The 107,881-nt window shown below is 41.2% G+C and overlaps 1 protein-coding gene across 1 annotated transcript; it reads left to right on the forward strand.

The window, feature by feature from the left end:
- Positions 1-1,844: 1,844 nt before the first annotated feature.
- SLC9A4 (solute carrier family 9 member A4) lies at positions 1,845-62,270 on the forward strand. Its single transcript, XM_061210896.1, has 12 exons — positions 1,845-2,595; positions 7,648-8,111; positions 33,042-33,301; positions 34,568-34,785; positions 37,558-37,760; positions 38,352-38,438; positions 42,138-42,208; positions 46,032-46,193; positions 51,523-51,619; positions 54,644-54,775; positions 55,533-55,620; positions 61,174-62,270. Exons 1-12 carry the CDS (start codon positions 2,340-2,342, stop codon positions 61,527-61,529), a joined length of 2,394 nt encoding a protein of 797 aa, XP_061066879.1. The 5' UTR covers positions 1,845-2,339; the 3' UTR covers positions 61,530-62,270.
- The last annotated feature ends 45,611 nt before the right edge of the window (positions 62,271-107,881 follow it).

Consider the following 107,881-nt stretch of genomic DNA (forward strand, 5'->3'; position numbering starts at 1 on the left):
TAGGGCTCTCATGCTGTCATTCTGAAAGTGCTTTTCCCTTGCTTCCCTTTTTTTCTTACTCTTGCTGCCTTTGGTTTACAGAATTCATGTAATCTTTGTCTTACACTGTTTTGTAGGGAACCTGGATTAAGAAGGCGCTTTAGAAAGAATATTCAGGCAGCTGTGTGAAAGTACTATACTGCATGGGTGGAAGTGATACCAAGAGTTGACCAGGTTGACGAGAAAACCTCATCCTAGAAGAAGATAGCAGGATGCCAGAGAATTCTAGTTTTTCTTCTATTACCCTCCCTATATTGGCATCACTTCTCTGACACCATCAGCTATCAATTGATTAAAACATGTTGTCATGTATTCACAAAGATTCAGAAATTTAGAGCAGGGAAAGGATACCTGGTATAGCATCTTCATTGTAGAGATGAAAAAATTGAGGCTTAAACAGGTAAAGTGACTTTCTCAAAGTCAGTCAGATAATTAATGCCTGAGGACAGAGGCTTCCTGATGCTTAGTTTTGGTCTTTCCACAGAGCACCATGGGAAACTCTCTCTCTCTTTCATTTCTTTTTAGAAGAAACATAAAATAAAATTCAAATAAAAAGATAAAATATCTGTTATAAAGAAGTTGTCCATTACAAGGCTATTCATGTAACCTTTTCTGAAAAAAAAAATTGACCCGTATAGTCATCATCTGTGGTTCACCTGACAGTCTCGTTTTAGTGACTGGATCTGGTCAATTTTAGATGCAAACTGAGAAGGAAAGAGAAGGAAAAAAATCCAAATGTGAGCTTTTAATTCTATTGCCTTACTAAGAAGTTACATCTAGAAGCTAGCTTTCCTCAACATTTTCCACCTCAATTTTCCAGTGATCTTCGCTGAGTGTGGGGCTGAAGTGGGAACCATCTACATGCACTGATATGAATGAAGAAAAAAGATGCAAATCACCCTGCAGTTTGATATGGAATAGGTGTTGAGATAGTCTATGGATTATGAATAATAATTCTCATTCTCTATTGAGCATTGTTCATCATTGCAACAGAATTCTTACCCTCAGATAGAATAATAGATGTGATTAATAATAAAAACTAACATTTATTAAGCATCAGTTATATGCCAGATACTTTACTTGCTTTATCTCATTTAATGATCCTAGCCATTCGATGAGATAGATATTATTCCGTTCCCTCTTTTTAGACAAGGGCGCTTTGAAAGGTAAGTGACTTGGCTACAGTCATCTGGCCAGATGTAGAGGAAATAGGAATAGATTCATGGCATCCATCTCAAAATTCTTCCATAAACAGTCTGTTATACTGCTTCTTTTGAACAAATAGGCCGTAATAACACGATTCTTTAAAATGAAAAGTTTGGATGTGCCACAGAATTTTTCAAAACTGGTTTTTAGAGGTATTTCATGGAGCTTGTTCCTCTGCTTGTTCTTTTTTTTTAATACTGTGTAAAGTTTATGGAGCGCTAGAGCTTCGTGTTTTGAATTACTGTCCAGACATATTCTATGCTGCCTCCTCCTCCTTCCTCTTTTACAGTGACCACATGGCACAGTTTTCCAGCACTGTTCTGGTTTCCAGCTGTGGTCTGGCATGATTATTAATAGGTCTCCTGTACTTTCAGAAGTGCCCTGGTTTGGATGAAAATTACACGGTCATTCATCCGTGAACAGACCAAGGTGTAGTATTGTGGCCGCCCACTAGGTGTCAGCAGTGTAAACCCCAGAGAACTCAGGGAAAGCATTTCATTACAAAAGTCAAATCTGAGCAAATAATTAAGTGTAGTTCAAGAGCTACCCGCAGCCTTGGCCATTCAAAACAAGTGAGCTAGCAGGGGGAGGAGAGAAGGAGCGGGTGCAGAACAGGTAGCTCCTTTCCTAGGATCTGGAAAAGAGGGAAGGATTCTCTTCCTGGTTAGAAGGGCTCTAGTGACATCTGGAATGAGCACCGAGATGCCCTTTTTAATTTTCACTCACAAAGTGAAACCAGTGTGCAGTGAGGTGAGGAAACAGCTTTGAATGAAGAAGTATTTTTGCTTCATATATTGCTCTTCAAATCACGATCGGATGAAGGTCGCACAGGTAGTTCCCTGGGCTTTCTCAACTCTATTGAATGACTAGATGCATTGGGCCAGAGGCTGAGTTGCCTGAACACAAATACTTTAAAGGTGATTTGAAAATATCTGTACTCAGAACTCAATGACGCGCTCGGACTCTTCCCGGAATGACCCACGGACTGTGCGTATTTCACCTGTGACCCAGGTGGATGCTGCCGCTCTCTGGAAACCCTCCTCACTTCAGAAGTGCAGCACCCAAGGGCACACACAGTAAGAGAAGCCCGCAGCATGGGTTTTCAGATGCTTGTGCCTTTCGGTCCTTGGAATTGGTTGTTCTTGCTAGTGGCCCTCAGGTGTGGTGGAGCATCTTCTGATTTGAATGAATCCACAAATTCCTCTGCCCAGCATGAGCTTAATGTTCGGTTTGCTGCTGCCAGCTCTGAGCCAGCTGAGACGGTATCTGTTTTCGCACTGGATTATGATTATGTGCAAATTCCTTACGAGGTCACCCTCTGGATACTCCTAGCATCCCTTGCAAAAATAGGTAAGGCCCCAAACATCTACCTGGTTTTGGCAGTTGTTTTCCACGTGAGATAAGGTGTGTGAAAATGCCTTGTAGATGGTGAATTAACTGGATTTTAACTCTTGGTGCTATTACATAAAAAATTCTATTCCTGAGTCAAGGGAAAGTCATAACTGATTTTTGTCAAGCCATTTAATACTTCAGGTTGTGTTTTGAAATTTAAGAGCCTACTTTTGGGCTCTTGGTTGTTTTGATTTCCTCTCCTTTCAGGGTGACAGCCATGTGACATTATTTGGCATATAAAAATCTCGAGTTCTATGCTTTAAGAAATACAGAGTAAAGTATGTCGAGCTTGGAATGACACCCATTGGAAATCTCAGGAACCATATAATGATTCTTCTCTAAAATGTGCTTCTTTCATTCTTGGCCATGGAACCATGGGCTTCATCAACGGTGCCCATTGTTTATTCTTTAAAAGTGGCATGTGCTCCTTGCAAATTGACAGAAAGCAAGAAACAAGGCAACCAGAAGCAACTCCTATCGCTCAGTGATGGGATATGGTGGAATAGAGATGGTATCTGTCAGTAAAATCTTTGTTTACACCTGAGTCGAATGGAGCCAGTAGAGCACCCCTGGTTTCCTCTGTGACATAAAGTGGATTCAAGTTAATAGATGAAATTCTAACCAGGATTCTTTGTGCCCAAACCAAAGTGATGGTTTCCACTCTGTGACCATTTAATCTCCAAGTTCACCCCCTTGTCTCCTTAGAAACAGCTTATTCCAGAGTGGAAAACTGATACGAATATCTCAATTGTCAAGCATAATGTCTCCTTTGCTTTAGTTATGAACTTTGTTATTTGAGTAGATAAGATTGCCTCGTTGAAATAGACCCTATGAATCATGTTAGTGCTTGTTTATATGTTTCCTCTGGAACAGCTGTGAAATATGGTGTGAGCCATGAAATCGGGCAGTTAACTCCTTGGCATCAGGATGCTGGGCTCTGTCTTTTCATCTAACTCCCTGCCCATGGATGTTGGGGGGTGCTGGCATATTCATTAGGTGCCCATCATAACTGCCGTTCATTTTGAGCTCATAAGATGTGAAGATAGAATGAAATTCTTAGTTTGAAGAACTCTTGTGCAGTTTATCAAATGACTAAATGACACAGAGTGTTGCACATTATTTCTGAGAAGGGCTCAAGTAAAAATGGGTTTCCAAAGGGATGATATTCTCAGTTCAGAGCTAGGGGTCTAACACCTTTCATGCAACCACGTGGATACTGAGAATGTTCAAGTTGGTCTTATGTGATCTTGAGTTTTCCTTTGTCAAAATGCCAGAGATTCTGACCCCACCCACTCCCTTCCTTTTCACAGTAATGGGTGAAGTTGGCCTGGAATCAGGAAACTAGCTGATTCCACTGACTAGCTCTGTCTTTCTTCATCTCAGTTCATTCATCTGTGAAATTATTTCTGAGATCTCTTTTTGGTACAAATAAGAATTTTCTAATGGAAAGAGGCTTCTATTCTATATCAGTGAACATCTCAAGGCACAAAGTATATGTTTTATATTAGCATAATATACAGATTGTCCTTTAGAGGTGTTGTGTGTGCCCAGACTACATCTACAAGTTCAGAGTCCTGTAAGGACGCTATTGTTCATAGAATTGCTGTTTAAATCTTCTTGATTTTCATGTGGATGCAACTCAACATACTTTAGAAAAAGAAAATAACTGAAGTAGGTTATCAGTTGGATCATGCTTATTCAAGCACAATTTCATATTTGCTGGTCTTTAAGAATTCAGATTATTTTTATATTGTACATGAAAAGAAGGTCAAATTTACTGAATATATACTGTGATCCAAGTACTGGTCTTGTAGCTTTATATATGGTAGCTTGTTCACCTGGGGCAAAAAAATAATAATAATGACATAAAACTTTAACACTTAAGGAAACCGTATAGCTTTTTTAGATTCTATATTATAAATCTTGAATCAAAATATAATTAAGAATCACTAGTATTCATTTATTCCGTCATTCTATCAAGACACATTTATTGAGCACCCAGGCAAGGTGTAGGAATGATGGTGGTCCCCAGCCTCAAGGGGGAAGATGGGTGAATCTAGCACTGCTCCGACAGGGCCATCTTTAACTTTCAGGCTGGTCTTTGTTATTTGTGGCCTTTTATGTTTCAGGCCAGGGAACTAGAACCTCAAAGTGACTGACTCTATTGTCCATTATGGAAGGGGAGAAGAATTTTGAAATGTGAAATGCACGTAGCATTTCCCTTAAAGGGCCCTGCTTACAGGTTAAACCCTCTTCCTGCTATCACTGTGTAGATGCAACTCGGCTTCAGGCAGGTGACATTGGATCCATTTCAGGAAACTAGATCCCTGGAAGCAGGACCAGACTGGGGAGACACAGGGCCTGAGAAAATCACACTATGGGTTCTTCCGCCTACTTTACATATTTAAAAAGTTGTGTGGTTAAAATAAGCACTAACTGAAGAAGGAGGAGGAGAGAGGAGAAGAAGGAAGCTGTTATTAGGAAATGGAGAGAGCAGGACTTTAGAAGGAGGCCTTAAGCTGGTCTTGAAGCCAGTGGGCTGAGTGGTTTGGAATAATGTCTCTTGATACTCCATTGTATTAACCTGCCTGCAGATGGTGGATGGAGAAGTTCAAAGCTGTGGTCAGGGAAACCCACGTGTTCTTTGGATGGCTGAACCTAAAACTTCCTAAGGAGACATTCCATGGCCCCAAGGCCTATGGGAGGGAGGCTACCTCCTTAGCCTTGAATTTCTGACCCTCCATTGCTTGGCTTAAAATCAGTACACTTCCAATAGCCAGGACATGGAAACAACCTAAATGTCCATCAACAGAGGAATGGATAAAGAAGATGTGGTACATATATGCAATGGAATATTACTCAGCCATAAAAAGGAATGAAATCGGGTCATTTGTAGAGACATGGATGGACCTAGAGTCTCTCATACAGAGCGAAGTAAGTCAGAAAGAGAAAAACAAATATCATATATTAATGCATATATGTGGAATCTGAAAAAATTGGTATAGAAGATCTTATTTACAAAACAGAAATAGAGACACAGACATAGAGAAAAAATGTACGGATACCAAGGGGGAAGTGGGGGTGGGAGGAATTGGGAGATTGGGATTGACATATATACACTATTGTTATTATGTGTAAAATAGATAACTAATGAGAACCTGCTGTATAGCACAGGGAACTGTACACAGTGCTCTGTGGTGACCTAAATGGGAAGGAAATCCAAAAAAGAGGGGATATATGTATACATATAGCTGATTCACTTTGCTGTACAGCAGAAACTAACACAACATTGTAAAGCAACTATACTCCAATAAAATTTTTTTTAAAAAATCAGTACTCTTCCCAATTAAAATTTGCTCTGGCCAGATGACTCTCCTCAGTGAATGTCAAAAATATCTGGCTTGGCCATCCCTGTCTCTCCCCTCTTTCTCCTGGAGTTCTCCCCTCCTAAAATCCCTTCCCTCTGTTGTCCAGCTATGTAAGTCCCACTCATTCTCCAAAACCTGTTCAACTTCTCCTTCCCATGCAAGAGCTTCTCTGATGAACATTCATTCATTTATACACTTAAGATTCTTTTAGCAATTAGACATGCTGTTATGGACAAGCCATCTTGCTAAGCGCTTCGGGGAGATACAGAGATGTGTGTCATTCTGCCTGAGTTTGAGGAGCTTAGAGATTAGTAGGGGAGAAAAGTCAAGGACCAAAACTGGTAGAAAGGGATCGTTGTAAAACAGGTACAGATAAAATTTTACAATAATTCAAAGGAGGACATATTATTTCCTTGGGAAGAGATTGGGAAAAGCTTAACCTCAAGGATTGAGCAGGACCAAAATAGGGTGGAGAGAAGGACAATACAGGCAACAATAATAATACAGAAAGACAAGAAAGGAGGCCTCCTGGATGAAAAGGCGTGAGCTTGGCTATAATGTAAGATGCATGAAGACAGTGCAGGGTGTGTGGGATACGGACTCGGGGAGAGCCCCAGGTGGCCTGCTGTGCCTGGATCTCTTGTCATATTTGTTGATATATTCAATATACACTTCTTTGTATACTTATACATTATATTGGCTTTATCTTCTTATTTGTTAAGAACGTTTCTAAAATTTCATCAATAGTTGGAATTGTAGAAAACATGTTTGGTCCTCCACCTCACAGGACTTACAGTGGGTTCTTGTCACAGGGATGCTTAACAAATATTCTCAGTTTAAATTCTATGAGACGCTTTGTGTGCCTTCAGAGTCTTAGGTGGGGAATTGAACAATCAGATTAACATGGTGTAGAATAGTCATCTGACAGCAGGATGTGGAATAGACCGGGAGGGGGAGGCAGAGAGAGGAGATCAGGAAGACACCGCAGTAAGTAGGACGAGAAGTGGGGAGGTCCTCAGTAAAGGCAGCGGCTGCAGGAGTGAAAAGGAGGAGACGGACTTCCGGGGCAGCTAGTGGGAGACGTAACTGATGAAATAGGTTGCCAATTGCACGAAGGGGCAGAGGTGATGGGGTCCCCATAAGAATGCGACTTGATTTCCTCTCAAGTGGCTGACTGGGTGGCAATGTCATTGGTTAAATAAAGGAAACAAAATAAAGACTTTTCATTTTTATTCATTTGTTTGTGGTGGAGAAGGAAGGGAGGTAAGGTAAGTTTGGAAGCAGCTGGGGTTTAGGTCACTGTGATAGACTCTTGCAGGAGCTTCAAAGGTGGGTTTTGCATGAGAGTAGGAGAGTTCCACCGCTCAGATCCCTCAGGATGGGGAAAACAGGAAGGAGGAAGCAGGAGGGCACGGCTGGCTGAGAAGATGCTGGAACCTGCACTGAGCATGGGAAGCACTTCATCACATCAAGCCGCAGCCACACTTGCAGCTCCTGCTACAGATGGGCGCTGAGGCTGGGCCCGGAGATGCTGCCATCTGCGTGGCTTTGAAAGGCCTCTTGCACACCCCTCCCCTGGTGTCCTGGGGGCCAGAGCCAGGTTCTTTGCCAACATCTAAACGTGGTTCTCTGCTCTCCGCAGGTTTCCACGTCTACCACCGGCTGCCGGGCCTCATGCCTGAGAGCTGCCTGCTCATCCTCGTCGGGGCCCTGGTGGGCGCCATCATCTTCGGCACCGACCACAAATCGCCTCCGGTCATGGATTCGAGCATCTACTTCCTGTACCTCCTTCCGCCCATCGTCCTGGAGGGCGGGTACTTCATGCCCACCCGGCCCTTCTTCGAGAACATCGGATCCATCCTGTGGTGGGCAGGGCTGGGGGCCCTGATCAATGCCTTCGGCATTGGCCTCTCGCTCTACCTCATCTGCCAGGTCCAGGCCTTTGGCCTGAGCGACGTCAACCTGCTTCAGAACCTGCTGTTCGGGAGCCTGATCTCGGCCGTGGACCCCGTGGCCGTGCTGGCCGTGTTCGAAGAGGCGCGGGTGAATGAACAGCTGTACATGATGATCTTCGGGGAGGCCCTCCTCAATGATGGCATCAGCGTGGTGAGATGCGGCCCCCCGCCGTCCCCAGGGAGACAAGGGGCCTGGGGGGTGGAGAAGGCCGGGCAGGCCTGGGCCTCAGCAGGGCAGGGATGGGCCAGGGTAGCGTGACCCCAGGTCTGGCCACTGCCCTTGGGATCTGCACGGCGCCCACGCTTGCGCACTACGCTGCTTGCCATCCACTGGCTTCTTTAAAGGAGAAGCAGGAGAGAGGAAGTGTGATTCTTTAGTGAATTCGGTGTTTCACTGAGCAAGCAGAAACCGTGGCTAAAGGCTCTTCTGGGTTTTCACACTAGGACAAGCAGTACTTGTGCTTTTGTTTTCTCTCAGTCACGGGACCTCACCCTCCTTCCCTTTATATGCTTATTTTTAAGCTCTGTTTTAGATGATGAAGTTAAATAAAAGATAGGGGTAGGGAGAGAGATGACGGAGGATTTGCGCAAATGCATTGGCTTGTATATCAGTCTCAATTGCGTGACTCCCACGGAGAATGTGATGGAGCAGCTTTGCTTAGGAGTCCTTCCAGAGAGAGGCCGAGAAGGGTTTACAGGCCAGATCAGCGCAGAGCATTAAGGCCCAGAGATGTCTTTGGCTAGAGGTGCTGAAATATTCCAGATTGGCTGCTGCATTGCCCAGTTTCCTTACATTACTGCAAACCTTCACCAGGAGTTAGTCTATGTGATTTTATATAAACTTTGATGTACTTTTCTTATTCTTACATTTATATCACATCACATAAGTAATACTAGAATGCATTTTCAGTGTAAAAGACTTAAATAGTACAAAATCATACAGCATAAAACACAAAAGCCTCCGCCTGACCCTCTTCCCTCCCCCTTGGATCCAGTTTGCGTTTTCCTCCCCATTTTTATCACGGACACATGCATATATGTACGCAGATATAGATGTATTGATACATCATTCTACATAAAGTGGGTGGCATTAAATCATATGTACTGCTTAGATGTAACAAATCTTGAATTTCTTTCTAGGTCTTTTCCACTGTTGCAGAGTATTTCATAGATTACGTTTATAAAGATTTATTTAACCAGTTCTTGATGGATGAATATTCAGGTAGTTGTCAATTTTTCACTTTAAAAATCAGTGTTGCGATAAGTATTCTTGTTTCTGCGTGCATCTCTTTTCGCACTTGTGAGTCTTTTTATAGGATATATTCTTGGAAGTGAAATTTCTGGGTTAAAAATAGGTATACTTAAAAATTTGAGAGATGCTGCTATAATCACCTCCTCTTCATTCAAATGATGAAGGAGGAATTCCCACCAGAAGGTTATGGAGTGACACCAACGCTAAACAGATGAGACTAATGACAAGTGTGTTCATCACCTATACTCACAGCCTGGGGTAGGGGGCCACCACACACCATGCAGGGCCACGTGGGTGCTGCACTGGGGAACAGAGTGATCTCTCGGGGACTGCGGGAGGAACTAGTAGAAGAATGGGGTACCTCCTGGTTCCTAGGGGATGATGTGATTGGCTTATTATTTTTTTATTTAACGAACTTTCATTTGGTACCTATTGTGTTCTGGGCACAGTGCTAACTGCTTGGGTGGCAATGATGATGAATGAGACGAGGTCCCCTGCTCTCTTTTTTTTGCAATGTTTATTTTATATTGGAGCATAGTTGATTAACAATGTTGTATTAGTTTCAGATGTACAGCAAAGTGATTCAGTTATGTATATATATGTATCTATTCTTTTTCAAAGTCTTTTTTAAAATTTTATTTATTTTATTTATTTATTTTTGGCTGCATTGAGTCTTCGTTGCTGCGCGCGGGTTTTCTCTCGTTGTGGTGAGCGGGGGCTACTCTTCGTTGCGGTGCACGTGCTTCTCATTGAATTGGCTTCTCTTGCTGCGGAGCACAGCTCTAGGCGCGTGGGCCTCAGTAGTTGCGGCACGCGGGCTCAGTAGTTGTAGCCTGAGGGCTCTAGAGTGCAGGCTCAGTAGTTGTGGCACACGGGCTTTGTTGCTCCGCGGCATGTGGAATCTTCCCAGACCAGGGCTCAAACCCGTGTCCCCTGCATTGGCAGGCGGATTCTTAACCACTGCACCACCAGGGAAGCCCATCAAAGTCTTTTGAGAAATTCCACAGGCTGTCAGGGAACTGATCCCCAGTACACAGGGATATACAAGTACTGTGCCTGGTCCCTTGGTAAGGAGGGTTATTGGGCTGGGGGACCTTACCGTGGGGTCAGATTGCAGGGGGAACTTGCAGTAGAGCCATTCAGGACCCTTCTCATTTTACCAAATATATTAAACCTTAATTTTAGTTTTTATGTATGCAGCTGCCAAGATTTTCCAGAAATCTTTATGGGCTTGCATTTCCTTACGCAGTGTATTAAGTGCATATTTCCTTGTATCGTTGTCAACAAAGGGCATTGCTTTCTTAATGTTTTCCCATCTAATGAGCAAAAAAGGATGACACATGTTTGCTATAATCTGCATGATGATATTAAGCATCTTTTCAAAGATTGTGGATCATTAGCGTTTCTTCCGCTATGAATTGGAAATTCGTGTCCTTTCAGGGTTGCCAGACTTAAAAAAAATACAGGATACCAGTTAAATTTGAATTTCCTATAAACAATGAGTAATTTTTTATCAGTATGTCCCAATTATTGTATGCAAATATTGCTTCTTGTCAATTTTTCTTTTGAGACCAGTTGCTGTTTTCTTTCTTTTTTAATTGATTTGTAGAAACTCATTAAATTATCTAAACTTTAAGCTTTAGATAAACTTTAAATTATCTAAACTTGGATGTTACATAAAAGGCAAATGTTTTCTCCCATTCTGTCACTTAAATTTTTTTAAGTCATGTGTCTTCTGTCTGTAAAAGTTTTAAATGTGTATGTAGTCAAACCTACTAGCGTATTCTTTTATTGCCCTGGGTTTCACATCTTGCTTTCCAAGACTGTGTCTAACCAAAGAACATGCACACGTGTTTGTTTGTTTGTTTTTAATTTTTCCCCCTTTTACAATTAATTATTTAATTCACCTGGCACACAATTTTTTTAGTGTTGTTATTCATAATTTTCTTTATTTTTTCTTTTTTAAATTTTAATTTATTTATTTTATTGAAGTATAGTTGATTTACGTTGTGTTAATTTCTGCTGTACAGCAAAGTGACCTAATAATACACATACATACATTGTTTTTAAAATTCTTTTCCCTTACGGGTTATCCCAGGATATTGAACATCGTTCCTGTGCTATATATCAATAGTAGGACCTTGTTGTTCATCGTGACACACAATATTTTATCATAAGGACTTTATGCCAACATGGATAGTACTGGGGGGAAAAGCATTTGAAAATAATCCAAGATATCCGGGGTGGATTCACCAAGTGGAGGAGACCCACACTTGAAGTCAGAAGCCAGGTTATTTATTCATAATGAGAATCTCTAACTATTGAGCGAGATACTAGAGTCATCAGACCTGCCTGTTCTTCCCTGCTGGGCGAGCATCTCAGAAAGCCAAGTCGTCTGCCGGTTGCCAGGGGAGCCTGGACTCCAGCCTCCCATCCCATTTACGTATCTCATTTCTCAGTGTGTGGCCCTCAAGCCACGTGCCTCAGAATCCCCCAGGTGGGCTTGGTGAGCACTCAGATGGCCAAACCTCAACCCAGGACCACTGACCCCCACTCTCTGGGACCAGAGCCTGGGAATCTGTATTTTTAACCAGCACCTCAGAGGATGGCTGATGTTTGGGAACTACTTGTTCATGGCCTTTAGGTGGCGAGAGCTGATATATCTTGATCTAAAACGATGCTATGTCTGGGAAAGGACTGGGCTAGATTTGTCTCCACGCATTCTTTCTTCAGGTGCTTTCTTACTTTGGGTTTTGTTACAGTGGAATAAGTCCCCTTGGCTGGGAACCGATTCCACCTCCTAAGGCACCCCTCTGAGCCACGATGCCTCCGTTTCACAGTTTATCCAGAGAGCATCTCATTTTACTCATATCCAAGTTCTTTGGGGTCCCTTGCTGACTGTAACCCCACGAAAGCAATGCCCTTGAGGGTGTTCATCTGTGTCAACATCAAGGCCACCTTCTGGCAGCCCATTCTGAGATAATTATCCAACTTTCCCTTCCTAAATCATTAGAGAAATTTAGCAATGACAATATCACCTCACTTAATTTTCACAGACCAAGCTCTTTCTTGATACAACCTACAAACCTTGCTGCCGAGACATAGTCTTTGTTAATGACCCACGAAAACATGTGGCCCTGTTCCCTCTGTGGTGCTGCCTCTGAACTTGAGACTCACTTCAGCCTGAGTTTTCTCTAGACTTCACATCTAGAGCCAATCACGGCCTGGGGTTTCTTTGCTAACTGCATTTGTTTGACTTTCCCAAAGTTTAATTGTTTCCACTTGGACTTTTTTTTTGAAATGATCATTTCCAAATAAAATTGTAATTTTCAGCTGACCAGAGTATCTGCTTGAGGGCACTGCTGTGACCTCCACGCGGTGAAGTTGCTGCGGTGCTGGCTCCGGGGTGGGGATGGAGGTGCCCACACGTCACTCGGGGTCACCCTGTGGTCACCCTGGGGTCACCCACAGCACAGTGATATTAAGTGCGTGCTGGGGCACTTCTGCGTCCCTGCGTGAAACTGGAGAAGCTCGGGGCCGGATTTAGAAAGCAGTTTGAGAGCAACTGGTATTTAATGCAGTGCAGTTGTCTTTTAAGCCAAGGGCCTTGGACTCACCCTTTCATTGAGGAGGGAGCCTTCCCGAGGGCAGCCATCACAAGCGGGCTCTTTCAGCAGAAAGTCTGAGTCATCCAGACAGAGACCTGTGATTAGTGGGTTACTTGTGACAACTTTGCAGATCCTTATCCCACGAAAAGAGCTGCCTCTCACTAAAGAGGAGATGCTCCAGCGGAGATGCAACCGTCGAAAGAGCAATGAACCTGACCCTCCAGGTGTCTTGTCCACTTATTTCTCCCTCTCGCTGAATATTTTAGGTTATGACTCCAATCATGAGAACGTCCTTAATGGTGGGCAAAGGGAGAAGAGACAAAACCCCAGTAGCTTTCAAATAATAACTAGTATCCCCAGTTGAAGTCTTGTGGCCAGCATCATAGCAGTAAGAGAGATGCAGCCACTATATCCAGGCCCTGTATGGGGTCACTTGTACATTTATTATTTTATTAAATCCTTAGATTTTACTGTGAGGCTGAATTAATAGTCACATTTCACAGATGAAGAAAATAAGGCAAAGGGAGTACAATAAATTGCACAAGGGCATCCTGCCTGGCCATGACAGACCGGACATGGGTGCCCAGGTCTGTCTCTTCCCAATCTCTTTTCTTTTATTCTTACCTTTTGAATTTTCAACTCATGGAGCTGAGAGGAACAGGAGAGAACCAATATGTTACCTATGAGGAGACTGGGCTCATGTCCAGTTGGTAGGAAATCCAGGGCTCTTTCTCCAAAACAGAACTGGCTTGTTTGGCCAAGTCCAGTATGTGGCTCTGGGAAAGATTCTGGTCATCTCTGTTCCTAATTTCTGTAAAATTGGGGTGATGGTATTACTTAGCTCGTAGGGTCACTGGAAAATTCGCATTAAGCTTTTAGTATAGTGAGTGTTCCGCATGCAGTGAGAACTCCAGGCATGCTGGCTATCATTTTTTGTCACACCAACTCAGGGACATGCATGGTGGTTGGCTCCATCTTAACAAGCATTTGGTTTTAAACAAGGCACTGCTTCATGTATTGTAGGCAGATTGTCCTTATATTTGTATTCCTCCCTGGTTTTCCTGCATCAATTTGCTGAATAAGCAACAAGGTGATGCCACCAAGGTTTCTATCATCTTGCCCCATCACCCCCTCCTCCACCTCACCTGAGAGGTGCCAACATCTCCCCTCCTCCACCTCACCTGGAGGTCCCGGCATCCCCCCCTGAGATTGGAACCCAGGCAGCCTGGCTCCAGAGCGTCTCTGCTCCTAACTCCTACTCCATGCTGTCTCTTCACCCCTCCCTCTCTCCCCACCACTTTCTTTTCCTCTGGTTTTCCCTCCTTCCTCTGGTGATGTCTTCATTTCGCATCTTGCTGCCACTATAGTCCATTCTCTAGGCGTAAGGTGGACGCGAGAGTGGTAGAGGGAGCTACCATAAAGTTTCTGTGCAGGACCTTTGGGCTAGTCACACTGGCAGGTATTTTATCTGCTTTTTCTTCTTAGAGCTTTATAACAAGCTACTGTGGCGGGATTGCTGTCCCCATTTTGTGAAGGAGCAGTATACAGTGCTTAAGAGCAGAGGACCCCCCGACCCCAAATGTCTGTCAACTGAAAAAAATTGCACAACGTGAAAGTCATGAGTTAAGTTGTTTGGGGCAAAATGTGGACCATAGCCTGGGAGATAGCCTCTCAGAGAGCTTGGACGAACTGCTCCAAAGAGGTCAGAGGGGAGGTCATATACATGTGATATTGGTGAAGGGGGTTCGTGGAGTCAAGCACACACTTTGGCAGAAGGTTGCCGCTAGTCACGAAGAGCAGATGTCACCGTTAATGATTTTAGTGCTTTTCTAGATAGGAGAAGATGCAAGAAATTGGGCTCATAAAATCTTCTCCTGAAACTATCTACCTGGAGCACAGAGAGCCTCATTCCTAATCTCTGCCCTGAACTCCTTTCAGGGGGTGTTTGAGGTCAGCGACTGCAGAGGCCGTTGGTTTCATCCTTGTAGAACCCACCGGCGAGCAACAATTTTCAGTTGGCACGTCTGTGCTCACATGTCTGTACTGACCCTTCTTGGTCCTTTGAGCCTCTCAGGTGAATTACCAGATCTCCATGTGCTTAAGTTTCTTCATTGTTATTTTTATTATAAACACACAGACTGTCAGAGAAGTCAGTTATTGAATGTAATTTATTCTATGTGGCTCAATAACCAAAAGATATAGTGAAAAGCTGTCCTCCACTGCTTTTCCCAGCCTACAATCAGTAACAACAGTTTCTTAGCATTGACCTTGTACCTTTCATTCAAGTTGCCCCTCTATTTATTATGCATTCTTATTGCTGGCATTAGAGCCTGAATTTCCTGATCCCTTATTCTAGAATTCCTTTGACCTCTTCTCATCTCCTCTTTGCATCCCTTTATCAGCCCAGCTTTGCTGACTAGTTCCTTGTCGACACTCATGATTTTTCTCCTAAGGCCCCCCGCCATCATCGTAGGACCCAGCAGGTAGCTCTGAGCATCACAGATGCTGATGCTGCCTACAGAGAGGATAATTGAATGATGGAAGGAGTGATGGGGACTAGGAAAGGCTGTGTCCAAGCTGTGCTGTGACCACAGCCCTCCTCCACTGAGTCCCAAGAGTGACACTCCGTTTGAATTGGGATTTGTCAGGGAAGCTGCGAGCAAACCAGGGGGCTCTCCCTCTGACCAGCTCCCATCATGAAACTTTGGAATTGCTCCCTGAGACTAAAGGCTAGAGGTGGGATGCAACCAGGGGTAGGCACGCAGGGAGAGAAGAGTCTCAGTGTCCTTCCTTGCTGCACCTTCGTGGAGCCCTGTCTGTGGACGCTGTCCTGGGTGCTGTCCTGGGCACTGTGCGTGCGAAGATGAGCTGAGCGCCTCTGCCCATCACTCAGTGGTGGGGGACAGTCATGGACCCTGCCGGTGTGAGGATGCCATGGTGAGTTCAAACCAAGCTAGATGGCAGGGAACAGCTTGCCAGAGGAAGCTGCGTCTAATCCGGGAAAGATTTTTAAAAACATTCATTTAAGGGTGAATTTTCCTCCAGGATTCTCCCTGGTTTATATTTTCCTACCTCAAAGAAGTCCTAGCTCCAGGAACATCCCATTCAAGAGGCAGTAAATTGTGCCCAAGAACATGGACAGTGGGGCCAAATGCCTTAGTTCTAGTCCTGGCTCCTGTGCTAGTAAACTGTGTGACTTCAGATGAGTCACTTAACCTCTCTGGGCCTCAGTTTCCTTTCTGTAAACTGGAGATCAGGTTGTCTGAGGGTTAAAGTGAGTTGATACAGGTAAGCATTTAAAACAGTGCCTGGCACAGGGTTCAGGACAAAGTGTTTCTAATATTATGATTTATAAGAAGAAATATATATTTGGTCTTTGTCCCCATTCAGGGCACAGAGCTCATTAAAACCCTTGAAATTTCCTATGTGAAGAGAGCTGCCTTTTGTTATGCTAATGAGTCGAATTTTGGAAAGCCCCTAAGTAACCTAAGGAAGGGGGCTGGTTGCCAGTGGAATGGACTTCGTGATTAAGGAGTTGGAGCTTTCAGTCTCCCTCCCTAAACCACCCCCAATCTCCACCTCCAGGAAAGGAGCTGGAGGTTGAATTCAGTCACCCATGGCCAGTGATTTAATCAACCAAGCGCAAGTAATGAGGCCTCCATAAAAACTCTAGAGGATTGGGTTTGGAGAATTTCCAGGTTGGTGGAGATTCGGGGAGGCTGGAGCTCCTGGAGAGGGCATGGAAGTGCCTCACCCCTGCCCCATAACTTGCCCTTGCCCCATAACTTGTCCTAAGCATCTCTCCCACCTGGCAGTTCCTTTTTTTTTTCTTAATTTAAAAGAAAAAAATGTTTAAAAAAAAAAAGTTTTATTGGAGTATAGTTGATTTACAGTGTTGTGTTAGTTTCAGGTGTACAGCAAAGTGAATCAGTTATACACGTACAGATAGGTCATTACAGAGTATTGAGTAGAGTTCCCTGTGCTATACAGGATGTCCTTATTAGTTGTCTATTTTATATACAGGAGTGTGTATGTCAATCCCAATCTCCCAATTTATCCCTCCGCCCCTTAACTCCTGGTAACCATAAATTTGTTTTCTACATCTCTGTAACTCTATTTCCGTTTTGTAGATAAGTTCGTTGGTACCCTTTTTTCTAGATTCCACAAATAAGCGATATCATTTGATCCTTTTGTAGTAAACCGGTCATCTAGTGAGTAAAATGTTTCTCTGAGTTCTCTGAGCCATTCTAGCAAATTAATCGAACCCAAGGTGGGGTTGTTGGAAACTCTCAACTATGGCTGGTGGGTTAGAAGCCCAGGTGACAACCTGGACCTGCGATGGGCATCTGAAGCAGGGGGAGAGGCTGTCCTGGGGGGCTGAGCCCTCAACCTGTGGGATCCGACCCTGTCTCCAAGTAGATGGTGTCAAATTGAGTTAATTGCTTGATGGTGTGAGAAAGAAGCACACACGTCGGAACCCGTGTCAGGGTCGGCATGTTATTTATAGAAGTCCACCTCCATGAGTGCCTGAGAGCCACAGAGCCTTCCTTACATCCTGAGCGATGACCCATCTGTCTGGACTTGGCGGTCTCAGCTTTTCCGCGAGAAGCGCCGCACACAGACCTGAGCAGACTCTCTCTGGGGGAGTGTCGGGCAATGCTTTTCTTGTCCTCTTTTTATCTCCTTATTTACCTTCATTTCTTGCAGGTTCCTAGGAAAGGAGGAGAGAGGCTGCAGATACCTTTACAAGTAGACAGTTTCCTCTGGCCAAGAATGTGGGTATATACAAGGGAGGCGTGAACCCAACAAGTGTGATCTTGAGCAAGTCACTCCATCCTTTTGTGCCTCCCCTTCCTCATGTGTAAAATGGGAATGTTTAGTCTGACCCCAGAGGGTGTTTTTGAGGAGGCTGTGAAATCAGACACACAGACGCCGGCACCTAGTAGGTGAGGAAACAGTGTCCCGTTGCCCTTCCCGGTTTCGAGGGGAGGTTCCATGCAAGATGGACCATCTGCTTGGTGTCTGTCGGCCTGGAAATGGGGATCAGGCCTAAACCCCAGATGGACACTAGGCGCACCACCCTCCTAGCGCCAACAGCGAAGCGCCCACCCAGCCCAGGGCCCAGGCATCTTCCTTCTGGCCCGACTCTCATCAAAGCCTCTGGAGGTCTGCCTGGTGAGCTTCTCCTCAGCTCACAGCTGGCACTGGTCATCAGTTACGGTACTGGCCGTGGAGCCCGCGGGGGTGCGTGTGATGCAACACACACAATAGCTTGGGTTGGCACTTGGACCAGGTTGGGGAGTGGGAGGAGCTGGGAGAAATGAAGGGCAGAGGGCAGCCCAGGGTTGGCCCCAGCAAACGAGGATGTTCGGGGGGTCAGATGTTCACCAACAGAGAAGCCAAATTTGACTCCTAAGCTTCCCCAACTGGGAGACACCTTTACCTCCCCGTGCCTGGGGTTTCAGCTGTAGGCTCCTGTTAACCAGAAGCCTGAAAGATCTGCTCCTTGGGCCCGTATAAATAATTCAGAGATGCACTCAGCAGTGCAGGGTCGCAGAGGGACACTTCAATCGTAGGTCATTGGAATTCCTCAAATCTGTTTCAGAAACACTGGTTTGGTTCATTGTCTTCTGGTTGAAGAAACAGACTAATTGAAGTCTGAGGGGTACAAGTAGGTTTTCCAGCAGCCTGCGCTGTGAGCCCCTGGTGGGTGGTTAGAACTAACTCCAGTTCACAAGGGCAAGAAGAAGAACGGATCCTTGCTGGTTACCAAGTTGTCCTTCCTTTGTCAGGAGGTAGGGTTGAGCAGGTATGGAAATGGATTTGGAAAAGAAACTCTTCTCGGGAGAAAAGCAAACTCTAAGCCTGGGACTCCAGACAGCCAAGAGAGTTTCCTAGTTCAGCGGTTTTCAAGAGACTCTCCCACCCCAAAGAGCACGCCTGCATGCGTTCTCAAGGGTGTGTCAGGTGTGTCGGCTTTGGTGTGGAAAAACTCTGCTCAGGGTCACGTGAGCAGTCCCAATAGCTGGCCGTTTGGAAGAGATGTAAGCAGCTAGTCTGTTCCCCCGTGGCTTCCTCAATGATTATGTAAAACGAACAGTCTCTGGCAGAACCTGTCCTGCGGGCCGGCTCTGTCACATCACATCCAGGTGATGGGTCAGAGACAGAGCCATTGGCTCTGTCCCCAGGCTGTGGTTTGCCCCAGTTCCCTCCTGCTCACCTGGGATCACGTAAGTGAGTATTATACTAGCAGCATGGGAGAAAACGGAGAGCTCGCGAAATCCAACTACGTTATTTCAAAGTTTAGTCCTGTTTGATTGAGCCAGAGTTCCCTTGAGTTTGAATCTTTCATTTATTCATTCGTCATTCATTCATTCATAAAAAAAAATTACTGAGCAGTACTTTTTCTCAGAAACTGCTCTTTCTGTAACAGGGAAGAGCCAAATCTGACTACATGTTGGCTCTGTTTCTTTTACTTTAACCTTTGCTTTCCGCTGCTTTTGTTCACTGAAAGGATACTGTCTATACACAATGGCCTGCCTCGGGGAACCCTGCCCCTCTGCCTGAAGGTTAAACCAAAGTGCCTTTGTTCAGGGAAGCATCCAGACCCTGTCCACCTGGGAATGGCTGCAAGGAACAAGAAATGAACACATCCCTTCCCTGAGGCTGGCCATTCCTGGGGATATTTGCAAATCTCATGGCCTTTTTACTTTACTTCCTCATCTCCTCCCCCTCTCTGTGCTATAAAAGAAACTGGCATCCAAACCCCGAAAAGATGGTTATTTTGAGACATTAGTCTACCATCTTCTCAGTCTGCCCAGCACCTCGTCTCCAGTTTATTAGCCTGTCGTGAGGCCAGCAGAGCAAACTTGGACTCAGTAACATTTCCACTGTGCCAGACTGACCCTCTCAGAAAAAGCAAATCACTGAACTAGTCTTCAGTGAATTGACATCTACGGGTCACAACTGATGTTTGCTTTTATAGTTTAAAAAGTTTGGAGGTTAAACAGCCTTAAAATGACTTTTCCTGTCCTGCAGGTGTACTAGCACCGGGTGGTGAAAGTCAGTCCTCTGGGCGTTTGCTTCAAGTTGGCATGGAGGTGATGGGAGGGTGAGATTGCACAGACTCAGAGGGGCCAGGCTGGGCGGTTCCTTGAAGAGATCATGGCTGAGGAACAGGGGTGGGTGTGGGTGTGTGATTGCTATTAGCTCTGAACTGCTAAGTTTCATTTACCTACAGGCCACTGAAAAGAAATTTTCCTAGTTTTAGAGATAGAAGTCTGGAGCCTGGGGGAAAGATTGGTGGGAGATAGTATGTAGGAGCTATTGGCAGGTAGGTGGGAAGAGCAGCTATGAAATATGGCCCGTCCTCTACCCTGCTGTTCTTCAGGCTAAGAAGAATGTTCAGGCTTTTTAAATTGAAAAGAAACATCTTTGCTGCGCCCTAAATCAATAAAACCCTGCCGCTTACTTCTCTTTGTTAAATTTTCTGACCTCCGCTTAGGTCATCTTCCTGGCCTCGCTGAGATTATAAGCAGCTAATGATCAAGGATGTCAGTCCTAAGAGAGTCGGGATATCCCATGTTTAATCTCTTGTCCTGAGTTTCAGATCTTTTTTCCCTTCCTTTAAGGAGTGAAGTATAAAAGCTTCTTCCCTTCTGCCCCTTTTTTTTAGCTTTTTTTTTTAAAATTGAAGTACAGTTGATTAGCAATGTGTTAGTTTCAGGTGTGCAGCAGTGATTCAGTTACATATATATTTTTCCAGATTCTTTTCCCATATACAAAATGTTGAGTATAGTTTCCTGCTATAAAGTAAGTCCCTGTCGGTTATCTATTTTATACATAGTAGTGTGTATATGTTAATCCCAAACTTCTAATTTTTCTCTCCACCCCCCTTCCCCTTTGGTAACCATAACTTTGTTTTCTATGTCTGTGGGTCTGTTTCTGTTTGGTAAATAAGTTCATTTGTATCATTTTTTTTTAGATTCCAAATATAAGCGATATCATATGCTATTTGTCTTTTTCTGGCTCTATCATTCTGGCGACTGCTAGGTAACTGCATGGGTTTCTTATTTCTTAGTTAATTTCCTTTAATAGTCAAAGAAAGTGGTTGCCAAGGAACTGCTCTATGACAACTTAACGTGCCAGTGCCCTTTCATACAAAATGGAAAATTAACGGGATTCATTATTTAATTTCCTGTGTCAGGTTGATGAATACAGTTTGTGTGTGTGTGTTATTCTCTGTACCTTTCCAGCATCTGATGTACAGTGAAGATCATTTCTGCTGTACTGTGCTGTGACTCTGAACTTACAATGTTTTCTTTTTTTTAATAGATCTTTATTGGAGTGTAATTGCTTCACAATACTGTGTTAGTTTCTGTGGCAGAACAAAGCGAATCAGCCATATGCATACACCAATGCTTTTTTACATGTGTAGAGTCAGTACTTAGGCTTTTTTTTTAAGGAACTGGGTTTATGGCAAGCTCAAGCAATAAGGATTAATTAAAAAGATACACAAGACAATCAGAAAGACATAGATCTTCTATTAGTCCACTTAGGCTGCCATAACAAAATACCACAAGCTGGGTGTCTTCAACAACAGAAATGTATTTTCTCACAGTTCTGGAAGCTGGAGCCTTTCTTCCTGGCTTGTGGCCAATCACTTGCTGTGTCCTCACAATGGCCTTTGCTCTGTGTGCACTCCTGGTGTCTCTTCCTTTTCCTTATAAAGACACCAGTCCTATTGGATTAACGGCCCCACCCTTAAGACCTCATTTTAACTTAATCACCTCTTTACGGACCCTATTTCCAAATCCAGTAACATTCTGCAATTAAGACTTTATGAATTTTCTTTTATAATTTTTAAAAATTTATTTATTTTATTTATTTATTTTTGACTGCGTTGGGTCTTCGTTGCTGCGCGCGGGCTTTCTCTAGTTGTGGCGATCAGGGGCTACTCTTCGTTGCGGTGCACTGGCTTCTCACTGCAGTGGCTTCTCTTGTTGTGAAGCACGGGCTCTAGGGGCGCGGGCTTCAGTAGCCGTGGTGCGTGGGCTCAGTAGTTGTGGCTCACGGGCTCTAGAGCGCAGGCTCAGTAGTTGTGGCGCATGGGCTTAGTTGCTCCGCGGCATGACCAGGGCTCGAACCCGTGTCCCCTGCGTTGGCAGGCGGATTCTTAACCACTGAGCCACCAGGGAAGCCCAAGACTTCAACATATGAATTTTGAGGGACATAATTCAGCCCATAGAAGACCCCGCAGTAACCCAGGAATAGGAAGTGCTTTACGAGGGGTCTCACAAAGGCTGTAACTAGAACCTAGTTGGTTTTAGTGATTTCAGATCTTATCTTACAGTCAAGATGGACCAGGTTATGTTCTGGTAATAAACATCCCTCCAAACCTCAGTGGCCTACAGCAACAAAGGTATATTTCTTACTTACACTTCTTGTCTTCTATTGGCCAACAGAGCCCTCTATCTATTCTATTCTATTCTATTCTATTCTATTCTATTCTATTCCATTCCATTCCATTCCATTCTATTCGTCAGGATCTGGGCTTATAGAGCAGCCACCGTATTGAGCACTGCCGGTCTCTGTGCCAGAGGGAAGGAGAGAAGATGCATGGAAAGCCTCACCTCGGCAAACAAATGCCCAATCCCATAAAGGACACATCGTTTCTGCTCAAAACTCATTTAAACACAAAATTTGGCCAGGCAGAGTCACATGGTAGAGGCTGGACATGCAGTCCTATCAGATGCCTTGAAGGAAAAGAAATACTGGGTGAACAGTGCTAATAACTATCATATTCTTACTCCAGAGCCCCACCATAGATGCAACTTGGCCACTTGCTCAGACTCTGCTGCATTTTTGCAGATCTTTGCATTTCTCTTCCCTCTCCAAGTAGCTTCCACATAATCTCCTCCATCATCTGTCCCCTACTCCTTAGTTTTTATTATTCACAGTTTTTTGGTGCTCATAACCCGTCCCTCTTTATGGCCCCTCATAATCTCTTAATCTGCCTCATTGGACTTCTCTGTTCATCCACTCCTGGTCCATTATCTCCATACTTCTCAGAAGACATGGCTGCTACGGCTCATAACTGGACAGAGTGTTTCACCTCAAGCTACTTCATGGTCCCTAGTCTATGAACACATTTCTCAAGGGTCTGTCAACTCCTGTTCTTGAATGAGAGGTCTCTGGTTGAAAGTACTGTAGCCACACAAGGCTCCTCCTCCTCCTCAGATGCTTTGTCATAGATGTTACCCTTACAAGGAGCCAAGAGCATGGTGGGGACTGTGGTTATCAAGTCTAGGAGGATTGCTAGTCAGAAGTATGCAATCAGTTATCGTTAAGCTATCAGCTCTCAGTGTCAAAGAAATCCAGGAGATTTAATATTGTGAAGAGCTTTTTCACTCCAGTTCTTAAAGATAGTTAAAAGTCAGTACGTTTAATGAACCTACATGGTTATAAGTTTTCTTTATTTATGTGAAGTGGTATAATGTTAACCCAGAGTGTCCTGTAAAAAGTTAAGAATGTTATATTGTAGAGTGCCAGTGAACATAATGGAAAGAGGTATGGCCAATAATAAAATTATAAAAGAATTCTAAAAAGTATTCAAATAATCAAAATGAATGCAGGAAAAGAACAAAACCAGAGGAGGAAAAGAGAAAACAGGTAATAAAATGGTAGATCTAAATCCAAGCATGACAATAATTATACTAAATCTTAGTAGACTAAACACTCCAATTAAAGGTCAGAGATTATCAGAATTGATTATAAAGCAAGACCCAAGTACATCCTATTTGCAGGAAACACAACTATAAAGATGCAGATAAGCTGAAAATAAATGGATGCAAAGCTATACCAGACATATGGTAGACCAGGCATTAGAATGCTGGTGTGGTTATATTAATGTCAATTAAAATAGACGCAAAGGTAGAAAATTTTACAAAGATAAAGAGGGATGTTTCATAGTGACAAAAAAATGTGAATTCATCAAGAACACCTAACAATTATGCATTTGCATATGGATGTGCAATTATGCATGCACCCAGTAGTAGGGCCATGAAATAAAAATGGACAAATTTAAAGGAAAGAAATGACAATTCCACAATCACAGCAAGAGTTTTAATACTTTTCATTTAGAAAATGACAGAACAAATAGGCAAAATGTCAGCAAGACACAAAGGAGCTGAACACCATCAACCACCTTATCCTAACTGATATTTATAGGGCGCTGTGCCCAGCAACTACAACCTGTACATTTTTTTCAAGTTCAAATACCATGTTCATCAAAAATGACCACATATTTGACTGTAAAAAAAAGCCTCAATAGACTTAGAAGCCATGCAATCAGAGTGTGCTCTCTGTCCCCAGCAGAATTAAATTAAAAATAAATTACATTAAGGAATATCCCAATATTTGGAAATTAAACAATACACTTCTAAATAATCCGTGATTCAAACAAGAAATTACAAAGGAAATTAAAAAGTACAATTAACAAATGGTAATGATGTACCAGAGGAAAATTTATGGCTTTAAATGCTTATAGTAAAGACTTTAAAGTTCTAAAATCAATGACATATGTTCTACTTCTTCAGGTAATTTCTTCAAACTAAAGAAAGGAGAGCAAGGTAAATCTAAAGTAAGTAAAATAAAGGCAATAGTAAAAATAATAATAAATGATAATAATAGAATAAATAATAAATTAAAAGATATAAGACATCTTGCCTGTATCTTAAGGAAAAACTAATACTTATTCTTCATAAACGCTTTCAAAAATAGGAGTGATCACTTTTCAACTCATATTTGAAGCCACCTTTACCCTGATACCCAAAGATAATGCAAAGAAAGAAAATTACAGAATGAATATAGACTAAAATATACTTAAAACATTAGCAAATCAAATTCAGCAATATATAAAAAGGATAATAAGTCATGGCCACATAAGGTAAATACATTCCAGAAATAGAAGTTTCTTTAACATGGAGAAAAGTCTATTAATGCAATTCAGTGGAATAAGTGATTGTATCACTAGATGCAGAAAACCATTTGACAAAATTCAACACCCGCTTATGATAAAAACTCCTGGCAAGGTAGAAAGAATAAATAACTTCTTCAACCTGATAAAAGATATTTATGAAAAACCTACAGCTAACATCACATTTAAAGGTTAAATATCAAACACTTTTCTTCTAAGGTCAGGATCAAGGCAACACTTCACTCTCAACACGTCTATTTTTAGAAAAAAGCATAAAGACAAGATCACTAATGAAATAATATATATGTCTCTATTTGTGAATGACATGATGGTTTATGTAGAAAATCCTAAGGGGTCTATAAAACAATTACTAGAGTTAATAAGTAAATTTAACAAGGCCATGGGATATAAAGTTAATGTAACAAAAATCAAAAAACTTTAATACAGTAGTGGCAAACAACTTTAAATACTAGTGTCAAAAGGAAATGTTAAGATTCCATTTATAAGTACTGTCAAAACAAAAGTACTTAGAAGTTCAACAAAGTTGTGTGAGACCATTTCACTGAATGTTATAGAACATTGCTGACAGGAATTTAAAGATCTAAATAACATCATGTTTGTTAATGGAAGACTCAATATTATTAAGAGGTCAGTTTTCTCCCAATTGATCTATAGAGTCAATAAAATCCCAATCAAAATCCCAGGAGACTTTTTCTTGTAGAAATCAAATCGACAGTCTGATCCTAAAATCTTACTGGAAATCCAAATGACATAGAATACACAAAGGAATTTTTAAAAAGAACAACGACAGAAGACTTATTTGAAAACTTGCTTTAATGTACAAAGTTACAATATTGATTAAACAATAGACGTGACATTGTGGAAGAGAATGGAGAGTCTGAAATAGACTTACACATATATGGTCAACTGATTTTTGGCAAAGGGACCAAGGTAGTTCAATGGGAAAGGAAGACCTGGAGCTGAAATAACTGGATATCCATGCGGGAAAATATGGAAATTACTCCTTACCTCAAACCAAATTCAAAAATTACCACAAAATGTATTATAGACTAAATGTAAAAGCTAAAATTATGAATCTCCTGGAAGAAAACACAGGAAAAAATCTTTACGATGTTGGAGTAGGCAAAGGACAGAAAAAGGACAAACAAGAGAAAAAAGGGAATAAACTGGTTCGTATCAAAAGAAAAAAAAATTTGCTTTTCAAAATACACTATTAAGTAAACAAAAAGAAAGCCACAAAATGGGAGAGAGTATTCATCATGCATGTATAAAAGACATCCAGGATATGTAAAAAATTTTATAACTCAAAAAGGAGTAAAATATTTGAACAGGTACATCATAAAAGATGGTATATAAGTGGTCAATAAGTGCACGAAAATATGCTCAACATCTTTAGTAATCAGGGAAATGCAAATTAAAATCATGATGAAATACAGCTATACACCCATCAGAGTGGCTAGAGTTGATGGGATATGGAACTACTGGAAATCTCATACATTCCTGGTAGGAATGGAAAACGATCCAATGTCTTTGGAAAACAATTTGGTAGTTGCTACAGACTGAACATCTGTGTCCCCCGGAAATTCATATGTTGAAATCTAATCCCCAATGTGATGGTATTTGGAGGTGGGGCCTGTGGGAGGCAATTAGGTCATGAGAGTGGAGCCCTCATGAATGGGATTAGTGTCTTCATAAAAGAGACCCCAGAGAGCTCCCTTGCCCCTTCTGCCATGTGAGAACACAGCGAGAAGACAGCTATCTAAGAACCAGGAAATGGGCTTTCACCACTGAATCTGCTGGTGCTTTGATCTTGGACTTGGCAGCCACCAGAATTGTGAGAAATAAATTTCTGTTGTATATAAGCCACCCAGTCTATGGTATTCTATTATAGCAGCCTGTATAGATGTAGACAGCAGTTTCTTACATTTTTAACTTGTATCTACAGCGCTGCCTACCCATTCTACTCCTGTATATCCAAGGGAAATGAAAACATAAGTCTATGCAAAAGAGTCGTACGTGAATGTTCATAGCAGCAATATTCCAAGAGCAAAAGCTGGGTGGTGGGCAGAAGCAGGAAACAAATGTCCTTCAACAACTGAATGGATGGACAAATTGTGCTTTAGCCATATAGTGGAATACTACTCAGTAATAAAAAGGAATGAGCCACTGATCCCTGTAACAACAACTGCTGAGTTGAAGAAGCCAAACACAAAAGAGCCTGTACTTTATTATTCAATTTATATAAATAAAAATTAATCTATGGTGACAACAGTAGAATGGTGGTTTCCTGGTGTCAGGGTTGGAGGGAGGGATGGACTTTTAAAAAGGAATGAAGAACCTTTCTGGGTTTGTGGAATTGTTCTAGATCTTGACTGTGGTTATATTATGGGTGTATACAGTGGCCAGAATTCATTTGTTTTAGATGCAGCTTATCATATGTAAATCATTCCTCAATAAAATTGATCAAGAAAGAAATATCAGCACATTTGAAATCCACTCTCCACCTCTGCTAAGGCTTGGGTGGTGGGCTGCTGTCCTTGGTCATCATTCTGTGTGTTGAAAGGGCTTTGCAAACTTTTACAGTGGTATCCATAAAGGGTTACCAGTACTATGATCTTGGGAGGTTGGTGAGCTTGTTAAAGGTAACAGGAAAGGACAATTTTCTGAGACTTCTCTGAACCGGTTTTTTTTTTTTTTACAGCATCATGTCTGACACCAAATGTGTGCGTGTTTTTTCCCATACCAACTAGTTCTCCAACTCTCCAGATACCAGCTTGGTGTCTTACAATTTAAATCAGTTCTGACACTAACCACCCAGAATTAGCACAAACCCCAAAACCCCACAGGCTAAGGGCTCAATCCCATAAGACTCCCCGACTTCAGACACCAGTTCCAAGACTGGACCTCTCATATGTCTGACTGACTGGTTGTAAAATCGGGGGTTCCCACAACCCCTCCTCAGGTTTGACAGTTTGCTAGAGCAGCTCATAGAACTCAGAAAACCAGTTTAATTTCTATGACCCATTTCTTAGAAAAGATGCAACTCAGGAAGAGCCGAATGAAAGGGATGCATAGGGCGAGGTACGTGGGAAGGGGTGCAGAGCTTCCGTGTCCTCATCAGGGGCACCGCCCTCCTAGCACCAACCTGGAAGTGTTCTGAACCCCGTTGTTTGGGTTTTTCTGGTGGTTCTATTACGTAGACATGACTGATTAATTTATTAGCCACTGATTTTTTTTTTAACTTTTTATTTTATATTGGAATATAGCCGATTAACAATGTTGTGATAGTTTCAGGTGCACAGCAAAGGGACTCAGCCATACCTATGCATGTATCCATTCTCCCCCATGGCCACTGTTTATTGAAATCAAGCTCCAGCCCTTCTCCCCTTCCTGGAGGTTAGGGGGTGGGGATGAAAGTTACAACCCTTTACTCACTTGGCTGGTTCCTATGGCAACCAGTCCCCCTCCTTGGGGCAGGGTGTGGGTGGGGTGAAACCCAGGCAAGAGTCACCTCATTAACGTAAACTCAGGAGTGGCTGAAAGGGGCTCATTACAAATAACAAAGATGCTCCTCTCATCCGTACCACTTAGGGAATTACAAGATTTTTAGGAACTCTGTGCCAGCTACTGGGGACAAAGACAAAATATATATTTCTTATTATGTCCCAATATTGCACCTCCCCACTGAGTGAAGAGGGTAAATCTAATCTTGTTTTCCCTTAGTGCCAAGGATGTGTTTGAGCTTTAGCATTGGTTGAGTTTTTCCTTTCAATATGTAAAAAATACACACACATGATTGTGATTTGAAGGAAGTCCAAAGAAAATCTTTCACAACCATAATGACATCCAGAGCCGTATAATTTGAAAGATAAGAATTGTTTTTCATGCAGTCATATGGATTGTGTCTGTAAATGTAGTCTTCTTAATTATATGTACTACTTTAGCTTCTGAAACTGCCATGGCCTCTTCCTGGCAGGGTGCACTGGTGTCCGGGGACAGGCCTGGCCCCGTTGACTTTCCCAGGCCCTAGGAACAGACGGGGTAGCTACTTATAATCTGGAGAGCTATGCAAAAGAGTTTTCATTTGTGGCCTCAACATGCAAATCTTTGAGTCTCAATCATATTCCCTGAGTTTCCTCTGGGTTTGAGAGTCAAATAAACTCCCAGGTCCCAATTAAACTCATTCAAACTCGCCTTTTTTGAGTCTTGTGCAAGCATCTGGCTCCTTGGAACATGAGCACAGCTCCAAAGGTGCAACACCCAGGGCTTCTAAGACCCATGTGTGGGTTGCTCCGAGGTCAGACAGTAGGTGAAACTGAACTAAACCAACTCACTGAGTTGGGATACAACCACTAAAGTTCTTTTGGATTTGTTTTGAAACCATAAATCACAATTTTCTTGCAAACACTCAGCCAAGATTTTTCTTAGAACATGGCTTCACTTTGCTTAAATAAAATTGACCCATATTACAGCAGTTTTGTAAAATATGGTTGATACACAATGAGACAGCTAGATATTGTTCAGGCCGTCCATGCGTCAGACACACAGAGGGCGTTAGATGTGCAAGAGATTTATAGGGGAAACTCTTGCCAGAGAAAATGGGATTGGAGTTCAGGGAGAAGGGAGAACAGAGTGACCCCAGGGGAAAGAGAGGGATGGAGGGAAACTGGATACATTTCTACAAGAGTTTATCAAGCCCATCAGGAGTCTTCAGGCTAAGGACACCCATCAGAGGAGTCCCGCACCTTCCAGAAATGGACCTGCCTTAGTAACCTTGCCACACTAGGTCTTTGGCTGAGATATTATATTATATATAATATTGCATATATATGTATATATACATATATGTGTGTGTGTATATATATACACACACACACACAATGTTTATAGTGGTTTTCTCGGGAAATAGTAAGTAACATTTTTGTATGGGGGGAGGTTCCTTTGTACTTTTATATTTTCCAAAATTTCTGCACTTCAGTATGTGTATTCTTAACTCTGGTTTGAGATTTCGACAAGTCTCTCTCTCTCTTTTTTTTAAAGTAATCCCTTTCCTAATTTCAGAAATTGGCAATGCTCATGGCGCGGGGGTGCGCGCGTGTGTGTGTGTGTGTGTGTGTGTGTGTGTGTGTGTGTGTGAGTCCTTGCTTGGGCCAATTTGCACCAAGCTCCCTGATTCTTCTTTTTCACCTTCCCCAGATTCTCCTTCTTCCAGAAAATTCACTGGAAACATCTCTTTGGGATAAGAAACAAGCCTGTTTATAATCTGTCCACTTTCCCTTACCTAAGCGAGTTTGTAGGTTACTGGCTGATAATTATTGTACACTAAAAATTGGGAACTAATCCAGACACAGAAAAACATGTGTCCTGGGCTCTCCAAAGAAGCATAATGGATCCATTTGGAGGACAAGCCCTAGATTAGGGTCTTATTCAAAATGAAGTTGTGCCCTGAAAGGATACATAACTAAGATCTTCTAGCCTATTTTACAAGTTAATTGCATTGTAAGATCATTTTGGCTACAAAAGCTGCATTGGGTTCAATAGAGTCCCTTCCAAAATTCATGTCCACCCAGAACCTCAGGATATGATCTTATTTGGAAACAGTTCTTTGCAGATATAATTAGTTAAGATGAGCTCATTTTGGATTAAGGTGGGCTCTAAATCCAATGACTGGTGTCCTTATAAGAAGGCAATGTGAAGATGCAGGGGAGACACACCCAAGGAAGACTATATGAAGACAGTGGCAGAGACAGGATTGATGTGTCCACAAGCCAAGGCATGCTTTCCAGATTGTGTCCCCCCAGCACCTTCAGAGGAGGCATGATCCTGTCCACCCCTTGATTCTAGACTTCTAACCTCCAGAGCAGTGAGAAAATAAATGTTTGCTGAATTAAGCCACCCAGTTTGTGGTACTTTGTCACAGCAGCCCTAGGGAGCTAACATAGAAGGCAATGTGACAAAGCTGCTCTGGAGAGGGGCACGAGGACCAAGAACACATGAGCAGAGGGGTCATTGCGTGCCCTCCTCGTGTTCCCTCCCCTCCATCAACAAGGTTCACTAGATGAAGCATCCTAGATGGAGGTTGGTAACACCTGAGCTACGTTGAGGACTGGTCCTCTCTGCCAACTCACATTCCAAAGCCAAATGCTGGGCTGGATAAGACTCTTCATTTTCATGTGCAAACAGATAGCAACAAGTGTATAAAGAGTTTCCTTCATGGCTCCGGGTCACCCAAGAGCAGAGATGCTCATCCTCACAGACTAGCTGGTTCTTCTGCTTCTCTCTGTTGACTAGAGAGTGCAAATGAGATGAAGGGGGGCTTTGTTTTAAATGCACCCTGACAGTTTATGATCATGAACATGAACAAGATAGCAGCCTAGGGACCATTTGCAGGTGATGGTTCATTGCCAGCCTCTCCGTGGGAAAACATTGATCTTCAATCACAAAGGTGATGTCATGGGAAGTCAGCAGAGGCCATGCACCAAGTGGACCTGGAGGGGCCAGGACTGGGAAGGGGACCTGGGAAGAAATGGCTGCAGCTGTCTGCAGGTAGCAGACCGTGGCTGAGGGGTCAGCATGAGCACAGGGCAGCTAGCAGTCTGGTAAGCCCTGGGGGTGAAGCCAAAGCAGAATCCAAATGCTGTCAGGGCACCCTGAAGAACAGAGGGGCCGCTGAGTGTCTCTGTCAGGAAAAACGAATTGGGGATGGAGAGGGAGTGAGCGGGAGGCAGAGTGCGGGATGATGCCCAGAGGTGAGGGGAGAGCGGAGTGTGAGGGAGGAGAGGGAATGAATGGGGCATAGACCTACCCGCGCTGGAGGGCCCACAGCACTGCTGCAGTTCTTCAGCACACAGAATACCATCACGGACGTGGTTTCCTTGAGTTTAACTTCTGCCCCTGCTCTAATTTTGTCTTGGTCTAAGCGAAGTTGATAGGTGTGTGCTGTGGTTTAGCAGGACCCTTCAGGGTCTGGGGGTCTCAAAGGTCTTCATTTCCTGCACTGATCTTACTTTACCTGTTTATGTGTCTCACTGTGTGGCAGGCTGCCACTTTTCAGAAGTTCAGTCCAAGTTCTGGGTTGCCAAGTGGCATGAAATAGCGATAAATCGATCCCTGCAGCTTCATGTGAATGTGGAAATAAGCAGAGAAATAGTAGGAAAATTGGGAGTGTGTATCACACGGACTGGAGTCGTTTGGGGGATTCTAATGAGATGCTGTATATGGAAAGCAGGTGGGGTCCAACCAAGAAAGAGAAAGCACACCGTAGGTTAAACAGAGAAATTTTAATATCAAAATTATTAACTATAATAAAGGAATAGCTACGAGACATAAGAGAACTTTTTAGGGTACCCTAGGGCTGAGGGATGACCCCCAAAGGAGGACGAACTTGGAAGGGGTTCTGATCTCCCTGGAGAAGGTGTGGATGGGCCACTGGACAGCAGAGAAGCCGGCTGATTTAGCCAAGCTAGAGCTGGTCTGGACTTGATGGGCGAGCAAGGAGGGCAGACAGGGAGCAGTCTTCTGCAGTCAGTGGCACCAGGCAGCGGGAGCCTGGGCTCAAGAGGGGCCAGCAGGCTGCATGGCTGGGTTCACAGAGGCAAGGCTGCTGAGGTGGACCCCTGGCCACAGGCATGCTGCACCAGGGCCATGCTGGGGCTTTTTTGTCGTGTGTCAAGAGGTGTGTGGATAGTTCATCAGTCAGGTGGAGGATGCAGGGTGGCAGAGGGACCACTTTCAGGCCCTGTGGCCCTGACAGGACCCCCTGGAAGTTCTCACGCCCACATGGTTGACTCTCATCCCTCCCACGGAAGTTGCAGGAAGCCCCTACCTCTTGAAATGCCCCTCAGTTAAGCAAGCTTCACGTGGTGCTCATTTTAAAGGAGAAATAAAGGAATGTCATTGTATATTACCAAGCCTTTGTTGAAGGGTGCATCTGGAGCCAGAGGAAATCGATTGATAATGACACAGAGCTTAGTGAAGAGACCGGCACGCAGTAGGTGCTCAGTGACTGAAAGCTGTGAGTGTTATAATTCTTACTCAGAGAAACTGAATAAATGTAAATTATTTGGAAGGCATTTAAATGTTAGGCAGCCGTGTTAATATTTCTTGTTATGTAATTTTTGTGGTGTATTATTTAACTAGACACAAAGTTAGGAATCTGTGTGTAAGTTGTTTCTCATTTCTAATTCATGTCTACTTTTCTTTTTTCATTTTCTTTTTGTCTAGGTCTTATATAACATATTAATCGCCTTCACAAAGATGCATAAATTTGAAGACATAGAACCTGTGGACATTTTGGCTGGATGTGCCCGATTCATTATTGTGGGGTGCGGGGGAGTGTTTTTCGGCGTCATTTTTGGATTCATTTCTGCGTTTATCACACGTTTCACTCAGAACATCTCCGCGATTGAACCCCTCATCGTCTTCATGTTCAGCTACTTGTCCTACTTAGCGGCTGAGACGCTCTATCTCTCTGGCATCCTGGCGTGAGTACAAACCAAGGACCAACTCTCATCCAATAAAAGAGAGTTTAGAAAAAAAAAAAAAAAAAAAGAGAGTTTAGGACCACATCTTGTGGACCAGCCTTTGCGAAAGGCCTGACTCCTAAAGCTAATCTTCAAAAGCGTTTCAGGATTCAGGTTTTTTGAACTTTTGCAAAATCCAATTCAGGTCCTTTGCCAAACAAATGTTCTCTCCAGCATTTGCTTTTGCTCTGTTCTGGTGATTTTCCTGCATAGCAATTATAAGGTCAATTTATAACGCTCAGAAAAGCTGGTGCAAAGAGCTGGGGGAGGTTCAAGGTTAAAGTCTCACTTCAGTCGTTATTTTTTTCCTTGAAAAATGCATTATTTTAAAGTTAAAGGGAAGCATGCCATGAGCTACTATCATTCCTGGGCTCTGCCCTCTGCTATTTCCCTCAAATCCCATCACAGCTCCAGGACCGGTCAGTGTGGAGTGAAACTAGGTAGATGGGATAAGACTAGAAATCCAGATTTTTTTTCCTAATGAAAATATTTTTGAAATGTTTATCCTTGTGTAGATCTTGGAATGAGGCTTCTCAACTTGGCTTATTCTATCTGATCATGTTGCCTTCTTTATGACATCATCCTCATACCCAGCCACTTGGGCACAATGTTATTGTATAGAAATATTTATCTTAATTAAATACAATAGTGTTAAGTCTAGGCACTCATCATTTTCCCACCTTAAAAGTGAACAAACTACTAAGAACAGGCAAAGTTCTTTCTTTCCCATCCAGACTTGCTAAGTGGCTCTAGAACAAAACATTTTAAAGGAAAAATTTCTCATTAAAATTTTGTAGGAAACATTACAACCTGAGGGGGTCTCGCTGAAGTATTCTTTCTAGGTAACTGCACTGGGTTATTTTGGTTTAAGGCAGGTGAAGTAGAGAGTACGAGGTGGGGCTGACAAAGCTCATGATGGGGGTGGAGGGAGCAAAATAAAAACAGTCCTGCTTCTGGCTCGTGCGTGAATTGTGTGCCATTTTGTTGCGGGAAAACCATGTCATGCCCACCTTCCCCACCACACTCAACTTGCACAGACCCCTTAGGGAGGAAGAAGAGGAAGAAAGAAAATCTCAGGAAAAACCTGCAGCCAGAAAGAGGACTGGAGAAGATGTTCTCTCTGGATAAAAACAGGATTTGTGTCTCTGTGCCATCACCAATAGGGAGGACTCTCCAATGAGGGGCAAGGTCTTGTGGCTTCTCCCTGAGACTCTTTTCCTTTTGCAGAATCACAGCCTGTGCAGTGACAATGAAAAAGTATGTCGAAGAAAATGTGTCCCAGACATCCTACACAACCATCAAGTATTTCATGAAGATGCTAAGCAGCGTCAGCGAGACCCTGATCTTCATCTTCATGGGCGTGTCCACCATTGGGAAGAACCATGAGTGGAACTGGGCCTTCGTCTGCTTCACCCTGGCCTTCTGCCTGATCTGGAGAGCCATCAGTAAGACACAGCAGGGCCCGGAGAGTCCCACCTGCTTCTTTTTTTATTTTTCTTATTCCTTCCTGCAAGGTTAAAGCATAAGTAATGAGGTGATGCCAACTGGTTTTACTGGTTAGGGGGGTTTGGGTACCTTGCAGTGACCAGGAATGTTCTCCTTTGCTTCCTCAATCCGTTCAGAATAATTACTGGCCAATAAGGTTCTGCACTGAAGCAAGGCTGGAGGAGGAGCACCTTTTTTTAATTGAGAGAAAACGTTCACATCTACACATTTAAATATAACTCCGTACATTTATCCCTTGCTCTCCACTTCTTTGCCAGTTTATGAGTTCTTGCACCTTAAATCAGATACAGATTATAAACTGCGGGCTTTCTTTTATACTTTTGTGACAGGAAAAGTGAGATCTCACAAACTGTAGTCTTTGTAAGGCAAGTACTGTTAGAAAACAGTCTCCTAAATATTACAGGTGGTTTTAGTCAAGGGTTGAGTGTGATATATAGAAAACAAAGGAAGTGAATCTCTATTTTTGAAAAGTGCTTAGTAAAGGCAACTCTACAATGTAACTGGTATCAACCCTATAAAATATGCCTAATTTAAAAACACGAGGTGTCTTGACTAATGGCTTTTAATTTAACTTGTATATTTATGTTTCTGGAGCTAGAAAGAACACTCAGTACTGAACTACAAGATATGCTTTACCTTTTGATTAGAAGCGATTATATTTTTAAATGACTTTAACCAATATCTGAAGCATTTTTTTGCATGACTTGGATCAGTATTTTCAAGCCAATTGCTCAAAGAGAAATTAGGAGAAATGGCTCAGAACTCATCGTGAACATATCCCTTCTAAATTTAGAATGGTTTTTAGGATTTAGGCAAGAATAACAAGAATGTAGAAATATTAAACATATTCATAAAAATAACTGAATATATGTGTTATTGGGTCTCCAGGAGAGAAAAGAATTAAGGATTCTGTGATATAAATTTATAATCTCACAAGTCCTATCAGTATTACTAACTAGCTGTTTGACCTTGGACAGATAGTTAACTACTCAAAATCTTCTTCCCCAACCACAGAATGGTGGGTATGGACAGATTTCGTAGGTCCCGTTCACTTCTAATACTGTGGGGATCTACAGGAGAGGAGGGTTAATGTCAAGAGGAGCACCACCTCAGAGCTTCCGCCCAGCCAACAAGCATAGAAACCAGCTGGGAGATTAATGTTGGGGAGACCTCACGATGCTTCACCCTTGGTGACCAGCCACCCAGCTCCTTCATTTTGCATCCGAGGGAAATGATGTAACAGTTCCCAGGAGAATGACTTGGCCACATCACAGCGAGGGACAGAGCCAGGTGTCAGCGTCCAGCTCTCCCACTCCTGCCTGACTCATCGTAGCTAAGAATAGTTCACACTCATGAAGGCTTATAACATAGAAGGTCGGGCTTTATGTTATTCATAGATATTAAATTATTAAACCTTACGTCCACCTTCCGGTGTAAGTACTCAGTACCTCCAGAAAGCAGGTGAGAAGACTGCGTACATGAAAAGATTGACTTTTGCCCAAGGTCATAGGACTAGCCCGTGGAGGAGCCGGGACAAACAAAACAAAATGAGAAAAATTAAATTTTACTGTTTCCTGCACTGTCAGTGTCCCTGCTATCAGAGGATGCTAGGAAAGAATAACAAGAATGTAGAAATATTTAAAATATTCATAAAAGTAACTGAATATATGTGCCTGTTGGGTCTTCAGGCGAGAAAAGAATTAAGGGTACTCTGATATAAATTTATAATGTCACATCAAGTCCTATCACTGTTACTAACTAGCTATTTGACCTTGGACAGACAGTTAACTACTCAAAAGCTTCTTCCCCAACCACAAAACAGTGGGTGTGGACAAATTTGTTAGGTCCTTTTCAGTTCTAATACTGTGGGGATCTACAGGGCAGTAGAGTTCATGTCAGTGATGCTTGCTGTGATGTCTGTGAGATTAGAAACCACATGAGGATACCGAGAGGTTTATTGTTCTCCAGGGAAACCTCTGCTTTGATGAGTCAGTGCATCAGTGAAGGGACCTTTCTCACTAGGAACCACTGCATGGGTGGCAGCTCAGCCACGTGGGGATGAAAAACCAATGTGGTAGAAAACACCTGTGTGTTTTCAGCAAGCTCTCCTGCCCTCCACCTTCCACTTACTGACAGTAAGAAGCCCCGCCTTGGACCCCTTGCCAACTTCCTTTCTTTTCTGCATTGAGCCTCAAGAAGAACCAAACCAACCACAAAAGATCTGCTCACCTGCAGAGACCCCAGGCACTGCGAGGGCTCATCTCACCTTCAAAATCACACACCTCCTCTGCTGACCCAGTGAGAGTATGAGCTGATAAAAATGCTTCTACCCTCCAAGTGATACCCTTGCTTTTCTTGGTTTTGAAAGGCGGAGCAAAATTTATAAAATAGATTAGAAAATATATACCATTTCTTATATCAAAAGTATCAAGATTTATTACTTTAAATACACACACACACACACACACACACAGAGGCAGTCATGCTGGGAAACTACCAGAGAACACTTCTGACTTGAAGCACTGCTGTCTCACAACTACCCAAGAAGTAAAAAGTTTTGTAAGCTGTTCTGTTTGGGATGGACTGCCATGGGTGTGATGGAATTAGGTTCCCTTGTTTTGTGGGCACATGCACACGACTTGGGTATACTAACGCTGCTGTGTCTCCTCATTCGTGACCCTCTGCTCTAATACGTATTTCCCCCCTTCTAGGCGTGTTTGCTCTCTTCTATATCAGTAACCAGTTTCGGACTTTCCCCTTCTCCATCAAGGACCAGTGCATAATTTTCTACAGTGGTGTCCGAGGAGCTGGAAGTTTTTCACTTGCATTTTTGCTTCCTCTGTCTCTTTTTCCTAGGAAGAAAATGTTTGTCACTGCTACTCTAGTAGTTATATATTTTACTGTATTTATTCAGGTTGGTAGATTTCTTTCATATTTGAAATAAGTCGATTCTTCTCAGGATTGTGTATTAAATTAGTAAAATACCAAGAAAGGGACACTTTATCTGATTTTCAGACAAGTGCCCAATACCCAAACTAAATTCCCAAATATTTCTAGATCATGTTTTTGGTCATCCTGTAACCTCTACATTTTGTGACCTTTTAATTGATAAAACATATTAATCAAAATATCCCCTTGTACAGGTGAATGTCTATTGCTGAAAATGAGATAACAATTAGTACTAAATAGTTTTTTTATAGCTTTTATTATAATAGTTTTTATTATACTTTTTATTATAGTATTAGCTCTCAGCAAACTAATGGGAGGTTATTTTAAGGAATGAAACTAAATCCCTGCTTTAAATTATAGACATCAGGCCTATTTTTATTGCAGAGTGTAAAGGTATTAAGTAAGAACTAAAGTAAACACTGGAGCATTTATCGAGGAGAAACTAGTACAAAACAAAGACATTAAAATTGGAAGTTCTAAATTTGCAATAGATTTGCTCTCTATCCTGACAGTCTTCACTACAACAAAATGCTTTATTTTGTGGTTTATGATCTAGGGAATCACAATCGGCCCTCTGGTCAGGTACCTGGATGTTAGAAAGACCAATAAAAAAGAATCCATCAACGAAGAGCTTCATACCCGTGTAAGTTATCTCTTGGTCATAATTAATAAGTTGATAAGACGTTCCCTCTTTGTCACCTATGGGAGTGATTTAGAACTTTGATGAGGTGTGTATATGTCACTAGACATGGCCTCTTTCCTCTCCAGCTCCACCAACAGTGACTGTACTAGTTTCCTGGTGCTGCTGTAGGAAATTATCGTAGACTTAGTAGCTTACATCTTACAGTTATTATCTTACAGTTCTGGAAGTCAGAAGTTCACAATGGGTTTCACCGGGATAAAATCAAGATGTAGCAGGGCTGCACTTCTTTCTGGGGGTTCTAGGAAAGTGTCTGTTTTCTTGCCTCTTCCAGCTTCTAGAGGTTCTTGGCATTCCTCGGCTTGTGGACCCGTGCTGTCTTCAAAGCCAACAATGACCAGTCAGGGCTTTCTCATGCTGCATCACTCTGATACTGACGCTTCTGCCTTCCTCTTCCACATTAAAGATCTTTATGGTTATACTGGGCCCATGTGGGTAATTTAGGGTATTCTCTCTATCATAAGGTCAGCTGAATAGCAAGCCTAAATCCATCTGCTATCCTAATTCCTCTTTGAATAAAAACTAACATTTGCAGGCCCTCAGGATTAGGACCCTGGACGTCTTCGGGGACCATACATTCTGCCTATTGCATCTGTCCTTTGCCCTTCAAAGACTCATGTCTGTTCCACATGCAAAATACATTAACCGATCCCAACATCTCAAAAGCCTCAATCCACTATAGAATGAACTCAGAGACCAAAAATCTCACCTACATCTTGTGAGTTCAAAAGACCCAACTCTCAGCATCTCAACCATCTAAATCAAGGATGGGTGAGGCTCTGGGTATAACCCGTCCTGAGACACAGTTCCTCTTCACTCTGAACCTGTGAAACTCAAGAAACAAGTCGTCTTTTCCCAAAACGCACTGGTAAGACAGTCATCAGATAACGGCTATAGATATTCCCTTTCCAAAAGGGGGAAATATGGAAGGAAAAAAGGAGTCATCTACCCCAAGCAAATTTCCAAGTCTTCCTGGGTTTCCAGTCCTGGTTTCCAGTCCTGGGAACAATCTTCTATGATTCTTTGCTCCACCTTCTGTGTTCTCCCCTCCACCCTCTGAGTCATAGTTCTTTTTTCATGAACAGTAGCAGGTGTTTGTGACTTATTAGTTTTGTTTTGTTTTGTAATTTTTATTGGAGTATAGTTGATTTACAATGTTGTGTTAGTTTCAGGTGTACAGCAAAGTGAATCAGTTATATGTATACATATATCCACTCTTTTTTAGATTCTTTTCCCATATAGGCCATTACAGAGTACTGAGTAGAGTTCCCTGTGCTATACAGTGGGTCCTTATTAGTTATTTATTTTATGTATAGTAGTGTGTATATGTCAATCTCAATCTCCCAATTTATCCCTCCCCCCCTCCTTGCCCCCTGGTAACCATAAGTATGTTTTCTACATCTGTGACTCTAGCGGCTTATTAGTTTGATCAGCCTGCTTCTTGCCTGTAAAATTTGGGGCCCAGTAGCTTTCTTTCATTTCATCTTCTCTCTCTCCCTTTTGGGTCCAAGCTAGCAGTGTTCCTGTCAGGGTTCAACAAGGGAGCAGAACTAGTAGGAGATATATATTAAGAGCTTTGTTGTAAGGAATTGGCTCACCTACTATGGGTGCTGGGGAGGCAGGTCCAAAATCTGTAGGACAGGCCATCAGGAAGGGTGGATTGGAACTCTCAGGCAAAAGCAAGTGGCATTTTCTTCTGCTTTATTCTTCAGGCCTTTCAAGTGATCAAATCAGACCCACCCAGATTATCTAGGATAAGATCCCTTACTTAAAGGCAACCGATCAGTGACCTTTAATCCTATCTACCAAATACTTCCACAGCAACGTCTAGATGGGTATTAATAATAACAGGGGAGTAGCCTAGCCAAGTTGACACCTCAGAAAATTATCACGATGAATAATGTTCAGAGTTGCCTGACTTGCTTCTAAAATCATTGTTGTAAAAAAGAAAGGAAGGAAGGAAGGAAGGAAGAAAGAAAGAAAGAAAGAAAGAAAGAAAGAAAGAAATCATTATTCTAATGGAACATGGGATTTTCTGCTCTTCCTGAACTTATAATAAAGAAGGGGTAACAGCTTCCACTTCAGCAGACATGGCCTAGTGGCAGTTTTGGTGAAAACATCCAACTCTGATAAAAGTGAAAATGAAGTCGATCATGGTTTCTGCCAGTTTGTTTTAAGTCCAACACAGTATTGAAGGGATGGCATTTCATGTGGCTACAGGAAATAGAAATGAGAACTAATGTATGGAAAACATAGGGTGAGAGGCTTCAGCTCTGTTAATGAAGAATGTTTGGACAGTTGCTTGTATGGCTCACCCAAAGGTGAAGTGGATGTGTGCAAGCAATAACCGGAAACACTCGGCATAGTTGCTGTACAAGAGATTCAGGCTTGGAGGGGATGATTGGCCCACATAATTTGGAGGTTTCTTTCATGCCTGAAAGTCCATAACTTTAACACTGGAGAAACTGATGAAGTCTTTCGAAAGTCAGACCTGAATTTCATGGCCAAAGTCACCTAAGGAAATAAAGTAATTTTAATTCCAGGAAACGCAAATGAAAAATTTTCAAGGCCATTTGAAACTATTCAACAGATGGGGATAGGGAGTGAGCATTTTAAAATAAGTAGTGCTTTAACCCGATTGAAGATTTTTGTCTCTATCTTCATCCCCTCTGTTCATTATTTTAAGAAATTAGATATATACCTAAGACAATAGAACTTGGATATTTCACCCTTCTTATTTTTCTTTTTCTCAAAAAAAGGTATAATTATTGGTAGAGAGTACATAATTATTTCAGAATTAATTTAGTATTTTAATCTATTTTGCAAAAAAAAATTTAGAAGCCATGTTAAACTTCAATGATTACAAATTTAAATTATTTGTAAAATAATAAATTATGAAGAGACTGTGTTTTTTCCTAAATTCCTATAAACAATTTAGATAAAGCAAATGTAGTATAATTGGCTTGGATGGTGAAATGTAAATACTGAGACAAAATGATCAGATAAAAACTGAGGTGTGGGAATTCCCTGGTGGTCCAGTGGTTAGGACTCTGTGCTTTCACTGCTGAGGGCACGGGTTCAATACCTGGTCGGGGAACTAAGATCCCACAAGCCGCGTGGCACGGCCCCAAAAAAAAAAGAAAAAACAAACAAAACAAAACAAAACAAAAATTGAGGCATATAGATAAATTTTGTTGTTATATGTTGCTATTATAATAGAATACCTGTAGAATTATATTTTCAGGAGCTGTATAAATTGGATACTGGCATATTCTTTTCTTTCTCAATGAAATTGAAAGAATAGTTAATTATTAGGCTTTATATCCATGTGATTTCAGTACTGAGAAATTTCCTAGATCATTCTAGAAAAATAGTATTCAAAGCAAAGCAGGTACCTTGTTTTCATTGCAAGTTATGTGCTTTATTAAAGAAATTACCTACAGAGCCTTTGCATCGTGAAACTAAGTGGTGTTACTGGGAAAGGCATTATAAGCATCAGTTACATGAACAGAGTGATAGAAAAGAGGGTATGCTCCTGGAAAATAGAGCCCCCTTTGTTTTCCAAGGTGTATTAACCTTCCTTGTGTGTCTTGTAGGGTTAACGTTTCATCAGCAATCATTTTTCTGTGTTTGGTTTGGCAGCTGATGGATCACTTGAAAGCTGGAATTGAAGATGTGTGTGGGCAGTGGAGCCACTACCAAGTGAGAGACAAGTAAGGAGGCAGAGGTTTCACCACCGAGGAGGGATATATGTGACATGGGGAACCTCAGAAGTTTCCACTGGAAGCTAGGTAGATGGGATAAGATAAAACTAGAAGGAATCCTGAGGAAGGTGGCCAGGAAGATAAAGGGCCTGGGAGCCATGCCATACAGGAAGCAGGCAGAAGTCCTGGGAAATGGAGAGCTACCAGGTGAAGGAAGCAGTGAACTTGGGCTTGGTTGCTTTAGAGGAAACTAGTACAACTGACAGGTGGAAATTAGAGATGCCAGATTTAAGTTTAAAACAAGGACAAGTTTCCCAGTGATACAAGAAGCACAACCAAGGAATGACAGGCTTCAAGAGGCTGCAAAGGAGGGTTGGCGAGTCATCAGAGATCCTGGGGAAGAGATTCCTCCATCGTGGGGGAGGTCCTTCCCGCATAACTATTCTGTAAGGATTCCGGGGGCCCTCTTCTCCACCACATCTCACATTTCAGAACTCATCCTCTTCTGGATTTAGTCTACAGCCATATTTCTTAATGACGTGGCTCTGAGGAGAGTTTATTGAGGATGAGGAAGACTAGATTTTTGAAGTTTTACACGGCTGTTTGGAGGATGTAGGCGTTAGCAGCAGTTCAATTAACCAAATGGTAGACATTTCCAACATATTGATGTTGGTGATGCCAAGAGAGACTAGATCTTAAAAATTCTGGCTCTTGTAGGGTGGTGGCACAGAAACTGAGAGCTTTTGAGTGGGATTTTTTTTTTTAAGATTTTTTGATGTGGACCATTTTTTAAAGTCTTCATTGAATTTGTTACAATATTGCTTCTGTTTTATGTTTTGGTTTTTTGGCTAAGATCATGTGGGATCTTAGCTCCCCGACCAGGGATCAAACCTGCACCCCCTGCATTGGAAGGCGAAGTCTTAACCACTGCACCGCCAGGGAAGTCTCCTGAGTGGGATTTTTTTTATGAGGTAGAAAGAAGAATCGTTTTAGCAGTCCTTACAGTGTTAAAATAGCATTTAAATTCTGTGACTATCCACCGATCTAGAATTTAGGCCATGGATTTTTTTTTTAAGTTCAAATGCCATAGTTATTCCAATGAAGCATTGTTAAATATTCTTCCATTTAGCCGAATCTATACCTAACTTTCTAAGCTCTTGCTTAGCCAAGAGCAGTAAGACACCCTCACTGTGTTCTAGGTCTTCACAATGTAGTACATGTGGCCCTGGGGGTGGGGTAGGGGAGAAGAGAAAGAGCCTGAACAAGTAATTATGGTCAATATGGCGCATGTTATAACAGAGGCAAATGCATAGAACTATAGTAATACAGAAATGGGAGTGAGTTTGGAAAATAAATGAGTTCTCCAGGCAAAGAAGAATGGAAAGCCTGCCAAGCAACCACAGTAGCAGCAGTGTATTTCCATCTGCAAAGGCAAGGGCGAGCGTGTCATGGTTTGGATATGGGAGAGTGACAAGGTGAGAAAAAGTTGAGAAAAAAGGAGGACATGGCTGGAAAGACAGGGACAGGCTTTTATGGTACAGAGCTAAGGAGCTCTCTACAGCCATTAACACTATAAAGTTCTATTTGACCTTTAAAACTCATATCAAAATGTTATTAAATAGAAGAGTGGCATGGCCATACTTGACTTTTGGAAGGCAAACTACAACAGCCATATGGAAGCTGGATTAGAAAGAGAGAAATTATCTCTCACATGATCTCCTTAACTGTCCTGTGTTAACACTATTAGTCTCATTTTATTTGATTTATTTATTTTAAATTTATTTATTTATTTACTTTTGGCTGCATCGGATCTTAGTTGCAGCACACGGGATCTTAAGTTGCAGGACACGGGCTTCTCTCTAGTTGTGGTGTGCAGGTTTTCTCTCTCTAGTTGTGGCATGCGGACTTCTCTCTAGTTGTAGCATGCAGATTTTCTCTCTCTAGTTGTGGCGTGTGGGTTCCAGAGCACCTTGGCTCTGTAGATTGCGGCACGTGGGCTCAGTAGTTGTGGCCCGCGGGCTTAGTTGACCCGCCGCATGTGGGAAGTTAGTTCCCTGACCAGGGATCAAACCCATGTCTCCTGCATTGGAAGGCAGATTCGTTACCACTGGACCGCCAGGGAAGTCCCTAGTCTCATTTTAAAGATGAGCAAACCAACTCCAAGAGGTCGATTAACCTGTTGCACAGAGCAACCTTGATGTGGGTTCAGGTCTTTTGTTTTCAGTGAGCTGCAGAGATTTCCGACTAGTGAGGGTAAGGAACCAGCAGAAGGGGTACTGAAATACTTCTGGGGTAGACAGGCTGGCTATGGCGTAAGGAGGGGAAGATGAGGAAAGGGAAAATGAGAATGACCATCAGATCTTCAGACACGGAACCTAGGGAGGTAACAGTGCCATGGTTAAGCTTACAGTCTGTAGAAGAATGTTTGGAGTTAAATAACAGATTCTGTTTAAGATGCTTCAGATACTCACTCAGCCCCCGTTTGGAATTTAGCCTCAAGCTCAGGAGGAAATCGTGGCTGTGATAGAGGTTGTGAGTTGTCAGTGAGTATTTGGTAACCAAAGCCGTGGGTGTGGGTGAGATGACTACCAGCCGGTGAAGAGGGGAAGCTTCCTGGGGACGGGAGTCTGAGAAGCTTCCATGCCTCTGGGGCAGGTAAGGAAGAGCAAGGGCAGGGGAGACTTGGAAGAAGTCGTGAGCAAGGCTGGAAGGGAAGCAGGATGTGCAGGGCTCAGAGTAAGTGACCCAGTGACCCATCAGAAGAAGCCAGTGGCTAATAGGGCAAGGGCAATGGCAACCACTGGCCTTGACCAGCACAAGGTCAAGGTGAACCCGAACCCAGGGTGAGGAGCATCAGAGAAGTCCTGATGGGTGGGGTGCCGATGGCTGTAGATTGAGGAATAAACAGCAACAACAGCTTCTCATGAAGAAAGGCACAAAGCGAGACGGCTGAGGGCTGACCCAGTTGGAGCCAGAGTGAGCCTGGTATGAACCAAACCCAGATCACAGAGCCCAAGGAATCACAGACTGCTCAACCCAGAGCCTCGGCTGATAAAGAGTCCATCCACCTCACAGGCCAGGAGACTAACCAACCACCAGATAAGCCAGCATCCCAGTATAAATCAGGAGGCAAATTACTCTTTGAATGGCAAATGATTGAAGGTGTGGAAAATTCCTCCTCCAAACAGATGGTGGACTCTGAAGGCACCGTATGCTCCACATGGCTCGGTCTCACGGGTCGGCCGGAGCTTTGGCGCAATCGTCAGCGTCCATCAGCGTCTGGCCTATTCAGATGCTCCATCACTCAGACTGTCAGGGTATATGTGGGTTCTCCCCACACCCCGCTTAAGTGGCAGGATTCAAAATGATCTGCAGCGTAATGGGCAAATCTACTGTAACTACCAGGCTGTTTAAACTTGTGGGTTCTGGTTGAACAGACCAGCATCACTGTCAGTGCAGCTGCCATGGTTAGGAGCTACTAGGAGGGTACAGCAGACTCCCCGACCCCGTTTCTTCTCCCACAATTAGAACTCAGCTGGCCTCCCCAGCTCCCCACTAATGCCCACTTTTTGCCCTGATTACAGCTTGTCCCTTCCTTTTGTTTGGTTGATTTTCAATGTATTCGGGTCACTAGGCCATTCTTTCTTTATTTTAAAAAATGTATAAATGCTATGATTATTTTTTTCAAAAATGTGTTCAAAGTCACATGTGTTCCAGGCACTGTCGTGGTGTTTTTCAGAATAAAGTTAAGTGTAGTTTGTTTCTAGAAAAAGTATATACTTACATAACACATACAGAGATTGAAGATTTCCAAACTGTTGGTTTCCGTTAGGTTTAAGAAGTTTGATCATAAGTATTTACGGAAAGTCCTAATCCGAGAGAACCTGCCAAAATCAAGCATCGTTTCTTTGTACAAGAAGCTGGAAATGAAACAAGCTATTGAGATGGCAGAGACCGGGATACTAAGTTCTACAGCCTTTTCCATCCTCCATCAGTAAGTGACATCTGCCCTCGATCTAGACTTTCAACGTCAGAATTACAGGGGGCACTAACTCATTGTTCCATTTAAAGGTACTATTAGGAGTGAAGAGGCAGAGATATGACAAAGGAAAAATGGAAGAAATAAGATCTAAGTCTTGGCATCTTATAGCTTGGTCCACGCTCGATCTGTTTCACCTAGTTTCTGAAAATTACTTTCTAGCAAAAAGATGAGCGTTTTTTGACATCTTTCTTTGGGAGGGCGGGGCAAATGAATTTATAGAAGATTTTTAGCATATGTTACAAGTCTTCCTGTTTAGACATGTCTACCCTTTAACCCGTGCTCATTTGCTTCTGCTAATCTTGCCGTTGTCTTTCTCCCATAAGTCATCTCTCTTCCTGTCTTCCATGAGGAGAGACCCGGTCAGCATCCTAGGATGCTAACTTGGATTTGGACATGAGTGGTATAGGAGCAAGAGGTGTGGTGATTGGTGGGATATTTAAAGAGAAGGCCATGTTTGTAATTGTGCCTCAGGCAAAGATCTGTGTGCAGTTGGGAGAATGCCGCGTCTGTGTGAGACCAGCTGTGAACAGGAGCAAGGAGGGAACTGGCTACCAGTGGAACAGAGGGTAGGGTAAGACTGGTACATACCCCATCATTACAAGATGATGCCCTTTGAAGCCTTGTGCTTCAGTTGGAGCATCTGGAAACCAATTGTCCCAAGAGCTGGTTAGACATTTTTTAAAGCTGCTTTAAGTCTCTGACATTTAACGAGAACTCCTTGAATGTCATAAGAATTAATTCACCCCCTCCCCAAAGATGCCCAGTTTTCTCCCAAGAAATGGTTTACGAATTGGGGAAATTAGTCACAACATATATTTAGCATAAGGAACACCAGCCCCTCCATCCTGACGTCTTCAGAAGATAATGAGTTTCAATTATCTCCCCACCTCCTCACCTTTGAAAAGCAAGTTGAGAGAAGAGCTAAGAATAGATAGCAATGAAATTGTCATTAACACCTGAGTGTTCTCATCCCTTACTTGCTAATGAATCAGAAACACCATCACCTTTTTTTACATGGGGAAAATTTCCAGCCAGGGAAAAATCTAAAGGAGCGTCCCTGAGGGCATCTTTGTATAAACAGAAAGCTTTCTGCCTTATTTCTCAGTGAGTTGGTTGGTTTGTTTTGGTGCTGCCCACTACATGGCTTTAAGGAAATTTCTGGTCCTAAAATGGGAATGTGCTAACAAATATTTATTGGCAACACCGTGCTGAGCCATATGAGAGCCTGAGGCAGAAAAAAATAATCGGGGATACTGATCTCGTCTTTATTTAAAATGGTGATATGTCACTCATCATGGATAATTTTGCATTCTTTTATTTTCTACAATATTGCCTTCAAATCCTACTTCACTTGATTCCTGAACTTTTGGGCATCCCCTTAGCCAAGGGGAGTACTAGGGCACCTGTTATGTGCCATGGCCTGTGGAAGCAGACGGTCGCTGCCCTCAGGGAGCTCACCCCTGGAGGAGGGTCCTGATGGTAATAAAATAGGGCACACAAACATACGATCATAAAGCCCAGGGAGCTGAGAGAGTGAGAGGGAACCTCATCTGGTCCCCAAGCATTTGACCTGCTCACTGAAGGATGGATGAGAATTAACTCAGCGCTCAGCAGGAGGGCTGGACCTGGTCGGGTGCAGGCAGTTTAGACCGTGAGGAACTTCCTCAACCTTTTGCTCACTAGTGATGTAAGCACTTGGTCTAGGAATGTAGGGGCACTTATCTCAAATGAGAATCAGCCTCTCATGTGCTAAAATATATTTTGAATCTCTGTACATTACGTTGCACTGGTCATAAGCAGGTTTCCCAGTTCCTAACCCCAAGGCAATTTTTAAGCCAGTTTCATTTAGAGGATGCCCTTGTGTTGAGTCAATTATTTTTCAGACATTGACTCAAGATTAGTAAGAGAGCCTTCTAGGTTGGAGACATTTTTTCCCCCTATAGCCCAAACCGGTTAGTTAACCGAGGTGGGAGAGGAGATTTTTTTAAACCGATATTTACTACAAGTTTAGTATTTAAATTGCATTCATTTGATCTCATCAGAAATCTGTAGGACGTCAGGCAAAAAGGAATTCCTCTCCTAAGATCAAAGCAGTAATTTCTTAAAAAACAAACCTTCATACAATAATAGGAAAAAGAAGTGTGTACTCAGCTCGCTTTTTGTGACTCCGTATGAGAGGATAATAACAAAACGCACATATATTTTTTTTCTTTAGAAGTTTAAGCAATTGTTCTACAAGAGGCTTAGATTTCCAAACTCTGTGACCTTCAGGAGAACACTACCCCTAGAAGCTGTCTATGGCACACTGCAGGCAATGCTGATTCTAGGGAATTCCTTTACTTTTACATACATTATTTTATTTGACTCTCAAAACAACCTTATGGAATAAATAGACTATGTACTTGGATTATTATTCTAACTATGAGGCACCTTGCTTTACCCATGAGTAGGAAGTTCTTAGAAACATCAGTGGGTAGAGGCTCAAGCCGATTAAAAAATATTTGGTTACTATTAAAGAGATATTAAAATATTTATAATAAAGATGTTAAAAAAGAAGAAAATGAAAGATAAAAAATATATATTTATAATAAATGTATAGGCATGACACACTACAGCTGTGCGACTTCAGGATATTGTCTTTAGAAACTCCCAAATAATTATAATGTCATTTATTAAAAAGCACAAATTAATTTATTGCAGTTGAAGAATTTTTAAATTGATCACATATTGACAGGTGTAAGTTCACAGTCATGCATTCTGACACCAAAGACACTAGTATGAAGATTCTGATGCCATGTTCACTTCCATGATGGGACGTTGCCTTGTAGGGAGCCGGGCCCACAGCTCTGCATTCTTCACTCGTTCTCAGTGTTGGTCACCTTGGTGACCTTTCTAAGAAGACACAAGGCAACCACATACACAGAAGAGCTATTAGTACCATTGTTACTTAGTGGGCACATCCTTCAGTCAACATACATTTCCCTGGATTTCATGTATAAAGCTACTAAAAGAGGATGGATTCTTCCAAATAAATCAGGATATATTTGATCTTTTGGGACTTCATCTTATGGCATGAAGATAACATCTACTAGATTTCATATCTCTATTGCTGTGTTTAGAATTGAAACCTCTTTTTACGGCATTATAGCATCTGATTTATTTTAAAAAGTTAAGGGAAATGTGAGCCTTTTATTCAAATACATTAAGATTCAGATTTCCCCAGTTTGATTTCAATGGCCATGAAATTACCAGTGGTCTTTTATTTCAGGTAATAGAGGCTTCTTTTACATCTTGTTCCAGTGACGAGACTTTCACTTTATAATTTTACTTTTTTGCCCTAGAGATTACTAAGATTCAGTTTTTCTGAGGATTGTATCTTTCCTGTGCTCATGATATGATCATTTCAGGAGTGATTTTGCTAAGGAAGTAGCAGGTAGGAAAGTCCATGCATCAGTAATTGCCCGAATCAATAATTCATCCCTCTGATTCTATAGCTGCAGCTTCTCAGTGAGAATAAATACGAGGCAATGCTGCCGGGAACGCTGTACTGCACATCCAGCCAGCAGCCTAAATGGGCTTGAACTAAGTCTGGTCCTTCCCAGAGTGGTTAATTATAAACTGGGGAGAATGCCAAGTTAGATTTCCTATCTCAGCTTTAACTTTACCATTTCCTTTACCCATAGTTTTTTCCTATTTGGTCATTTTATTATGAACACACAAAGTGGAACTATTTGTTTAGCTGTTGTTTCTGTTTAGCAATAGATTCCTTCCACCGTAATAAAGGAATGTGTTCAGATTGTGGGAATGCGTGGGCGTATCTAAATCAGAATAAATTTTATTTGAAGGACATTTAAACAGTTAGGTTGAAATGCCCTGATAATAATGTTTAAATCACCGAGGGTGGTAGCTGAATATCAATAGTGTTGACGTTTGCAGCTCCGCGATATGGAAACTGATTTCAGTGATTTTGTAGGAAGGGCATTAGTCAGTCGACAGATCGCATCGCTAAGTAAATGCTGGCGTCCTGTGATATCCAGCATCCAAGCCCTTAAAAATCTTTTACCCATTGTGCATTACTTACAAAAAATATCCTTGCTATTTATGGCGATATCGCTACTAATGTTTGGGGAAAGGGACTTAAAAAGTGGTCTGTCTTGAAACCAATAACTTCTTGTCTCTTTGGTCAATTATCCTAAGACCTGTGCAAGCAGGTAACAACACATCAGCACACGTGTGCATTTCAAAACGCTGCAGCCAGAAAAGAAAAAAAATCACAGCTCTGTAAGGGTTTATACCAATATGTCAAGGGAGGTAATAGTACTAAAAGATGGGTTTAATTTTCTTTAGTTCTCCTTTTTTTGTTGTTCCTATGTTCTACAGTGAGCGTATATTATTCATACAATAAGTTTTTAGAAATTACCACCACTAGACCGAAGTGATTGAAACCAAATATGTGTGTCATATGAGAATTCTGCACATAGCGATGTCATGACTGAAATCCTCAGAGGACAATTGTTCATTGACTGCTAACCTGGCCATGACTTGGCTTTTGAGCTCTTTTTTGGGGGGTGGGGAGGGGTGCTCATGGTGAAGAAGGCAGAAAGAAGTCAACTGCTTCTAGAATCTCAGAGGGTCCAGTGTCTCTGAGCTGGCCTGATTTTCATGGTGGCAATGGTCTAATTCTCCTCGTAAAATATGATTTTAGTTTCTTACCATTATTCTTTAACCAGAGATAAAGTCCCTAAAGGGACAATTCCAAGATAAATGTACTTATAAAGGTACTCGTAAAAATTTAGTACTGCATAGATTAGTGCTATTCAAAATATGGTGACTAACATGGTGTTGTCCGTGAGCCTTGAAGGAATAATCTTATTTCTGTTGAATCTAACAGTGAAACATTTGGTTTGCCCTTTGTGGTATCCTTTCCAAAAATGTATTTCCTAATCATTGATTTTTATTGTTTTTTACAAACGTGTCTGTTCATAATAGATACGGAGGAAAAAAGTAACTGGTTTGCCATGACTTTAAACTCCTTTTTAAAAATGGGTTAGAGAAATTCCCATATACAAGCTATAGGCAAAGAAGCCACATGTTCAAAATGTAAGTCAAGACACACGTGCTGACATTTCATATGAATTTACTAAAACAACAGGAAAAGTTATGTTAAAAACATAACCTTTATGTTTATCAATTAGAACTCCTGAAAGTAAATTGATGCTTTTGTGGTCCCCTTGCCAAGATGGAAGAATAATGCTTGGCTTCCCTCCAATGATGTTTCCAGGGCCCAGAGGATACAAGAAACCAAAAGACTCTCCCCTGAAGATGTGGAGTCCATGAGGGACATTCTGACACACAACATGTACCAAGTTCGACAAAGGGTGTGTATAAGACGTGTCCCTGTTCCCTGTCCTCAGATCCAGTCCTCCAGGAATCAGTTCTTGTTCATGTTATTCTCTCCAAAGCAGTCTTCTTGATGAACAATTTCTCTCTGCTTAGTTTGGAGAACAGAAAGTTAATTGTTATGTTTCTGCAGCAAAATTGGCACCCGTGGTATAAAGAGAAATGCAAATCCAGTTGCTGGCCCTAGGGGTCAGGCTGCCCTAGCCCTGTTTTCCAGAACCAGCAGGGCTCCCTCCCCCTCCAGAGACAGAAAAGCAGTGACACTCACCCACCACGGAATAAAGATGGCCCCAGGATGCCTATGATGGTGGAGTTGTCTCAGCGTGGTTGACTGTAATAGAGCTTAGAAAACTGAGATGGTTTAGATTAGAATATCGAAACCACAGTGCTGAAAGCCTAAGGTAAAAAAAGGAGACATTTCAGGGACTTCCTTGGCGGTCCAGTGGTTAAGATTCCAAGCTTCCACTGCAGGGGGCATGGGTTCGATCCCTGGTCCGGGAACTAAGATCCCACATGCCACTCGGCCAAAAAAAAAAAAAAAAAAATATATATATATATACATACACACACACACACACACACACATATATATATATATATATTCACAAAAAGGAGACGTGTCAGGCATAGTGTTTTTCAATTTTGGAAAAGGGTAGGGAGGCTATACTAGCACTTGGGACCTGGACCAAAGTTCACAGCAAGAACATTTCAGGGGCAGTAAGTGAATCCTCCTGAAACTTTGATTTAATCAAATGGTGTTTTCACTTGTGTCCTCTAATTAGGAGTTATTTAAGTTTGAGGATTCAATGGAACATCCCAATTGTTGAGTAGGGTCATAAGTGAGTTCACTGTGAGGGCCTTGGTTTTTGTGACCATGTCATGGAACTCCAAAAACTCATCTAGTCAAAGCTCCTCCTTCTCAAGTAGAAGATGCTGAGGTTAGAGGAGTTGTTTTTCTGACTTGTTTAAGACCTCAAAACGAATTTGAGTTAAGAACCCAGGTCTGCCAACTACCCACCCACAGCTCTTTCCATGACTTCAGAATTACATGATCCAGGGCAAGGGAATGTCTTCTGGCTGCTGTTTCGAGAAGGTCAGTGATGAAGGGGAATGTGTCAGCAAAAAGGCCCTGCACCTGCTGGAGGAACACAGGTCAGCAGCACTCATAGCACACTTCGAGTACATTCAGCAGCTTTCAAATCGTTCCAAGTGAAACTGTTTCAGCCAGACTATCGCATTCCGCCTTAGATAAGTAGTTAAGAGCTTCCCGGTTTGAAGAATGCCGGCCAGCTTAGTGAGGGCCGGAGTCCAGAGGGTGCCTGGTACTCAGACTTGCCCCATGGTGGTGGAGGTTGAGTTTAGGGAAAGTCCAGAAATAGAGAGAGAGATTCTGGAACTCCAAGCCACCCAAAAATGAGGCTAACTGTCCATTCTCTCTTTTTTATCAGGTTCCTAAATAATCACCTTTCTTCTTCTTTTATCGGTGCCTACTCAGTCTGACCTCCATGTTTCTCCCTTCTAAGCTGTGCAGGATCCCCCTTCCTTGTTGATCAAGAAGAGCCAATAGGTGATGGAAAGTCCCACGGGGAGAACATACATAGTAAACAGAGGGGACTCCACCCCTGAGATGGCTTTTGCTTCCACTTTTATTACTTGGGAGAATGAGACTCACCAGTCCTACCCTTTCTGTCTTTCCTTTCTCATCCTAACCTTTTAAAAAATTTTTTTTATAATATATTTTATTTAAACCACTATATCAAAAATATTATTTCAACACATCATAAATTTTAAAAATTACCAATGAGATATTTTATACTCTTTTCTTTTAAATTAATGTCTTCAAAATCAGTATATAGCTTTTTCTTACAGCACATTACGATTTGGATTAGCCACGTTTTTCTTTCCTTAAAACCTCCTTTATTTTTCTTATTTTTTTTTAATTTTTATTTTATATTGGAGTATAGTTGATTAACAATGTTGTTGATTAACAAAGGTGTACAGCAAAGTGATTCAGTTATACATATACAATGTATCTATTCTTTCTCGAATTCTCTTCCCACTTAGGTTATTACCGAGTACTCAGCAGAGTTCCCTGTGCTACACAGTAGGTCCTTGTTGCTTATCATCCTGTCTTTACGTAGTTCATATGACTCCTCTCCTCCGCCACGGTCCTCTTGCTCTCTTGAAGGAAAAACCAGAGATGCAATCCAGGAAAACTGTCTGTCTGCTTTGTTGCTAGTGGGAAGTCTACCGTTTTGAGGCTTGTCACAAAAGGTGACATCTGTAGTCCTCTAGCTTGGGTGAAAGAGATTCCCGTTAAGCACTTTGTAAACATCTGAGGACCATGCTGGTCTGTGGTTCAAGACAAATTTTCACTGCCCTCGGTGAGGATAAGGAAGACATTTTTCATAAAACTAAACTGATTCAACCTGAAAAACTGTTCTGTATCTAAAATTATGCCCGTCCTACTACTTTGGTTAAAAGACTTTTTCCTTTTTGAACTGATGGTGGTGATACTAATGGGCTGATTTTTTGCACATATCTTTGATTGGCAACATTTTAAAATAGCAACTTTCTAGAAATTGCCAAAGTCGTTTTTAAATTCCCCTGATCCCTAAACACTCAGTAACCGCTGGCCTAGCATAGCAAACATGACCTGGGAAAGAGAGTGTGTGTTGGCTGGGGGGGGCACCGACGTCTGTGGGTACCTCGGGGATGATCACTGTGGGAGGGTCACAGGGGGACAGCACAGATGGGGGGCACCACCCTGCGAGCCAGAGGCAAGGCTCCCACCACAGCTTGGTCCTGATGGGCTAGCCCCGAGCACAGACCTTTCCTCCGGGGCCACAGCTTGTGCCTGTGTAATTGAGGCAAAAGCTCAGAGGACCTGATCATCACCTTCTCGCTCTACTAGTCTTTGTTCTTGGTTTTTCCATGGTCTCCTGAGGCTGGAAGTTGTACTGAGATGTCTGTACATGTTTGACATCCACTTCTTTCTACAGACCCTGTCCTACAACAAATACAACCTCAAACCCCAAACGAGTGAGAAGCAGGCGAAAGAAATTCTGATCCGCCGCCAGAACACCTTCAGGGAGAGCATGAGGAAAGGTCACAGCCTGCCCTGGGGAAGGACGGTAAGGCGGGGACCCTGACTCACCTGAGCTGGGCCGGTCCCCGAGCAGGGCCTTGTCAGGTGACTACCTCAGTATTTAAACAAACAAACAAAACCACTACCTCGTTGCCAGAAAAAGACAAAACTAAGGGGGTACAGGACACCAGACACCCCTTTCTCTGGGCCTGGGCCCTTTGGAGCCCAAGGCATCGGTCCACGGAGTATGTGGCAGCACGCTGCCCCCCAGGATGGGTCAGTGACTGGACCACACTCCCTGGGCTGTGAGGCTAGACTAGCTCCCACGGCGGCCAGGGACTGGACATTCCAGGGGACCCTCCGTGGATGGGGACCCTGGCTCTAGGAAGCTTACTTCTCCCCCAGGGAGATACAGGGAGGAATTTGTTCTCCCCACGTCTCTTGGACCCTATCTTCATGGCACCCAGTGTGCATCTGAACTACTCCATTTGAGGCCATATCCAAGCAATCTTACTGGGACCCTGAATGGAGGTTGGGTCTGGAGTAGCCCCTAATCTCTACCCTAATGTCAGGGGGGCTGCAGGAGGAACTTTGAGAGGTTTATCATAGTCTATTTTATCATGAGAGGGAAAGGATATATGTTGAAGGCAGAGACATTTTGTTTTCCTTAAACTGAAGTTACTGAAAGGCAGTGATCCAGACACGATGCTCCAGAGTGGGTCTGTATCTCTCACTTTGTTTGTCGTGTGAAGCTGTCAGTTGCGTGGCTAACTCCGCTTTTTATTTCTCCTTGTTACCCACAGGCTGGTACCAAAAACATCCGCTACCTCTCCTTTCCTTACAGCCATCCTCAGCCAGCAGGCGGAGATGTGAGGGTGGCTGAATTCACAGGTAACCTGCATCCCTGGCTGCTTCTCTTTTCTGGAAAGGTTCAGATGGTAAATAGTTTCAGGCTTGTGGGCCAAAAGGCAAAAATCAAGGATATTACGTAAGTACATATATGACAAGAAAAAGAGAACATAAGTATTTTATTAGTTGAATTCAGAACTATAGTGATGAACACTGAAATTTGAAATTCATATAATTTTTACTTAACAGGAAATATTCTTTAAAAATTTTTTTTTCAGCCATTTAAAGTGTAACAACCATTCTTAGCTCAGGGGCCATACCACAAGATGCATCAGAGAGATACACCTGGGGGTCATCAATTTCTGACCCCTGTCTTAGGGAAACATAAAATGGGCACTTCTTTGAAGTGGTGGGATTCTCCTGTGGTTTATAAATTAGCAGAATTCTCCAAAATTGGCTACATTTTACTAAAATAACTTCACCAAATTTACTGATTGGATGTTTCCCATTTAATACCTATTACTTAAATAGAATTCTTAAAGTTATTGAAACTGGCTATTGTGCTCATAAAAGCTAAGTTATTACTTTTTAAACATGTATATAAAATGATTTTCTATTAGCATAAAGTGGCATATAATATATATGATATGCCATGTTCTCTAGTTTAATATTCCTAAATTTTTAAGACTTGGAATCACATTGGAAATTTGAATAAACTAAACACATAGGATTTGAGAATTAAATCTTTGAAGAGAGAATATAATTATTCCTTACAATGAAACTTTATTTTTTTCTGATATAAAAACATGCTTGACATAAAATCAAAATCAGCCAGTGGAGAAAAGCATAAAAAAAAAATTTTAAAGCACTCGAAACTCCAACACCCAAGATAATCACTATAGAACATTTTGGTAAGCATCCTTCTATAATTCTATCTATATCATCCTGATCTCTACCCTACCTGGACCTGATACAAACAAACAAACAAAAAAAAATCACAAACACACAGCAAGGTATTATACATAAACTCATAATACAGTCATTGTTTTTCAATATTTATAAATTGTCTAGTTCACTCAACCATATGTTGTGGACATATTTTAGTATCAATAGATATGAACCTAGTAATCATTTCATGACTTAATAATAGTCAATTATATGAAAGCCCCATAGCTTATTTAGCAAAATCCTTATTAACAAATATTAAAGATGCTTCCAATATTTAATGAATATAAGCAATGATATCTAATAATTTCTTTGGATTACTTGTGATTGATTTTTGCTCAAATAACCAATTACTCCCTTAGTATATTTTCCTGGAAGCAAAATTTTTAGATCAAAAATTACGTATATTTAAATTTACCTTCAGATCAACAATTGTGAGAAAGGTAATTTCTGAACGTTATCAGCATTACTGGGCTATTTTGAGTGAACGTTTGAGTAGTCTACTATATGATGGGATAAAATCTATATACCACAGTTAATTTTCATCTGAGTCTTTTTGATTTTCAGTGAGGTTGAACATCTTTTCATATTTTTAGAGGCAACCATATTTCTTTTGAGGAAGTTTTTGTTTCTGCCGTTGCCCATTTTTTCTGCTTTTTTTTTTCTTAAAACGAATTTGAAGAACACCGTATAATACGAATATCACCCATTGTTTCATATTTGCTGCCAATAATTTTTCCTAAAGTTTCGCATTTATCATTTCGTTTTTAGATATACTTGTCTTCAAATTTTTGTATTCTGATTCATCAAATCTGCTCAGTATTCCACAGAAAAATTAGAAAAATGATTCACCTAGTAATTTAAAATCTAGAACTTTCATAGTTTAATTTCAAGCCAAATGGCTAATAGTTATTTTGCTAATAAATATAAAGATATTTATCTTTGTGTAGGTTAAGACAGAGACACATTTCAAATTGTTTTCAAATGGCCATGCTCCTGCCCCAGCACCTTCTTTTCCACTTTTGTTGTACTAGTCATTTACCCCTAAACTAGAAAGTTTTAGACACTTAATTCTGTTTCATCGATCTAGTCATCTATTCCCAGGTCACACTCTTCTAAGTAGTATTATTTTATGATAAAAAGAGCTATAACACAAACAAAAGCAAACAAACAAAACAGAAGAACACCAGGTATAGGGTGTATAATAGATTAATTTTTAAAACTCTTCCTGGTACAGGCAACTGGTGCTATTTATGTTGCTTGAGTGATAGAAAACACGAAAGCCTCACAGTCATTTCTTGAGATGAACGTCAATATCACAAACTACGGTAGCAAAAAATAACCACACAGCAGCCTCAGCTGAGGACTAATGTACAAACACGTTATAAATAGAATACAGCAGGATAGTAAAAGAATACTACACCTTACAAAGTAGGACTTATCCCAGAGGTGGGGTTGTTTAACATTTGGAAATGCATTTACATTATTCACCAGATTAATAGGTCAAAGCATCCTTTCAATAGATCCCCTAAAGCACATCTCACTCACGCTTTCAATAAAAATCATAAAATCCTAAGAAAACATATATAGGACTTATATGAAGACAACATAAAACTCTCCTTTTCCATGCTTCATTTCCTCTCTGTAAAGGGGAGAATGTTGGTACCTCCCACATACAAAAGTGTTGCCCTGAGTGAAGCCATTTGGTGCAGATAAGACTCTTAGAACAGTGCCAGCAACCAAGTAAGTGGGCAAGAAATATTAGCCATTATTAATTTTATTACTAGTGAGGGGTATCGAAGAAGACTTGACTTGGTTAGATAGGGGGGTTCTTGAAAAGAAGACGGTACTTTAGAAATGTCAGTTCTACATGAATTAATCTAGACGTGGAATGAAATCTTAGTCCCAATGAATTTTTTTTTCTTTCAAATGTGCTCAACTGGTTCTAAATTTCATTAGGTGAGCAAAAAGAGTAGGTAACCTAGAAATCTGTGAAGGAAAAGTAATGAAGTGGGACTTATTTTATCAGTTATTCTTAAGTTTTAAAGAATTATAATAATAATCAGGATTAGACTGAGATAGTCCTCCATGGGTATCTGGGCACAATTATTTGCATCCACCTTCTCTCCAAATCTGAAGCCTTTACGCACCAGGACGAGGTCAGGGAATGGCTGGAGGGGCTCTAGGGGAGGACGTAGAGGGAGCTGTAGCATCCATCAGGCAGTCCCCTGATGTCCCCCGCAGCTAACCGGGCTGTGACACGCAGAGCACTGTCCCTCCTCGCTCTCCCCTTGTCCTCCCGTGTTAGGACACCCCTTCTCTAGATGTTTGGGTGCTCCCTGCTGGATTGCAGGCTCCACACACTCTTCCAAGCTCCTTTGCCTTTGGGGCTCCCTTGGTGTTGTAAGTAGAGAGGTCCTGCCTGGACAACCCTCCTAGAACCCAGGAGCACTGGGGAAGATGAGCAACTTCTGTGGGTGGAGTGTGGTGATGGATGCCCTACTATGCGAATGTATCTAATGCCACAGAACTGTACGCTTCAAAATCATTAAATGGTAAATGTTATGTTTTGTGTATTTTACCACAATTAAAACGAAACAAAACAAGACCATGGGGAGGGCAAGGTCTGGGTCTCCAAACAGCGTTTGTTGTATCAGGTGTGGGTTGGGCTCAGCCTTGCCTAAGCCCTTTCCCTGTTTCTCCTTCACCCACCCCCCGGTGCCCGTGTCCAGAAGTTAAAGCTCTCAGCCAGGTGGAAGGTAGAGGAACGGACACTCAGATTTTGCTGCAAAGGTTTCCATTGATCTCTCCCTGGAACTGCGCTGCCTGGCGCCAACCTGCAGGAGGACCGTGCAAATAGGAGAGTCCCCACCCTCCCTCCTTCTGCTTCCACTTTCCAAGCAACTCCTTCCTCCCATTTTGGACGGATCTAGTGACTTAAGTTGAGTGGAAGCTTGCAAGTCACCTGCCCAAGCCTCTCCCTAGGTCTAGGACCTCACTTTTCAGTAACCAGAAGGTGGTCAGGAGACGCAGCTAGAATCTGTCCTCTGAGGGGGGCCATAGCTCAGAAGGATGGTTGGAAACCAGGAGGGGGGCTGAGGGGAGAGAGAGGAAGGAATGGCTCTTGGGGGCAGAAGGGCCAGCCGTTGTTTTCTTAGTTAGTGTTCCAAGCGCCAAAGGCTCAAGAGGCACTCTGGTTCCAGACCAGATCGTAAAGCACAAATTAAAGGGAAGTCCTGAAAAAATGGACAAATATTTTAAGTAACTTTTTTTTTTTTATTCAAAGCAGCTGATTCCCCTCCTCCCACCTCCCACCCCCTCCTCAACTTCCAGACAACCTTCTCAGGATAATTTGGTCACATTTTGGAAAAATAGTATTGAACAGGATATTTTAAGTTTTTCTGATGTCCCACATTCCAAACACATTTGGTCAAGTATAAACCTGTGTACATATTAGTTCTAGCTGTGACGTTTTTGTTTTGTTTTTTTGTTTTGTTTTTTAGAAGGAAGTAGAGAGTGGGAGAAAGAACGCTATTTCAGATTTAAATATAGATGTCTTAAAATACCTAAGTTTTCAGGAGAATATTTAAAGGGAAAAGAAATGCCTAAGGTTAGAACTTGAAGAAATGAGATTTGTGAAAAATAGTCCCTTGAAGGCATGTGCACAGTGAAGGAGGGAAAGACAATGTCCCAGACATGGTTTAGGTATTTGGAGGGGACATTACATAGGTACCCAATGGCTGCCCTGCATTCCTGACGGAGCTGTCCTGACCCACACACAGCTTTTATAAAGGAGACAGCCTGGGGATGTCTGACGCCAGCAGATCAGACAACTGCAGCCCCCCCCTCACTGTGGGACACTGACAGTCACTTAATCTCTTAGAGACCTCAGCCTCCTCACCTGTGAAATGAGGCTCACAAGTTTCCTCCTCTCAAAGCGATGTTGTGAGGATTAAATGCCATAACATGTAAAGAGATCAGCACAGAGTAAGTTCTCAGTAAGTGGACGTTCCCATCCTTCTCATCGCCGTCGTGGGCCAGACGCACCCTGTTCACTCCTCACCTCCTCTGAAAGGAAGGCATCACGGCTATTTTGCTATTCTCCCATCCCTGTTTCTCTAAGATTAGCTATTTCAAGATCAAAAGGATGAAACTCAGATTTAATGATTTCTGGTAGCCACTGATTAAAAAACAAACCTAGAGTTTAAAAATGAAAAGAAAAACCAAAACAAACCAAAAAACCACAAACAAACCTAGATAAAATCCACCCTTTGCATACCATAGTACCTTGTAACCTTCAGTTTGGCGTTGGTCTTTGACAACACAAAGCATCTTTTTGTGCTTTATGGCTAATGGATCTGATTTTGTGAGAAACACTCCCTCACTTCCCTGGGAGAGCCTAGCCGGACGCGGACGCGCGGGTTTCCGTGCATTTCTGTTTATTTCTCACACCGCGTCTATAGCTTCTACTCCACCCCACCTTGGGGTAGCAACCTCGGAAAGGGAAAACCATGCTGATGAGAAAGGTGAGTGTAGGAGCTGCAGCAGCAGGAGGACTCTGCTTCCCTCTGAGTTCTCTCGCCTGGATGTGAAGTCTCCACTCTCTGATCTTAAGTCCTCTTCTTTCCTCCTTCGGTCATCCTTTCCCAGATCACGACGGCAGTGACGCAGAAGTCCCCTCCATCATGTTCAACACACACTCTCCAACGGGGTCACTTCAGGAAGCACGACGGACACAAGAAATAATCCCGATGAAGAGCTTGCACAGAGGAGGGAAGCCACCCCACTTGGGTTATCAAAGAAATAGGAGCCAAGAAGAACAACTGGGCAGGGGCAGAAGGGCGGTTTTGAGGCCCAAACCGCTCTTTCACGCAGTAGATGAGGAGTTCGAATCTGGGGAGGAGAGTGAGGAAGAGGCCTCAGCCATTGGGTCCCGATGGTCAGCGGAGCACAGACCCGGCAGGGACCTCCACAGATCCCATAGCCCTTTGCTCCAAAGAAAGTAATGTCATGGTCCACAGGATTGTGTTGGGTTTTTCCAGAGTCCATGTTCCGATTATTGCGAAAGAAGGATGTTCGGAGTTCTGAAGAGAGCAATTGAGTTTTGTTCTTGTTTATTTTTATTTTTTTGATGTGGACCATTTTTAAAGTCTTTATTGAATTTGTTACAATATTGCTTCTGTTTTTTTTTTTTTTTATAGTTTGGTTTTTTGGCCACATGTGGGATCTTAGCTCCCCCACCAGGGATCAAACCCGCACCCCCTGCATTGGAAGGTGAAGTCTTAACCACTGGACCGCCAGGGAAGTCCCTTGAGTTTTGTGTTTGTTTCTGGTTTGGGGAAGCTATTATGACTCTCTAAGAGGCAAGGAGGTTTTTCAGATGACTGGGAGCAGACTTGCAGGCTTCTCCACATTCTTAGCTGTGCTTAGGTTGCTTTGTAGATGAATGCCCTGTGGGAGATAGACGTCAGTCACCCCAGGAATTATTCACTAAATGTGTCATTCATGTAATTTATTGAGATACAAACATGATTAGTCAATAATTCCCCTTGACTCTGTGCATGGGCAACTTCTAGTCAGGTCAGAACCAGGAGGGGCTTTGGAAACGGCCTGGCTCAGCCCCCTGTGTTCACAAATAAGGACACCTTGCCCAGATCACGTGGTGAGTTGCTGCCTTCACAAGCTGATTGTCCTCGCTCCCAAGAGAATGCATTCAATTTTGATTTTGATATGCACTATGCAATAAGTTATATGTCTGGGGAGAGGTAAAATTGGTCATAACATTCCTATATGTAATTGGTAGCAATAATAGATGTGCTACAGAATGTAGAATTAATCTGTCAACTGTGGGGTTGTAGTCTTTTTTGTACTTGGAATGCTTATTTGAAAAATAAGGATATTAGAAACAAAACGGCCATAAACACGCTTTAATAGCAATGACACAAACAATGGGTATTTATTAAATGTGCATTTGTAGGGTGTGACATTTTCCCCTAGGGTTTGCAGCTAATTTCCAATTTAATTTTCCATCCTCATCATCCCCAAACTTGACCTTGAACTTGAACTTCACACTCCAGCTCACCAACTTTGTTGCCTAACTCTATCTTTCCACCCTCCTTCCACTCTCTTCCTCTTCTCTCTCTTCTGGCCACCCACCCATAGGTTAACAAGAGTTTACAAGAGCTATCGAATGTGCCAACTAACTAATCTGCACTAATCAGTTAGCCAAAGTATCTTTTATCATTGCCACTTTTGATATCTATAACCATCACCAATTGATTTAATCCGATGCATATTTAAAGGCAACCATCCAGTGCATCCCAGGAGTCCCCAGACCTGACTTGATCCCCTTAATCAGAAGCGATCAAGTGATCCCCTTCCTCCTAGGAGAGCCCACGCCACTTTGCATAGGTCACAGGACTTATCTGGGAATTACACTTATACATGTGCATGTGGGTCGACTGTGGCCTGAAGGACACAGAGGATCCCCAGCCCGCTCTGGGGATTGGTAGAGGGTGTAGTAGGTACCCTGGGAGTGCTCTGGGGTATCAGTTTCGCATGATGAGTTTTTCCAACAGGCACGAAGCAATGCAGCAGAGATTTCCTCTTGAGTGTTGAGAAAGCTCTGGTTCTTGCTCCCTACTCAGCTCAGGAAGGGGAAGAAACCCCCGGGGGTCTCCTGGGCCTGGCCACTGGCTTGCTGAGCAGCGCACCTCATCCACCAAGGACAGAATTTGTTGTTTTATCTTTAACCTCAAAAAATCAGACACACATAACAAACGGATGGTTACCAAAGGGGAACGTGGGGGGAGGGATAAATTAGGAGTTTGGGGTTAACATATACACACGACTATACACAAGATAGATAACCAGCAAGGACCTACAGTATAGCACAGGCAACTCTACTCAGTACTCTGTAGTAACCTATATGGAAAAGAATCTGAAAAAGAATAGATACATGTATATGTATAACTGAATCACTTAGCTGTACACCTGAAACTAACACAACATTGTAAATCAAATATACTCTAACGTAAAATTAAATTAAATTTCCAAAAAAAGGAAAACGTTAAAAAAAATCCTACAGCTCAAAAAAAAAATCAGACACACAACCCACAGGATCCCGCTTCTCTCCATAAGTTTTTTGTTTGGTTTTTTACTTTCTCAAAACTATTTCTATTGCTTGCCTGAATGGTCTTGGATTTCAGTGAATTCTGAAGTTGGGTAAAGAGGCATTTCCTTGTATTCATCCTATGCAGAGGCTTTCCACCTTAAAAGGGATTCCACATGTTTTCTGGTGTTTGGGATGTGGTAAATGTCCTTATTTATCCTCCCCAAACCTGATGTGATGCCATGGGAGCTCTTCTGTCTTTAATCAACCTGGTAAAAGAGAAACATAGGCTGTAGAAGGGAGTCCGCCATGACAAAGTGCAGATGAGATTCTGGATACTTTATTGTTCTTCCTTCATGCTTTTCTCTCTCTCATAACGGCCATGTACTTCTGTGCTTCTCTTCTTGGAAAAAGCTACAGGGTCACAGGCGGTAGAGCTGTAATTACCACCTGAGTTCAGTGATTAGAATGACCCTTCCTACATAGAGGGTGAGTGCTGTGACAGCTGTGCGGCAAAGCTCAGGTCTTCCGCCTGCAGGGAGGCTTGCAGAATACTCTTCACCTACTCGGGTGCCTGCCACTCAAATGATTTGGCTTTTTAAATCAATATAGTTAGTTCAGAGCTCAGGCTCTGAAGTCAGACCACTTTTAGCTGTGGGACCCTGGGCAACTTAATTATCTTCCCTAAGCTGAAATTTGCCAATTGATAAAATAAGGTAATAATTTTATCTACCTCCCAGAATGATCGTGAGGATTAAATAAGATAATATATGTAAAATGCTTAGCTTAGTGCTTGATCATTAATGGCTATAATTATTTAAGCTAAAATATATGCATTCATGAGAGAGGACATACATTGGTTTAATCACATGAAGAGTGATAACAGACATCTGAGACCTTTCTGAGAGGCAGTTTGATTGACATAACAAAGGATACTTCCGGGGCACTGGGAAGAAGATGTGACAGAATTAGAGAGCATTGAAAACCATCATCACGACTCTACCTGGTCGAGTCTCCAGCCATCCATCAACCAACAGCAAAACCAGAAATAAGGTCTGGATATGGATTCATGGTTTTCAAGCAAAGCTCATTTATGTTTGTGTCATTACCTCAAAATTACTGCATTTTCTTGCTTTGGAGACAGTTACCCTGCTGTCCAATTCTAATCATCGTTGATTCTCAGAAGTCAGTGAGTTGAGAAGCCCTGTCTCTTCATATTACTATAGGCACCCAGTGAGAAAGGGAAAACTCCTCTTTTTTGGGGAAACCAATGGGCTTTCATTCTTCAACTTGGAATCTTTCCTATACGGAGATCTGTCCTCGAGAAAAGTGATTCCCTTAACTTATAAATATTAACTAGAGAGATAGGTGTTTAAGAATTTTAAGCACGGGAAAAAAATAGCTTCTAGTCATAACTTTCTAAAATTAGGAAAAGTTAGTTTTTAGTAAATAAAATCAGCTAACGTATTGATGTTGTCTAAAGTTTTTGCAAGTATATTTTATCCATGAATAATACGGGTGGTTTCTTGTAGTTTTTAATTGTTCTTTCCTGACTAAACTCTGTCAAGTATCTTATTTCTAACTCCTCCTGAGAAAACCCAGCCATGCAGACAGAAAGCTCCCTGTTAGAACATCAGTCGCTGTTAATTGTTAATTGGGCCATAAGCCAAGGGGAATAAAAGAGATGCCTGCCTCAGTGCTAGCCATTCCTCTAATTAGCAAAGGATATGTTGTTTCATCTGGCCACAGTATTTGATTTAATAAATTCTTTTTCTTTCTGAGACTGTAACCAGCTTCCAAGCCAGGGATGCTCAAGAAGTATGACAGGTGAGAAGTCACAATTTCCACCCCCAGGCTTCTTACTCAACAAGGTAACTGGAACCATGTTGTAAAATGAACCAAGAGGGTCACTACTCTGTTTCCAGGCAGAGTAATACAGATCGCGAATCAAAATGGGTGGTCCTAAAATCAAGGTACATACTCCGTGTGCTAAGAAACCAGGTTTGACTAGAACAGTCATAATAGGCAGCATTTACAGAGCGCTTACTACATGTCGGGCACTATTCAAAATGCTTTTTATACGTAGATGCAGCACCACCTGTCTTTGTTGTGTTGTTGTTGGTTGGTTGCTTTTTGGGCGCACAGCGTGGCTGGCGGGATCTTAGTTCCCTGACCAGGGATCGAACCCGTGCCCCCTGCAGTGGAAGCTTGGAATCCTAACCACTGGACCCCCAGGGAATTCCCAGCATCAGCCCATCTTAAATGAAAGGATACAGGTTTAGAGAGATGCAGTAATTGGCCCAAGGTTGCCCTGCTTCCAAGGAAGACCTTGGAAACCAGGTCTGTCTGGTTTATAGTCATTGACGTAAACTTTTTCCCTGAGAAGAATTGATAAGTGTCTCAAATCCGTACATCGTTATATTTCTCACTTGGGAAGGATCCAATGGGAAGAAACAGAAACTCCACCCTGCCAGAAAAGAACTTTGCTTTAAAATGGAAATAAATACAGTGGAAGATGATGTGATTTTGAAAATCTGTTTTTACAAACTTAATAGATGATCTAAAAATCAGATGACAAGCAAGATTGATCATTTGTGTCATTACGATTATTTTCTGAAGACAAATAAAATGTTTTGTGAGTGATTTTAAACTGGGTCTCTTTTGAATATCAATTGTATGTTGTTTCCAAAGACCTTTGTTCTTGGTTCTCAAACGAGGTCCCCACCCAGACAATCTCCACAGCCCTGGGCGACTCTGAACCACTGCACTATGCTATTTACTTACGATGGAAATATATTCCAACAACCCACTGAAAGGATGGAAGAGGGCAGAGAGAATGACTTTGTATAATATTTAAAGAGGAACATATTCTTGGTAACTGTACCATTTATTGAAAGCGTACTTTGTGCCCTGCTTTTCACTAAGAACAGTACATACACATTTTTAAACATTTAATTCTTAAAACAATCTTTAGAAGTAGTTATTATGACTGTTATCCCCACTTTGCAGAGAAGACACTGAGTCTCAGAATAGCTTTCACCAAGACACAGAGCTGGTCCAAGTTTTCATCAAAGACACACAAATGGCGGTATATCTATGTTGAGAGCTGTCTGACTCCAGAGCCCCTCCCTCCATCCACTAAGCTGTATTAACAGCCTCCTAGCTGTTGCAAAGAATACATTGAGTAACCTGAAAAGATGAATATGCCTTCTGCCACCACCATATGAATTCTTAAGATCACTTCACGAAATCAAGTAATAGTTTTGGTCTTGTTTATGGGCTACTGCCACTTCCCCAAGGTTCCTTTCTGTCTTACATGATGCTGAAGTGCTAACTGAAGCTGACAGTGGCTATGGCCAAATTATTGATTCGGGAGTCTGCGTCTTGGATTCAGTAGAGTGAAGTGGAAATGTGAATTACCCTTTAAGCAATTTTTTATTTCAATATTTTTATTCCTATTGGCATATTATCTTTGAACTAATGGAAACACTAGAAATAGAGCCAGTTAGAAACTAAAAATAAGGGGTCACCTAGCACCATGGCCCTGGACCAGTTTAGAAGGAAGGAAGGCCTCACAGGGTTTCATTTATTTTGTTTCCTCCCAGGAATTTTTCTGGGTAACTAAGAGCAAGTGAAACTCGGATTCTGGGTTTCGCTGGTGTACTGTTTCACGGGTGAAGGCTGCCCTTGTTCTGAGTTTGTGCTTGTCCTGGACCTGGTTCAGGAAGCAGCCCTGTTATCTGACTATGCTATCTTCAAAAGGGGTTGTGTGTATGGGGAGGGGGGTGTCCCCAGAGTTATAAATGCAGAAGTTAAAAAAACACACAATGAATCAGAAAGAGGAAAGGAGGGGAAAATTCTGTCCTCCAAAAAGGGGATATTCTTAAAACAAGAGGACAAAAGGACAGGTCCTTAGCCAGGGACCCACCCACGGGAAAGTCACACAGAACAGGGCAGTACAAGCCAGCAGTCTTAAGAGCCTGGGGTTTAGCAAACAATGCTTGCTGTCCTCCACCCACACCCCCGGAACTGAATTTCAAGTTCTGAATGTAGACAATACCGCTGGAATTCCTGCAGTTTCACTGCACCACACACACGGGGCTTCAGGCAGCTCTCTGTTAAAAATATCTGGAAAGATGAGGGAGGTTGGGATTGACATGTACACACTGCTATATTTAAAATGGATAACCAACAAGGACCTACCATATAGCACAGGAAACTCTGCTCAATATTATGTAACAACCTAAAGGGAAAAGAATTTGAAAAAGAAGAAAAAAAAAAAAAAAGACTGATTAGGTTGGTGAATAACATGTCAAACTTGAAAACACTGGAAAAAAAAGTCTGGAAAGAATATTCATTACACCTCATTCATTACAAGAATGAAAATGAATATTTGCAAAGTAAAATACATCTATGGTAAATTAAGGTAATTCTTCCAGGCAGAATGAGAGAAAATAAGCTCTTTGAAGAGGACCTCACAGAGGGGGGTTAGGAATCTCATAATGACTTGAGGAGGGAGGATGAATTTGTTGGAGGAGAAAATGTGTAATTGGGATTACATCTCATTCGAGTCTTCCTAGTGCTTAGGGTAGACTCAGGAAAACTTCATACCCAGAAAGAGAGTTTTACATTTGATAAATTATTTTCAAGGCCAGGGATGCTGCCCACTGTCTGCTTTTAGGTTATAAACTCTTTGAATGCCAGATATAAAGAAAGCCCTGGGGAAATGTTGCTGCATTAATGTCCTAATAAGTCCTAAGATCTTTATCCATTCCTCTGTCGATGGACATTTAGGTTGCTTCCATGTCCTGACTATTGTAAATAGTGCTGCAATGAACATTGTGGTACATGACTCTTTTTGAATTATGGTTTTCTCAGGGTATATGCCCAGGAGTGGGACTGTAGGATGATATGGTAGTTCTGGTTTTAGTTTTTTAAGGAACCTTCATACTGTTTTCCATAGTGGCTGCACCAATTTACATTCCCACCAACAGTGTATGAAGGTTCCTTTTTCTCCACACCCTCTCCAGCATTTATTATTTGTAGACTTTTTGATGATGGCCATTCTGACCCATGTGAGGTGGTACCTCATTGTAGTCTTGATTTGCATTTCTCTGATAATTAGTGATATTGAGCATCTTTTCATGGCCAAGACATGGAAGCAATCTAAATGTCCATCAACAGAGGAATGGATAAAGATGTGGTATATACATACAACGGGCTATTACTCTGTGGTAAAAAAGACTGAAATAATGCAATTTGCAGCAACACGGATGGACCTAGAGATTATCATATTAAGTGAAGTAAGTCAGACAGAGATAGACAAATACCATATGATATCACTTATATGTGGAATCTAAAAAAATGTTACAAATGAACTTATTTACAAAATAGGAATAGACTCACAGACATTGAAAACAAACTTCTGGTTACCAAAGGAGATTAAGGGGGAGATAAATTAGGAGTTTGGGATTAACATATACACACTACTATATATAAAATAGATAACCAACAAGGACCTACTGTATAGCACAGGGAACTATACTCCATATCTTGTAATAACCTATAATGGAAAAGAATCTGAAAAAATATATATATATATGTGTATACATACATATCTGAATCACTTTGCTGTACACTTGAAACTAATACATTGTAAATTAATTATACTTTAAAATTATACTTTAATTTAAAAAAAGGAAAAAAAATAGTCCTAAAATCTAAGTGTCTTCGAGAAGTGGTCCAAGCTTGGTTTAGCGCTCCATGGTCAGTTCTTGCAGAGCTTCGGAACTCTCTCCAGGATGTCATTGAGTGTGGGCACCCGGCGGTAAACTCCTCCTCCCTGGCCTGTCTGGGGGCGACCCCCCAGCCTCCTCTTCCAATGGAGCAGCATGGAAGAATTCAGAATCAGAAGGTCCAGGTTGGAGAAGTAGCTCCATCACTTGGAGTTTGTGCGATGTTGACCAAGTCCTTGAACCTCACGAGTTACTCCATGTAAGTAAATTGAGGGTGATGACATCTACTCTCCCTACACTCTGAAGGGCTTGTGACTTGGGAATGAGGCCAAGAGATTACCAAACTCTGAAGTATAGAGCCTGCATCAGTCTCGAGCAAGCAGAAAATTTCTGTGTTTATGAAAGTACTTCAGGAATAAATATAACACAGCGGTTAACAGCTGGAGCCCAGGAGTAAAGCAGACCTGAATTTGAATCCTTTTTTGTGGCTTTGTAAAACTTTACTTAGGCAACTTGTTTTAACCTCTTCAAGCTGTTAGCAGAGCTATTGTGATCTACTTAGTGCACAGTAAACTTTGCCTATTACCACAGTGAAGGTGTTAGTATATTTTTGCAATTAGGGGTGGGCAAATGGAGTCAAACTGCTAGACCCTGTGAAAGGGTAAGGTGTTTTTTGGTTTTTTTTTAAGGTAAAATCATGACGCTCAGAAAAAAAAAGAATAATTTGTTAAAGATTATATTTAACTCGTTAACTAATGAGGGAACCAATACAGTGTATCAAAGGAAAATTCAAAACACTCCTCATTTATAGGCAATCAGGAATGCTAAAAAGAAATTACTGATAGATGCAAAATAAGCTTTTAGCACAGAGGAAGAGAAATCAATTGTCTCTCCCCCTGACGGAATCCACTTGCCTGTCTATGGACAAAGAATACTTGCAATGCTATTAGTTTTCTACAATTTATAGAGTTGTAATTAGCTGAAAGACTAAAACAACAGCGCTTATTAGCTGATTAAAGTTAATCTAGAAATAAGAGAAAGTGACCTTTTTTGTACTCTAAGGTTGTGAATTTAAATTCCCGTTTGCTAAAAACCGACGGGAAATACTATAACCCAGAAAGTTCCTGTTTCTCTGGCAAAGGGGATAAACATCATTCAGATTACAGCTATCCCTTGCTTTTAGAAAATTTACACCATTTTGCTTTTATGAAAGACCTGTTTTATTAGGTCCTGTTTTAAACAGGTTCTGTTTTATTAGGACCTGTTTTCGCTAAGCGGAAGAAATCTGAAGAGGATTTTTGCTTTTATGAAAAAAGCCATTAAGTGAAAACAGCTTTCAGCGTTGGTTTTGCAGCGATCCCGTTACAGAGGCAGCGTGCACCCGGAGCACCTCGGAACCACCAAGTTCCTTCCCTGGGAACCACACTGGGCATCTCAGCATCAAGCCCCCATGGCTTTGAACTGTATCTGATTATCTGTGCTTTATCTCGCTTTATGTTAAGCATCCATTAGCAAGAAGTGTCCTAAGGTAATTGCTTCTTTGCTTTATACAATTTCAGCTTAGGAAAATTTCATACTGAAGGCTCTACTTTCAGATACCGGGGGAAACCCGTATTGCATACTCCTCAGATTTGCAACTAATTCAAATTTGACTCCTTTGTCTTTTCAGCAGACTTGACACTGTGACTTCAATAGGTTTGATACTTAAATAATCCATATAGGACTTCCCTGCTGGCGCAGTGGTTAAGAATCCGCCTGCCAATGCAGGGGACGCGGATTCAATCCCTGGTCGGGGAAGGTGTTGCCAAATTGCATACCTATTTACACCACCATCAGAAGTGTTTTAAATGTTCTTGTTATTTCGTGTGTATACCATTCTTTGGTATTATTGAACATTTTTTTCCTCTAAAAAAATGGTGTACAGATCATTTTGGAGAAAATTATAAAATTTTTTGATATTATATTAATGAGGACCCAGTTCAAGTGAGAGGATAGATTGGAAGACTCAACATAATAAATATATTAATTCTCCCTGAATGTGTCTGTATATTTAATGAAATCTAAATAGAAATATGAACATGTTTAATACAGGATTTGTCAATATTTAAAAATTTTAAGAGTAAAAGGAGACTTTAAAATTAAAATTTACATGAAAGTGCAAAGTCTCAAGAATAGGCAAGGCACAGAAGAAGGAGGAGGAGGAAGAGGAGGAGGAGGGGGAGGGGGAGGGAGAAGAGGGGGAAAGGGGGAGGGAGAAGAGGGGGAAAGGGGGAGGGAGAAGAGGGGGAAAGGGGGAGGGAGAAGAGGGGGAAAGGAAGAGGAAGAAGATTTGGAGGACTAGTTAAATTAGATCTCAAGTCTTTTTATAAATCTACAGTAATTAAGGTAGCACAGTCTTGGTGAAGGGGTAAATGCGTTGACAAATAGAGCAATGCTGAAGACTCTAGAAATGGACTCACCCATCTATGTAAACATATTATCACTTAACGTTCGTGAGAAAACCGGCTTCCATCAGAAAAAGAAATTGAATTGCCATCTTTCATCCTACATAAAAATCAATTCCTAATTATTTAATACTTAAATATGGTAATATGGCAGACTTTTCATTATAAATAAGACCTTTAGGTCTTGTAAAGCCCAATATTAATGTGGTAGGTAGCATTCTAAGGTGGCTCCTGTGCTAGGCTGGCTGGATTATGACCCCTAAAAGATGTCTATATGCTAATTCTAGGAACCTGTAAATGTGTTACCTTATAAGACAAAAGGGATTTTGCAGGTATATTAGCTTAAGGATCTGGAGATGTAGAGGTGATCCTGGGTTACCTGGGTGGGTCCAAAGTAATCACAAGAGTCATTATAAAAGGAGGCAGCAGGGTCAGAAGGCAGAGGAGAAGATTCTGTGATGAAGGATGTAGAGATTAGAGTGATATTGTCATGAGCTAAGGAATGCCAGAGGCCTCTAGAAGGCAGAAAAGACAAGGAACAGATTCTCCCCTGGAGCCTCCGGAAGGAACCAGCCCTGCTGACACCTTGACTTTAGCCTCATAAGACATATTTCAGGTTTATCACCTCACGTATTGATACTATAAGAGAATAAATTCGTGTTGCTTTAAGTCACTACATGTGAGATACTTTGTTACAGCAGCAATAGTAAAGTAATTCAATCCCTAAGATTTCCTATTAGTGTAATAACCTGCAAATCCATGGAACTGTGAATAGGATAGATTGTACTTCTGGGATTCGGTTATGTTATATGACACAATTGACTTTAGGAGATTATCTGGGTGGGGATTATCTAATCATCTTTGAAAGCAGAGAGTTTTCTCAGGCTGTTCACAGAAAGGATGCAAGAGAGAGGCATTCAACTAGGGTGAAATTCTCCATTGCTGCCTTGATGATGAAGGGGTCGTGGGATGAAGAAAATGTCGAGGTCTAGAAGCTGAGAGTGGCCCCTGGCTGACAGCTAGCAGGGAAACATGAACCTCCATCCTACAATGGCAAGGAGCTGGATTCTGGAAAATAATAATAATAATAAATGATAATAGTGGGCTTGAATGCAAATTTTTCACCAGAGTCTCTAGATGAGAACTCAACTTAGCATGTATATATATATATATATATATATATATATATATATATATATATATATATATATATATTGCCATCCACAAACTGGACTCCCAGGAAAGCCAATGGTACAGATCCGGTCTGAGTCCAAAGGCCTAAGAACCAGGAATGCTGATGATGATATAAGTCTCAATCCAAGGGCAAAAGAAAATCAATATCTCAGCTCAAGCTGTCAAAGAGAGAGAGAATTCAACTTTTCTCTGCCTTTCAGTTCTGTTCAAGCCATCAATGGATTGGATGATGCCCATCCACAGTGGGGAGGGCCATCTGTTTTACTCAGTCCACCAATTCAAATGCGAATGTCTTCCAGAAACAACACCACAAACACACCCAGAAATAATGTTTAACCAGATATCTGGGCATCCTATGGTCCAGTCAAGATGATATATAAAATTAACCATCATACTTCTGACCTCAAAAATTGTGAGATAATAAACTTGTGTTGTTTTAAGTTGCTATAATTGTGGTAATTTGTTATGCAGCAGTTGAAAACCGATACACTGTATGTTCCAGTTCTATTTGATGGTTGAGTGCTGTTTGGCTTGGTGGTTCAGGTAAAACCCCATTTATGATGGGCAACTCAGACAGCATGGCCACCTGGTGTCCCATAATCAGGCACTCCCAAAAGAAATGCAGTTACTTGCTTAAAAGTTATTTGCATGGCTTAACTCCAAACTCTTAGGGGGTTCTGCTATGATTTTTCTACTAGGACTTGCCACAGGCTTTAAAGGCCTCTGATCTTTCATAATATTTTAAGCATCATTGAATCTGTGATAGCATAAGGGTCAAGAAGAAGAGCTACTTGTTTTATAACCTTAATTATCTAGAGAGCCTACTGTTTCTCTGTGCCTCACTCAAATTTGGCAGTTTTGTGAATCACCAGGTAAATATATCAGAGAAGCACTTACAAACGCAGCATACGTTACCTCTACCTCCCAGGGTAAATATTATGATGAAGCCCTGGGCCAGCCTGATTGTAGTGTTACAGAGTTGAATCTCCAATTAAATGCTCAACCCTACCAGGTCACTTATGCTAAGAACAGGACAAGTGTAGAAACCTGAGACCTGAGATGGCAAAATCTGCGTAGACAGAAATGAGTCTGAGAACTTGAAGCTGCAGACCATCTTCTGCATCCATTAATGACAGAAGCAGTCTCTGTCTTCTCACTACAAAGAGCCAGCTTTCCCCTGTATAAAAATATGTCAATAACTTTACCGATGTTTATGGTAAACAGAAAAGTGAGGCAGCCACAGCCTTAGAAGGGCATGGTGAGTAGTAACTCAAAGCCATCAGGGATGTGGTATGAGCCATCCCACCAGAAAAGCCACCTAGATGAGCAGAAATGATAGATGACAGTGAGGGGAATCCAGAATGAATAAGGCAGGAGGAAGATGAGGGTATTAGTTATAGCCCCAAGACCAGCTAGAGGGTTGGGGGCCACAGTTCATCCTACTAACCTTCCTCTTTTAAGATTCCCTTGGAATCCTGAATTTGCTGTCCCCAGATAGGGGCAACTTATTTTACAAGGCAAGTGGATTCAAGTGGTGCTAAGGGTGGACTATATTGGATCCTGTAGTAAACTGCCCAGATCCCCCTTCAAAATTTTGTACTCATACTGACAGCTTTCAGGGGTGTTGCTCGTTGATGGCTGAGTCCTTCCCCAGAAACTATCCTCAGGTGAAGAGAGCTGCCTTGTGAAAGTTTTCTCCCCCTCCATAGGGGCTGACTGCATCCAGTGACTCATCTGTATGGAGACAAAAAGGCCATCCCTCCTACCTAATTCAGGACATTTCTGAATTTTTCAGCATCTGAACACCCTGTGAAATCAGCTGAAACTTTGTTGCAACTACATTGAATTTAACTTCTCTCTGTGCCCAAAATGGCCTCCACCTGTTTCTCCAGACACCGCTCTCCAAAAAATTTTCTGCACACAAAGCTCCGTCTCAGAGATTGTTTCCTGAGGAAGCTGACATAAGAAAATGGATCTGGGAAAGTAACAGTGGATTATTACAGGCTTAATCGTGTTGTGTCTTAAATTGCAGCTGCTGTTCCGGATCTGGTAGATTTACCGGAAGAAATGAACAGAAGCCCTGATATTTAGTATGCAGTTATTTAATTCAAAAATGCCTTTCTTCTCTATTCCAATAAATAGGGAACACCAGCAGCAGCTTTCTTTTACTTGGAAGGGGTAGTCGTATACTTTCACCATTTTGTTTTAGGTTATAACAACTTCAGTTCTATTCCATAAATTAGACTGTAAGGACTTTGGTTATTTTACCATCCCAGAGGATATGCTTGTCCACCACATTGATGACATTCTGATAAGGCTAGGTGACCAGGAAATAGCAAAGAGTATTAATGTCTTGCTAAGACATATATGTGTAAGAAAATGGGTACTTCATTCAGTAAAAATCCAAAGGTCATCCAAGTAAGTCACAAGACGGTGCTAGTTATAAAAAAAGCAGGGTAGGTACATCAAAATAAATAGGCTTAATTTATTTGCTTATTTACGTAATTATTGTTTGTTTCTTCTGTCTATAGTGTAAGTTTCATGAGTCCTAGGAGTATCATGTTCATGAATGTATCTTCTAGCCCTGGCTAGGACAGAGTCTAAACCATAATAAATACTCAGGAAATAGTTATTAAATGATTTAAGAAATAAATGAATAAATACCATCTAGCTAGGCTTCTTGATATATGGCCTGCTATGATGCACACCAATGAGTTCAAGGTTTACTATTGTTTTTTCTAGAGTCTAAAATTAGTGTTTGAAATATAGCAGCTACTCCATTAATGGTAATTATTCTTTTGAAGTAGAACAAATACTATCATTTTACTTTTAGGAAAATAACTTGTCTGAGACTACCCAGTTAGTGAAAACATGTGATATTGGTGATAAAAATACAGATTCTGTAGTCAGAATATTTTTAATTGAAAATATGGTTTCATCTCCTCCAGCAGGGTGACCCTGAGCAAGTTACTCTACTTTTCTGTGGCTCATTTTCCTTATCTATAAAATGGGGGTAATAATAGTTAATATCTACTTTCTAAGATTGTGGAGAGTTTTTCAAATGCCACTTAAAGATCCTAAAACAATGTCTGCCACATGGTAGGCATTCAACTACTTTTTTTTTTTTTTTTTACAAATGACCAATTCATTTGATCATATATGGAGATGTGGTTTCTGCAGTCATAGGGTCTCAGTCTGGAAGTCAGACTGGGTTTTCTTCTCTAGCCTTTCTCTAACCCCACACAGGGGTTATTAACCAGCCTGCCACTGAATCACTCATTAGCTGCTTGAGGCAATTATCAGGTTTTCTTTATCTTTATTTCTTCAAAGCCTAGTATGGTACCTAACACATTTAGCAAAACGATTTTCACCTCTACATTAAACAAACTCAGATAAAGGAGTCACACATACCAAGTTCTTACTTCAGCAGTGTTGCTTAAATACAAGACTTTTGTAAGTTTTCTGAAAGAGTGTTTGGTTTGGTATAAGATAAGGAAATGAGCATGAGTTTCCCTGAAACTTAGACATCTCATACAAAGGACAATATGGAAACCAAGAAATAACAATGGTAAATATGACTCAGAAAGAGAGGTAAGGAGTCATACTCAGAAAATGTAGCAATTCACCCCTGCACAGACTGGTAACAAGAAAAATAGGTTGAGCACAGGGTGTGGAAATGTTTGTCAAAGGAGGTTGGAAAAAAACGAGACTGGTGTTTTTGATATGAATGTGATGTTTAGAGCACTTGTGCCTCAGTATTTTGCCAATAATCCAATTACACACAACCTTTGTAGAATACAAATGGAGAGGACATTTGGTAGAATTTTATGAAAGCTTCCTCAAATACATATACCTCATGGCTGCTGGGGCTTATTTTAAAGTAGTATGCCGAGTGGGGAATGAAACAAGAATTGCAAAGATCAAATGTGGGGAAAAATGCCAAGAAAAGGAGGCATCGAAGTGTTTATTTTGGGAGAGTTGATACCAGTGGTTAATTAAGAGTGTAGCTCTGGAGACTGAATACCTGGTTTTTTATATAAGCTTTTATATTGATTGGTTTTATGATGTTGGGCAAGTAATCTTTGTTTTTCTCATCTCAAAAATGATGATAGTGGTCATGTGAGTTGGGAAATTAATACACTTCTTGGAAAGCATTCAAGATATTCATCAATAGTAACTGCTCAATCCATGTTAATTGCTATGATTATTTCCAAACAAAATATGAACCTCTTTCAAACTTCCTTTGGCCTGTCAATAATACTGATCAACTAGCACATTGTCATTTTTTTTTTTTTTTTTAATTTTATTTATTTATTTATTTATTTATTTTTGGCTGTGTTGGGTCTTCGTTTTCTGTGCGAGGGCTTTCTCCAGTTCCGGTGAGCGGGGGCCACTCTTCATCGCGGTGCGCGGGCCTCTCACTGTCGCGGCCTCTCCCATTGCGGAGCACAGGCTCCAAACGCGCAGGCTCAGTAGTTGTGGCTCACGGGCCTAGCCGCTCCGCGGCATGTGGGATCCTCCCAGACCAGGGCTCGAACCCACGTCTCCTGCATTGGCAGGCAGACTCCCAACCACTGCGCCACCAGGGAAGCCCCACATTGTCATTTTTTAAAGTACACTTTAATCCAAACTAGAATGCAATTGACCCCTTTTATCCAGGAGAATTATAGAACCACTTCCAGTGAAAGTTGTGGTATACTGAGGTAGGGAAGGAGTCCTCTGTTGAACAAACTCAGAAAACCTTGGCTTTTCTTGGCTCACTATCTGCCATCCATCACATGTTAAAGACACAGTTGCTTGTCACTAAAACATTTTCACACCTACAAATCTCCAGTGCTGGCAGTTTGGGTGCAGTTACCGAAACTCTGTAGCTTTAAATGTGTAAGTCCAGCCATACAGATTCCACATTGACCTACCTGAACTTGAATAGATAAATCAAAAATCACTATGTATGTATGTGTGGGTCTGTACCTGGACCCTATAGTGGAAAAGAATCTGAAAAAGAATACACACACACACACACACACACACACAAGTTCCTTACATACGAACATGTTCCATTCCGAGAGCACATCCGTAAGTCCAATTTGTTCATAAGTCCAACAAAGTTAGCCTAGGTACCCAACTAACACAATTGGCTATATAGTACTGTACTATAATAGGTTATAATACTTTTCACACAAATAATACATAAAAAACAAACACAAAAAATAAAGAAAACGTTTTTAATCTCACAGTACAGTGCCTTGAAAAGGACAGTAGTACAGTCCAACAGCTGGCATACAGGGGCTGACATCGAGTGAACAGGCAAGAAGAGTTACTGACTGGAGGAGGGAGAGGAGATGGGAGATGGTAGAGCTTAAGGATTGTCAGCAATAGGAGATGGAGGGAAAGCTGCAGTTTCACTCATGCCAGACGTGGATGGCACATGTTCTGGTTCCCTGCTGGATTCAAGTCTAACTACCCTCTTGAAAAAACAATCCAATGATGTCTGGGTAGTAGGTCATTCACATCTTTGAAAGTTCACAATTTGAAGTTTCGTATGTGGGAGACTTACTGTTTATGTATAACTGAAGCACTTTGCTGTACACCTGAAACTAACACGACATTGTAAATCAGCTATACTTCAAAAAAAAAAAAAAAAGACGGCATGGAAAATTTGTTCATCTCTTAGCAAAGGAGCCCTCTAGTTTGTCGTCCACATATGTTCCAGTGAATGAGCCTGAAATAGCTCTCCAGCCAGGCTCTCAATGCTGTTCTCAACTTGATCTCAATGTTAACTGAACAACTGTGAAAACTGTGATCAAGTATTCAAATGAGTCATGAGAGGAGAGTCAAAATTCAAGCAGGTATTATTTGATATCAGTAAGAGAGAGGAAGTATTTGAAAAAAAATGGAGATTCCATCAGGTCTAAAGAGCTTCAGGGTTAAATGAAAAAATATTACGTATCTTAAGATCCAATTAAAACTTTGCATTATGGTGCAACTTCTGAGGGTCCTTCCCAAATAGTTAGTCCTTATACAATTAATTGTAAGTCCGGGACTATCTGATTACTTCCTCTGAATATTGGGTTCATGGACCCAGCCACCACATGCAGGGTCAGGTATAATCCATCAGCATCAGGGACAAGGATCGGTCATGTCCTGAATGAAATCTCTGGTCATTAAGAAACTTGCCTGGGGCTTCCCTGGTGGCGCAGCGGTTGAGAATCTGCCTGCCAATGCAGGGGACACGGGTTCAAGCCCTGGTCTGGGAAGATCCCACATGCCGCGGAGCAACTAGGCCCGTGAGCCACAACTGCTGAGCCTGCGCGTCTGGAGCCTGTGCTCCGCAACAAGAGAGGCCGCGATAGTGAGAGCCCCGCGCGCCGCGATGAAGAGTGGCCCCCGCTTGCCACAACTAGAGAAAGCCCTCGCACAGAAACGAAGACCCAACACAGCCATAAATAAAATAAATAAATAAATTTTAAAAATTAAAAAAAACTCGCCAAGTTGAGAAGTCACCCCCTAAAATTGTATAAGAAAGTGACCCCCAAATTGTGTGAAATGCCATAATTTTCTCCTTAATGGATAAATGTCTTTCAATGGTGGGAAAGCTTAACACTAAATATAGAAAATATTTGTGAGATCTAATCTGTGATATTGATATCTTGAATTAAGGAAACTGTATATTTGTATGGTTTGGGATTTTGAATTGATAGAGACAACAGATTGGCCTTAAATTCCAATATAAAATGAATACTTAAGCACTTGAAACAGTCCCATGATTTTTAAATAGGCATCTTAGCAAGACTACAAATAGCAATGGAAAGTTTAAAAGGATTGAAGTTTCTCGGACTTCCCTGGTGGCTCAGTGGTTAAGAATCCACCTGCCAATGCAGGGGACACGGGTTCGAGCCCTGGTCCGGAGCAACTAAGCCCGTGCGCCACAACTACTGAAGCCCACGCACCTAGAGCCCATGCTCTGCAACAAGAGAAGCCACTGCAATGAGAAGCCCGCGCACCACAACGAAGAGTAGCCCCCACTCACCACAACTAGAGAAAGCCCACACGCAGCAACAAAGACCCAATGCAGCCAAAAATAAATAAAATTAAAAAAAAAAAAATCTAATGGGTTTAAAAAAAAAAAGAGGATTGAAGTTTCTCAATAATTATAAGTTTGATTCGTCAGATGAGGGTCAACCTTAAATGTTTAGAGAAATAACTGTTTGAATTTGAAATGTGTAACTTTAGTAAATTTATTATCAACTTTTTAAAAGCAAAGTAAACCTCCAAATAGCTTTTGCATGTACAATACTGCCCTGCAGGGCACCAAAACACACATATTTAATATGAACTAATCTCTTGCTATGCTTTTCGCCTGTTTGCCTTTCCATTTGGCTGTTCTTCAAATCCTACTAGAAAATGCCTTCAGGCTTAAGGATGGCAGTGTGGAGCTGAGGACAGAATCACCCGGTGACACCCCAAGACCACAAAGAGTTACCATGGGTCAGCACTGCCAAGCTCTAAGCTGAAGAGAACCAGAGGAGGCTTTGGGAAACACTGGAAAGTTTGCAAGAGGCTTCAGAGGACCTCTGATTTTAATTTGGAGAACACCAACTCGTATGCCTAAGTACGTGCTGTACCCTTCCACCAGAGGGACCCAATGTTTGGTCTTGTTATCTTCAATGATAAGGGATTAAGGTTTCGCGTGTGTTTCTGAGATTACCTTTTGTTATTCCGTGCTTGCTGGGGTTTCGTCTTTCCCTAAGGGTGAATTCCCTGCATAATGGCCCACTCCCTTCTCTATGTGGATGCTTTAGCTGGCAGAAGAACTGAGGTTGAAATTTGAGATTGGCTTTATGGGTGGGGTTCCTGTTTGTTCAAAGCCACCTCCTATCTTTCGCCTCTGAAGCCACCAAAGAAAACTCAGAAGATCCTGAAGTGACCCTTAATTAGCTCAGCTTGGGGAGGAGGCCCAGAGGAGCTAAAAGAGAATGCCTTTCTTTTTCTGGATGGCAAATAGAGTCTGGCTGAAAGGCTTTTATGGATTAATCAGTTCTCCCCAGTTTGATCTATTATCTGGGTAAAGGGAAACAATCTTTCCTCTGTTCCTTTCAGACCAGGGGCCAGACTTGGAGTTAGTGGTTCCTTTGGCTCCAATAGCTGTGCTTCTGGTAGTCCCAGACATCACCTTCAGATGGCTGGTCCTTTCCCTTTGGGGGAAAGAAGTGGAAACCAGCAGGGCCGGCCCCCGGGAAAATAAAGGGGGCAATTTTGTCTAAAGCGGTCCAGCCCGTTGTTGCTGTGCAAGTTCCCCCCTCCTCTGGGCTTCACCCTGCCCCCTTCACTTTATCTAAAGATTCCCTTCTCAGGAAGGCTCCGAATGTGCACCTTCGATTTTGGTGTGTTAGATGTCTCAGAGCCCTAGCATTTGAGCCTCACTTGAGAAAAATGAATTTCAGGCATCAAAGTGGTTGAAAACAGGGACATCCCTGGCAGTCCAGTGGTTAAGACTCCACGTTCCCAATTCAGGGGGCACAGGTTTGATCCCTGGTCAGGGAACTAAGACCCTGCGTGCCGCGTGGCGTAGCTAAAAAACAAAAAAAATGGTTGAAAGGGGTTTTTGAGGGAAAGAGGGACTTCCTTCTCACTCTAAAAACAGCTTCTTAAAAAGAAATGTGATATGCTCAGATCTGGGTACCTATCCAAACCAAAGCAGTGATCTGAATCAGATCATTTGAACTGAACTGACTTGAAGTAACCACTTTAAACCCAATTTATTGCGATCAAAACTAGAAAGCACTTCTGAGTGTCTCTTTAAGCTTAGTTGAAAAGAATATGAAAATATGAAAAGAAAAGAAAAGAAAATTGTTTTTGCCACACAATTTTAAACTGCCTTTTTTGGGCGGAGGTCTTTCAATAGAGGCAATTGGACAAGTTGAAAGTCTAAAGGTTATTTTCTGGACTTTGGACACAGGAAATATTTTCTTAAGAACAAGGGTAATTACATGTAAAAATAACGCTTGTCATACCAACATTTTATCTTAATGATTCTCAAACTTTATTGTGCATGAGAGTCACCTGGGGAATGTGCTCAAAGCACAGGTATCTGCACACTCTCCCTCCTATCTCCCCTGAAATGACCCATTAGGTCTGTGCTGGGGCCCAGTCATCTGCATTTTGAGAAATACACACAGTGTCCTCTCCTGGGTAAATCAGAGGGTGGTATTAACCTGCAGGGCCATGGAGCCCACCGTCTTGCCTGGCCTTCACCGTGTGTGGGACTCCCACAGCCCTTCCTTCTCCCCTTGCCTGCTCTGCCCATTCCCCTTGGCGACCAAGCTCCGTGCACCACGCATCGAATCCCTGGACCTGGACCTTATAAGATTAAAATGGTACAGAAGTTTTCATATGAAGCAGAATAAATAGGTTAGCACCTGTTCATCTGGAAAGTCAAAAATTCCCCAGTAAGACCCCAGACTCAGAAGGGCAGAACCGGTTGGTACCATGGGGACCGTGGAGTGCTAGCCTCTTACTTCAGAATCACGGAAAAAACATATGGGTAAGAGTAACACCACCTGGCCTTGACGCCTAAAGAAAAAGTCCTATCACAGTCTGAGAAAGACAGTTTTAGGAAGATAAATGTATTACCCGACAAATGATGGATTAAATATAGACAACTTCTTATCAGCAAATAAATCATGTACAAGATTTTAAGAACATTCTGGAGACATTTATGCATGTTGCAAACATGAAGAACTACTTAAGGAAAATTAAGTATGTTCAGACTCTTCTCTAACATTCGAGAGAGATCTGTATCATCTCTCCCAAGAGGATTTCTTTTTTCTTTACTTAAAAAAAAAAATCACTGCTTTGCTGAAAACAGACATTTCTTCTTCAACGAACAGGTGGAATGAAGCCTCAGCTCTCCTGTAAAGTAAATGTCAATGTTATAACAAGAAGCGCGGTGTGCAGCTCTCTGGAACATCCAGCATAGATGGGAGATCAAACACATTCATGAACAGAAAATAACCAGGCATGGCGCAGCCAATAGCATGCGCTGTAGTTGGGGAGAAGGACCCAACACTGTGAGAGGTAGAATCATCTACTTAGTCTCTAGTGATAGAAATCAGGATCTAGAGGCACACTTCTTCATAGCTTTGTGCCTCAGTATTTTTGTCTATAACATAGAAATGATGTTGACAGTAGTAATACCTACTTCATAAGGTTATTCTAAAATTTGATGAATGCACATAAAATGTATGACATCCAGTATAAGAGCTTAATAAATAGTAAGATCTTTATTGTCACTGTTTCCTTCCTTATTTAATATTTTCTACCATTTCACACTTTCTCTTAACTTGACTAACTCTCACTAACCCTTCAAAACCCTGCTTCAATCACACCTCCCTCAGGAAGCTGGCCCTGATTCCCCCATCTGATTTTGGGGTGAGCTCCTGTCTGCACTGATCACCCCATCCTTGGTCTCCTCCACAAGACCCCATGCCCTTTGAGGACAGAGAGCAAGACTTTCTTGACTGTGTCCCCAGGGCCTAAGAGGATGTCCAACATAGAATAAGTACCAAGCAACTATTTCTTCACTAAACGAAATGGCTTTTTCTTAAATAAGGAAGGTGGGATTTTATACTAAATCTCAAAACCCAGGTAGAATCCTAAAGGACAGAAATGGGAGGGGGAGAAAGTTTCATGAGTGAAAGACTATTGGCTTACACGCACATTCAAAAAATGTTGTAATCCCCTCTTCCTGCTGGTCCTTACCCTCTGGTTGGAAATTTACTTACAAGAGTGCAATTTTGTTAGTTTAGGTGTTGATGTCTACATTGTTACCCCTTTGCCAAACTACAGAGGCCTGACACAGAATTTCCAATTCATAAGGTTATTATTGTCAGTAAATCTAATAATAACTATTCAGAAGCACAGCCACCCCATACCAGTGCGTTGCACTTATATTAATCTAACACTTCTTTTCTGTCTTATGCTTTGGAATATGTGCCCCCGGAATGCAGGAATGGTGTCTTACTCACCACTATAACGTACACCAGGAAGTGTCTGGTCTAAGTAGCTTCTCAATAGATGTTGGCTGATTGAATGAATGAATGAATGACTGGGTAAGAAGGTATGAATTTTTTTCTCCACAAAAAGATTTATTTTCACTTGCCCACCATGCCTTCTGCATTCGTGTATTTCTCCCTCTGCTTGATCGGCATTCTGTAGGTGGTTAACCTACTTTATACAAATATCTGCTTGCTGGTATTGTCTTTTTCAGTTTTATTTCAGATGCTCCCTTCTTCATTCTAAAGCCTTACTAAATCCCGCAATATAAATGATTGTCTCTCCATCTCAAGTCCTGTAATAATGATCACCTCTGTTATAGCAAAGAGTGCATGCCACTTGATTTTTCTCATCCTTATCCAGATCTTAAGCAACTCATCTTTGTACCTTGAGCTTGGAGTGGACGCATTCGTGATCATATATATGAATGGCATGACCATTTTTTATGTTGCTTCACAGGTAATTTTTAAATTATGAAACTAATGGCTTTAACATATTCAGCATATCAATAATACCTGTATGTAGATTTATAATTACTTACATAATGTATTGTTAGATATTTATATTGATTTATTTTCCAAATATTTTTATTTGTGAATATTTAAAGAAATGTACACTCTTGTTCTATTTTCTGATTTTAATTTTAAGAAAAGGTACTGTTTTTGTGGGTCTCCTCTGCATTTACATATGGTTCTGTAATTTTTAAACATTTAGTTTTCTTTCATAGTGTTTAAACATAATATTACATATATCATGTATTATATTAATATTACTTGGTTGCTATTACTTAGGATATGAAGGTTTAAAGCTCTTAAAAAAGTATTTTCAAATTATTTTTCAAATGTTTTCTGCCACTTTATGTGGTATCCAGCAATGGACAGATATACCAGTTCCATTTACATCTTTACCAGTACTACACACTATAATTTTTTAAATAATTTCATACTGTAACTTCATTATTGCTTTCATTTGTGGTCTTCTACTATAAACGAAGTTGAACAATTTTCAATCGACTTACACTCTTTTCTTTACTTTCCCATACTTTGTCCATAATGTAGTGGAAAATATTTTAGCAATTTGATGCATTAAAAATCTCCACAGATATCAATAAACTACATTTTCACACAACCTTTTTAACTAAAACCGATTCTCTTCATGCACTTCGTGTTCACATAGCTTAGAGCTCACGTTAATGAAGAGTAGTCATTTCACTTAAGGAAGAAGTAAAAATAAAGTTGTGTACCTTTCCCTGTTGGGATGAGAACCAGTGAATATGCTGGGTAGAAAGGTCTCTTTGTAATCAATTACAGAGCAGGGGCAGAGGCAGGAGGCCCAGTTTCTGTTTGAGACCAAACGAAGGGAAAGGGAACCCTCTTGTCTAGTGACACAAAGCCAATCAAAATCGGCTCCTTTCCCTCTTTTCCCTACCCCACATTTGTTTGCTTATTTAACCAGGCAAAAGTACTTAACCACCCAGAAAAAACAGCTTCTCCTCTACTGACATGAATCTCATTTCACGTGACCCACAGAGAGCGGTTGGCAGCCTTCGAAAGGGTACCAGCTCACAACCCCACCATTTCCTCCATTTCTGTGAAGAGGGCTTTTTCTTAAACCATTTATAAAATCTCATTTTCAGTGTTGGACGACCACACAATTTGATGACCACAGCTGAAGCCATCCTTGGGCAGAAGCTGTCCATCCTGGCTGTGCACTGGACTCTCCCGGGGGCTGTAAAAGATACTAATACCCCCAACCTCACCCCCATGGTTCTGATGTAACTGGCCTGGGGATTTCTAAAAGATCCTCAACCAAGGTTGAGAACCCTTCAGCACTCTGGGGGGGAGGGGGCGGGGCATGGATAATGGATATGGGTTGACTGTTCCCTGATGTAGGGACCTCCATTCATAAAAGATAGATAATAACATATGAGTTTATTTCTCAAAGGAAGAGATTCATGAGGATTATTTGGTCTGTTTACTTGCTTGTTTTGAAGAAATGCCTCCAAGGTATTTTGAAATATAGACAGGATTAAAATGATGCGACTTAATCAAATCTTTAAAAAAGTAGTTCTTCCTGTTTGAGATGTTACATAAAGCTGATAAACACAATGCCTACCAAAGGCAAAGAGGATATTTGTGCTTTTGCCAGTGATCTGGCCCAAATTCACTGGTTTAGCCTGTTTAACTGTATCCTCTTTTCCTCCTTCCCGACATTCCCATGCGATCCAGACCACATCCTTTACCCACCTCTTTACACCTACCGCCTGGCCATAGTGCTTAATTCCATCCAATACATGGTTGTTGACTGACTGATTGACTGCACTTTTCTATTGTTTTGGGAGCTGAAGAGACGGTTATTAGCAGTAGTGCCACAGTGACCTCTCTTGATGAAACCAGAAAGTGCAGTGAGAGAAACTCCAGAAAGGAGTCAAACTGAGGTTGAAATGTGAGCTATTTTCAGTCTCAGACGGAAATGCTATCAGAGGTGAAGGAGCTTAAGGCAAAAGGGGAGATGGCACTGTGCTCTGCAGCCCAGCCCAGCATTTTTCTTAACAGCTTGTCTGATTCTGTCTCTCCGTGGCCACGTTCCAGAGGCACGAGCTTAACTTCACTCTTTTAAATGATTTTCCTAGTTTTTCATCATTTAAAGAATTAAATATTTCATACTGTGCGTTGGTTTTTTATGAGCTACCCAAGGTATTCTAGTTAAGGAAGTTTAAAAACTCCATGCCACATTTTTTAAAAGTCACGGTGCTTTAGAGTAGTTTTAAAAAACTATTCTTTTAATTTTTATTTGTTCTCATTGTTTGTGTCCTGATGCATGGAGCCATGCATCCAATTCCACATCTCCAACTCCCCCTAACTTCCCACATATTCCTATTACTTGATGTCAACCAAGAGAAAACAGAAATGGAAGAGACAGCCTCCCATGACATGGTCAAGGTGATAGCTTTTATAAGCCATTTAAGAAATTCAATATAAACCAAGACATGGAAACAACCTAAATGTCCATCGACAGATGAATGGATAAAGATGATGTGGTACATATACACAATGGAAAATTACTCAGCCATAAAAAGAAATGAAATAATGCCATTTGCAGCAACATAGATGGACCTAGAGATTATCATACTAAGTGAAGTAAGTCAGAAAGAGAAGGACAAACATGATATCACTTATATGTGGAATCTGAAATATGACACAAATGAACTTATCTATGAAGCAGAAACAGACTCACAGACATACAGAACAGACTTGTGGTTACCAAAGGGGAGGAGGGGTGAGGGAGGAATGGATTGGGTGTTTGGGATTAGCAGATGCAAACTATTATATATAGAATGGATAAACCACAAGGTCCTACTGCATAGCACAGGGATCTATATTCACTATCCTGTGATAAACCATAGTGGAAAAGAATATGAAAAGGAATGTATATATGTATGTATAACTGAATCACTTTGCTGTACAGCAGAAATTAGCACATTATAAATCAACTATACTTCAATAAAATGAATAAATAAATATTTATTTATTTATTTATTTTTTATACATTTTTATTGGAGTATAGTTGCTTCACAATACTGTGTTAGTTTCTGTTGTACAACAAAGTGAATCAGCCATAGGCATACATATATCCCCATATCCCTTCCCTCTTGCGTCTCCCTCCCACCCTCCCTATCCCACCCCTCTAGGTGGTCACAAAGCACCGAGCTGATCTCCCTGTGCTATGCAGCTGCTTCCCACTAGCTATTTTACATTCGGTAGTGTATATATGTTGATGCTACTCTCACTTCGCCCCAGCTTCCCCTCCCCCTGCCGCCGTGTCCTCAAGTCCATTCTCTGTGTCTACGTTTTTATTCCTGCCCCGCCACTAGGTTCATCAGCACCTTTTTTTTTTTTTAGATTCCATATATATAAATATTTTAAAAGAAATTAAATGTAAGACACTTTAATCCAGTGAAAGAAGTAAAAATGAGAATGCAAATCATAAACACTTTGCTGTGGGAGATCAGTCAGCCAAGAGTTGACTTGGACTCTGGCTCTAAACTGAGTGCTCGAATTTTAACCTTTGCACTGACTGAATCCCTTAATTTTCTGCCCAATTAACTCGACTTTCAGATGGGGCTACACACAAAGCATCCCATATGGACAGCCGTCCTGTTTCCCCATCAACAAGGAGGTATAAAATGGCTTATCTGCGTACTGATAACTTAGAGGTTAAAGAAAGAAACAGGAGGTAGGGTATTTATTTGGCTGGAAACGCGATATTAATACAAATGTTATTTGAACAAAATGATGATTTTAGAGGTGGTAATGAAGGAAAGAGTCTACAAAACACCAGGTGAAAAATTCAAACATTTTATTTCCTGAATGGAGAATGGAAACACACTGGATCTTTACTCCATGGCCAACTTTGGGGCTTCAGCTGTGGGATCACCTTCAAAATGGGCCAAGGTTGTCAACCTCCTCATAGCAATTAAGTAAATCTTTAGTCACAAAACCATTTTAGATGCAATTCAAAATAAAGAATTCCATGTCAAATTATCAAACTATTTTTGTAATAAGACTGCAGGTTTAGTCTATTTATTTTTCTTCACACACCCTGTCCCCAAGACTTTTGAAGAGTGCTAAAAATGATACAAAAACTGAGTAAATAACAATAACAAGGTAGAAGCAACAGAAGAAAGGAAACTCAAGATAGGGCCAGAAAATGGAGCCAGAAAAGAAGCTAAAAATATGCATAAACATGGTACCCACATGCTCTCTTACACTTGAATGGGCCACAAATGTGGCTCTAAGACTTCCAGCAGCCAGGGTGAAAACAGTAGACTGATCAAGGGCTCCTGTGCAGACCTTCTAAAATAAAAACAAATAGTTTCACAGAAGACAACCAAGGCTTCCTGGCATTAAGACCAGGAGAAAACAAACAAACACCTTACGTTTGGTCTCTGTGAAAAAGAAGCTACACAATAGAATAAACAACGTCCTCAACAATATATTAATACAAAGTTTCATAGGACTTTTCCTTAAATTACTCCTCAGGGCCCAGTTTAACTTGAATTCCAGATAAACAATGGAGACACTCCCACAAAAAAATTATTCATTGTTTAACTGTGATACAAATTTAGCTGGCACCCAGTATATTATTTGTGAAATCTGGCAACCCTGGATAAAGGCCTCATATAGAAATGCAAATCCCTAGGTCTGGGCATGTTTACTGTATTGATCAAAATATAAAACAGCTTGCACAGACGGGCAGCAGGAAGGTCAGTGCTATAGCTTAGTGATCTTGAGTATCCAGGGGAAAAATATTAGCACAAATTCAGAAGTTAACACACTTGATAGGAAAGCACTTTTTGGGGTAGTTGAGAATTAGAAGAGGTTTTATTTTAAAATGCACAAAAATCTACTATATGGGCAGGTCATTACTGCTCGCCTACAGTTTGTGGAATACCAGTGTTTTTGCTTGTTTATTTTTTCTGTTTCTGGTGCCATATAAAATGATTGGACACCAATGCAGATTAATTTCTTAAAATAGAGCTTCCGATCAATCTACTGGAGCGTGGGAGCCTATATAATGGAGCGCGAGAACCTAGTAAGATGTTCCAGATGCATTTTAAAGCATGAATTGCTAATAAAAAGGCATTTGGGCTTCCCTGGTGGCGCAGTGGTTGAGAATCTGCCTGCCAATGCAGGGGACACGGGTTCGAGCCCTGGTCTGGGAAGATCCCACATGCCGCAGAGCAACTGGGCCCGTGAGCCACAAATACTGAGCCTGCGCGTCTGGAGCCTGTGCTCCGCAACAAGAGAGGCCGCGATAAGGAGAGGCCCACGCACCGCGATGAAGAGTGGCCCCCGCTTGCCGCAACTAGAGAAAGCCCTCGCACAGAAACGAAGACCCAACACAGCCATAAATTAAAAAATAAATAAATAAAAATTTAAAAAATAAATAAAAAATAAAAAAATAAATGTCATAATTAAAAAAAAAAGGCATTTGACAAAAATGACATTGCACAAGTTTTTAAAGTATTTTTAACTTTGAATGCATTAGAACTGGCTACATGTAAAATAAAGCTCAAAAATATTTCTAAACACTATTTATTTAGTACCACATTTTAAAACTAAATGTAGATGCTTAGGAAGAATACGCTGTCACCAAAGCCATTTGAGTCCCCCCACCCCGTTTTTTCTAGATAGATTGCCCCTATCATGGTTAGTTGTTGTTATCAAGAAGGATAAATGTAGCTACTTTATTCATTCAATAACTTATTCTATTAATTTTAGTCTGAAAAAATTCAAGCATTGCTTGTTCTCAATGTAACTACTTAAACACATAATCAAGATGGGGGATTGGATTTTCTCTTTCTTCACATTCAACTCACTAAATATGCTTAAATATAGTTTTCAAAATCTGCCTTCTAAAACTTTGTATATGTAATAATAAAATGTACTCCCAGTACTTTAGAATTCAAAATTAATCCCTGATTTGACAATCAAGAATTTTATTGAATTCACAAAACAACATTTTGAGTATAAAATTTCTTGATGTTTATTAATCTGTTGAGACACTGGTCCATGAAGGGGTCAATTCTTTCAGGTGGATTAGTGGCAAGTTTCTTAACGAAGCTATGTGAACATCAGTTCATCAATATTGAGGGAAACAACACAATTTATCCTAGTTAAGTTTGTATTGAATCTTTGCGAGAAAATAAAGTTGCTCTCTCAGATCAGTCCTGTCTTGGGACAAAAAGGGGATTAGCTGTTTGATTAGGAATCTGCAAAGCCCATGAAAATTCTTGACCCACTTTCGCTGGTTCTGATGTTCCAATCACTTAACTTCTCTGATTCCCAGTTTTGGACAGGAAACTCCAACGTGGAGTTTCCTGTCAGTAAACATTATATATGTTATAAAACTTAATTTATATACGTAATATGAAGTGCTTATGGTTATTATGGATTTTGCAATAATCTAGCTTTGCTTAAAGAATTTGACTATTCTTCTTTTACCAATTATTGCAGGTATTTCCTTCAGTAAAAGATAAATGTTGGGTATTCAGCTTACAAACATATGCAACGTAAAATCCCTTTTATTTTTTAAATGTAATTGAACAAGTATTACAATATGTGTTTTAAAAACGCTAAATAGGATTTACAATGAAAGGTTTCTTTCCTACTCCAAACCTATTGTTCACTATCCAGAAGCAAAACCGACTGAGAGTTTCTCGTGGATCCTTTAAGAAAATGTCCACGTAGGTATATAAGCATAGATGTTATATATGCCTTTCTTTTATCCACTCTTTTGTCTTTAACATATTTACTTTAACACATGTGTCCATAGTATACATGATGTTTTACAACTTGCTTTTTTAACACAAGAGATTCTTGGGAGATCTTTCCATATCTACAAAGGTTTTAAAAGCTGTATATTGTTTCATTGTTTGGAGGTCCCATCTTTTGCCTGACAATGTTTCTCTTGATGAACACAATTTAAATTGCTTCCTCTGTCTTCCGCTGTATAAACAATGTTGCCAAGATCACCCTTGTAAATCCATTTTGCAGGTATGTGTTAGGAGAGTTGTAGGTGAAGCCTTAGAAAGTCAACTGTGATTCAAAGAGATAACACAGTTTTAAATGTGTTAGACATTGCCAAGCATCCTCTAAATGGATTAAATCCATTTACATGCCAACTCACAGAATAAGAGACTACTTTCCAGCGCTCTTAGTAACTCACTATGGGTATTTTAATCTTACGTGTCTTTTAGTCTTACAGGTAAAAGAAATTATACTTCCATATTGAATGGACTTGAAGTTCATCAGTTATGGATGAAGTTGTAGTTGACATTTGTCCATTTTGGGCTGCTCAGCACTCTTCCCTCTTTGCCAGTCCTTTTTCACACTTCGCAGTCACAAAGGATCACTCTTTGGAGGACTGTGGCTTCCTGTGCCTTTGGATTAGGGGGTAGAGTCCAAATCTCTGGAACGTGTGCAGTCCAGATCATCCCTACTCCCCATTCAACAAAGCAGGAGGTCCCAGGTAGGGGACAGTCCCTTGGACAGTCGGACCTTCTGGTGGCCTCTGATGCTGGAGAGAGTGACCCAAGGGCAAGGGCGCTGGATGAAGCCACAGTCACTCTAGTGGCCCCTTCTGTGTGCATGCCCTGCACCTGCATGTGACTTTGGCTGTGGTTCTTGCCACACAGTGCCCTGTGGCCGTTACCTGGTTTGGAACATAGGCTGTTACTGCTCTGAGCCCCAGACACCTTCCCAATGCATTCACTTCCTCTTTGAGAAAACGAACATATTCCTTCGTTTGTAACCAGGGACACTGCCACAATTATATAGAGGTTCTGTATAATATTTCTCTAAATAGCAAGTCCTTTAAATAGAGTCTTTCCAGTGCATGAAAATGATCTGACAACTGATTTATACACAATTTCCTCAGAAATTCATCTATGGTATTAAGCAAAGAAAGTGTAAATCATAAAGGAAGAATGATTAGGGCGAACCCATCTAGAGGGCAGTGATATCAACTCTCATTAAGGATTGGGGCATTTTAAACAAAACTATTACACCATAGTATAAACTGGGGCAGATGTGCATGCACACACACACGTGCACACACACACATGTGCACACACACGCGTGTGCACACACACACACAAGTGTTCAGGATTTAGAACATGGTACAGAGTGATGAGAACTAAAGTTTGTTGATCTCTGGGTTCCAAGATTAGTAAAAATAAGGACTTGGCCCTAAATAGAAATAGTTTCATTTCATTTCATTAGCTAGTGTAGAGGAAGGATCACAGGTGCCATCCCCAAATATGCCACTTTGGCAGATGGATTATTTTGAGCTGGAGGCAAATGAGAATCAACAGATACAGAAAGAAGCTGTCTCAGAGCTTCTGTTATCTGAATATAAGCAGCAACTTCTGAGAATGAGGACTGCCATCAGTCCCCTCTCCTGGGGAAGCTTTGTGGCCGTAAAGAAGATAGCAAGCAGGCATCGAAATGGACCTTACCAACCAACCTCGCTCAGATGCCTTATCGCCCATTAGTTTCTCCTACATATTTACCTTCCTACAGTTTGCAGCCCCTAGAAGCCTGAAAACCATTTTCTTTTGTCTTATCCCTTCCCTACACTTTTATTTCTCTTTGTTAAGTTGCTGTATCGGTCCAAGTTCTAACCACCTCTGAGTTACTCATCACTGAGTTTCTTCCACAGGTATGTGTGCTGCGCATGTTAATAAGCTCTGTTGTTCTCTGGTTAATCTGTCTTTTGTCAGTCTAATTTTCAGGCCCCAGCTGGAGAACTTAGAAGGGCAGGGGGAAAAGTCTTTTTTTTCCTTCCTTACACTAACAAGCAAACAAGCAGAGCCAAGGCTGCACCAGATAAAAATGCCCAGTAAGAAGATGCAGCTGCTCATGATCTGGTGTCTGGTCAGGTGCAGAGCCTGGGGGAAGCCGTTCAATTCGAGGAAACCTGAAGTCTTGAGAGTTCTACCTGTGTTCTGCCAGGCAGAGAAGTGTCTGCCGACCTCAAGCATCTCCCTGCCTCGTGCTACCTTGTACAGTTACGTCTTGTTGAGACAAAATTGTGTTCTACGTGTTGCTGTTTTTCTTCTCGAGGCAATAGGTCTTTGGAAGATCACGCTGTGGCTCCCTCAGGACCATTTGAAGCATTCACTCATTTCACAAATACCACGTGTACTCTGTAAAAAGTACTATTTCTTTTCGTTATTAAATTTTGTGTAGGGAGAGCACCTTCTCTTATGGTTCAACTTATGGTAACTATCACCTTGAAGTGTAGTTTTGAATTTCGATGATTTCTTTCTTTCTCCCTGTGTGACTGTGCGTTTCTCTGTCTCTGTCTCTCTCTCTTTCTCATCTATCTGTATATTTTCCCTACCCTCTTTGGCCAGGACAAGCTTTACTGATGTTGATATATAATTTAAATACAATAAATCACAGAACTTAAATATTGAGTCTAAAGAGTTTTGTCAATTGTATACACCCATTTAACCACCACCCACCAAAGATAGAAAACATTTCCAAAACCCCAGAAAATCCTCTCAAGCCCTTTTCTAGTCAGTTCTGTGCCCCTCCCCACCAAGAGAAAAACCACTACTTTAATTTCTATCACATAAATTCATTCTGCCTATATTGAACTTTACGTAAGTTGAATCATACTATTTATGGGTTTTGTTTGTTTGTTTTTTTGCTTCATATAGTGTTTCTGAAATTGATCCAAATTGTTATGTGTGTCAGGGGTTCACTTCTTTTTACTGAGAAGCATTCCACTAGGAGTATACAATTTGCTTATCCATTCATCTGTTAATGGACATGTGGGCTGTTTCCAGATTAAGGCAATTATGAATAAGGCTGCAGTAAGCATTCTTCTCTAAGTCTTTTTGTGGACAGGTAGTCTTTACTTCTGTTGAGTAATACCTAGGAGAGAAATTTTTGGGTCACGGGGTAAGTTTATCTTTATGAGAAATGGCAAAGGAGCTCTCCGGTGTGGTCGGCCATTTCTGTACTCCTACCAGCAATAAATGAGTGTTCCAGTTTTTCACAGACTCCCCAACATTTGTTTTGTCAGGTTGTCAGGTTTTGGGGTAATAGCTGCACTAGTGTGTGTGAAGTAGTATCTCACTGTGGTTTTACTTTGCATTTCCCTGATGGCTAATGGTGTGAGAACCTTTTCATGTGCTTATTGGCCATTTGTATTCCTTCTTTTGTGAAATGTTCCTCCCAGCTTGAAGTGGGTTTTGTTTTTTTTGTGTTTTGTTTTGTTTTTGCCATTTTAAATTGTTTGTCTTTTTATTTTTGCTTGCTATGAGTTCTTTTTTTTTTTTTTTTTTTTTTTTATTTTTGGCCATGCCTCACGGCTTGTGGGATCTTAGTTCCCTGACCAGGGATCGAACCTGTGCCCCCTGCAGTGGAAGCGTGGAGTCCTAACCAGGAAATTCTTGATATATTCTGGATTTAACTCTTTAGCAGACATATGTATTGTAAATATTTTTTCTACAACTTCACTATTTTTTAATGAACAATGGCAAGTATATATCACAACCATTCTCTGGAATAGCTGTACCCAAACATTCAAGTGACAGACATATCAGGAAGTTACTGCTGCAAGAATTGGGTGTTAAAAAACGACCCCAAAGCTCAGTGGCTTAAATCCATAAGCTTTTATCAAGCAACAATGGGTCCAAGTCAGCTGAGGTCAGCTGAGCTAGGCTAGGGTTAGCTGAAGCATCCTGGCTGGGCGACCTCTGCTCCATGGGTCTCTTATTCTCCTCTGGAATCAGTGGGTCTGCACAGCCATATTCCCCTGAGGCTGAGGCACAAAAGGACCAGCAGAAACACTCAAGGCCTCTTGAGTCTTAGACTCAGAAGGACACAGCATCATCTTCACATCAATCTATTGACCAAAGCGCATGTTATGGTTGAAACCAGAGTCAAGAGGTAGGGAAATGTGCCCTGCCCACAGTTAGAGACCTGTGCAAAATTATGTGACAAATGACACCGATACTGGGAGGAATGGAGAATGAGAATAAATGGAATCTGTCATAAACAAGTAAAAGTCATATGTTTATAAATGCATTTTAAGAATTTATGATAGGACATAGACATTATAAATAATTTATAGACTATTTTGTCCTCATGCATCACTTTACTGAGTGAATCATTTTCTTCCCTCAACCCGACTTATTTCCATTTAGTCTTCAGCTAGTCCTAAAATGATTTGCTTATCTATGAATTCATGAATTTATTTAAGCATTATTTGGAACATTCCCTCCATGCCAGGCGCTGTATGCCAGGTTCTAGAACCACAACAGTGAACAAGATAGGCAAGGTTTCTGAAATTCAGAAGTGGATACAGGCAACTAAGTAGGAAGTTTCAATTCAGTAGGATGCTACAGGAGCCCACTGGAAGGGCGGTTTACCCAGACTCATAGTGTGAAGGAATTTTTTACAAAGAAAATGACATCTAAGCTAAAGACTAACCAATAAGTGTGAGTTAAAAAGGCAAAGGTAGAGAGGAATGTGTTAGCATGTGCAAAGGTGATGGAGGGCAGGATGACTCACAAGTTAAATTAGTTGGATGTAGCATAGTGGTTGAGTGGAAAGATCTCCATGGCCACAGAAGGGAGAGTAGATCTCAGACGTGGAAAAACAGGAGGCAGGGAGGCTATTGCAATATGTAGGCTAGAGGTGATGGTGGAACAAGCGGGTGGATGCAACAGGAATGCAGGGATATGAATGGATTCCAGTGATATCTGGAGTCACAGTGAGAAGTGGTGGAGTTTGATTCTATGTAGGATTAAGGGGGAGTGAGAAATCAAGTAGAATGCCAAAATTTCTTGAGCCATCAACACATGGTTTTGCATTTAATGAAACAAAGATTAGGGTCACATTGGATGGATGGGAAGAAAAGATAGTAAATTTTATTCCAAAAATATTGTCACCTGTGTTAAAAGATAAACGGAGGCATATTAAATATTTTAAGGGTTCATTTGAGCAAAAATTGATTCGAATCAGGCAGCATCCAATCCAACAGAGAGAAAGGAGCTCTGAAGAGCTGTACAAAATGAAAGACTTGCATCGGTGGAAGGGAGCAGAAACAAGGAAGTTACACTTGTTGAAGGCAAAACAAAAACATAAATGAAAACAAAAACGGATTGGTTATAGCAAGATTACTTTCCTTTAAGAGATAGCAAGGGTCTATCAGGCAGATGACCTCCCTAGTACTGGTGAGGTGATTCCTGATTGACTGGTTTAAGATTCCATTACTGGGAGAGCCGAAACTGTAATTAAGTTAAGTCTGGTTTTGGTGACTTAGGGCTTAGATAAGTGACTCCATTTGGGTCTGTTGTCTTATCTTTAACAACTGTGAGATACCCTGGAGGCATTGTCCCACAGTAAATGTGAATTTGAGTTCTGTAGAGAATTTAGGGCTGGTAGTCGATTTACATATCACAAGTACTGGCAGATTTGAACACCAGGGGAGAAGGGGAAAATGTTCATGGAAAATACAAGAATAAGAAGACAGAAGGATGAAGGATGTTGATCAACAGCTCGATAATTTAAGGGCAGGTAGATGAGGGGATCTTGCCGGTGGGGGGCTAGGAATGTGCCTCCAAAGCCACAGAAGGAAAGCTGTGGAGGAAGAGGGGACCCCTGCTTGTACAGAGGGAGAGACTAACTAGCCAAGAGCCAGGGAAACATCAGGATAATAACTTCTTGACAAGACCCAAGAGAATGAGATTTGACGAACAAAATTTAGGTAGGCATTGAGGCCCCCATCAGTAGGGAAAGAGAAGAATACGGGTATGAAAGCAAATAGATGGTTAATCTGGTGTAGGTGAGAGAGCTCTTGCTGATGCTTTCTCTTTCTTTTCTTTTAAAGGAGGGCAGAGTGGTGAGGGGAGAAGGTGAATTACTATTCTTGAGAAAAGTAGAGAAGGTTTGAAAAAAATAAACACTGCAAATTGGGAGAGAAAACTAAGAAAACCTAGCTGTTGTCCTGGCAGCATGAAGGGTCCAGGAGTGGTGGGAGATTGTGAATTGATCATGTCCCAGACCTTAGTACCTGCGATGTTTTCTACTGGTGTTTGTGTGTACGTACAGAGAAGCCAGACGTTTGGCTTAATCCCGGTAAGAGTTTGCCAAGTTCAGTGCCTGCCAGAAGCACAATGCAGCAAAGGATTTGAGAATGTTGGATTTGCTCAAAACTAACTTCTTATTTTTGTAAAGATTTTCTTAGAATTGATTGAAAAATTCAGAAGTTTAGTTATTTTTGATGCTTCTCAAAAATAATCAACTGTTTAGTCAACGGTAAAGAAATAAAAATGGGTTTCCCCATAATAATGCATGCTTACTTGTTCAATCTCTTGTTGATATTCTTATGTTTCTTTTCAGGTGACTTCAATGGACACGAAGAATTTGTTAGTTTTTCTTATTCTCTGTGTCCAAATACCTCGGGACAAAGCCTATATAGTAATATGCTAATTTACCACGATACTTTCAAAATTTTTGAAAAAATGTACATGGATCAACATTTTACATGTTAATACATCTAACTAGGAAATATACCTTTAAATAGGCATCATTTCAACCACAGGCTTTCAGACCAAAGTACAACCATGCCTGATGAAGTATTTTCCCATTTCCAGGAGTGTAAACACATCTCAGGATAGAAACACACTGAGATGTTGGTGGAAAACATGAGGATGCCATTACATTCAAAAATCGCGGTGAAGCGTCTTGTGATTAAGTCATGGGTTGCTTAAATGGGAACAATATATACAACAATTACAAAAGGTAGACTGCAGGTACTAGTAGAAGAATACAGGTCTATTTACAGAGACAAATACATAATCTAATAAAAAGATTTATAGAAATAGGTTCTTGTCTTCTTGTTAGAGCCTAATAGAGGAACTGGTTTTACAGCTTTGTTTGATGTCTGTGAATTAAACAACTGGTCTTAAGAACAGGTTTATAACTGGTTCTTAAATACTAAGAACTGGATTGCACTGTAGGCATATTTTTCAAAAGTAAACTAACTCTTACCTTGAGTTGAATATACACAAGGTGGGTGAGCCAAATATCCCATATATTTTGGTTGTGTTCATAACTTATGACTCAGGCCGTGAGCCACACCATTTGTTAAAAATGACTCAAACATAAGCCAAATAATTTGTTCTTATGAATATTGCCTAACCACTATTTTTAGGTTAATGGACATATTCTTTTTTTTTTTCCTTGAAGTTTAATTTCCAGGTTTTCCTGGTCATTTTACAAGCCTGAATCCTAGAGACCTTCTCTCTGAGACCATAGCAAATGATATTAATGAAATGAAGAAGCTGAGAGTAATCAGAGATCACTCTCTGACCAGCTGAAATATAGTAAAACCCTGGAACAGGTTAGATTTAGACTGGATTATGAAGAAAAGGAAGCATGCTTCCTTGTTTAGATGTGGAAAAGTTATGGAGGTGGAGATAGATAGATAGATACATAGATACATAGATGGATAGATAGATAGATAGATGATAGATAGATGGATACATACGTAGACAGATAGATAGAGCAAGCTGGATATTGACATATTATCATCAGAGGAAATCATTTAATTCTCTATACATGGCTTCAAACTGAAGTATGTAATTATGTATATATAGCGCATGTGTATGTGTGAAAGGAAAGAGAGAGAGGTAGAAGGAAGAGGAAAAGGAGGAGAAGGGGGAGGATAGGGGGAGCAATGTACAGACATACCATGAGAAAAACATGTGAAAAGCACAGGGCACTGTCCCTGCCCACCCTAAGGGATAATTTTAGTTTCCCTACCCTCTTTTGTGAAAATACAAAGGGAAAGACAAAACACATAAACATACAGAAGTGATTTAAAAAGTAAATAAATTTAAGAGTGTGTGCTATGCATTTAAATGCAATTCATAATATGGACCATACACAGAATGAGAGAGTCATATAGGAATGGGGAGTGACTGCCTTTGCTGGGGTTATATTGGAGATCAGTTCTTCATCAGAAAAACTACATGGAAAAGAGAACTAATTATACAGGTAATTTAAGGGGCGGGGGGAAGTGTGTTAATTGACATAACCATTTCTTTTCTTTTACTTCATTCATTCAGATAATTAAAAATTTTTCCACTTGCCAGTAGACTGGAAGTTTGAAAAATAGTAAGGACATCATTAAGTGGGTAAGTACAGAGCGTGGGAAAAACTGGGTTGAGATTTCTTTTCTAATTTTGTTTCCCCCTCATCCACAACTATGGAGATTCTTATCACAGCTGACCTTTGTTCCCAAGCTTTACCACATGGGAACTGTTCTGCTTAGTCACCAAAGGCTCCTCTCTGCAGCTGTTTCCCTAAGAGAGGCAGGCAAAGTTGTGGGCGTCTAGAAAATAGGGCATGAACGGCAGCAGGTGCTGGTGTCAGTAAAGGCCCTGCTTGACTTTCCTGCTGAGAATCCAGGCCACCACTGAGCTAGGGGTGTGTGTGTGTGTGTTGCAGTATAAAGTTTTTTGAGTTTAGCTTGATTTGGTTTCAACTCCTGAGTGAGCTGTATTTTCATGGAAAATTAACAAGAACTTTCTACAATTCTTTCTTTTCTATAGGTCAGGAGGATGGACAAGGATATTCTGCATACTTGGGGATCAGAAAATCATTTGCATTTCTCTTCTCCTAAATCTCATTTACTTTGATAAACTCTTAGCTAACTCTTTCTTCCTAAATCTTATTTTCCTTGATAAACATATAATATTTCAAAATGATGATCTAGTAGCGTGGAATCTCATTGTTTGTACAACTTCCGTGATTATGCTTTATTCATAGTCAAGCGGAAAATTTTCCAGCCAATTCCAGATAGATTCCTGGAAATGTTTAAGGTTGATTAACCTTTTTGGACCATCAACTACAGGGATTATTAAGCTGAATGGCAAGAGACCAAGCTACCGAGTCAGGAGGTCAGAATTTCCTACTGGGATGTGGCGCTGATCTTTGATTAAGTCAGTGCATCTTTTAGGACCTTATTCATTCTCTTCGCCTGTAAATGCAAGTGTTGGAATGGAAAAGATTGTTTGCGTGTGTGTGTGCACGTGTGTAAGTTCTCCCCCGTAAGAGGAAGACCCAGCTCTTCTTTTTTCAGCTTCTTCCTTTTCAGTTGGATGCTCGGAGATTGATTTATGAGAGGAGAGGCGTTGAACACGCTATTCCTTAGAACTGGTTTATGGACATTTCGCTTCCTTGTTTCTTCTACTGTTTCGTATTGTGGAGACTGTCACACCCCTCTGATGTAGATATAGATAGATATGATGAAAAGGATTCTGAGACCTTTCGGCTTCAGTGATTTATTTGGTGCTAGTTTATAAGCCTGGATCATCTGGTCCCTGCCCATGATGTAATCACAAAGCATGAACATCTGGGAAAACAGGGTCCCAGGCCCAGTGTAACTCTTCACTGGTGGCACCCCCTGATGGCTATAGTTCATATATTCTTAACAAATCGTTGTTGGAAGTCCTTTCTGTTAGCCTTTAACATCAGGGAATACACAGGGTTCCCGGATAATTGAACCATTAACTCCTTAGATTAGTAACTAGGTCAGAGCTTTCAAGTAGTTGGACATGAATCCAAATAAGCATGAATTTAACCTAGAACTCAAAGCCTGAATTTAAACTTAAATAGACCTGAAATTAAGTCTAGTAGAACTAAAGTTAATTTTTTATTTGTATAGCCAATAGGGTTTAGCCATTCTTGATGTACAGTGTACCTACAGATGCAAAGGCAAATGGTGGATTGAGTACATGATAAAGACTGGTGCTTTGGCCAATTATACTCTCCACCTTCATTATTTTTATTTCCATCTGATTGTTTCCATAGTGCCTACATAATTTTAAAAAATAGAAATAAATTACAAGTTAATTTTGAACCATTGACAATCTAAGTCCCTTGGATCCATAAAGACAAAGAATTGCATTTCCTGTCCACACCTGTGAAGGAGGTATATTTCTACCAGTGCAGACTGGCATCCCCTGAGTAATTGGAATGAGGCCTAGTCTGAAAATACATTCTTGTGATTTTCTGGGATTCATAGAGGACCCAAGTGTTATTGACCAGTATGGATGGTCATTAGGCATTGCATCATGCGCCACAGAGAATCTTGGGGCTGGCTGGGACCTCCAGGGGCCATGTAGGAAAGACAGCCATATTCATTTAGTGTGTACTCTTTGCAGATCTGGGCCAGGTGCTTGTACATACATTTTCACAGTCAATCCTGACAGCAGCTCTCTACAGTAGACATTATTACTTCAATTTCATAAATGAAGAAATACGGAAATTGAGACCTGGGAAGCTGCAGAAATGTGTCCACCTAAGGATGCACATAAGTATCATGCACCTTCATGAAAACTACCATGTCTTCCTTACCATTCATTCATTTGTACCTGTGTATCATTTTTTTCTCAACTAATTCTAGGATAAGAAAGATATTCACACTTATAAAGAACAATTCAAGACAAAAATATAATAAGTATAAAATTTAAGTTGAATCATCAAAGGGACGGTAACAATAACATGCACTAATAAGTCTAATATTTGCTCAATTATTGCAGAAAAGGGAATATTTACAGAAGGGTCACTTTACTTCCTCAATAGAATTCTCAGGGAGCCTCACTGTATAATGTGAAACTTCATTCCTAGGGCCAGTGGTTGTGCATATTTGAGTTATGTTGATGATGCCATATTGCCTCTTATAAAGGAATCCTCTTTGGATGTTTATAGCCTGTTTATTTTGTTGGACATATAATTTTAAAATACAATAAGAGGGTAATATTATCATCATTTATATCATCATATTATCATCATTATTTCTAATATAGCAAACTAAATTATACTTATCTCATCAAAGCTACTGTAGTATTTTTCATAAAATTAAATCTGTATTCTAACCTAGAAGAACTTGAATATATTAAATGCGTATCATAAAACATGCATTTAAAAGTAGTTTTAGGGAGTAAAACTTTCTTGATATTTGAAACACAATTTGTGTAGAAGCTGTATCAGGTATCTTTGCAAACAATGTATCTGAATAATCTCAATTCTCTAAACCCAGAATGAGTAAATGGTTCTCTCCCTGAGATTGGGGCATAAGCAGGAAATTCACACTGTTTTCTAAAAAACGTAAAAAATTAAACATGTAAACAGCGTATTAATCAAATTAGACGCCATGGATAGTGTGATTCTGCATTAATTTCCAATTTTCTTTCCAAAAAGGGAACATGTGGAGCCCTCAGGTGAGGTAGGAGGAAACCTATGGCCCTGATTTTGTATTTATCAGGTTCATCCATTTTGTATCTCCCATTGTCATAATAAATTGGAGATCTAATTTTTATACTTTTAAGATTTAAAATACAAGGGTTTGACTCACCTGGTCCATTTGTGAGGATCTGCCACACTGCAGGCACAGTCTGACCTGGGAGACCAAGAATGCACTCATGGGACTCAGGCACACATGGATAGGTGACCGCAGTAACGCTTTCATTTTAGCAGGATTGGAGAGGTTACATTTTTGAAAATTGAAGGAAGCTCTGCAACAACTCGGTTGGGAAGGGTAATGTGTACAGCACGGCAATGCCATTGGTACTCACCTGAATGACGGTGTGTAATTGCTTTTATATCATACTTTCCATTGAGGTTTTCTTGTATATCGACCCTTTCATTTCCTTTCAGTTTAATCAACTGGCACCTTAAATCGGAGTTTTAATGTCACCTCTCTTGGGACAAGAAGAGAGAAGAGGGACTGTCCCCCACGGGGTATAAGTGGGGAATGCTCTGCTCTGTCCAAAAATCGGGACTAAGGTGACTCTGCCCCAAACCGTGCTCACCCTCAGCCTTTCTTGAAATGACCTTTTTGCTTTGCCCAACAACAGACTTGGACCGTGGGCAAACCTAGAGACACACCAAGCAGTGCTGCTTTGAAAAACCCACTCTACATGATGTTGTAAGCTATTATTTTGCTCATCATATGAAAAAAAAAGGATATTCCAGAGGAGCCATCAATTGCTTGAAGAAGACTGGTTCCACAACTCCAGAAGTAGCCCCGGATGAACTGTCTTTGGTGTTCCACAGTCATTTTCACCTCAGGAGGGAAGCCATGCATGGGACAGTTATGATTTGTGAAGATGTTCCCAGGACTCCAGAGCAGAAAAAGCCAGTTCCAAGCTAGGACTTGTGTATTACAGGGCTCAATTTCCTTTTCTTTATCTGTATACTTTCCAAGAATGAGAAAAGCATGTGAGAAAGAGTCATGCAGAGAGTTTAGACAAAACTGCAAGGAGCAAGCAAACATTTGACAGTGAAGAGAGTCATCGGGTACCTTGTAAGCAGCTAATAAGTGCTGTGTAAAGTCATCTGCACAGATTTTCTTCCTTATAACATTCCTCAGAATTCCAAAATTGACAAAACTACCTCTAAGCAAGGTCTAGACCCAGAAGGAAGTAGGGTCCTAGAGGTCAGGGTGATTTTTTTTTTAAACAAGAAATTTTAAATTTAAATTTAAATCTAATTTTTCCAAACCAGAAATTATTTGGAAATATTTTATCGATTCAGCACTACAGGGTATTTAAATCTTGCTCTAAATCTGTATAATTCTTTTTTTTAAAATTATTTTTATTTATTTATGGCTGTGTTGGGTCTTCGTTTCTGTGCGAGGGCTTTCTCTAGTTGCGGCAAGCGGGGGCCACTCTTCATCGCGGTGCGCGGGCCTCTCACTGTCGCGGCCTCTCTTGTTGCGGAGCACAGGCTCCAGACGCGCAGGCTCGGTAATTGTGGCTCACGGGCCCAGTTGCTCCGCGGCATGTGGGATCTTCCCAGACCAGGGCTCGAACCCGTGTCCCCTGCATTGGCAGGCAGACTCTCAACCACTGCGCCACCAGGGAAGCCCGAAATCTGTATAATTCTTGAAATGTGTATGCTCATGTTAGGGATGAATTACTCTTTAATACAAGTAGCACATTTGCTCAAGCACAGAATTCTGAAGAAATCCCAGGCTCTGTGCCATGCAAAAACCTCTTGTGATTCACATTTTTGGTTTATAAATTTGAGCTTACAAGGCCAGTATCTTATAGGCAGTTCATTTGCTTCTACAGCCAGAACTTTCTTTGAGCTTGAGTTACCATGTAAGATTTATACCAACCCATGAGAAAATGAGTTCCATTAATGAAAACACTTTCTGCTGTGCAATTATAAGCAGCTATTACAAAGTCTTCAAAAATTCAGTTGAATAATCATGTGTTGAATGAATATGAATATTGAGTGAACCCATTTCAAAAATTATTTACATTAGCCTTTTGTAGCCCTTCTCTCATAAACCAAGGTATATATTAAAATAAACAAATTCAGAAATAAAAAAATTCAAACTGTAAACATTCCACTCTCTACTCCTCCTTCTTATCTTTTGAGCTCACTCCCCCTAATCCCCCAATGGCATCTACCTTTGCTTCCACTGGCACTTGAGTCCAGTGATCCTACCTGATGTAACTGCTCCGGTCCACATTATATTACTTCCCTGCACAAGCACTCAACCACCTTGCACCTTCCTGCACGCCTGGTGAAACCACAATGCAAGTTAAACCTGATCTCTGCCCACTGCATGCACAAGAGAATGTAGATACAGAAAACACAGCATTGAGCTGACTGGTCCCATTTTATATTCACAGTTATTAACCTCAAGTGTGCTCTATTTCTGTTTGGAATTCATAATTTATATCCCTAGTCATTCTCTCTTCCATTCCCCTTGACAAATAATTCATATTTTCATTTTCTCCTCAAATCTCCAGTGCCTCTTTCCTCATCCTCAGTCTCGCTGGAAAATGAAAGTGATGAGACCAGAACTTGATAAAGCTGCTCTCATCGCAAAGGCTCACCGACCTGCCCCTTCTGCCTTCCTTTCCCGTTGCTGTGGATAAACTCCCTTCGCTTCTGGCTAAGCCCAATCCCTCCACCAGCACACTAAATACCATCTCTCTCAGCTAACTGGAATAGTGAAGCAATTCCCCTTTTCCTCCTCCAAGTCATTCATTTTTTCCCTTTTCATTGGATCATTCTCATCACTATGCAAATATGCTGTTACTTCTTCAATCTCTACAGTTTTTTCTTTCTTTGACCTCATGTTTCCCTCTGGCTACTGTTCTATTTATTTCCTTCCCCATTCAGTAAAATCCCTGAAATAGATGTTGATACTGTCTCTAACTTCTCTCCTCTATTTCTTTCTTGAATCCATTCCCATCAAGATTTTACATCTACTGCTCTACAAAAATTGCTCTCCTCAAGGTCCCCAAACCGCCATGTTTCTGGATCAAAGGCCCTGCCTGCATTCTCATTTTGCTGGACCCATCAGTGGCATTTGGTGCTGTTATTCATTCTTCTGTCCATGAGCCTGCTCTCTTCACTCCAGGACATAGCATTCACATGGATTTTGTTTTCTTTTCTCAGTGTTCACTCTCAATCTTTTTCTACTTGTTCTTCATTGGCTCCCCAACCTGTAGTGTTAGCAGACCCTACAGCCCAGTGCTTGAACCTCTTTTTTCCTCTTTCTGCTCTCACGCCATAGGTGACCTCAAGGCTCCCTGTGGAAGAGGAACCCAGCTAAGTGCTGAAGACTAGGGCTCCCCTTCTTTAGCATAGACCTTTGCTTGGGAAAGCGATTCCCCAGCCAGAGATAATTTCCAAGTTCTTACATCTAATTGTGACCACGAGCCCATTTCTTGCCAATGGAATATGAGCATATTGTTTAACTTTTGAGAACCTATGTGCTAGGCGTTCATTCCTGCAAGAGATACAGAGAGGGACCATATGAATCTTGCCCTTGAGAACTACATAGCATGGTAGAAAAGATAGAATAGTATGCCCATAAAATTATGCCCATAGAATAATATGCCATTATTCTATGGGCATAATTTCTTTTCCCTCAATGCCAGTGGGGTGATGATGCTGACCGGCAAGTCTACATGAGTCTAAGTCCCTGAATAACCGTGTGGGCCCCTCTCCCTTCTCCCCATTCCCACTGTGGATTGGACTTTAAAAGGAATGAAAAATCTCTATTAATTTAACCCAGTAAGGTTTTGGGTTTGAGTTTCAGCTCTGTCAGTTAGAGGCTGTGTTTTCTCTGTAGTGGAAACTGGTATGTCCTAAATTAATACACCAATCTATTGACTAATGCCTCACAGATTTACTTATTCATTCTGAGTCTCTTCCCTAAACCCCAAACCTGAACCCTCAACCGCCTTTGGCATTTCCACTTGGAGGTCTAATATGCACCTTAAGTTTACTGTCTCCAAAGTTCCTGATAAACATCTCTGTGAACCAGTTCCTCCACAGCCTTCCCTGTCTGTCCTAAAGAAACAGAACTTTCTTCAGGCAACGTCATTCTTCCAATGGCTCAGAGAAAAAAATGTTTAGAGTTTACTTAGGTTTTTCTCTTTCTCTCACATTCCAAATCTGAACTTTCAGGTTACAATTTAGCTCTACCTTCAAAATATATCCAGGATTCAAATACTGTCAGAATTCAACCATTTCTTACCACCACTCCAGCCACCACATTGAATCCAACTAGCTTCGTCTCTTGTTTGGATTATTATAAGAGCCTCCTGACTTACATTCTCAAGGCAAGAACTGGAAGAATCCTGCTAAAATAAAAGTCAGGTCATCTCTCCTGTTTCTGCTCAAACAGCTTAAAGATTTCCCATGTTAGTGTAAAATGCCAATGTCCTTGTCAAGACCTCCAGAGCCTTCCATGATAAAGCCTGTTTCCTCTGTGATTCCCACTTCTGAATTTCTACAACCTTTGATATCTATTTCTCTGTGGTTTATATCACATTTGAGGCACTTTCACGGCTACGTAGGCGCAGCCTAGAAAAGTAGAAAGAGACTTCTGTTCTAGTTTCAACTCTGTTACTTAGCAGCTGAATAGCTTTTGATCGACTTTCTTAATTTTTCTGAGTCTTACATTTCTTATATCAAAACTGGGGGAAATAACACTCATCACATAGGATTATTGGTTTCTAGTGAGTAAAAAAAAAAAAAAATATGAAAGCTCCAAATTCATGTTGATATCATAATTATCATCACCATCACCCATTGTTAGAATCACCAGCTTCATTGATATCACCACCACCATCATCACCACTATCACCATCAGCACTGTCACCATCATCACCATCATCACCACTATCACCATCACCATCACCACCACAACCATCATCACCATCATCACCACCATCACCATCACCACCACCATCA

Source organism: Eubalaena glacialis, chromosome 14, assembly GCF_028564815.1.
Source record: "Eubalaena glacialis isolate mEubGla1 chromosome 14, mEubGla1.1.hap2.+ XY, whole genome shotgun sequence".
NCBI classification, from domain to species: Eukaryota; Metazoa; Chordata; class Mammalia; order Artiodactyla; family Balaenidae; genus Eubalaena; species Eubalaena glacialis.

Coding starts and splice junctions, on each gene's coding strand:
- SLC9A4 (XM_061210896.1), top strand. CDS start 2,340: ATGGGTTTTCAGATGCTTGTGCCTTTCGGTCCTTGGAATTGGTTGTTC. Junction 51,620..54,643: donor TGTACCAAGTTCGACAAAGG/GTGTGTATAAGA, acceptor TTCTTTCTACAG/ACCCTGTCCTACAACAAATA. Junction 54,776..55,532: donor GCCTGCCCTGGGGAAGGACG/GTAAGGCGGGGA, acceptor TGTTACCCACAG/GCTGGTACCAAAAACATCCG.